This window comes from Microchirus variegatus (assembly GCF_963457635.1).
Source record: "Microchirus variegatus genome assembly, chromosome: 1".
NCBI lineage: Eukaryota > Metazoa > Chordata > Actinopteri > Pleuronectiformes > Soleidae > Microchirus > Microchirus variegatus.
The window spans coordinates 15,673,925-15,798,026 of NC_139802.1; the positions used below are offsets into that span (position 1 = coordinate 15,673,925).

The 124,102-nt window shown below is 40.3% G+C and overlaps 8 protein-coding genes across 15 annotated transcripts; 5 read left to right on the forward strand and 3 right to left on the reverse strand.

The window, feature by feature from the left end:
- Positions 1–492: 492 nt before the first annotated feature.
- On the reverse strand, positions 493–21,108 carry spire1b (spire-type actin nucleation factor 1b; the record flags this gene model as incomplete). The annotated part of the gene is made up of 17 exons (XM_083899076.1): positions 493–748; positions 886–1,181; positions 1,292–1,319; positions 1,407–1,477; positions 1,558–1,695; positions 1,875–2,017; positions 2,146–2,239; positions 2,330–2,493; positions 3,954–4,004; positions 6,473–6,602; positions 7,065–7,151; positions 7,760–7,924; positions 8,054–8,128; positions 10,129–10,254; positions 11,385–11,621; positions 15,673–15,701; positions 20,721–21,108. 17 exons carry the CDS (start codon positions 21,106–21,108, stop codon positions 493–495), a joined length of 2,478 nt encoding a protein of 825 aa, XP_083755202.1.
- A 1,406-nt stretch (positions 21,109–22,514) lies between these two features.
- LOC310936888 (V-type proton ATPase subunit C 1-A-like) lies at positions 22,515–30,833 on the reverse strand. 2 transcript variants are annotated; one of them, XM_083901046.1, is made up of 13 exons: positions 30,696–30,833; positions 29,252–29,413; positions 28,649–28,716; positions 27,291–27,376; positions 26,660–26,754; positions 26,342–26,433; positions 25,777–25,875; positions 25,592–25,660; positions 25,335–25,427; positions 24,827–24,920; positions 24,316–24,413; positions 24,096–24,222; positions 22,515–23,105 (listed from the first exon to the last, which is right to left on the reverse strand). In XM_083901046.1, the coding sequence occupies exons 2-13, from the start codon at positions 29,381–29,383 to the stop codon at positions 23,007–23,009; spliced, it is 1,152 nt and encodes a 383-aa protein (XP_083757172.1). In that variant the 5' UTR covers positions 29,384–29,413; positions 30,696–30,833; the 3' UTR covers positions 22,515–23,006. The 2 variants fall into 2 exon arrangements, with proteins under 2 accessions (XP_083757172.1, XP_083757173.1); XM_083901047.1 differs by having other exon boundaries at positions 29,252–29,385; positions 30,696–30,792.
- A 5,149-nt stretch (positions 30,834–35,982) lies between these two features.
- On the forward strand, positions 35,983–43,139 carry LOC310936973 (antizyme inhibitor 1-like). The gene is made up of 12 exons (XM_083901148.1): positions 35,983–36,176; positions 37,559–37,681; positions 38,066–38,276; positions 38,627–38,800; positions 39,089–39,261; positions 39,427–39,561; positions 39,754–39,835; positions 39,964–40,038; positions 40,350–40,515; positions 40,681–40,796; positions 41,665–41,882; positions 42,007–43,139. Exons 3-12 carry the CDS (start codon positions 38,175–38,177, stop codon positions 42,119–42,121), a joined length of 1,356 nt encoding a protein of 451 aa, XP_083757274.1. The 5' UTR covers positions 35,983–36,176; positions 37,559–37,681; positions 38,066–38,174; the 3' UTR covers positions 42,122–43,139.
- Positions 43,140–43,440: 301 nt separating this feature from the next.
- On the reverse strand, positions 43,441–46,588 carry LOC310934870 (Krueppel-like factor 10). 2 transcript variants are annotated; one of them, XM_083898670.1, is made up of 4 exons: positions 46,487–46,588; positions 45,815–46,033; positions 44,844–45,729; positions 43,441–44,036 (listed from the first exon to the last, which is right to left on the reverse strand). In XM_083898670.1, the coding sequence occupies exons 1-4, from the start codon at positions 46,493–46,495 to the stop codon at positions 43,783–43,785; spliced, it is 1,368 nt and encodes a 455-aa protein (XP_083754796.1). In that variant the 5' UTR covers positions 46,496–46,588; the 3' UTR covers positions 43,441–43,782. The 2 variants fall into 2 exon arrangements, with proteins under 2 accessions (XP_083754796.1, XP_083754795.1); XM_083898669.1 differs by having other exon boundaries at positions 46,125–46,574.
- Positions 46,589–53,705: 7,117 nt separating this feature from the next.
- ubr5 (ubiquitin protein ligase E3 component n-recognin 5) lies at positions 53,706–83,247 on the forward strand. Of its 3 annotated transcripts, none has more exons than XM_083887666.1 (58): positions 53,706–53,898; positions 58,096–58,140; positions 58,240–58,321; positions 58,429–58,505; positions 59,938–60,057; positions 60,501–60,780; positions 60,931–61,090; positions 61,235–61,384; positions 62,212–62,405; positions 62,555–62,671; positions 62,778–62,888; positions 63,029–63,183; positions 63,369–63,486; positions 63,649–63,833; positions 64,402–64,511; positions 64,926–65,038; positions 65,173–65,319; positions 65,437–65,548; positions 65,660–65,814; positions 65,899–66,096; positions 66,352–66,562; positions 67,422–67,548; positions 67,661–67,812; positions 67,924–68,019; positions 68,123–68,246; positions 68,363–68,460; positions 68,780–68,937; positions 69,288–69,379; positions 69,463–69,609; positions 69,731–69,849; positions 69,980–70,106; positions 70,447–70,576; positions 70,683–70,843; positions 70,943–71,182; positions 71,422–71,545; positions 71,744–71,855; positions 71,968–72,099; positions 73,035–73,292; positions 73,396–73,664; positions 73,991–74,202; positions 74,344–74,577; positions 74,854–74,927; positions 76,082–76,254; positions 76,803–76,952; positions 77,280–77,497; positions 77,659–77,779; positions 78,324–78,696; positions 78,852–78,939; positions 79,030–79,174; positions 79,295–79,425; positions 79,631–79,691; positions 80,007–80,191; positions 80,282–80,366; positions 80,457–80,612; positions 80,841–80,954; positions 81,052–81,196; positions 81,289–81,374; positions 82,521–83,247. In XM_083887666.1, the coding sequence occupies exons 1-58, from the start codon at positions 53,837–53,839 to the stop codon at positions 82,731–82,733; spliced, it is 8,532 nt and encodes a 2,843-aa protein (XP_083743792.1). In that variant the 5' UTR covers positions 53,706–53,836; the 3' UTR covers positions 82,734–83,247. The 3 variants fall into 3 exon arrangements, with proteins under 3 accessions (XP_083743792.1, XP_083743794.1, XP_083743793.1); XM_083887668.1 differs by having other exon boundaries at positions 78,324–78,669; XM_083887667.1 differs by having other exon boundaries at positions 67,425–67,548.
- A 983-nt stretch (positions 83,248–84,230) lies between these two features.
- On the forward strand, positions 84,231–91,376 carry LOC310932720 (protein LYRIC-like). 3 transcript variants are annotated; one of them, XM_083896061.1, is made up of 13 exons: positions 84,231–84,819; positions 85,048–85,167; positions 86,680–86,761; positions 87,030–87,203; positions 87,497–87,592; positions 87,710–87,850; positions 88,012–88,092; positions 88,208–88,276; positions 88,879–89,000; positions 89,442–89,546; positions 89,691–89,789; positions 89,863–89,989; positions 90,457–91,376. In XM_083896061.1, the coding sequence occupies exons 1-13, from the start codon at positions 84,490–84,492 to the stop codon at positions 90,519–90,521; spliced, it is 1,611 nt and encodes a 536-aa protein (XP_083752187.1). In that variant the 5' UTR covers positions 84,231–84,489; the 3' UTR covers positions 90,522–91,376. The 3 variants fall into 3 exon arrangements, with proteins under 3 accessions (XP_083752187.1, XP_083752188.1, XP_083752189.1); XM_083896062.1 differs by having other exon boundaries at positions 86,680–86,743; XM_083896063.1 differs by lacking the exon at positions 88,208–88,276.
- A 959-nt stretch (positions 91,377–92,335) lies between these two features.
- On the forward strand, positions 92,336–101,583 carry LOC310932593 (lysosomal-associated transmembrane protein 4B-like; the record flags this gene model as incomplete). Its single annotated transcript, XM_083895919.1, has 7 exons — positions 92,336–92,434; positions 93,980–94,091; positions 96,001–96,074; positions 96,610–96,732; positions 97,591–97,689; positions 98,991–99,086; positions 101,503–101,583. 7 exons carry the CDS (start codon positions 92,336–92,338, stop codon positions 101,581–101,583), a joined length of 684 nt encoding a protein of 227 aa, XP_083752045.1.
- Positions 101,584–103,684: 2,101 nt separating this feature from the next.
- Positions 103,685–115,173, forward strand: LOC310934612 (matrilin-2-like). 2 transcript variants are annotated; one of them, XM_083898375.1, is made up of 18 exons: positions 103,685–103,833; positions 105,555–105,699; positions 106,369–106,941; positions 107,039–107,161; positions 108,318–108,440; positions 108,763–108,885; positions 109,205–109,327; positions 109,857–109,979; positions 110,182–110,304; positions 110,622–110,744; positions 111,084–111,206; positions 111,460–111,582; positions 112,469–112,591; positions 113,337–113,459; positions 113,561–113,971; positions 114,051–114,203; positions 114,537–114,626; positions 114,928–115,173. In XM_083898375.1, the coding sequence occupies exons 2-18, from the start codon at positions 105,573–105,575 to the stop codon at positions 114,981–114,983; spliced, it is 2,763 nt and encodes a 920-aa protein (XP_083754501.1). In that variant the 5' UTR covers positions 103,685–103,833; positions 105,555–105,572; the 3' UTR covers positions 114,984–115,173. The 2 variants fall into 2 exon arrangements, with proteins under 2 accessions (XP_083754501.1, XP_083754502.1); XM_083898376.1 differs by lacking the exon at positions 108,763–108,885.
- The last annotated feature ends 8,929 nt before the right edge of the window (positions 115,174–124,102 follow it).

Consider the following 124,102-nt stretch of genomic DNA (forward strand, 5'->3'; position numbering starts at 1 on the left):
AGCGTCATCGACAAAATACAGCTTTAACTGTACACAAAAATAATGTATGTGGAAATAAAGAACTTAATTAAAACCCAGCAACACAATAACGTCAGTGCAGGTCTTTGTGTCTCCTGCGGCTCCAGTGCCTGAGGGAATAAAACACACACTCACACACACACACCCACGCACACACACACCAGTCCTTCTCTGCTCTTGTGCTTATTGACTTGAATGTAAGTTGGGGGAGTGGACCATGCTTTGCAGCGAGCAGACAGCTTTCGTTCGCGGCTCTTTTATGTCTTTTTAAGTCTGCGGCCACAAATTAAAGGGTTGTTACAGAAAAATAATCTACAGTAGCCTGTACGCGACGATCAGGACACAGCAAAGACACCACACCGTCTACGACCAAGGTTCACGTCAGCCACCTCAGGTTACATGTACAGTTGTCGTCGTCGTCATCGGGCGATTCTCTTGGTGATTGTGCGATTGGAGCCGAACGCAGCCAGAGTCTCAGATCTCATTGATGGTCCGTTCAGACGGCCGATACTCCTCCCTGCCTTTAGGGCTGGACATGTAGAACGACTGGGTCTTGCGTTTCAAACGAGCCCTCTTGGTGGCCAGTGACAGGCTGTGCTTACTGGAGGCGACTATGTCAGAGATGAACTTCTTGCAGTCCACGCACACCTCCATGGTGGCCCAGTCCTCCGTCAGCTCAGAGGGAAGCTCCAGTTCATCATGAGACTTTAAAGAGCCATGTTTGGAAAACCTAACAAGGATCAGAAAAAACACTTTTTTATTGCCAATCTACAAATTCTCTTTGCCAGCCATCGTAACAACAACAGCGACTTCTTTGTCCAGAGCAGAAGAGAACATACTCTCTTATGATTCATGACTCTGCCTTACTTGGACATGGTCTTCTGGATGCTGTGACGCCGTGGAGTACCAGAGAATTTCTCAGATTTCTCAGCAGCTGCCGCTCCAGAAGCCTTTGGGACTTCTTCAGAAGGTGCTGCCGTTGCCCTTTTAGCGGCAGGCGAAGTCACCACAGCTTCTCTCTCCTCTGATGTCCCTGGTCCTGCGGCCACAGAGAGTCCTTGTCCTACGACAGTCATGGCACTTATCCTTTCTCTGGGGAGAGTGTTGGTCGAGCCGATGGAGTAGATGGGCAGACTGGAATAAGGTTTGGACGGCAGCCGCATCTGTTGGAGGAGGAACACGTGAACGAAGCTGCTGAGAAACAACCCTGAGGCAAATTATACTCAATCGTGTAACCATTTATTCTCATGTTACACCACTTAGAGAGACTTACCTTTTTGCAACACTGTGAACACACAGGTCTGAAAAGAGAAGAGAGAGCATCAATAGGAGAACTTGCTTTAACAAATTAAATGTCTAAATTGAGAAAATGACTTCAGATGTCTTACTTTTTGCAAAACTGGCAGATGTACGACCAGGTGAAGAAGGAAAACCGTTTGGTTCGACAACAGAAACAAAGCTACAGGAAGGAGGAGAAAGAAGATTAGTAAATAGAAATGTCTTTCTTTACGTCTTCCTAACTACTTCATCCACTGTTACCTTTCCTTTCTTCATAGCATTGTAGACTTCTTTGTACTGCTGGAACTTCTCCAGCTCCGCCTTCACCAGCACCTGCCTGATGTGCATCACCTCCTCCACTGTCAGAGACAGACACTCCACAGGGAAACAGAACTCCTCCTGCAATGTCAACAACATCACACACACACAGAGAGCGATTACCACTCAGTCCACAAGACTGCACTGCTACTGCAGAAAACATTCTCTGGAGATGTTGTGCTCTGGCGCACTTTGTGAACAGAAATAATGATTTGATTGTTTGTGAGAGTGTGAGGAAAAAATAAAAAGTCTGATTTTACCAGAGACTTGGAACTCTTTTTGGACGGAGGCAGAAACAGTCGAACATTGGTCGGGGTTTCCTTCTCGATGGAGTGTCTCCTCTGTGGGGTCTTACGCCTCTCAGGCTGAGGTGTAGAGGAGATGGGCAGGAACATGGGCGGAGCTGGAGACCAGAGAGAGAAGAGATGTAGAAGGCAGCTGACACAGTATATTTTAACCAAGTCAATCAGTGTCTCAGGTGTATGGTTTGGAGCCGTAATCAAAACGATGTGAAAATAATTCCTGACTCACTTTTCTTCCCCACTGCAGATTCGGGCGACGTGTCATCCATCAGAGACGTGGCCACACTGGAGCTGCTGACTGATATCCGCCCAAAAACCTCATCCTGGAGATGCAGAGGACACACGCAGCACACATTCACAATTTGCTGTCAACTTCCAGTCATTTTCCAACACAAAACACTCTTAATACTGACGTCAGAGTCAGAGCTGTCCAGCTCGGCGAGGCTGGGAGCCTTCAGGAGCCGTTTCCTCTGCGGCACAGACTGAGATCCGCAGGGTTCTAGCCTGGGAGACGATGTTCCGTTGGTCAGAGACAGAGTGCTGGACGTTCTTCTGCCCATGTACGGACTAAACTCATCTGTACAGAGCCACACGAGACAGCGTTATTCAGACATAAGGGGGGGAGACAAAACACTTGAGATGAATCTCAATTCTTCATACGGCTCATTGCACTTTTAGTGTGTAATATTTTACAGTATATTTTGAATGCTGTGCCTCACAACACTGGGAAAACAGGTTGTTTTTAGACAATGGTACTGAATGATGAAAAGATGCAATGAATCCTGTAACATAGGACTGAAGTTTGAGATCCATCCCAAGGGGAAAGAGGGCAGAAAAGGATGAGTTAATTTTGGTCTGAGCGGGAGGCAAATGAGGTGGTGTTACACACAGAGCATGGAGGCACTTTTTAATGAAATACTTGGACTCTGAACTCCCTGAAATAGGATTCTTTCCCATGACGACCTACATGTTTAATTTCATTTATGGAGGAGAGACTAAATCCTTAAAACCAAAATCCCCCAGTTTCACTGACAGGGTCATTGTGTGGTAATTCCATTCACAATAACAAACCACCTACCAGGCTCCCTGAATCTGGACTGTGAGCTACGGGAGCCCATTGATGAAATAAATAATCAACCTGAAAGGGGGAGCAGTGGGAGAGGGGAGACAAGCAAGTGCTGCAAAGAACTGACAAAGAGCCAACGCTGATACAGATCTGTGGGATCCTTTTAGTCTCTCCTGTTGTTTGTGGGACAAGCTACCATGAGCTCACCGTCTAACACTCTGACCTCTAAACTAGAATGGTGCCTCTGCTGTGTCGCATTTGAAAAAAGCTTCAAATTTAAAGGAGACATATTATGCAAAATCAACTTTTTAATCATTTTAATACTTGTATTTGGGACTCTGGAGGCCCTGTGAGTAGCTAAAGTGTGAAAAAAGATTCACTCATGTTTTTATTGGTCCTCCTCAGTCTAAGTACAGGAGATAAAACATGCCACGTTGACTTCCGCGCTCACTGGGACTTCAAAATGACACATTCCTGGAATTGTTGTCTCGCGGCGCTCCGCTTTGTCCCTAAAAAACACGAGAGTGCAGGCGATGGCAATAGTATATGGAAGAGCGGAAGTTTGCAAAGTGTTCTATTCTAGGCTCCACAGTGCAGCAAGGAGTTCTACACAAACTCCCAGCCTCAGAGGATTTACAGTTTAGGTTAGAATTTTTTCAAATGCTCACTGCCGGAGCCTCCTTGACACTGAGTTTTGGCAGGGTGATTGAACTGCTGTGGTGCTTCATCCTTAATTTATTTTGACCAAAGCATGTCACAGACATTTTGATTAGGACACCAGGGAACTAGGTTAACTTGTAGAAGTAGGGTATAATATGTTTCCTTTAAAAGAAAGCGAACAAAGAGATGAACACCGTAGAATTAAAATATTCAAACAGAGGGAATATTAGTTTACAGCCAGGGGGCCAGACAGACGTTGGGGTTAAAGGTGAACAAGGCTGTCTTCAAACACAGCAGTGTTCATACTTTACCTGTTCCTGTACGGAACAAATCCTGTGGCATACTGCGAGTTTTGCCAAAACCTAGACGGGAGTGGAGGGGTGAGTTTGGTACACCTCCTTCATTAAGTTTACAGCAAAAACATTACACGATCCCCCCGTACTAATCTGAGTAGAACATTATGTGCAAAGCTGGAGTCAGGAGCTCAGAGGTACACACGGTACTTTTATGCCTGCTAATACCTCCATATTCTAAGTTATGATAATGACCTGCTGGCTCTTATAATCACTGCACAGACATAGGATTCATTTGCATCTTATAATTGACAGTATTGACAAGATGAGCTTTTAGTCATGTTCATTGATGAATATATACAGAGGTAAATGTACATACACACACACACACACACACACACACACACACACACACACACACACAACTTAACAGTATGAATGAGTGAGTGTGAGGCAACACAGCAGGCGGTGTGATGAGAGACACAGGGCTGCTGTACCAGGTTGAGCGGATTATTCTGCGTATTATTATGATTCCTTTTCCTCACCATCTCAGTCAGAACAGTCCTGTGAAGTTACTCAAATTCATTTAAAGGTGCATTATGTAATAAATCTAAAGCAACTGGCCATAAAATCCTCCTAATATGTCACAGAGACTCAGGAATAATATTCATATTGAACTATATATACTGAACTCACCAACAACAACAGTACAGCCAAAATATTTGCATGTTTTGGCATGTGGCGCCACCTACCGCCGTCTACCAATCATTGCAGTCAGTAGAGACTCAGCTGCCGAGCAACCACGGGTTGCCAGTTACGTCTGAGCTACAATGGTGGTGAAAACGAAACCTAAAATAACTTGGTATTTTGAATTAGAGTGTAGTAACCGTTTTTGGCCACATTCTTACATATGGCACCTTTAATACAAATCACTAGAGCTGCAACAATTAATAAATGTACCTATTATTAGTCATCTACTAAATAAATAACAGTTTAAAATGATAAAAATATGTGATTTAGGTTACTTTAGCTTACTTAAAAGTGAAATTTAGGTCGAATGTTTTTTAATTTGCCAGACAATTTTTACATGTTTACAATCACCTGAGCAAATTTTCTGACAATTTATGGACCAAAAACTAACTGATTGATTCAATAATTAAGACATTTATCGAAATAATGTACAAAACAAAACACACACCCTACTGCTGTGAGATGACACAGTGCTGTGCTGTGCTTGATGAGGCTGCACCCTGATTCAATTCTGCACCGTCGCCATTGACACATTAAAGACACAGCGACTCTTTCCTCCGCTTTTTCCTTTTCATTCTTTGACTATAGACGTCTGGATTCTCAGTTCTACTCGGTAGACACGGCATAAGTGACACTTTTTCCCCCGAGAGTTTGTAGAGAACATTTGCCGAACAGTTCCACAAACCTCCCTCTCTTGTCTGTTTGTTAGACAGGGGCAGAAGGTGAAAGTGACAGCATGACTCATGACTCAGCATCACCTCTACTGCTCTGTCATGTTGGGAACAATCAAAATGATCTCGAAATAAGAAACATTGAACGTGTGCTCAGGTAAAGAGAACTCACAGGTAGTTCAAAATGTAAGAACAGTCAAAAAAGATTACTTATTCAAAATCATCACTGGCTATTGATAGGTTCTAAGTTTGAATCTTTTCTATGTGAAGTTTACATTTCAAACACATTTGATACGAGTGTTTTCTGTAGATTTTCGTGCACTTCTTCCAGCTGGGAAAAAGAAAGCAGACCTCTAATCTTAAAAAAGATAAAACAATGAGTTTAAAGTTGCTAAAAATAGAACAGACATTAAAAAATGTTTCATTAACGCTGTCAATTTGTGTTTTATATCGCAGAGGATATCACCTCTTCAGGGCATCGTCAGTGTAAATGTGTTTATCCAGCCTGTCTGTCAATGTGTCACTCATCAGCACTGACTGTGTTTGACCTCCACAGACAACAGCCGACCATCACCCAGCACTGAAGCATGACATGAGAGGTGTGTGCAGTGTGTGTGTGAGTGTGTGTGTGTGAGCTGGGAGAGCAGATGAGCAGCCACAACAAGAACAATAGCAGAAATAATGAATGTACAATAAAATAATGATTGAACAGCCAGGTAAGCAGCGAGGGGGAACTTTACCTGCCGCGTCAAAACTGAAAGACATGCTAAGTGGCCGAATTACTGCAAAGAGAAAGAGTCATGGCATTGCACGGTTATTGCTCCGATTGGGAGCTGCTGCTGATAGTGAGAGATAATTCAGAAAGAGTCACATGTTGTTGTTTTAGTGTGGTCAGTGTTAGTGGAATTGCAGACACTTAGCAACATTATAGTGAACAAAACAGTGAAAGGAAGGCCGCATCAGCTACGACAGCAAAGAGGAGAGGTGCAAATTAAAGTGTAAATGAAGTAGAAGCATGTATTCGATGAAGCATTGGCTTCATTCTCCAGCTTATAAAAGTGTGTGTGAATGTGTAAGGTAGAGAGCACAGCAAAACGAGGCGGTGATTTTCCTTACCCAGCCTTCCTCTGCGAACCACATCGGGCGACACTGGCCGCAGTTTCCTCTCTGCTTTGATTTCCTCTAGGATTCGCTCATGCAGAGTCGGAGGAAGCTGAGTCTGGGGCTTCAGCTTGCGAGCCGACGCCTGGCGAGGAGGAGTGGTGGAAGGAAGGAAAAGGACAGAAACAAACAAAAATCACAACAAACACCTCCTCATCTGCTGACTGTCATTACGCAGAGCTGAACGTTGTGCTGAAACAGCACCTGCCACGTTTAATTGTGAGAGTCACGTCAACAGAGAAGTGACGAACGCAGCGTTTCTGTGGACTCAAACCACAGTGAAACTTGATTTAGAAAGCAGCCGAATGCGTTTACTACAACGCTGCACAGGTTTTAACACAGCTTAATACACAGTTTTAATAACCTCGGTTAAAAGAAAACATAGGTCAACTCTCTCAGAAGTAAAGAACCTTAAATCCATGCACGCCTGGGAATATTTCTTTGCGCTCCAGTGTGTAACAATATGTATAGCGTTTTACTCCTCTTATCTTTTTGTTTTTATTGGCCTGAAATAAAGAATCCAATCTAGGCTTTTATCTGTACTCACAGGATTGAGAGGCGGTCTGGATCTGATGAACTCCAGGATGACTTCATGAGCGCTTTTCTTTAATCTGGGTGGGATGTCTCCATTCACCTGAAGATCGAGCCGAACCAGTCAACAGCAGGACGGCCATTTCCACAGCACGAAAACACACACACACACGACTACACTACAACACAACTTTGTCCATGATGGTATGATGATACAGTGATAATCGATTAATCCGTTTTACTGTTTTTTAAAGAATTAAAACCAGTTTCTCAGATTTTTCAGCTTCTTAAATGTGACTATTGTGGAAAAAATACAAGGCATTTGAGAACATCATAATTTTGAGGTTTGGTAAACAATGATCAACATTGCTCAACAAGTACTCGATTAAAAGAGAAAATAATCAACACATTAATCGATTGAAATAAAAATAATCGTTACTTGCAGCTCTGATATGTCGTATATGTCATGATGTACTGACGAACAGACCTGGAACAGTATCTATCCAAGAACAACACCTTGCAAAGTGTAAAGTCTGCACTCATGGCCATAAATTGGCAAAAGAACAAACCGGAAAGCAGAACATTTCTGGAAAATGTCAGTATCTCTGCTCAAATGTGACTACAGTTTTTACGTTGTTCATCTGCCTAAAAGTGACTCTGTGTCAAACTAAATGTTAAACTGACACCACATCATCCAAACTGCTCACTCACCATGACTTTACGCAGGCTGTAGCGCTTGGACCTGATGTCGTCCATGAGCATCTCATACGGAGTGAGCTGGTACTCGATGGGCAGAGGGTTGTACTGACGCTCCTGCACTTTCTTCAGCATTACTCCGTCACGCAGATCTCTCATCACCTGAACCCAGAATCGAGCCTAAAGAAAGAAGCAAATAAAAGCACTGACTTTTTACACACAGTTATGAGCTATCCTTGATATGCAATTAAGGTTATACATCTGGTTGAAGCTGAAGGACAGAGGTTAGGACTCCTGTTGCCTACCCACCCAGTCAGAATTCTGCAGCTCATTCAGGTCATGGCCAGTTCCGTCCGATGAATCTTCTTCCATTTTACGGAGGTTCTGGTGGAACGAGAGCGAGAGGCTTAAGTTTGGATATGAAATAAGAAATCATCTGAAAGACAGACAGTGTGATATATTGATGACATAAAAACACAGGAAATAAATGCTGGGTTTCCCAGTGGAGAACAGTCTAGGTCTCCAGTGTCTACAGGAATATTCGCCTACTTCTCATTTGATTTATAATGTCAGTAAACATGTTCCTGATGGGTTTCTGAACTCAATCACTAGCATCAGGTCTTGTTCAATAGAACATGATGTCACTTTTTGTAAATTATTGTTCCCATTTAGAGGAAAATAGGCCCTAAAGCAGAGCACATATGAGTGAATGACAGTGTGATTGACAGCTGGTGTCATAAAAAAGGAGCTTCTTCACCTCTTTAAGTCCTGAAAACTATGAAAAGACTTGTGTTTCCTCCTTTGAAAATCACTTGAACTCCACATCATCCTGCCCTCAAACAACTGCCTCAGCTCCACTGTATCCACTCTCGTGCTTATATAACATTTTCACAATACGATGCATCATGCACTCCGCCTGCCAGTCCATTTTCACACACAAGAGTGCTTAATGGCCTGTAACAGCCAGTCAGATTAAACACTGCCACTGAAGAGAGATTAGTTCATCATCTGACTGACATGAGCAGCATCAAAGCCACAGATTTCCATTTCAAAAAGGCCGACTGATGGGAGCTCTCTACATGTAATGGATCTGCAGCATTTTAATTAAACCAGCAGTCACTACTGCAACAGGTCCTTGTGATTAATTAGGACAATTAACTGCTTCCCATTAACAGCCTCATTTTTTTCTGCCATGTGTGTTGTTCTTTTTCCAACACTTATCCACCAGTAAACAGGAGCCACATTAATAGAAGGAAGCACATTATTGACTAACACACAGGTAAAATCAAAACACACACTCAAACCTGGCTAAATTAAATTCCCAAAGTCTTGGAGTGAGTTTGTGTCCCTACTAATCAAAGATCTACCAGGTAAATATTTCACCTGACCATGTGAGCTGGGTGTGAAGGTTTGTCCACTTTCCCCTCAACATGATAAAATCAATGAGTGATGCATTGGAAACAACGACACTGCGGTTTGAGCGAAAGCTCTGAGTCACAGAGTCACTGTACGCTGTGATGTAATACTAGACGTGCGCGGTGTCCATTCATTATCCGTTATCCGCAGTCATGCTTTTCTGAGTGAGCTCTGTCACACAGGAAACACGGCTGCTCTCTGACCACCGTCACGACCGCGGCTATTTCATGCTGCAATCCAGTGACGGCAGCCTCATCACTGCTGACACGGGACACACGGCTCGTTCCGACACGACTGTTTCACTCCGCTGGTTTTCTCGCTTAAACTTTTAAAACACAAACCAGAGCGAAATCTGAATCGATGAAGAGCTAAGAATGACTATATTGACTTACACTGCTTTTCAAATGTTTGGGGTCACTTAGAAATGTCCTTATTTTAGAAGGAATTTTCAATGAATATAACATTAAATGAATCAGAAATACACTCCATACATTGTTAATGTGGTAAACGACTATTCCAGCTGCAAACGTCTGGTTTTTAATGTACATAGGTGTACAGAGGCAATGGGCCTCCAGTGATCTAATGGTAAATTGTGTTTGCTAATCGCGTTAGAAGGCTATTGGGTGATTAGAAAACCCTTTAAAACCCCTTGTGCAATTATGTTAGCACAGCTGAAAACAGTTTTGCTGGTTCTTTGACGAAAGTTTGAAGGGCAAAATTATTATTTTGAATAAAAAAAATATTATTTCTAATCTTGTCAATGTCTTGACTATATTTTCTATTCATTTTGCTCTCTTGATGAATGAAAGTGTGACTTTTAATGGAAAACACAACAAAAATTGCATCGGTGACCCCAAACTTTTGAACGGTAGTGTAGATGTTTCCTTCACCTGCCCTATAATGTGTTACTAAACACAAATCACATATGGTTTCCACAGCTGTGATGATGATGATGATTAAACACCCACCTCTTTGGCACTCCTGATCTTCTCCAGGAAAGTGTTCAACTCTCTGGTTTCTGTGTACAGAGCCCGACACACTGCCTGGTAGTGACTGTGGGCGTCTGACAGACTGGGCAGGTGAGTGGTGCACAGCTACAGGGCAGATTATGCAGAGAAAACACAGAGAGAAAGACGTTTTCAGCACAAAGCTCACAGCTGTATTATGTACACACAGTATTTAAACCATTGGTTATATTCATAATGTTTTGATCGGACACATGCAGACAACACTTGACAACCCCATACTGCCATACTAGGACTCATCAACTTACCAACCAAAAATTATCCTTTGGGAAAGTCCAAACACTAAATGATGACTAAAACTATAATATACAGTGCTTAAGAAATGTATGAGACCACCTACATAAAAACAGTTTAAAACTAAAAATGTTATTGTTATTTATAAGCATATATCATTCAACCACTAAAACAATTTTTTCTACTCAGGCACCCAATTAAATAATGATAATTTGACATCTTAATCAAGAAATAATAGTGTTTTGCTATTTTTTCTGTGTCTTTTGTAAAATAATTTAAATAATAGTTAGTTAATAGTTTAATATTTTAAAATGTGAACAATAATAATTGTATTTTAGCATTAATCAGGGTTGAAAACATTATTGTTTACTGCAGGTTTCTAATATTACCAATTTTAACCACTTTAACTTTCCTTTTTAATAATTTTAATAATTTTAATAATTTTAATAATTTTAAAATAATTATTTTAAATGGCATTAATTTCTGCTTGATTTTAAATTGTTTATTGTTTTAAATTGTTTACATTTCTATAATTGTTTTTTTAATTGATTGTTCAAAATTGAAATTCAAATGTGTATTTCCTTGCCTGTAAAGCACTATGAAATACCTTGTGTAAGAATGGCGCTATACAAATAAACGCATTGCCTTAAAAATATCAGTTCGGTTAAAGAGCTTCTAAATACTGGTGCATTAACCATTACAGAAACATACTTGGTGACAATAGATGTTGAAGAAGAAGGAAAAAAAAGCCGGTTCATCATGTCCTTATATGATATGTATTATTTAATTGGGGTATTTCCTCTGAGTTCAGCTTTTGTCTCTATGAGTCCTCCACTGTGATAGTGTAGTGCAGTGAACTTTTTTCACTGACAACAGCTGCAGGGAAAACATGTTAATGAAAGCAGTGAGAGTAAACCAAAAAATAATAACAGCCGCAGAGAAGACAACCCCGGTCCTGCACCTACCTTCAGGATATCTCTGTAACCGTGGACATCGTAGAGGTTTTCAGGGTCGTCCTCCACCTCATCCTCTTCCTCTGTGGCCTCATAGCCTTCGTCGGGACAAGCGTCCCTCGTGGCCTCGGTCATGTTAGTCATGAGGTCAATGAGTTGCTCCAAAGGAGGACTGAGCTCCCTCTCCTCATTCTCCTTCAGCCCAAAGTCCAGAGCCTTGTAGATCATGATGCCCAAAGATTCAATCACCTGAAACAGGCAAACAGAGAATCTGTACTGGAGGTTGTATGGACAAGCAGTTTTGTTTAGTTTGTAAGTATGTCACATAATTTAAGCAGGTTTTGTTTAGTATTAAAAGTTGATCTGTGTACACTGAACTACATTCATCTCCACCTTTTCTCCAAACTCTTACTCCCCCATTTTCTCCCTTCACCACAACCAGCTGACGCGGACGGCTGCACATCTATGAGTCTGGTTCTAATCATCCAATAGCCTTCTAACACGATTAGCAAATACAATGTACCATTAGAAAACTGGAGAGATGGTTGCTGGAAATGGGCTTCTATACACTCTTAGGTGGTAACACTAATGGTTCCAGTAAGAACTATTTTGATCCAGAGAACCCTTTAAAATCCCTTTCCTGAATAAAGGGTTTTAAAAGGGTTCTTGGTGGAACCTTTATAAAAAAGGTTCTCCCTGGAGCCAAAAAGGGTTTTCCTATGAGGACCGCCAAAGAACCTTATATGGTTCTACTTTGCACTTTTATTTATTTATTTAGTGAACATTCTTAACTACATTTCAATCGAGACTAAATTAAACACAGATGCAAATGTGAGGATAAACAGTTGGTTGCAATTGTCCAATGTCCAGCCTGTTGTCTAATGAACACTTTAAGAAATAAAAGTGCTAAGTAGAACCATAAGGTTCTTCGGCTTTTCCTCACAGGAGAACCCTTTTTGGCTCCAGGTAGAACCTTTTTATAAAGGTTCCACTTGGAACCGTTTTGGAGAATTCCACCAAGAACCCTTTTAAAGGGTTCTCTGGATCAAAATGGTTCCTACTGGAAACCATTAGTGTTACCAAGAACCCTTGAAAAACCCTTTATTCTGGAAAGGGTTTGTCAGAAGCAAATTAAGACACAGCCCTGTGTTGTGAATTGATTCACTGTGTCAAAGGAAAAAGTGTGGGTTATTTCCTCTCAGGCACAAAGAACCCGCTGAGGAAATTCCTCTGTGTGATTCTTAAGCCTAACTCCACTGCTGTGACCTCTGACTGTCATATGACTGAGCACGGCTGCTTTTGCTTTTGCAGACTGGTAAAACCCCCACATGACTTCACATACAGAAAAGAGAGAACAAAAATCACGTCGACTTCTCAACCTCTGCTTAAACTCTGCGATAATCGTAAGAGTTAATGAGCATCCAATCAGCTGGAACTCCTCCCACCAAGCATTCCTGAGAGAATTGTCTGTTTACATTAAACACCAGGGCGTTAAAACTCTTAATCCCTTATCAAACTTCAAAGTAATTCAGAGAGCGTGTCCAGTTAAACTTTGACAGAGGGGGGAATGTGGGGGGGAATGTGATGAAGCGTAACCATAACACATTTCAGAGGTTACGCCACGCCAACTGTTGTATCCGAGCTGCAAAAACAAACATCAGTGAACTCCGGTGAATACAGCAGCATAGTGATTTGTGCACACAGAGCTTGGAGCTGGAGCTGTAGCTGTGCCTGGAGGAACTCGGTTGGCTGGCTTTGATGAAAACAAGCATCATCTGACATTCACACAGCCGCATCGCTTCATGCTCTCTGCAACCCAGTGCAGTTAATGTGTCGGCGATGACCGCACACATGTGCTCCGGATGTTCGGCACAACAGCCTCTGCTGCGGGATTTAAAGTTTCCTCAGCAAGTCTTTTAACATTCAGTTTTTGTGAGAACTCACTTCTAATGCAAAGCTGCTTAGGAGAGATTTGTCCACACAGTTGTAGTAGCATTCGCTGCCTCGACAGCCGTCACAGTATTATCATTTTTTTCCCATCCCGGAAAATGACTGCACACGGAGTCTAATACACTGGGAACATATCCTCAGCCAGTATGTAATATCACACTTTAACATACAGAAAACAAACCTCTGTCAGAGTGACGCAGGAGAGTTACCTGCACCCTCTACAGAGTTCCACCTGTGTTACCTGTTTTCATGAGCTAAACAGCAGCTGATGGTCACTCAGAGAAGTCAGTTTGTTGTTCTGAGGCTGGTAATAGGGTGAGGGTGAAGATGAGATGCTGTGACTGATGTAAGGGAAGTGTCTCAGATAATCTGCGGACAACCCTAAAGAGGAAAATGGTGGTAATTATTTGAAAATAATATAATGAAATCAGAGGTAAGGGAGTGTATTTACACTTATGGGGTATTTATGTTGAGTTGGGCAATGGGGACTGTGGTATCAGTATGTGGTACATGTTTTATGTGGTGTGTTCCTTGGTGAACAGTGGAACAAATAACCTCTTCACCCTTTACAGGGCACTCATTTGCCATGAAGGTGCATTATGTAATAAATCTAAAGCAACTGGCCATAAAATCCTCCTAATATGTCACAGAGACTCAGGAATAATGTTCATAGAGCATACTGAACTCACCAACAACAACAGTACAGCCAAAATATTCGCATTAAAAAAATGTTTTTATGTTTTGACATGTGGCGCCACCTACCGCTGTCTACCAATCATTGTAGCCAGTAGAGTCTTAGCTGCCGAGCAACCACGGGTTGTCAGTTACACTACAATGGCGGCGAAAACGAAACCTAAAAGACCTCTGTATTTTGAATGTGAGTGTAGTAACCGTTTTTGGCCACATTCTTACATATGGCACCTTTAAATACTAGAGGAAAAAGCTTTGTTAAATCCTCCAATATATCAAGACTGTGTTCCTTTTCTTACACTTTCATAATTGATCATAAAGGTGCCATATGTGGTTCCTTGCCCACCTGTCCAAAAGAGTATATATAAGAATATACAAGAAAACACAAATCAAATTATTATAGAACATATTAGAACGGTGTTTCCCAATCCTGGTCCTCGTGGACCCTGTCCAGCATATTTTAGATGATCGATTTCATCAACTTTCAATCTTTAGTCTTTGATGCAGAGGACCGAGCCGTATGACTGTACTCTTTTGTAGAGCGTTGCAGGCCTCCTCTGGAAGTTTGTGTAGGACTCTGTGCTGCACTGTGGAGCCAAGAATAGAACTTTTCGCGGACTTCGCTGACTTCTGGTTTTCTGATACGGAGCTCCGCAGGACAACAATTCTAGGAATTTAGCGCATTGTGACGTCCCAATGAGCACAGAAGTCAACATCGCATGTTTTATCTCCTGTACTCCTGTACTGACTGAGGAGGACCACAAAAACATGAGTGAGTCTTCTTTTTTTTACACTTTGCCGACTGATAGGGCCTCCCGTGTCCCAAATATAAGGATTTAATTATTAAAAAGTTGATTTTGCATAATGTGGGACCTTTAAAACCATGCTGCTTTAGCTCAAAGAGAGTGTATGAAGTGTAGTCAGTGTGCTAAAACGAAAACAAATCCTGAGATCTTATACATGACACTGTGATGCTATAAAGCACTACATTTGTTTTGACAACTACTGTTTGAAATTTACTTTGGTGTTTTCTGGAAGTGAGACCAATTTTCTAGAAAACTGATTTACACATGTAGGAATCAGGTGAAGCAGTAGGCAGATCTGCAGAAGCCACTTTTCAGGATTAACACATCATAAACCTGTCGTGGCTTCTGACCGTTCCACCAACAGCACTATCTGTTACTGGCTGCACTTGTATTAATCTAGCAGAACCGCCGCGCTAATCTAGATGTTATCTCTGTCATTATTGCTGGCTAATGTACCCGTCTGGTTAATATGAAAAAAAAGAAGAAATAATGCCATTACGGTGGTTAAGTGTCCTATTACCTCTTTGTACAAACATGTATTTCTATCTCTAATTGACTGACTGGCTCCATTCCAGAAACTCTGCCTTTTTCCTGAGGTTCCTGAGGCAAGTCAACAAAAACATTGCAAAATGTGCTAATGTTGCATAACCGATTACACCCATGTTTACTATTACTATAAATACCTGACAATTAGATTGCACATTAGTACCATTGTGCACAAGTTGACAGTTCATTCAAAAAGATTGATTTATTGCTTTGATTTCTTACCAAACTCATTGCCAGTGCTGTGATAATTATGGTGACATAATAGGCGCAGAATCAGTGACCACAGGTGGTGATGAACATTTACTCACCTCTGTTGTTGTGCAAGGGCTGCATTTGTCTGCAGGGAAACAAGAAAAATACATGTTATTATGTTTCATGGGGGAAATATTTCACAATGGATCGGGCAAGATGGAAGCAGATTGTGGTGACTCCTAAAGGGAGAAACCGAAAGATGAAGAAGAAGTTTCATGGGGGGGAAGGAAATATATGGTTATTCTAGTTAGCCAGTGTGCTATGTTTTGTTTTAAATTGAATTGTGTGTATTTGTCACAAATGGATCAAGATTACTCAGCCATTTGCTGCGCATTCTGCCGGCAAATCTCTCCATGGACAACAATTCCAATAATTTCACGCTGCTTCATGACGTCATCAAACTAGGTCTTCTGTTATTTGTTTGATAAAAAAGAACTGTTCTAAATCTCTAAGTTTATGAAATGTGTGACCGATGATCGCAAACCTCCTTCCGAGAAGCCACGATGCGTAAATGTACTCCCTTCAAAATGAAGACCTACTTTAATGCTGCCCGAGGCGACATCCGTCCAGCTTTTTACATCATGAACAGTCGGCTGACATATGAGCCTCTCAACAAAAGGCCGTTTTGTTTTGTAAAAACGCAGTACACCACAGCAGCATAACCACAGCAGCATCACAACAGCTCTGACATCACCTCATGACCGGGCGAGAATGCAATGTCGCAGAGCAGACGTGTGGTGCGTGTGTGTCCATGTGACCTTCAAAAACAGATAAAACGATCAAGTGATTATCGAGTCTTAATGACTCCAATGTTCCAGAGAATGTTTACAACTTTCCTAACATCTATTCAGATGTGATGACAGGTCGTTCTAAAAGAAAATGGGGTCTAAATCGTAACCAGTCTGAATTTAACTTAGTAAAACAGATGACAGTTAACTGCCATAGAAAGGATGGTTTAATAAAAATTAAAGTTGTCTAGTGGTGAGAAAGATATTCTGATATTATAGACTGAAGCAAACGTATGTTTTATTTGGAGGTGAACTCAAAATATGACTTTCTATTTGAGAATCTGTCAGTATATTTTACATATTTTGCATAGTTGATAGGGCTAAGACCTTAGTCCGACTAATTGGACAACTTGCTGAGTCATCTCTTTCTACTTCTAGGCCAAAGACCAGATAGGAAATGTTGGTGCATGTGCAGAAAGCCAAGTCCGACTAAGTGTACACATGCAGGAATAATCGGACTATGAATTGCAATTTCCAGGTATGTTAGTCTGAGTAAGACAAGCTTGATTTTAATCAGACTAACATGTTTATATGACATTAAGAAGACTGAATTATTGTCTTAGTCTGACTAAAATCTGACTTGTTAAGTGTTGACAATGACTCAGCACCACATATAACCACACTTTGAAAACTCCAAAACATTTTACTGTTTATTTTAACCAGAATCTAGTCTCAAATGTGAGGCAGGAATTCTTTGTTGAACATCCTGAGGATAAACATATTATTCTAAGAAGTTTCATCCTGAACAATTTGGCGACACATTCCTCATTCATCATTGAGATGACATCAGTACATCAGGCATCAAGATGAGAGAAACATGAGCACGACATGATGAGCCAAATTACAGCAGCCAATTTCCAAGTAAAAACTAAAACCATTTGTATGATTACACTTGTAAACACTGCAGACCAATAAATTAGGGACCTGTGACAAATTCTTATGATTATGCATAATCCACATACCAGCTGTCTCTAAATGCCTCTACCTTGTAAATCTGCCCATGACTGATTCAACATGGAATATCTGTAGAAAACCACTGTATAATTTGGATTAAAATATCAAAAATATAACACACATAACACATATTTACAAAATGTGCATCTGTGCATCTGTTTCCATTTTGCATGATGCGACCATTGCGATTACACAATGAACAACAGGGGAACAGAAGCTCTGACTCCCCTTCTCCAATGGTTGCTTCCATGCTAAAAATAGCCCATTCATTCCTAAAGTGTAGGCCCACCATCCAAACCAGCACCGTCATCACAGCTCTGTCTTTTACAAGACTGCTCATAAAATTTGATGAGACAAAGAAAACGTAGTGCATTGATTGGCTCAAAAGCCATAATATTGACAGTTATTTGTTGACAGCAGAGGTCTCAAACTCGCATCCCTCCAATTGTTTTCATGTGGCCCGTCACTTCATATCATGAAAACATGGCCCACATGACCTTCTCTTCCATGTAAACCAGGGGTCTCAAACTGGTGGCCGGGGGGCCACATGCGGCCCACCAATCGATTACATGCGACCCCCCAATTAATATCATGTCATAATGAAAACATGGCCCTCGACCTCACCATCTTTTAAACACAGTGTGTAGCTGTGGCACAGCTGCCAGTGAGCACCTTCAGGTTCCCTACCATTCATGAACAAGAAAGAATGGAAAAGAAAACATTGAAGAAACCATTGAAAATATGGTTGAATATTAGAGTAAAGTTAAAAATCTCAATATCGAGAGCTACCACAATTACAGTAAATTCAGAATTCCAACTATCAAGTAAAGATGTGCTTTTAAGATATTGAGAGACAAGGGACTTGCTCCATCTACTTTGAAATCTACTACAGGAAATATTGAACTAAAACTTGACTTAAAAAAAGTTATATTACATATCCTAAATCACAATTTATGTCGGAAAATTCAAATGAAAACATTTCACACTGATCGTTCAGCCCTACTCAGCAGAGTTCTGCACGGCGCGCTGCAGTTTAGCCGTGTTAACAGCCCGTCCCTCAGGTCCTCAGGTAGCTCATCACACTCACAGACAAATAGATAGAGGCATTTAGTCTGTCTGCTCTGAACTCCACGGCCAAATGTGATTACAGGAGACAACGAGCAGTCTGGGCTTTGGTCTGAAGAGACAACATAATGTGTTTGTTGTAAGTGCGTGTTATCATTCATTCACAAGCATGGATGCTTTGTTTTGGTTTAAAAATACCACAGGCACTCTGTAATGTTCCCATATAAGAGACAGATACATGCAATAAAGTCGCCGTGAGTGTGCTGCGCAGCCAGACGGAGACACTGAGAAGCCCTAAGGGACATTTTCAGAATGTTGTGGAGATATCTGAGATATTTTCAGCCTCGCAACACAGACGTGGCCCCACCTCTTCCTCTTCCTCACCTCTCCTTGTTGTCATAGCACCTCATTAATTATCAGTGTACTCAACAGGGGTTCCTGTGTCACATGTGGTTTATGGGATGGTTCTGGTTTTATTTCCATCAGTGTATTATATACAGTAGACAGGAGAGAAAGATGGAAAGACCAGAACACCATTTAAATACATGTGTCTTGATGCGAATAAGGACCCACAGCTAAGAAAATGTGTTGTAGAACCATAGTAGTAACCTGGGGTGCAAGAGACCACATGTGGGGCCCAGAGCTTTGTCTGCTCTGAGTGTGTGAGGTTATTATTAATAATAATAACATTAATAATAATAATATTTGTGATTATTACATTTAGAAAATCCCAATCAGACACTCTATTGGATAATTAGAAATAATCCATCCATCCATCTGCTATATCCTCCACCAGAGGGTTGGGGACTCGCAGGGGGTGATAGGCTGGGTACACCCTGGACAGTTTTCCAGTTAATTAGAAGTCAGTATCACCCAGATAAAAACCTATTTTTTTTGGTCCACCTTTAAATGTATTAAGCTATTTATCACCCACACCTCTGTGACCTCTGAACTTCTATGACTGTTACTTCAGAGGCAATAAATGTGTATAGGCCAGGACAATATTGAATCTAAAATGGTAATCTTTTCACACAAAACAATTCATATGTTGTGTTCTAGTTCTCCCATCTTCACTAAGAACTGTATACTATATGTAAGACAATGAGTATTTCATCCACCTCTACTGTAAAAAAATTAAAATAAAAGAACTAACCCTTTAAGATAGACCATGAAAACTTATTAAGCTGAATATTTGTCTGTCTGTCTTTGCTCAAAAACACAGGCCCAACAATCTGCTGCCACTTTGACTCAATCCCAGTCCATGTTTCCTCTTGTAATCACATGCTCTAATCATAATGCAACAGAATACATTCACACACTAATCTGATGTGAGGAAGGCTTTTAGTCTAAGAGGTGAAACCACATGATGGTCGATGCACACGTGGCTTCAGTGTTCAGTGTTCTGTGGAGGCGGAAAGTTTTGGCCAGTTAGAGATTATAAATTATGTGTAACGGGACTTTAACTGCTGCCTACAGATTACAGAATAATTCTAACATGTAAAAAAAAGTAGTCGTACTCAAGTCCCTGAACGTGAAATATATGAACAGAAGCGTCCATAAGTGTGAGCCTATGTATATTATATACTATTATAGGCTGATGTAGTAACATTTGTGTAAGACTACAATTTCTTTAAAATATGTCCATTGATTCATCTCACCATTAGACAGACTTGTGTATAAAGCTGGTAATTAATTGCTCACTCTCTCCACATCAAAGTTAGTGGAGAAAAAACGTCTTCAATCAGGAAAAAAACTCACTTTTGCTGTCTTAAACTAACAATAATGTGGACATATTATTGTGCATCATTTCAATTTTAAGAAATACTGCTTTTTCTTTGAGCCTAATATATGATGATATTTATTTAATGGACATATACTCCCCAAACCAGGCCATTTTATATCTCAAACCAACATTTAGTTTAAAAGTTAACTGTCAATTCTAGCAACATAATCTATCTGAATCAGTTTAATTTCTATCAATTGAAGCCCACTGGCCACCAATTGCTGACCACAGCTTTAAGACATATAATTCACTACTATTATTGTTATCATTAATATTATTATTGTTATTGCACTCTATGTTGTAATAGTCCTGTTTTAATCATATTGAGACGTGTGAACGAGTGTCTTCTTTGTGTTGGTTTTCATAATATATGTATTAAATACTTGAGATTAACTATTGTACACAAAGACAATAACAAGTGATGGCCTGTGTGTGTGTGTGTGTGTGTGTGTGTGTGTGTGTGTGTGTGTGTGTGTGTGTGTGTGTAGCTTTAGGAGACAACATGATATTTTACCTTCACATGTCTGGTGTTCCACCCTCACAGATCCATCCCTCTGTATCCGAACATCCCCGGGTCCAGATATCCTCCTCACAGCCGCTGCTGCTGATGATGCTCCGGCAGTGGAGGTGGATGAGGAGGCGGAGGAGCTTCTCCTGCTCCGGTCTCCCCTCGCCAGCGTCCTACAGCATTGATAACACACCGCCCATGCCTGCTCCTCGTTGATGGGCTGGTTGTAAAGCCTCAGTATCTCCTCCAAAGACAGGCCCTCGGCTGCCGCCGCCTCCTCCGCCGAGCTCATCGCACGCTGATGCGGCTTTTGCTGCTTCTCATCCCGGCGGTTCGCTGCCGCAGCAGCAGCGTCCGTCAGCACTGCGTGGTCCCCGCATCGCCGCTCGGCCATCCTTTCATTATCTCAGCGCAGGAGGCCCGATGACGAAAACACGAGACACAGGCCGGTGTGTGAGAGGAGACGTGGAGGCATCGATGCCCTCCTCTCTCCTCCTGCTCTCCCCGGGCAGCAGGAGCAGCTGAAGCGGCACAAAGACACACCCACACCCGCCTGTGACGCCTCCCTCGTCCAGGTGTCGCTGTGTGTGTTTGAGTGACTGTAGCCTGTGCAGTGTGTGTGTGTGAGTGGGTGTGTGTCACATACGTTATCAACACAGCAAGTGAAGCTCAGTCTGCTGTCACATGATCTCTCTCTCTCTCTCTCTCTCTCTTTGTTTGCACAACATGTGGCCCGCGACCCAAAATTGGCACGCCGGAATCAGTATGGCAGATGGTTTAACAAAAATGACCTCAAATCATTTGCTTATCTTCGCAAAAAAAGTATGGAGTTCAGAGCTTTTATTCTGCAAAAAAACATATATAAATATATAAAAGATATTGATTTTCATCAAAATTATCATTTTTAAATGGCAATTTAACCAAAAGTCACAAAGGAGTGAACAAATAGAGTCAATCTGGAGTCAGATAACATAACATATGAACGCATGAATCTGTCCGTCATGGCTGAGTTGCGAACATTATTAAACTGAAGCTGCGGCTGTACAAAATCTGACTGAGGGCCGTGATCAGGCCCGCGGGCCAGACTTTGGACATACCTGCTCTATGGTTGGTGCTCACAAAGATACACATACAAGAACACATACAGTTTGCACAGCTATTGCTGTGAAGATTTCATTTACACAGCCTAACCAAAGCTGTATCACTCATCTTAACCATAACCAAGTAAACCCTAACCACATCTAACCTCAGAAACATCTAAGGTTTTGTCTTTTTTGTCTATATTGATGATTATTGTATGAACAGTCAGAGAAAATGACGAAAGGACCTGAATATCCCTGAAGGTGCAGGACTGATGCCCTCTGCTGTTGGAATACAAACATGCAGCTGATGTCCTCTGTGTTGGAGCTCGAGTTCTTTGTATTGCAGCCCTGTCCTTTCCAAATGATTTCTGCATGAAAAGAGAAGTGAAACCGGAAACGCCTGGGGTTCTACCAATGATCATGGGTCATCACGAGGATTCACAGACTCTTTTTTAACCACACAGACAAACAGACTCCATATGTTATTGCTCTCACATGAACTAAAATCCACACTTCTCAGATAAGGAAAAATCCTAAATACACAGGTTTACACACACAATATATAATCATTAAGAAAGGTGACACCGACCATGAAAATCCTAGGAATGTGAGCGCCAAGTCGTACGAATGTTTCCCTTTCTTTATCAGTTCACAAATGAGCACATTAGATATTTGATATATTCATCTATCATTTTTATTCAATCAATGTCTCGCACAATTCTCAGATATAGATCTCTTTCTGACAGCAAATATACACAACATGACAACACGCACAGGTAAAACATCTTTGTGTCACAATATCAGAAACACACAGACTTCTTCTTTGCCACAGGTACAGTGATAAAACAAACACCAGAAGATACAGAAGACGTCGCCAACAACACACACACACACACACACAGAACACGTGGAATGACACAGTAAATATACAACTCTCCTGTATGATTTCCTTTTTTTTAAAGCGATATTCACATAAATACACACATAATTGTGTGGCTTGTAAAGAAAAACATGTTGTAAACAAATACAATATTTTTTTAAAAGTAGTCGTCTTCTTTTTTTTTGTCCCTTGATTCTGGTAGAAGCTCGTCACCATGAGGAATGAACATGCAGCAATTGTCGTTCAAGCAACAAGAGACAGTGAGGAGGAGGCAAACAGCAGAGGGCAGTGTGAGGAGAGGGAGAGAGAGAGGGGAAAGGGGGGAGAGTTTTAAACTTTGAAGTCCAGCAGGTTGCAGTCGATCTTGTAGTACACATAAGGATAATACTCCTGCTGGCTCAGGTTCAAGCCTGGGATGTCCATCGCAGACTGAAAAGGCAACCACAGGAAAAGAGTAAAGTTAATATCACATAAAATCAGTTGGTGAGGGATAGGATTTCAAGCCTCCTTAGTTTCAGTTACTAGTTCAGAGTTCCTACCCATTTTCCATTTCAAAATTCCATACTTTTCCAGACTCAAATTCACAGACTTCTTGGGGGACATTTCAGTCAATATTAAACACCTGAATACCAGTTGTTAGATGCTTATTATGTAAATAAATGGTTTTTAAATCCACAAATTTTTCATGAAGCCAGCCCTTGGAAAACGTGCACTGACCCATGACACTGTCGCTGCCGACAATCGGTGGCTGGCTCGACGACACGTATGGAAAATAATAAATGAGAATCGCAGTCAGTTACAGTAACCACGCGACACCATTCTACAGCCAGCTTGATTAGTTTCATATCATCTACAGGTAGGCTATGTTGCGTTAGTAACTTGTTTTGATTTATTTATATTAATATATTTAATTTCAGAAAGTGAGATTATAGTCTGGAAACAAAATTTTTCCATACTTTTTTCCATACTTATCCAGACCTGGAAATTACTCTAATTAAATTCCATAATTTTCCATGCTGCGTAAAACCCTGCATGTTTGACCAAACACATCAGAGCAGACGTGGCAAAACATCATGACCAAAGTGCATTGGCTAGTGGCTTTTCTTATTTATTCATTCACACTGTGAGTCCAGGAGGGCTGAGGCAAGTTCAGGATTTGGTGCCCACTTCTCACATTTCCAGTTAGACTTTAAGTGTATGACACAAATGGAAAATAGAAGACTTTGACACCAGAAGCCACAAACATTGTCCGTTGAAGTGAAACTACCAAACGTCAAATTTTCCAAGACCGTCCAACACTGGACACTCAGGGCCATTAAAAATAGACATAAAATTATTTTGTGGGCTGGATATAATTGTATCTCGGGCCAGATGTGGTTTTGCCATGTCTGCAGTGTGGTAAAGAGCAGAGTCACTCACATCAATGATGGCTGCTGCACTGCTGTCCAGATGCTTGTACAGATCGTTGAGCACCTCTCTCAGCTTCTTCATGGTTTTCTTGCTTGGCTGCAGCAGCATTGCCTGAAAGTTCACCGGCAGCCCGTATCTGCACAAACACCACAGTTTCATCAACTTAACAACTCATATTTGTGCAGTTACAAACATGGCTGCTACAGAGTGTGTCGTCTGCTTGCTGTACCTTAAAACCGACTCCACGAAGACTCTCAGGGCCTTAATGTGGATCCAGGCGATGAAGGCTTCACTGAAGTTCACTTTCAGCCATCGAACAAGTGGCCCCTGCATAGAGGAAGTGTAACCGAGTCTTGAAAGTCCATTCTTTTACAGTGAGTATCTGTCAGCGATCTGGCAGTTGCTGCGCAACCTTGAATTAATTTGCAACCAGTGAGTGCCTCGAATGTTTGCTGCTTAAAAACACTTGCAGGCAGAAGACAGGGCCATATTTATGCAGCACATGGTGAGTGGGACACATATTTACTGCAGTGGATATGTGTGACTAGAACATATTTACAATGCACTAAAAAGGAAACAAACTAAAGTATACCCCAGGAAATTGGAAGCCAGATTGTACAGTGGATACCGGGATAAACTTGCTTGTAGGGCTCTTAGTATGAGCTCCTGGTTAATAACAAAGTCTTAACAATGGTAACACAAATCACACAACAACAAACAACAGTGTGCATATCACTTACAAACTGCTTCTTCTTATCTGTGCAGAGCCGTGTTATCTCCTCTTTGTCTGCCTTCAACTCCTCTTCATTGTACTGGAAATCTCTCACTGTAAACCTATAAATAAGATGATTTCATTTAAAGTTTTATTGACATTGCTGTGCAACAACCCCAACAACATTATATACATTCATTCACACACCCTACCTACATTTATAGGATATAGGATACAGAAATGACAGAATATTAAATGAATAATTAATTAATTAATTAATTAATTAATTATATATAATTAATTATTAAATGAATAAATGAACATCAATATACAGTATTCTACATGAAATTGCATATAATCTTCCAGTGTCATTGCATCAAGTCTAATCAAGTCTGACCACAGTGAGGAGAGGAAGGAAATCAGTTTATCATCGACACTTCTGTTTTCATATGTAGCTTATTTTCTTTTTTTAAATCTTAACATGCATTTCTTCCGTTTCGCTTGTGTCATTGTAAAGTCTGTGTGACAGTTCTTACTTGTTCTCTCTGGCTTTGTGTTTGAAGTCATCGATCGCTTTCCTAAACAGAGTGACGCTAAACAGGCCGCTGTCATTGTCTTCAAATAGCAGACTGGGTGAAAACAGAGGCACTTATTACAAAGCTGTAAACGATGCTGTTATTATGACTCATGACACAAGAACTTTACAAAATCACGTGGGACAAATGGTGAGTAAAATTAATAAATGCTATGACCGTCTCTGATCAAATATTTTAGATAAGATGACACTGCTCACTGTGAGGATCGAGGCACCACCATCTCAGCGAGTGATTCGTATGTTTTCTGCCAGTCAGTGTAGCCCGTCCTGAGAAAACAGGGTGAATAGTTTTTCACCCAAAAATAAGACAGTGGCATGTTTTCAATACTCTTACCTTAACTAAAACCTAAGATACTCTGGTTGACTGGTGAAGAACTACTCACTTTGGAACAACTGCCAGCAGAGTGATGAGGTACTCAGAGTCGAGCACAAAGTCTTCCTTTTTAACTATGTCGGCCAGGCTCCTGGTCAGAAGACTCCCCCTAGTGGCACAAAGCAGTGGTACAAAAATATGGACATTACGTGTTTTTTGTTTTCAGTTTATGGATGTGATGTTGTCACATGAGCACTTTTCCTTAGAAGAGAGAAAAATATATGACATGCTACACCTCATCTCATGTGTTGCTGTGTCTAATGAAGACAATTAAGCATTACAAAGTTAAAAAAAAAAAAAATCCTTAAATAATTGATTGTTTCCTTAAATAATTGATTGTTTTTATTTCATTTTGGTGGCTTTGCTTCTACCTCTGAGCACTGTAACAATATTTTTTTAATTTGTCAGAGTAATGCTTTATACCAGAGCTTTGGAGGCAACTATGTGTGCTGCCTGCAAAAGCTGCTGAAGGGGACCGGGGTCAATGCATTGCGGTCTTTTCCAATTAGTCAGTCGCTCATAATTATTTTGCGATGGCCACATTAAAATTGTTTGGCATAAATGCATTTACTTACGCATTCTTCCTCTCCAAGTTCTGCAGGTTTCCCTTCAGGTTGTTATAAGCAGATGCTCTTGTCTTCAGGTCGTTGTCAATCTGGCTTACTTGCTGTAAAAGATTAAAAATAAAGGCTGAGATGATTTACAACTGAACTAGAAAGAAACATCAACTGTGACATGGATGAATGAGAATCTACATGGATACAGTTACTGCCATTGAGCTACATACAAGTAAAATAGCAGATAGGTCAATAAAAGGAGGTAACTTTACATGAGTATCTTATGAATTATTCTATTTATTGATAAAAGGTTTGTGATCAACTGTCCAGACTAACCTTTGAGATGATTTCAGAGATATTCTTAAGTGACTGTTTGATGGGATATTTCGCCATGTCCCACTGAAATCTTGTGATGTAGGTGACGAGATCGACTGAATTAGACAGCACAAAAATTTCCTCGTTATTTTCTGCCTTTTATGACAATATAGCAAGATTTTTAAAACGTAGCTTTGCTTTCAAATAAAAATAAAGATGGTTTAATTTATATTATGAAATATATTATATCTTAATCAACTCAAATGGTGACTAGTAATGCAAGGTAATATTTTATTTGTGAGGATTGTCATTCACATAAATATATGCCACTAATACAGTACAACAGACAAAGAAGGTTGGTTTGTGCTTTTGAAAGCATCAATTCAAATTAAAAATATACAACTTCAACAAATCAAATCATTGTGTGACCCTGTGCGGAAATCTCTGAGAAAGATGAGGAAAGATATTGGGAAAGAAATGGACAAACAAACTGGAATTGTTGACAGAATTCAGATCAATGTCAGTGTTCCTACAGTTGTCTTCTCCTCAGAGTATACCATGTTAGATACTGCATTGCATCTTAATATCATGACTTTAGACTTTGCATTCAAATCAAGTTTTTGGCAGTTAGGTACTGTAACCACAACTGTACCTCCATTGGCCAACAGGTTCTCCTGTACTTTGTCTCGACTGTCCTCCAGCACGTCGGCCATGTACTGAGCAACCTTCCTCACCACACTGTGAACAGCCAGGAGACATCAAAACACACCGTGCCAACACAAACTGTGCGCGTACAAAGCCAGAGTAAACCACACATTCACCTCACACATGCTGACATGAGCGTCATCCTCCGTATTTTGCGCAAACATACACACGCACATCAGAAAGTTTCACATAGTCCTGTTAAGGGGATTTCCTGACAAGGCAATTTATAACATGGTCAACTTTCAGAGCTTAACATTTTTGGCCACACTGTACAGGGAAAACATCAAAGAGGAGCTGTGTCTACGGGCAAAATACATCAGTGGCTTCCAAACGCCAGGTCATGACCCTTGGAGGATCACAAGACACTGTGATGGAGTTAAAATAATTTTCACAAATCAAATACAATTTTAAAACAATTACAAAATCTCTTTAGCCATCACTTCCACAAAACCACTGGAAATACTGCAACATGTTCGTTGTTTTTTTTTTGTTTTTTTTTTTTTTAACAGGGACAACTTTCTCAATAGTTATGGAACTCGTGAAACTGCTAAAATGTATTGGACCAAAAAGGTTGAAACATACAGTACATCTGCCATTCTAGTTGGTAAAGATAAAAAAAAAAAAAAACTTAACATAACAAAACCAACCTTAACTATGATATTAATTTTACTCCTAAGAAAAATACTTGTAATAAAGCATACATGTTTTATTTATCTAAATACAAATATGCAGCACCACTGAGCCCAAAATGAATTTCCATTAGGTGACAATAAAATATTTTGTATTGTTCATATAATTACAAATGAAAATAACCAATGATTTGGAGTTTTAATGGTATATCCCTTTCCATATTTGTTGCTGAAATGTACTCTGACTCTTGCCCAACAAATGAAACTGCGCTGCAAAGCTTTCCCACAGTCTGGGAAATATCAACAAAGGAGACAGAGCAGTGATGGCTGTGTGTGAGTTTTGGAAGTCAGGTTTTCAAAAGACTATAAACGACAGCGAAACATAAGTCACATAAGTCACATAAGTCATCGGGTATAAATATGACTAAAGAAAGAGCTGCTGGTGTGTCACCCAACTGTAACTTGCCAAATTTAGACCGCAAGGCTTGCAAGCCTCGTGTCCCTGTGAAATTCCTCATTGTTGCAAAGTAAGAGCTTATGGAGTGGTAAACCAGCTACATCAGTGAGTCTGTACAGGTTAGGAGAAACATTTTCCTTAATTTACACGAGTAGAAAAACTCCATAAAGTAACAATGTAAGCACTGAAGTTGAAATTAGAATGCTGCAGGAAGCATACCTTTCAACAAAGGAGTCTAATTTGGCCAGTTCATCTGAGAGTCCAACCAAGACATCCAGTGTTCCAACCTGTGTGGACACAGGAAGCAGCAATTAAAACATCAATGTGTTTTATGACTTTTGAGTCTCATGTCCTCAGATCTGGGTCAGTGGGGTTGTGTTTAAACAGCGACATCTGGGGTTCAGTCTGCCTGCAGCGACATCCCGGGGGCCCTATGGGCTTCGGATGGCGCCTCTTTGTGCAGACTCATTCATGCATTGCTAACAGTTAGAGGAGAAAACTCTAGTCCCATGTGGCCACAGGTTTTCCTCACCTTCAGCAGAGAGAGGAACCAGACAAGCTGAACTGTTCTGTGGATGAAACCTTCACCTAACCAACGTGGCAACATGCAGGCAACAGATATGTGTGCAGGCTGTTCCCGTACACACAATCAGCTTATTCTCGACAGTGGATATACAAGGTGAGTGACATTGGTATTAGACAACATCTGAAACTGTTGTATAACTTTTTTAGGTAGGAAATGTAAAAACATTGCAAAGTTATAGCTGTGTACCCGTGAAGAAGTATAAGAAACAATAAAGTAGAAAAAAGCCCAGTGCTTACTTTGAGGTCTGGTATGTTGAACTTGTGGTTGGTGGAGAGATTGTTGGTGCGTGTGGTGGCTGCCATCATTTTGTCCCATGTTTGCTGGCAGGTCTTCTCTCCAGGGGCAGAAATCAACCAAAACTCAGACATGGCTACAAAATGGACGCAGTCAGAAAAAATCTGAGGAAAAAAGACACACAAAATAATGTCATTATAAAAGAACTAAGCAACAATTTGTGTGCCAATATGGAGCTGATGTACAGATGTAAAAAGGAATAGCCTAAAGCCCAAAGATGCTCTTGCCTTTATACAATCCATGAGATATCCCAGTAAATCAGCAATATGAAAGAGAAAGAAATAAAAAAAAATAACTGTAGTTAGTTGTAGGCGACTGGACTAGCTTGAGTTGAAGGTGTTTCTCCTCTCGTCCAAGAGGCTTCTTCAGGTCTGACTAAAACTGGTGGAAAAACAGGTATTTATCCTCTCAAACCTGTCTATACATTGCTATACGGCTCTGTTTGTGCCTCGGGATTTTGTCCTTAGGATGAGTACGTTTGTTGAAGATCCTCCCGAGTTTCTCACATGCAGCAATAATGGAATATCAATGTTATAACAGTCTGTCTATTGGATGTTTTCTTTCTTGTCAGTTGTCTAATTTTTGACTTTTTGATGAAGGCCCAGTTTTAAGTGCTCCCCTGATGTGTCTCTGACCCTTTGTGTTTCCCTTCATTGCTGTGCTGTGGGACTCGGGTAAAGCCAACAACCTGAAACTGGGTCAGAGATGTGACCGATCTGCATTGCTCAACTTGATGCCTGACATGTTTTAGTCTGAGAGGATAAATACCTGTTTTTTCCACCAGTTAGTCAGAACAGAAAATGCCTCTTGGGTGAGAGGTGAATAAGAGGAGTCTTCAGCTTAACCCAAGCAAATCCAGTCACAACTAACTACAGAAGCGGACTATGACCTGGATTAATGAAAACCGTCACATACTCCGTTTTTTAAAGGTGAAATCATTGATTATTTCACATTTAAAGCTTTTTAATGCATCAGTTATATGGTTTGACTCCGAAAAGGTCAGTATTTTATTTTATTTCATCAGAGAAACCAAAACACAAAAGTACTGTGAATATATTCACTGTTTTTAGCTAAAAATGGTATGTTCGAGAACTACGTGTAATAGAAAACACACTAAACAAGCTAATTAAAGCAATGCTACAACAACAACAGAAGCTTAGTCTGGGTTTTGAATGACAAACCCTGCCTTTTTTTTAATAACAGCCATATTTGAGTCCTTAGCTTCGAAATGCATTAAAGAAGATTGAATGACGCGGTGTGCCACAAAACTAAGATGCTTAAGGTCAAGCAACATCCAGTAGGGGGTTAGCCACCGCTAGCCACTTAGCTTTGCTCACAACAACAGCATCAGCAACATTAACGCGACTGTGTGACGATTTCACTCACATGTGTATTAAAATGTAGCCGTCACCGGTTAAAATTCTGCGTTCCGTGGTGTTTTAAGCCTTGGTAAATGTCATAGTTGCCATTCAATACAAGTTCGTGAGGTCTCCTGACAGCAGCGTCACAGTCAGCTGACCTGCCAGAGGAACCGGAAGACTTCTCTTTCTCTCTCTTTACCCTCTGCTCATAGTCGGCAGCGAACACAGCTGGTTAACAGGGTGTACTGCAGCCACGTCAAATCATATTATTTTCTTCATGCGTCGTCAGTGCATAAAGAGAGGAAATATTAAGTGGATCTTTCATGAAAGACAAAAATGAAGTTTTCCACCCTTTCTGTAAAAAATGAAAAAAATACTACATTTATAAGAATAAATAAAAAACTTTTAAGCAACAAAGTAATAGTAATAAGAATAACATACCCATCAGCCACTTTATTAGGTACATAACACATTAAACTGGCAGTAGTGACACCAGGTGTGGTCTTCGGCTGCTTTCTACACACCTTGGATGTGGAGGCGTTATTTTCATTTCAAACCTCTCTGGTCATTCTCCTTTGGCATTAACAATGCGTTTTGCCCAGTGAACTAGGCTCTCTCACTGTCTACTTTATCCTCCACAAACAAAGACAAACAACCATTCACCCTCACATTCACACCTACAGTCAATTTGGAGTGTCCAATTAACCTTTGGACTGTGGGAGGAAACTAGAGTACACTCCGGGATTGAAACCTGTGACCTTCTTCCTGCTTTGAGGCAACAGTAAAAGCCATTATCCCGCCGTGTATTCTGTGCAGTGTTTAAAGTTACTTAAATAATCTATCTTCCCCATTCTGTTGCTCAATTTGAAACTCAGCAAGTCATCTTGACCGTGTCACTGTGCCTAGATGTTCTGAGATCTTGCATATGTGATTGGCTGATCAGATATTTTTGTTAACAAAGAGTTGAATGTAATGTAATGTATACACCTGCAAAAATAAGATATCAAATTTATATTGAGATCAAAAAATACCCATCAAATAACAGCCAAATGTGTTAGTGTTAGTGTTTACCGTGAAATTAATTATACATAAACAAAAACACTTATGATTGGTGGATGTTCAAGTATGGATCTCCGGTAGTTGACATCATACAACCATGGTGGCAGAAGCACAGTGAAGTCCCTGGGTTCTCAGCTCTTGACAGATTCAGTTTATAGGTCCTGATTCGTTTGAGGAATGGTTTTGATAAAATGATACCAAAGGGAAATCATTCTCTGAGCAAAGAGAGTTGTTTACAGTTGTTATCTTGAACATCAGGGTTATTTTTGACACAGTCATGAAATTTGGTTTAAAAAAAACAAAAAACATTTAGGTGAATGTTTTTTCAATTATTATCTTGACATGGAACTTGAACAGATTTCCTGAATTGCTTGACCTCCACCTTCACAGACTTGAGCCTCAGTCAACATTCCAAAAGCATTATGACATTTTTTAGAGAAGGAGCCATGACAATCCTGGATGCCCTGTCAGCAGCCTTTGAGACTTTGGAGTTACTAAATTTGGAAAAGCCAGGTCAGATTTCCTGACTTTGGGTGTCTCCTGTGTGGAATATGAGGAAAACACCCCCAAAGGAACATGTTTATAGTCCAGTGGGCCTGGGGTTCATTGTTTGGTACACAATGCTTGGTCTGCCTGGAGCCAACCCTCGACATCAAACAGCAGGTTGAGTTTGCCCATGGCTGGCCAGAGGCCAGTCTGCAGGGATCTTATCAGAACACACACACACTCTACAATTAATCAGTCTGCAGAGAGCACAAGCTACTGCTGCTGAAAGTCTGCTTTATAATCGCTTCGGGTTCAGTATCAAACAAAAATGTTGCTCTAACAAGAAATGGGAATGAATGGAGAAAAGAAATTATAGGTTCAATGATGTTCAGTCTCACTCATACGGCACTGGGTCCTTGCATGCGTTCCTGAAGCACTCAACAAACATTAACTGTTGTAATGCACACTCCACCACTACGTCACCTATGTAATCTCTAAACCAGGGCTGTCGAACCAGTTAAATAAAAGCATAATTGTTTTACATATAATGAAGTCTCTTTATACAAAACGTGAAATTTCTTAAGAAAAATAAATGCAATTTCAATAATATTATTCCTAAATTTACCATTTACACATGTGCATTACAATGTACATATCAGAGTGGCTATGGAGTATCTGGAACCAAAAAATACAGTATTTTACATTATGGTTTGATTATAATCATAATGACATTTTAATCCTGCGGGCTGGATTGGACCCTCTGATGGGCCAGGTCTGGCCCACGGGCCCTATGTTTGACACCCTAGCCTAAATACTATCTGGTGTGTGTGTGTGTGGAGTGTTGAAATACAGGATTTGTGCCTGATTGACACATCAAACATGATTAAAGTCTTAAGAAACAACTTTAATAGTGTCAAAATAACAATCAGCCATGTAATCACGTGTAGAGACCTCAACTGCTCACACAGAGTAATGAAAATAACTTCATGAATTATTCTGCTGGAAGGAAATGAGGGTGAAATGTGCATCATTTTTTAGGCTGTGTTATTGTTGAACCATCAAGGTATATCTTGCTGTGTCTCTCCACCAATTTGATACCATTGTTGAAAATGACATGTTGTGGGAAAGCCCAGAGATAAAGACAGTTCCTCTCAGCTGGCATTACCGTATGTTCTTTGGCACAAATAAAAGTTCTGAATGGTTTGAGAAAAAAAAGAAAAGAAAATTGAAATTGTGCCAACAAGTCAATTGTAAGTCTTGCTTCAAAACAAAAAGTGAGTCATTTCTGTAAATGTAAAATCTCAATCTGTGACAAAGTGACCCATTTGTGTAAAAGCTGCAGTAGGCAGAATCACTAGATCAATCGCTGTTTGTTGAGTCTCATCTCTTGATGATCGTGGACAGACACATTTTCTCAAATCAGATCGGTCATCACCCAAAAATATCTGAACTCCCACTTTGAAGCCTCCAGCATCAAGTTTTAGTTGGAGCCATGATGACCCTTGGAAATTTGGAGAGTGGGCTGTGGGTCTGGTATTGATGTTCCACAAAAGGAATGTCGCGTTGAATGTTGTATGACAGATGTGGTTTGTCACTGGGATTCCTCTTTTGGTATGTTTGTTATATTCCTACAGGCAGCTGCTTTGTACTGTCCTGCTTAACATTCAGATCAGCGTGAGGAAACGTTGGTTTGGAGTTTCTTCCTTTCACTCGGCAACATTCTTTGGCAGAAAGAGCTGTGACTTAACAACACTTACAGTGCTCGAGTCTTGTAGCAATTCACGGTTGGATATCAGATACTAATTCAAATGTAGAGGGTTAGTCATTTTATTTTTATTTTAGGGTTACAATGTTGTTTTTTCCTCTTCATTTCAGACTTGTGGTCTGTTAGGATACGTGGACGTAAGGTTTCTGTGCTGATGTAATCTCTTTGCAATGTTTGCAAATAAGAATTCCTGCTGCACAATGCAGCCACTGGAGTATTTGCCCTGACAGTGGGTGGTACACATGTTTCACTGTCGCATACCCAGTGGCTGCGATGGCCATTATGATCCAAACAATGGAAATTAAACACTGTGCCTCACTGGAAGTCACTTTAGATGCTATGTGTGATTAGACTTATATATAAATATAGGCTCATTTAATGTCGGAGACAAAAGGCACAAAACACGGAACAGCTTTTGTGTTGTGGTCCGAGGCAAAGACGCAGCTTCTCGAGCCTGTACAATGAACTCTGAGCAATAGTTTCATTGGTGAAATAAATGTTGCAATTGTTTATTTTTCCCCCAATGAGCATCCAATGCTTATCTAATACTAGGTTAATATTTGGTTAATGGTGCATTATGTAATAAATCTAAAGCAACTGGCCATAAAATCCTCCTAATATGTCACAGAGACTCAGGAATAATGTTCATATAACAAACTGAACTCACCAACAACAACAGTACAGCCAAAATATTTGCATTACAAAATCATTTGCAGGCTGCAAATCATGTTTATGTTTTGAAATCATGTTTTGGCATGTGGCGCCACCTACCGCCGTCTACCCATCATTGCAGTCAGTAGAGTCTCAGCTGCAGAGCAACCACGGGTTGCCAGTTACGTCAGAAAACGAAACCTAAAAGACCTCAGAATTTTGAATTGTAGTATTGAAATTAAATGAAATGTAGTAATTGAAATGTAGTAACTGTTTTTGGCCACATTCTTACATATGGCACCTTTAATGTATAATCACCATGGTCACAGGGAAAACTTTTCCTTTCTGTTGGGCTGTCACAAGCTTTCCTTGACACCCTCCTCTCCTCCTCCTCTGTTGAGGAGGGAGACATGCAAATGTATCTCCCTGGAAAAAAACACAAAAACACACACACTCTGCCCCAGACGTTGCACTTTCAGAGGAAGGCACAACTCGTCAAAGTCACAACAGCAAATGCAAATGCAAGGACAGGAAAAACAACAACAATCTGAGCTTGAACTTCTAGACAAACTGCATTCATCCGTCTGTCGACATTCATGGGACACATGTTTTGCATCTGCTGATTTTTGACTTCAAGAGAATTCTGTCACCTTAATTGGACAGGATTTCATCCTCATTACTAAGTCTTAGGAAACAAATTGATGACCTAACACAGGTAATTTTGAGAAATTTGACTTGGGCCTATTTAATGTTTTTAAGGATATACTGTATGGACTATGATATAATGTATTTGATTTTAGTCAACCATTGTGTGGTTTTATTGGATAAGATGCAGTTTATGTACAAAATATAGTAACATAATAGTATTTTTTTTTTTTGTCTTTTTAAAATGGATATGTGATAGAAAATAAAACTTTCAGTCAAAAACAACATCAACAATACTACTAATAAGATGAATAAATAATCTGAAAATTATATATTTTACGACCATTGTTACAATACAATTTCGATGTTTAGTATATTTACTATTGTCGCTTTTATTTTATTTGCTAAAAACGAGATATATATTTTTAAACATTATTTCTCTGGTCATCCGAGGTTTCACAGCTTTAAACTCCAACCACGTCCGATCAAAGCTTCCAAATTAAAGCACAACTAAAAGTAGGAAAACGATATTTTATTCACATTTTTCCTTATCAATGCGTGTTTTAATACTTAGAATGCGTTGCCGTATGTACGTAATTGTGGCTTTTATTTTGAAAGTCTAATCGGATGTTAACTGTTTAACGCCAGTGTGCTTCACACTCCGTGTTCCTAGACGTAGGTCTCTTGCTGATTACGTGCCCGCTCCGTGTAATGCTCCACTGTTAGCACTCGTTCGTACAATCAAAATATTGAACAACGAACGGCTACCTTTTCCCCCACCGTCACCTCTTCCACGTCTATGGCAGTCACATTTTTCTCCCTTTGTAAACCCATCACTCTTTAAAAATTCCGCCTAAAAAGAAAAAGCGTTCTATCCCCTCTTTTGGGTTTTCAGCAGACGTAAGTATTGTTAGCTAACCGCGCTGTTAGCTCGCTAATTAGCATGTTGTTGTATTGACCGGGTAACGTAGTCAGAGTCGTATGGTGATTGTGATTAAATGGAAGGTGGCGTTAAAGTTCAGTGGTAATGTTGTTGAAATATAAGGTATACAATGACGTGTGCTGGTTAAGAGGCTTTCTAACGCTAATGTGTATCAATGAAAGGAAACGATCTGACCACAGTGGTTCGCTGGGTAACTTGAGTCGGACATGTTGAATGTGGTTGTGATTGTGTCGCATTTAGAGCTGCAACTCACGATTATTTTTAATTATCCATTATTTGTGTCTATTATTGGACCGTTTGTTTGGTCTGTAAAATGTCAGAAACTGTTGGAAAATGTCGGTTGGTGTTTCTTAAACATGGAAATGATGATGTTCTCGGATGCCTTGTTTTGTCCTCAGACAGTTTTCTGTTTGAATGATTTCGTTGTCGTTGGAGACATTAATCCAGTAAATATTCACATTAGGTGAAAATATATGTAAGCTTGTTTTAATTACTTATTAATCATTATTATCAAAAACGATATGATATAATATTGTAGGATTTTGCGATTAATATAAAAATATACATGATTAGGAATGTGGCGTGTTGGTGTCTTTCTGCTTTGCGTTCCCTGATAACATAGTCCCTATAGACTGTGTCGCCTATGCAGACACCAAAAAACCTGAAATGCATTATTTACACTCCAGTAACAAACTCCCCAGTAACAAACTCCCCTAACATCCTTTAATTCCTGGAGAGTTTGAATGAATTCAAACCACTGTAAACGAGTACAGATTTGTATGCACTTGTATAACCGGTTGTTCCCTGCACCTTGCCATATGTAGAAAATGATCTAAAAAAAAATACTATTCAGTAGTTGGGCAATATGATCTTAACATTATATCACAATAATCTGTCATGATATTGCAGTTACAGATATTTCTGGAAGGATGTATACTGTAATTTACATTAATTGTATGTTCATGATGCAAAAATTAAACATATTACTAAAAAGAACCCGCAGAAATAACTCATTTGATATTAAGTGATGAGCCAAATGAAATCGATTGGAGGGCTACATGTGGCCTGCAGGTCACGAGTTTGAGACCTCTGATCTACAGTGTTACAGTGTTATACCAATATCAAGCATCTTGTTGATATTGCACATGCTGATAATGGACTGACTGTATGTTTTAAATACATTGTGCAGCCCTGACAGATTTGATAGTACAGTGTACTGTATAAATGGCAGATAGGAGCCTGTGTCAGTGACAAGCAGTTGCTGCCTCTCTTTGCTACAGTTGTCTCTTTTGTCAGCTACTGATTCCAGTATGCCCTGTCCCCATTTGTCCCATTGCAGGTGTACAATAACTATCCAGAGGATTTAGGGGCAGCTCTATACCGAGAGCCATTTGACTTCAACGCCGAGCCACCTTGGGATCCTAGCTGATAGTGGACAAGTTCATCCCGGGACTTAATCCATGTGAGTAAATCAGATGTGAACTGAATAATTAATCTGTCTTTCTTTGTGTACGGTGTGCATTTTCAAAGCAGAGACAGGAAATCTTTAAAGAAATTATAGAAAGAAAGAAAAATCATTTGTTTTGTGTGTATAAGTAAGTCACTTTTTCTAGATGAACTATAAAGGATAATTTTAGATCCAACATCTCAGATCTATTTCCAGCACCTCTTTTGAAATAAAAGGACACTGTCTTTGTTCTGTGTTGACATTCTGCATTAGTTTTTCCATTTCAATTTCCCTTTACTGGATTGAAATGGTTTGAAAGCATTAAAAATCCAAATATGACCAAATTGTTTTGTATATTGAAATCCATGACTTATGCTCTCTTTTTTTCTTATTGTACAGTTTTTTGCAAGAGTCTAGGACCCCAGGGGCTCGGGAGCTCGCGAGCAAGACTACTTCAGATTAGACACATTCTTTATGCCTGTCGGATTAGAGGAAAACGGTTGAGAGGATGAAAGGCATCGCCGATGAACCGCAGTATTCTGTTGGCCTGCTGGAGGGAGGCATGGCCCTCTGTGACATCATTGACAACCACATTTATGAACAAACCCTGGTACGGAATCTCACTGGACACTGACTCCTAGATTTTTACTTTAAGAACTATAGTACTAGGATCTAAATATTTACTGCTGGTTATTGTAAAAGTTTTTCCTCTGAGGTGTAAGATCTTGGGAAAATTATGTAAATGATGACTGCGGTGGAAACACCCATCAGTTCTGCAATAGTCCCTAGTTCTTAATACTATTACCTGCGATGTAGATGCGCCTAATGCATTATGATTTTTGTTTTTCAAACATAGCATTGTTGTCTATATGAGATAATGTTATTTCTGATTTGTTTTGCAAAAACTTTCAGTGTACGTGTTTTCCTGTTCGTCAACATGTACTCTTCCTTCTTCCTCAGTCTGAGAAGAACGCGTTCTTTGTGGCAGACCTGGGAGTCGTAATGAGGCAGCATGTTCGCTGGCGAACACTCATGGCCCAAATTCGACCCTACTATACTGTCAGAAGCAACAGCAGTCCAGCTGTTATTGAAGTTCTTGCTGCTCTTGGCACTGGATTCATATGCACCAACAAGGTACTATACTTACATCATGTCACGGGCTGCTACATTTTGATAATGACTAATACGCTTACTGTATGTGGAATATTACACAACTCTTGGTCCTCAAGCTGTAAAGACATCATAGAGGCACCACCAAGTGGTCAGTGTATGTCAGTGCTGACTTTTTAAATACTGCAAGTCATGTGATTTGTTTAAGGTCAGCCATAGAGGATTGATGTGGTATGATGAAATATCTGTTGACTAGGCCACATGCTATGTGTTAATGGAACATAACCGTGTCTTTGTCTCTTTGTGTGTTAGTCTGAAGTTGAGCTGGTGCAGAGTCATGGTATTCCCTCTGAAGATATCATCTACAGTGGTGTCTGCAAACAGGTCTCCCACATTAAATATGCTGCTAAGAATGGTATTGACCTCCTGGTGTGTGATAATGAAGCGGAGCTGTCCAAGATTTCTCGCTGTCACCCCAATGCCAAGTAGGTGCCTATTTGTATTTTTTAACATTCTTTCCTAATTTACTGTGTTACTAGTTATTTCTTACTGTTCATGATTAAACATGTCACTTTTCATTATGGGCAACAACAAGGCTTTTGTCATCTAAAGATGTAAAAGTGTTCTTCATTTCATGTGTGTTGTTTCAGGCTGCTGCTGCAGGTGTCCACAGAGGCATGTAGCCCAGACAACGAGATAAGCATGTCATTTGGCTGTTCCCTGAAGGACTGCAGGCATCTACTAGAAAGAGCTAAGGAACTGGGTGTGCAGGTTGTGGGAGTCAGGTGAGAGTCACCCACCTACTACGTAAATACTTTTTAATACTTTGTTTTCTCTGTTTATGTTAATGTGTACGTTTTCTATACTTATAATATGTGTGGTGGCTGAAAGAAACACACTATTACTGCTACTACTTTATAACCGTAAGAAATGTTTTAAGGTGTTCAATTATGCTCAAAACCTGTACTCCACCACAGGTCTCACATTTCCAACTTCTGTGAGGATGACCAGGTGTATCTCCATGCCATCTCAGATGCCCGGTGTGTCTTTGATATGGGAGTAAGTAATGTATATAAAACATTACTTACCATCACACATCAACAAGGCTTTGACGGCTGTGATCACTTCAGAAACACTGAAAATCACTTGTGCTTGGTAATACATTTACACACTTCTGTCTACCACAGGAGGAAATTGGCTTCAACATGAAAATACTGGACATTGGAGGAGGATTCAGTGGCTCTGAGACTCAGCTGGAGTTGGTCAGTGTCTTTAAACCTGCACTTAACATGATCGAATAAAGACATACTATGCACTGGTGGTGTAACCTTTAAAAACAACTAATAGAAAACAGTTCCATGATGTTTGAGAGAGGATTTACTGTATATAATTCACACAGTTTTTGTACACTTTATCATTTAATACATTTTTATTTTTATTTTCAAAATGTACTCTGTCTTATATGATATTATTTTGCCACTGCAAAAAACAATGTTATTAATCATAATGTATTGATTTTTAAGGCTCTACCTACTTAGGTTCTTACTTTTTACCCCTGTCATCCTTTTTGCAGATCAATAGTGCCGTCATGTCGATGGTAGACCTATACTTTCCTCTTTCTACTGGGGTTTCCATCATTGCAGAGCCTGGCAGTTTCTTCGTCTCATCTGCTTTCACCCTGGCTGTTAACATTATCTCCAAGGAGGTGGTTGCTCGAGATCACCACGGCCAGGAGAATGGTAAGGGGCTTAATGCTCACATCCATTTATTCAAAAATTACAAGGAGTATAACCAATTCATCCCTACTGCTCTGCCAAAAAGACCTAATTAAATATGTGAATCACACAAACAAAATAAATAAAGCTATGTCACTCATAGATTTTGTGCTCAATCTGTCTGAACAGATGATCCGTCTCCCGACAATGAGCCCGAGTTTCAGTACTCCATGAATGAGGGAGTGTATGGATCATTTGCCAGCAAACTCTCTGACACATCGATTGCTGCTCCATCTCTTCACATGGTGAGTCTTACTCATTTTCTGGGTTACTACATGCGTGTAGCCTTTATTCATACAGGGTAATCACATGACACGTGACTAATAATGACAGTGAAAGCATACTTACTCAAAAATAAGAAACTTCCATCAATCCAACCTCAGTCCTAATACATTTTTTTAAAGTCACCCAGTGTCTCAGTTACACTGGTGAAAATTTCTAAAGTCACAGCCTCTGTGATTTTTACTCAGTGTAGGTGTGGCAGTGGCTCGTACATCACTTCTGATTGGAAATTAGAATTTTTTTTCCTAGATTTACTTACAGACTCCTATGACCTTTTCCTGGGGTTCAAAAAACCAATTAACACCCACTAAAACTGGCTTATGTCTGCAATGGGAGTGGTTAAAATAAGCATTCAGTCCCAGGTTGACTGTGCAATAGATGTGGGTTTTTAAATGCTCTGGCTCCGATCAGCAGTAATGTGAACATGACACCAGGGTGAATGTGCTAAATTCATCCTCTACTTCCATGTTTTTGCAGTCCAGTCGCAGAGGCCGCACCTTTTCCAGCAGAGATACAAAAATCATTAAGTTTGAAAGAGGGCCTTAAGTATAAGATATAAAAATGTTATTGCTATGATGTTGACAGTGCTCTCTTCTGTTGTGTGTCGTGCTTCTGCTCTGGACCATTGGTTGTTTACAGATGGTTTGTGTTATCAAATATAACTCACCAGAAAGGAGTCGGTGGCCTTTCTTTAGTCTTTCTTTAATATCTATAATCTCATTCTTATCTTGTTTTTTTCCTGTATAAAGTTTGCCGGTTGTAGATCCTAAACCCCATCTCACCTTTGTTTAGTTTTACTGAACAAAGATGATCTCTGTTCTGTGTTGTCAGAACGCATCCCTTGATGCGCCAGTGTTCAGCAGCAGCCTGTGGGGTCCCTCTGGAGATGACCTGGACCAAGTAGTGGAGCACTGTTTGTTACCCGAGCTCAACATTGGAGACTGGCTCATGTTCACCCATGCTGGGGCCTACAGTCTGGGTCAGCCACTATGCACTGCCACTGACGCACCCCCACCCCCTGTATATCATGTCATCTCTTCGAGAGACTGGTAAGAACAGGTGATAGTCAAATGTTTTTTAAACTGGACTGTATTGCAGATTTTTAAAGAATCTTTTGAGTGTTTTGTGGTCATGTCATGTGCCTTTAACTCAACTTTATTTCCGTTCCAAAAGGTTTGAAATGCAGGACACTGGTGTCATCCATGAGGCAACACTGAAGAACTTCTCCTTGGTCCCTTATTTCCTCAATTCCTGCCTAACAGGGGCTGCTCTCTCTGTCCCAGCTTAGCGCTCAAAAGGCCAGGAAGTCTTCGACACCTCCTTCACTGGTTGCTGCTGCTTGCTTAGTCTTGTCTATATTCCACTGGGATGAACTGAAATCACAGTGCAGATAGTTTCATGTGGCTAATTTACTGTGTATCACGATTAGACCTGGAAATCCCAACAAGGTGCTGATTATTGTACAACAAAATGGATGACTCCAAAAAGACAAATGCATTCTTCCCTTTGCTTTGGCTTTAGGCATCCCATGCAGCTACAGTTTACACTCGTACATCAGACATATAAAGAGTATAAATAATTCTATGTGACAAATGTGTTACCTGTGTCTCCTTTTGCTGCTGCCAATCTTGTTAAGTAAGACACAGTATGTATCCCTGAGTGGAGCCGCGTATTTAAGTAGGAACATTCATGAGCCCCTGTGGGCTTTTTGAAGAAGTGTTTTTATGACTTAAATTGGTTGTATAGTATTTTGTGTGATAAAATCTTGACTTCCTTATGACAATTTAAAATATGTTATCCTTCTCAGTGTTTTAAACTGAAGGCTTGCAGCACTACGTTGCTGCACATGTGAACATTTAGCAGTTTGATTAGCTTGGCAGGGTCACCGTGAAAACTGCCAATGTAGAAATGATGGATTCTGTCTCCTCCGGTGTTTGGAAAACTAATGGCTCAGTGTTGACCAGTAAACTGGTGACTTTAGTGTTTGTTTTCAGCAGGTTATAGGAGGTCTTATTCAACAGCATGTGCTACAGATGGAAAAAGGCAAGTGATCAAGGATAACTAATCAGCTGATGTGGAAAGGGTTTTGTTCAAAGAATATCACAATTTGTTAAAAAAAAAAAAAAAAAAGAAATATCAGTTGTATTTGTTAAAAAAAACAAACATTTTTTTTGACTCTTCAAGTGAATGTTACTTAAGTGTGAACCATATCTGTGAATTTGTCTTCCAAACTGTATAAAGCATGATAAATTATCAGGCAGTTGCCTGTTAACATGTAACTGTGCTTGTCGACGTGAACAGTAATAAACACCTCACTGACTGGACTGTGAATCAGTCTATGTGTTCTTGGTGTCTTAAAGGAATAATACATGTCATGTACGTAGTGATTTGTTTTGATGAGCTATAGTTAACGCTTTCAAACCTATTTGGAGGTCTTAAGTTACAGGTCCAACACACTGACAATTTCCTTGTTCAGATAATGATGCAGATATTAAATCACTTGAATTTGAATTGTATGAGCAGCACAAAGAAATGTGGATTGAATGATGACTGACAAAAAACACCTGTGTTTAAGTTTAATAAAAAGAAGTCTAATTTACCCTCCCTAATAAAAGATGTGTGCAAAAAGTTTAACAATTACATTCCCATTAGGCACAAAAAAAAACATGCAACATTCTTTGGTCAAATATCACTGAAAGGTAAACATACAGTAGTACACTTGGTGTGATTAGCAAAAGTGAAAAAACAATCAGCAGCATATTAAATATATGTGACAGTAAAGGTGTCATTTCTCAGCTACAATACAAAAGCTCTCTGTCAAATGTAAATAGCCCATTAACCTGAGCAGCAAAAACTTAATGATTTTTAGGTTTTGAGCAGTGATGTGCAAGTGTTCAGGTGAATCAAAACAAAGTTTTTAACACATTCAGTTCTACAGTTTCACTGTCTTTACTTGGTTGTAGTGTTTAGAAGAGTGAGGTCGGCAGCCTGGGTGACCCCTAATGTCCAGCAGGGCGTCTTCCTCGTTGTTAGGTGTCTTCGGGCGTGCTTAGCCAGGTGGTCACTGCGCATGAAGCTGGTTAGGCACAAGGGGCAGACAAATTTCTTCTCTCCCGTATGGGTACGTCGGTGGCGAGACAGCTCATCAGAGCGAGAGAATCGTCTCTCGCAGCCCTCCCACTTGCATTTGAAGGGCTTCTCACCTGAAGCAAAAATGTTTTGAGATTTGTTAATACATGACCTGTATACAAGATCCAAATGATGAACGGTGATTTGGTTAAATGGTTACAACATCTATACTTTCATGGCACAACCGAGCAGTTCAGTGCAGTTCAGCTTGCCACAATATGGTTTGGACATCATTACAGCATGACACTGCAGCCCAACGATAAATTCAGCAAAGACACGGAACACGACGTAGTAAACACTGCTGCGTGATGACATTATTTGTTGGAAAAGAAACTCAAAAGGCCTTAAATTCCATGCTGTGATTCACAATATGTCAAAAAAAATTGCATTTTTTTGTTTCCCCCCTTCCATTCCAGTTGTTGTCTGAAAGAGAAAATTCACAATAACTTTTTGTCTTTCAGTCGTTGTTTTAGTATGTGTGTCTAAATTCTATAATTTGTCTGCTAAATACTCCTGGCAACTTCTGCAGACACCTACTGTAGAACATCCCTGCATGTTTGGCTGAGCCTTTTACACCTGACTCATTCTTTCCATGCCCACATATTTGTAGAGGTCCGCAATGACACAAAGTTCATCATCTGCACTTTTCCATGGTGGTCTAAGCACGTACACAAGCTTCAGTTTAAGTCTGTGTGGGCCATATGCACTGGTTATGCAAGGAGGTCTACCTCAAGGAGACCCTCAATTTAGTGTGAATGAAACCGCAGGCATGGATGGCCACAGCTTTTTCAGTCAAAATGTAAATAATTGAGAAATGTGCCAAACCAAACTGTTCTGCTTGGTGAAAATAGGACATTCAAATACAGCATCCAGACTCTTACCTGTGTGTGTCCTCATGTGAGCCTTGAGGTGGGAGCTCTTGAAGTAGGTCTTGATACAGTCCTCGTGGAGACAAACGTGATTGCGTATACGGGACAACTCAGGCTGCAGCTGGCTTTGTCTTTGCTCCAGCACGGTGCGACCAGGTGCAGGCGCGATGACTGGTAACTTGTTGGTGCTCTGCGTTACCAGCGAAGGCTGAACATATATCGTAGGAACAGCTGACTGAGGGACGAGGAGCATTAGGGGACTTTGTGCGACCTGGTGCCCAAAGAGAAAGACCTGGGTAGAAGAAGTTGCTTGGGGTTGTGGATTCAGTAGTGTTTGTTTTTGGGTAATTGGTGAGTGTTGCTTTGGACTCTCAGTGGCTGTGACGTGCTTTTGTACAACACTGGTGGAAAGAGAAGAGACAGGAAGGATCTGGCAGTAGACAGGCACATGAGAGACTCCATTAATACAAGGAGTGACAATGGAGACACATGGAGGGGTGTTTGATTTATCACTTGGACCTGAAAGGCTCCTCTGTGTCTTACTGTCCTTCACCAAATTTGCAGTCAAAGGCTTTTGTGGTGTGATGGCTCTAGAGTCAGAATCTCTGTGGTTCAGTCCATCTTCTAAGTCTAAATCCTCTCTAGAGTCATTTATGTGAACTTGACAGAGTCTGTCTTCAGTTGACACAGGCTGGACACTGGAGCAGCACTGCTGACCATCCGCAGTGTGGCGGATCACACTAGTGCACTGGTACCTCTGCTCGGACGCTGCAGCGTGTGTTCGCAGATCGGCGTCTTGTGTTTGACTTCCAGTGTCTGCAGGTAGATGAACGCTTGTCGCTGCTGCAGGCGGATGTGTGGCCTCGCAGTGAGGTGGGCTGTACGGTGGTGTCATACACTGGAGGACAGAAAGCTTATCGTTTGAACTCAAAATTAAGTAAAATGCTAGGACATCATCGTCATAAATCATATGGGTCATTTACCAATGTGGAGTCCTGTAGCGTGACAGATCCTGGTGAGGCACAGTCATCTCCTGAGCAGTCCGACGATGGAGTCAGGGGTCTCACTTGCCTCAGCCCGAAGCTCCTTGTTTTCCAGTGTTTTGTCATGGACATCAGGGCCTCCACAGCGTCCATGTCCTCTCCAACCATAGAGGCAGGCTGGAGGTTCCTCTGGAGCTCCTCAGTGTCCATGTTGTCACTCTGGTACAAGAGCAGAAATCAGAACAACACCTATATAATTGTTGTCTCTGTGCTGGATTTGAGCTTTTAGACATTGTGATGTGTGGCATACATGTTTTAAATGGACCGTTGCCATGTCCCAGCAGTATATGTATGCAGAGGAGCATGTGGAATGAGCATGATCAGCTCTGCTCTGCACTGGAGCCCTTTCACCTACTTCCACTGGGGGATAAAATCACCAGCTGTGCTGCTTACACAAACAGTCACACAACCCCTCCCTGCCCTGACCTAATCACCACCACACAGTATAGCTATCATCATACTCACAATATATCCCTGGAGGAGGCTTCAGTAATCATAAAAAGGCTTGACAGTCATTAAAAATGAACATTAATTAACATCAAAGTTATGTTCTGCTGCCTCCAGGAAGGAGAAGAGACGTTTATTTTGTTGAAAGGAAAAAATGTTACTCACATATGTCATGGGACCAGGACCGTCCGGGGTTTAACTCGTCAGCCCTCAGGTTTGTTTGTGAGCACTTGAAACCGAAGCCGTGTTTGCAGCTTCTTCTTCTTCTTCCTGCCCACATCCTAATGTTCCCCCATTCATCGTTTCAAAATGCGGTGGGGGAAAAGAGGGGCGGGGCTTAGCGCGCCGCCCAATGCCGCGCAAAGGTGTGTTCGAGAGCTGACCAATGAGAGAGCGAGTCGCTGCGTGATCGAGGGCTGACAGGAACGTGGAAGCGGCGTGGTACACAAGCATGGATGTATTACATGGATGTATTATAAGATCTGGATAGAGCACCGCCCCCCTGCGACTTCAAGACAATTTTGTCGTGGTGGCCACTCTGGGTACTGCAACAAAAAATACTCATGGGGCCCAAAAAGCAATTTTTCTATTGCCTACAATAGTAAAAGAGACGTATGTAAAAGTGTCCACAGGACACATCGAAACATGGACACAGGCTTTTATAGATCTTTATATTCTATATTTTTAATTCATGGAGTTTCATATTTGAAAAAATATTCAGAAAGGCCATAAAAGGCCCAGAAACATATTACTTCCCAGAGTGACGTCACAGCTGTGTACGAGTGTGCATGTGGCTCCACAATAACATTAAAATTATGACCACTGAGCTACCATGGCTCAATCCTAGCTCCTCACCTTTTTAATACTTAAGGATTTGTATCAATACTTGTATCATCTACTTTAAGACTTTTACTTAAGTAGTATTATTTTTAAAAAGTGACTTCAACTTTTACCAAAATCAATTTCTGGTAAGATAATTGTACTTTTACTCAAGTATCCCTTTTAGGTACGAACCCTCATGTGGAGTTTATAGCAGTAGAAGATGGATGGATGTTTCAGCCAGAATGTGCAAACCAGCTCAATTTTTATGATATAAATGAAGAAGAGCGACATCCTTTGGTATGCAAAGGCAGGAAATTGGCAAAGGAATGGTTCAGCAGATGAGTCCTTGTTAATTAAATCACTTGACGACAGGAATGATGTGATTTTAGTGTTTTTATAATTTCTTGTGAACATGAAAATACATGAACTGGCTCCAGGTGTCTGGTCCGCTTCAATTTGAATTCAACTAATTTCTCAAGCCTCTTGTACTTGGTGAGAGATAGAGGTCAGTCAGCAATGGACAGCCTGGGGCTGCCCTGAGGATTAACCAAGTGTCAGCCGTCTAGACCTTCCTGCACAGCACAGAGAGCAAGAACAAAAGCCTGGCTGCAGACACACAATGGAAAAACAAACACACCGAGATGCACAAAACGCTTTGGCTGTGTGTCTGGCACTGCTGGATGTTCCTCAAAAGCATATCCAGGAATGAGACGAGCACAAGAGACAAAATAAATAGCCACAAATGTTTCATTCATTCCTTCAAAATCTTTATGAATGTTTCTATCTTAACAGTTGTGACCACTAGAGACAATAATAACTATAGAGACATTTACTACATGCAACATATTTGTGTATACAAGATACTTATTAACATGAATGTTGGTGTATACAGCACATGTACATCACCAAACAGACATTTGTTTCTATAGTATCCATCATATATGGACTTTAACCCCCTTAAGGATAGAATAGAAACTGTTTTGTCCCCATATGGAAATAGTTCTCCAGTGATTTACATGTTCTTTATTGGCCTGACCACACAAGCAAGATAAACAAAAACCACAACAGTTTTAGTGGTACACGTGGTGTATACTGTATACTGAACACTAAAACTACTTCAGTGTTTCCATCACAACACAATACTGCTAGTACACAATGCCCACAAATGGTGGAAATAGATAAATAGAATAACTAAATGTTCAGAAAAAAAACATATAATTCATGGAAGGGAATGGAGGCTGAGGGTGTTTAAGTGTTTATTTAAAGAGCTGATTACTTATGGAATGTTTGATTGTTTTTGTCCTGTTTCTTGAAATGACTGGGTATGGCGATATGCCTGCTATCTGAGGGTTGCATTTCAAAGGTAGTGAAAAGTGGATACTTTGGATCTGTTAAAATCCTCTTAGTTCAGACATTTGATCTGAAAATATGTTCAAGGCTGTTCAGCTTGATGTCGAACAGCTTGCTGGCAGTTTATTGTGCGTTGTTATTTGAGAGCATTTGAACGTCTTAAGCAGGGGTCTCAAACTGGCGGCCCGGGGGCCACATACGGCCCCCCACTTAATATCATGTAATAATGAAAACATGGCCCATGACCTCGCCGTCTTTTAAACACAGTGTGTAACTGAGGCACAGCTGCCAGCAAGGTGATAGAATAAAATATATGTTTGCTAGCAATGTTTTTATAACAGTAATAATAAGACATTTGGTCGTAATTAGGAATGGCATTGGCCGAAACGGCTCCGGGCACAAATTTTAATTACAGTTGTCCACACTATTTTTAATGTAATTTTAAATAAATGTCTGTTTTTGATATTAATACATTAATTTCGCATCATAAATAGAATTAATAATTATATACGGTGGTGTGCAATATTGAACTATTGTGAACAGTTGTTTTATTTCCCACCTTTTGTTCTCTAGGCCGGCCCCCTCTTGACCACAATAGATGTGCATTGGCCCCAGGTCATTTGAGACCCCTGATCTTAAGTGTTGTGCATTTGTTGCGTCTTAAGTGACAGCGTTTAACACATTTATATAGCACATCTATATGCAGCACCTTTCCTATCACACATCTGTCAGACTGAGATCACACCCACACCAAAACCGCCTCATTCCCTGTGTGCAATACTGCAAATTAAAACACTGTCATCCCTAAGTGCACTCTTTTACTTATATGTACTGTTTATAGCCAAGCTATTGTCGTTTATCTTGGTTTCATATTGTTTCTGTTTCGTGCACATAATTTCATAGTCTTTATTTCCTTACCTTATTTGTACTTTGTACCTGAGAAACCCTGTAATAAGTGTACCCTCTAAGCTGAGCCTAAGTCCATTTTAAACAGATTCTTTCCATGACAATTTTTGCCACTGCCATTCTTCGTCCATTCTTGTGTCACTCGTACATTCTTTCATCACCCTCTTATCTAATCAGTGTGAGGCTCGTTTCACAGATATGGAATCACAACGTGCTTCACAGGGCCATACATACAAGTAATATACATAACATACTGACAGTAAAAAAGACTGACAGGGTAAAAACATAGGTTTGTTTAAACATAAAACAGGAACAAAGACAAAGACCCAGACTCCACCTATCGTTTATAAACTACAAAGGTGTTGCCTTTATTTTCTCTCCATCACTTGGGGCACGCTTCTTGGCATTTTTCAAAAGCAGACATTGGGCAGATTTAGCCTCAGAAGAGGAGATGTGGGAACAAAACATAACTTGTGGCCATACATTAATAACGTATGTTGTTGTGACACAAGTGGTTGATTTAGACAATCAGCAACAACCATCTAAACTGGCCGCCCCTGAGATCACGTACAAAGCAAATGTTTCATTTCTTCACCATAATATACAATGTAGTGTCTCTAAAATGGCAGCACATTTTAATTGTGTTTTGTAGATTACACTACAACTTTTCAACTTTTCTGAATAGATGTTGTATGTTGTAAGTCTATAGTCTTTATATAGGCACTACACTGGGGACAATATTAACTAATATTCTGTGAAAAAAGTATGAAAAAGTTTGTTTTGTGGATTGCAACTGCCTCTGGTTCATACTGTACAAAGAACTTTAAAAAGCTGTCTACCACCATGTCACTGGTCTATGGTCAGGTTTCCCAGTAGCCATAGCCTTTGTGTGCAATGGACACATTATTAATTTGCAGCATTGCTCCAGGAGCTACAGTTTACATTACAATGCCAGACAAATTACACACATTTACTTTTCACTTTTTCCATACCAGAGACGTCTGTCTCTTACCAAAAATTAATAGCCAGATCCAGTTCACTGCTTCCTATAATTCCTCTTGTGCCTGCAGACCAACATAACATCTGTGACTGCGTGTGTGGACTTGGTTTGTGTCCAAGGTCTGACCTTGTCGGAGTTTCCCCCTCATGGTTAGATTTGCTCCTAACTGTACAAATGCAGTATGTTCCAGCCAGCACCAAGGATTGATTTTAAATCTTGCTCTCCAGTTAGTGATGGTGTTACTTATACTAAGATCAACAGTTGTTGCTGCTGTTGGTGTTGGTCTGCTTAAATATATATGTAAATATATATATACATATATATATATATGTATATATATATATATTGTAAATTAATGTGAATGTTGATCAGTGATGGTTAAGCTTTTTGTCTTTCTGGGTCCTCATGGCAGAGAGTAAATTCAACTAAAAACAAACAAACAAACAAACACAGGTAACATCAAATCCACTCATGCGGTCTGTGTTTTTTTTTCTGCTTTGAAGACCAAGTGTAATTAAATGACAAATGTGCACATTTCCTACTAACCTTGCTCTGAGGATAGTGCTGTTTCCTGGCTCAGACTCTTTGGACCCATATTTTACATCACCAGAGGTCACTTGATAACCCATTGCCCCATTACCTAAAAATAGCTCAAGAGATTTCTGTGGTTTTGTTTGACTTTTTTTGTCTCTTTATAGGGCAATGGAACTGGCTTCTTTTAAAGTCTATATGCAAATCAATAAATAGGGGAAAATAAATGATAAACATATCACTGCTGTGGCATTTGTAGCATAAAGTAAAACCAGTGGATCTAGTAGAATTGTACACTTTATTTTTTTTCTGTTATTTTACTTACTTTACTTTTTTACTTTAACCAACAATGTTATTATTATAATTTCACTTAGACTGGGTAATAGCCACTCAAACAGAAGTGCTTATATAACTGCCACTGCCTAAAATGGCATAGGGAGTGAGTAAACAATATGTTCAATAAAAATAGCATTATAATAAATAATGGGTGTTACATATTTTACTTTATTTTATAGTATATCTGTATTAAATGTAAGGTCTTATCAGTGTGAGCTACTGTTAAGGCTAAATAAAGGCGTTGTGTTCCAATAAAAATTAATCACTTGGTTTGAATGCTCTCTGTTTATATAAGAGATAAATAGTGGTCCTGACCAGGGCAATGAGAATTGTTTTATTCTGTGTCATGCCTTCTATTCTAGTTATTGAGATTGTTTTTTTTTTGTTTTTTTTGTTTTTAAATAAAAAAATGTATTTTCAGCCTATTATAGTTTTCCAATTGATCGATTTCCCTGTTAGTGTGTGTATCCATACGCATTTATCAGTTGTGTGTTACTCAGTGTTGTAATGAGTTACTGTACTTATGTACAAAATTCACAAATCTATTCTTTACTTTACGTTATTTGTTTTTATAGTAACTTTTACTTCATACTCGGCTACATTTCCTAAATAATTTCCTAATTATAATTAGTCTTGATGAGCTGCTTTACACTACAGCTTTGCCATTCACACACTTCCACATGGGGTGAAGTGTCTCGCTTAAGAACAGTAAATGTGATATGCTTTAAGACTTTAACTTACAAAAATTGACTTCAACTTCTACCAAAATAATTTTCTGGTAAGATACTTGTACTTTTACTCAACTATCCCTTTAAGGTACTAAATACAAGACTGGTGCTACTGCATGGTAAGAGGCTTTCTGGGACTAACAATGGTCTCATAATGATTAAAGGTAAACTCTGCCATCTGCTGGTGTGAAAAGAAAATGTATTTATAGGATTCTTGAATTAGTCTGTGAGAGAACCAGACAACTAGTTCCTCATCCTTTATGATTCTAATTTACATCCACATTTTTTTAACTCCCTAAAAACTATATTTCTCCACTGATTTTTATTTTCTGTTTGGTGTAGGAATTAAATCAGCATAAAGGTGAACCTATTGTTTGTCCATTGTGCTGAATGACATGAATATATGTCAGCGCTCTCAGATATGTGCCTTGATGTGTGGTGTCCGCTCCTCCCTCCATCTTCCCTACTCACACCCAGCAGGCCAAGAATCGAGCACTGCATTGCTCCAAGACCTTTCTTTTATCCGCTGTGCACAGGTTTGACCTTGGGTCCACATTGCTCTGTCTCCCCCTGATTCTACTGATGTTTCAGTTAACTGCAGCATTTTCCCAAACCTAACACGGTTGACTATTTGATTATCTCAAGGTGGGACGCTCAAGTCAAACAGACTGCAAAGTCTCCTCCCTCACAGTGTTCTGTTTTAAGTTCCAGGTCCTGTTTTAAATGGAGCTCCTTTGTAAGAATAGCATCATGTACCACATGAATGTTGCCATTCTCTGACGTCTGAAGGGGGTAGGTATAACCGCATTAGTTAGTCACATAATATTAAATCGTATGGTCACACAATGGTCTCAAATTTTGCAATAAACAATCACTATGCATCCAAAATTGATAATGTAATTGCCTATCCTGAAACTATACAGTTTGTTAATATATATACAGCACATATATATGAATGTATAGTGTATGTGTTTAATGCTTTATCCTCCACATGAGGGTCACAGGGAGCTGCCATAGAAAGTCACAGTCATACAGAGACAAACAACCATCCATATACAGCATATTATGTTGTACTTAATGATTGAATTGTTGTTATATGGTATCTATTGTAGATGGTATTAGTATATCTAATCTTTATTACAGAGTTGTAACAATAATGGCAATTATTGTCATATATGCTTTTTGGTTTTCATAAACAAACACACATAATATATGTTTCCTATAAAACAAAAAAATAAAAAACAAAGGTAGCTAAAGGTCTGACTGGTCAAAAGCCGGTCAAATATTGTTCACTGTAACTGCACAAATAGCACACGAGTTGAATGATCAATCGAGATTCTATTATGGATATTGTCGTTGGCCCTTGCACTCTATTGTCTTGGGTAGAAGAAGAAAAACGGGGGGTTTATTGAGCACAGTAGTGAACCTGCAGATTAGGTGAAAATGCTAATGGACATCGAAGGAAATGGTTGAAAATGTGGTGAATACAAAGCCTTTAGGTTGTCAGTGGTGTATTATTGTGGAGCACACTGGTGTTGCCTTTCTTCTCGAGGCCAATCGCATCCAATTTAACACATTTCCTGTTTGTGCTCGAGCTCCAACCAGCGGAGCGACTGCATGTGTGCTAATCAACACACACACACACACACACACACACACATACACACGGAGGGAAGAAGCTTGGTAGAGTTAAGATGGCGGCATGTGGGTGAGGAGGCTGGGATCTGAACTCGAGGTTTTTCGCCGTTAAACGATTCTTATGAATCCACATTCACACCGCAAACGAAAGAACAACATTTTCCACGTCGTCCACACGCGTGTGTGTGGTTTTGGATTGACCCCATGACATCTATACACTTCGTTGTTCACCCGTTGCCCGGGACCGAGGATCAGCTCAATGACAGGTATTTCGCTGCGGCCCGTGGAAAAGAACAAGTAAAATAATGATTAACGTGTTGGGTGTGATACACCGGGGGTCGTGTTGTGTTTATAAACGGCGTTGACGCTGTCGTGTGTGTGTGGTTTCAGTTTTGTAATAATTTAAATGACCCCCGGGATTGAAACAAGGCCCGGCATCTTGAGCGATCCGCGTTAGCTCACTGCTACCTAAACATCCAGCTCGGCGCTAGCCGCTAGCCCGTTAACTGGATTTTGCACGGGTTGCTAACAGTAGCAGGCTGTTTCCTTGGTTCTCCAGAAGGATTGGCTCACAGTCAAAGTTGAGATAGACAATGCGGATTGGGGGATGGGGAAAAGAGAGGGAAATAAGGGTCGTAAAACGCAACGTCGCTCGAAAAACACGAGTGTGCGTGTGGAAATTAGATGTACGCTAATTTTGGCATGTGTCACTGTTTGTTTTGTGGGCGCTCCGTTGATTATCACGACCAATGAAGAAGCTAACGTCAGCTAACTGATAACTGCTGCTAATGCTAGTAGCCCCAATTCGCTGCCACGCTCTTTGACAAAGCTAAATATTGGTGTTACAGGGTGTTGGGTGACAGAGTGAACAGTTTAATGGCACAGTTTGCCGGCTAATACGGTCTCACAGTATTTGCTCAATTGTCATTTTTTCCATTTTGCACTGATATAAAGTTTGGATTATCAAGAGCTGCACAGCTAGCAACATTGCTTTTTATAACAATCTTGTTATCGACTTTATAAGAGTCGGGGCTTAGCAAAGTAAACAAGATGGGGTTCGCTTGATTTCTTTCCCTTGTTACTCAAAAGCCACATCCCTCACATACAGTAGATTTGATTGCACATAATATTGTTCATGCTGAGGTTCCAGCATTTATTTATTTAAATGTTTTTCTGTTGGAAATGTGTAAATGAAAGAGATTAGGAATCATGGAGGAATGTCCAGGAAATAGTATGCGACCTGTATGTGTTTTATGATAAATCTATTTATATCATCCATTGAGATTGAGCTGATTAATGAGCTGTTCTACTTACAGACGGTGAGGCTTAGAAGTTGCTGTGTTTTTAGACCGACCTTGAGTTTAAAAACTGGCTACAGGCTCAGAATACTTAGAGCTTTTTTTTTACAGGTCAGTGTGCTATCAAATTTGGTCTGAGAGAAAGAAAAGATTGGTTTACACTGCTGGTTACATATCTTATGGAAAGCAGCACTCAGACATGTTGGTGATGTGGTCCATTGGTTCTTTGAAGAGGTCATGGCTGTTTCATCGTCAGGCATGCATGCTATATTGCATGCTACAGTCACCATGTGCTGCTGGGAGGCCCCCTCCTCTCTCATCTGCACAAGGAACTTGCAGTTGTCAGAGCAGATAAATGCTTCCATCAGAAATAAAAAAGGGCTGGTCCAGCTTGGATCACCAGAAGTGCCTGTTTGGCATGCACACCTGATCAGATTTCCTCAACCAAATGCCAGGGGTTTATTTTACCTAACTTGTGAAATGCCATTACCCCGTTACATACATATTTATCTCACATTGATCTGGATCAAGGTTGCAGGAGCTCTGGTTATACTTTAAGAACATGACTCTGTTTTTTGTGCTTTCATTTGCAAGAATTACTGTATGTTGTGTGTATGAAGTTGGTACTGAAGATTCAGTTGGATAAAAATCCCAAAATGTAATTTGGCATTTGTTTATCTGTGTTGGAATCAGATAATTCATCAGAACAGATGCATCACTACTGTTTTTGTGTTTCATTATTGCATACAAGGGTAATATTTATCAAAATCGATTAAACTTTAAGCCACCGTAGTGTTCAGCAATGGTAAAAAGTACATATATAGATATATTTACATGACTTCACAACAAATTAATTATTGTTTGTCCAACAGAAATTGTACGAATACAAAATTAACAAAGTTGAACAAACGCACCCAGATAATGTGATTGGAGTCAAATTACTACTGGATGTATACCGTCATTCGGACTCGAGCAGACCAATGCACACATGCCACAGTTCATAAACCTGTCTTCAAACCCAGAAATAATAGAAGAAGCCAGTACATATACTAGAAAACAACGACACAAACATGGCAAAATTCAGGTGGATACATGTTTTGGAATGATGAGGATTTTATGCCTTAGACTTCTACAACTATAAACCTAAACCTACTGTATGAGTATTTGCAAGAGTGTGTATGTCCCCCCCCCCCCCCACACTATAATAAAGATGAGTTAGGGTACAATCTGTGTTTCCCATATTGTTGTATTCAGCAGCTGGGCTGTTATGCTGGTGTCAAGCATGTGAATGCCACAACAGTGTGGCTCATCTTTGTTCACAAGTCAAAAATGGTTATGAATTAAATGGCTCAATAATCATTGTATATTATACATTTATTTATTTTATATCTTAATTTGTGCCTTTGTGTAAAATTGTATTGGTGGTGGTGGTGCATCCCTGCTGAATTAATGAATGTTGAACTACTGAATGTTGAACTACTGAACTTGATTTCAGTAGTAGAACTGATTTCTTTGAGAAATAAGCCGCCTTATTGTTATACATTGATAATATTGGATTTGAAGTTGAGACTTAAAGCATTGACATGGGAGGATATATTTTGTTCGCTGTGTTTGGCTGTTGGGTTAAGGTTGAGTTGGTCATGCTTTCTGGTAGATGGAGTAATGAATCTCTGGTGAGTGACTAATCTCTACACAATTCAGACCTTAATAAGGAGCTATTAGTGCTCTGAAAACAAAACAATTTGTAATGTTTAGCAATATTAAATACAAAGCTGAATTTCTTTCAAAATATCTGTATACTTAGTATAGATATACTAAATATAAGTATTATTCAGAACGGTTTACTTGACATTCATGTATTGTCTTATGCTGCAATACTTCACTTCAGGCAGGATAATCCATGTCAGGCAGCAGCTGTAGGATCCTGTTTTATCCTGTTTAAATCCTGTATAGTCAGTAAAGGCGTTTGACAAACTTTTCGTATCAAGCAATAGAGGAAATCTTCCTGACTGTTCACAAAGAACGAGGGCATCGTCCAATGGCCCAACCAGTGAAGCATTACTGCTGCTAAACAACTACTTTCAAAACAGTACTGTTGCTTAAACTGTTCTTGAACTGGCACCTTTCTGTTTTTAAGAGCACCACAAATGTCAATAATAATAAGGCACTTTATTTTAATTTGTAATGCAATTGTGAACTTCAAGTTAGACAATCGTATACAATACAAACACTATTATTAATTATACAACTACATTTTCCCAGCAAACCAAAAAAATTAATAAAACCTTATTGAGTTACAGCGATTAAACTGTAAATAACAGTTTTGATATGCATTTGTGTTTGAACAATCTTCAAACCACAGCAGTCCTTTTGAATATTATGTTCGTATCACATCCTTGTTTGAGTTGGATCTGTTTCTTCAAGTGGAAACAGACATTACATCAAATGCAACTCGTGAAAGTTAGTTATTCTATAACTTGTTGTTGATCTTGATCTTTTTAGCAACAGGGATCAGGCTCAGGGATGTTGTTATTTTTAGAGGTTTTATTTTCCAGTCAGGCAGAGATAAACTTTACTTTGAAAATTCAAATTAAGCAAAAACAACTTGTGCGGTAACAAATTACTTTTGCAGTTGGTTTCCCTATTGAGTTTGTCAGAAGTGTCTCTTTTGGCATTATCGGATGAAATTCACTCACTCAGGACTGAGATCTGCATTCTCTTCTTGGTCATTGGTTAATTATTCAGTGTAAGTCATAGTCATCATCTCTGATGCTGTGGGTGTGTGTGTTCTGTAGTGAAATTAACACAATATTTTGCTGACTTCCTTGAGATAATTAATAGCTGTTGAGGGTGCCACCATTGAAGTCAAGGAGGTAGCAGCCTATTTAGCCCACTGTTGGTCATTAGTCATATTGACAGATTCTGGTTTGTCGATTTTCGATAATACATTTTAAAGCCAATATCTGCTGATACCGATATACTGCATCACTACTAAAATATTATTCCTCATCATACTGATCTGAAAAGATGTTGACAGCGATTTCTTTATAATTGTTTGTATATATGTGATTTTTTTTTATACCCTTTATGGGGGTAAGCCAAACTGCATTGATTGGGTCTGAAGGGATCTTACTGGAATTCATGTGGTCTTCTTCTTCTTATCAGGCTTCGTGAAGTCTCAGAAAAACTCAACAAATACAGCTACAACAGGTGAGTCAATGTCAATATTGTTATTGTAGGCTGTTTTGTATATTGTGGTCAGGATTCTGTTAATTGTCTGTTTGCTTCTTTCTTTCTATTCCAATGCAGTCATCCACACCTTAGTTTGCTGGAGCAGGCCTCGCTGAAACAGTGTGTTGTTGGTCCAAACCATGCTGGATTTCTTCTTGAGGTATTTCTGTAAAATATGTTATTATATCTAACATTTCAGGACCAAGAGTTTGTTTTCATTTGTCAGTTGTATGCCAATACTAAAAACAATTAATCATTTTCTTTCAGGATGGACGTGTGTGTAGAATCAGTTTTGCTGTCCAGCCGGATCGCCTTGAGCTCAGCAAACCGGATGGCAATGAAGGGTGAGGGACTCGCCTATGATGAGATATGTCCTGGAAACTGTTTTAGCTTTGGCATTGAGATGAGACATGGATGGCTTGTAGAGATGTCTAGATCATGATGCATTGAGCATGCGCAGGCTTCCTGTTGACAATTTGTGGGATTTGAATTCCATTTGGCCGTGTATGAATCATTCTGACATGGTTTTGCTTCTAGAGTGACACTCTGACTCTTTTCTGTTCCAAGAGTGAACCTCATATCTGAATTTATCACAGATCTATTTCCAGAAAGTCCTTTGGTGGGGATACATTGTTGTTTTGCTTGATTTAATGTGGATGTCTTGCAGTGATTCCCACATCAAAGCTGCTTTTCTGATTTTATTCCCTCCCATTGTACTGCAGGGGAATGTATTTGTATTTCCAATATAAAAACACTAATTTTGACATTGAACAACCAGCACCAAGAGAATCCCATAATTGTTTGCATAACTCCTTGGGAGCTTGTTGCTTTTATGGCTCTGAAAATACCTTTACTAGCTGCTTTATTTTGTGTTTGCTGTGAGTGTGTATTTTTGGTGAATGACTCACTGATAGTTGTGGATGTCCTGCCAGTAGAACAACATCCAACAATGATTTCGAGGCCCCTCTTGGTGTTAAATATTCATGTGAATCGGGCTGTAAAAGGCTGAGGAGCTGCCTTTTACTTTTCTGCAGGGCTCATGTTTTGTTCCTCACTTGAGAAACAAGATTAAATGTTTCAAATAGCCTTTCTGGCAGCACCAATGTGGGTTGCTGGGAAGCCAGTTGGAAAGAGTATGGCATATTGTCTGTAACATGTCTGTCAATTTATTCAACAAGGCCTCCATACTATGAACCTTAACAAGTTGCTACATTTTGGCTTCTGAATCTGCCTTTTCTGTTTAATGTAAATTGTTTCTGTATTGAACTGTCTTATGTCACAGTATGAACTGAACTGTGTTGGAAATTGTTCACATTTAGCATCATTGTTGTCTTTGCTATATATGAAACATTGTCATAATTTCCCTGCCACAAGAAAACAGCATATATAAACACAGACTGTCATGAAAATATAATTTGTGAATACTGTGGTATAATAAGTGTATTTTGCCAAACTCTATTACATTATAACAAATCTTGAAATAGGAGCAAGCACTTGCAGCCCCAAAACCCCAAGCACTTTTAAAAATGGAAAGTCTTGAAAGAGGAATGAGTTGCAGACAATTCTGATTCCCGAGGGTGTTGCCATGCTAGTCTCCAAAATACCCCATCCTGTTTTGCAGAATAATTTAAAACAAACAAATCCTAAACCAAGGGGTATAATTTCAAATGCCTGGGGTAAATTTTGTTTTTTGTTAACCCCAGGTAATATAACGTTATTTTGGTCCTTCTGGGACAACTTTAGGTTTGTGACTGATCTCCCATCTTTTGTTTCCAGTTCAAAGTTGAGCAGTGGTTCAGGGACAGGAAGGAGCTCCAGGCCAGGCAGGACTAGTGATCCTCCCTGGTTCCTGTCTGGTTCTGACACACTGGGCAGACTGGCAGGCAACACCCTTGGGTAAGTTCTGGCAGGGTTGACAGAGACAAATAGTCCTGTGAAGGCTCAAGAGTTGGAGCATAGCACTGACATTGCAGGAGAGAAAAAATAACCTAACCCTTCGAAAATTATATTTGCTGTGAGCCCTTATTGAAGTTGTACAAAACTGAGAGCTGCACATGTACCTGTGAATCTAATGTTGAATTAAACCAAAATATAACATTTTACATTATATATTTATAATAATATAATGCGTTTATGTACTTTTATGTCACGCCAACACTTTTCTCCTACACTACCTGGTTAAATTGGAAACCCTTGTCAGTCTGGACGTTCCTGTCTCTGCTGTCACAAAGGCTGAATCCTTTTGTATCCACATGTGTGTGTGTTTTGAGTCTGTTCTGTCAAGCAGATGGTGTTTTTGGCAGTCATGTCTGACCATGGCCTTGCACTGTGTGTAACAGGAGTCGCTGGAGCTCTGGAGTAAATGGAGGCAGTGGAGGAGGTGGAAGTGGAGGTGGAGCAGGGGGAGGTGGAGCAGGAGGTGGTAGCAGCGGTGGAGGGGGGAGTGGCGGAGCAAGTGGAGGCGGAGGCACTTCAGGCAGGTCTTCAACGGCAGCTCGCGATTCCCGCCGACAGACCAGAGTGATCCGTACTGGAAGGGACCGTGGTTCTGGCCTTCTGGGTAGCCAGCCACAGCCGGTCATACCAGCTTCTGTCATCCCTGAAGAACTCATTACTCAGGTACAATAATCTCAGTCTTAGCAACATTAATTAATGTCAGCGTTTTCTGAAAACCTTTTCCCTGCTAAAATGATTTAGCTTCTGTATTTACTCAACGTTTGTAACAACAAACAATTATGTCTTTTTGTTTTACTTTGTCTGTGACATCAGGCCCAAGTAGTCCTTCAGGGGAAGTCAAGGAGTGTGATCATTAGGGAGCTCCAGAGGACCAACCTGGATGTCAACCTCGCCGTCAACAACCTGCTGAGCCGGGATGATGAAGATGGAGATGATGGGGATGATACGGCCAGCGAGTCCTACCTCCCCGGAGGTTTGTCAAAAAACAAAAATGGGGATTATGTATATTTTGTTATAATCATTGAAGTTGACTCGATAGTATTTGCCAAAATTGTAAAAGTAAAACAAAAAAGTATTTCTGAAACGTTGCATCCTGTTGTGCCTTTGTTCCATGTAGAGGACCTGATGTCCCTGTTGGACGCAGACATTCACTCTGCTCATCCCAGCGTGATTATTGATGCTGATGCCATGTTCTCAGAGGACATCAGCTACTTTGGCTACCCCTCTTTTAGACGTTCCTCACTGTCTCGCCTGGGATCCTCCAGAGGTAACAACAACTCGCCTCTGTCTAGTGAAGAGAAGGCAAAGTGTTAGAGAGACTTTGGTGCCACCACTGGCGATGGCTTTTGTTTGTTTGTGGGGGTGCAGCTTCAGGGGCTTCAAATGATTGCACAACTGAGAAATAGAGAAATCTTTTTTTTCTGATGATGATTGTTTGGGGGGAAAATGCTTTGTTTTAATTAAGGTTATCTTACAAACAACACATTGTTTTGATATTGAATGATTGTATTTTTAGAGTTTAAAATATTTACTTCTTTGCTTCACTGAGATCTTATGCAAAGTTATGTTCTATGAAATTGTTTTAGCTTGTTGGCTGGGAAAATGCACTCTTCAGTTAGTTGGTTTTATTAAGTGGTGTTCAAGGCTATACATGTTTGGTGTTTTATTAAGTGGTGTTCAAGGCTATACATGTTTGGTGTTGTATGGTGCATGGATGTAGTACATACTGTGAGCTCTCTGAGAAAGGCCCGCTCGGCCCACCTGTCTTCATGGGGACCCTTTTTTAAAGGCAGTCTATTCTAAAAACCTCCTTAGCCCATTTTTAGCCCTCATGCATGCGTTCTTCCTGTCTATTACTTCCTCTTCTACCTCGCATTTTAACTTATGAGCGTGCAAACTGATTCACTCACTAGTGTAATTGAGACTCCCACTGAATCTTCCACATTGCAACTTTGATTTGCATTACAGTAATTGTTAAGACTCTACCTTTCTCTATATTCTTAAAACTATGTTGACGGGTCTTTCCCAGAGAGTGGCTTACTTCTATCCCACTGGTGTGACCTTATTGCATACCAGTTCTCCTTCTTCCCCTAGAGCGTGACTCAGAGCTGTTGCGTGAGCGAGAATCTGTCTTGAGGTTACGTGAGCGCCGGTGGCTGGATGGGGCATCGTTCGACACAGAGCGAGGCTCCACCAGCCGCGAGGGTGAGCCTAGCTTGGACAAGAAGAGCATCCCAGTCCAGAGTCCCGTCTCCCTGGGAGAGGAGCTCCAGTGGTGGCCTGACAAGGTAAGAGGTTCAAAGCCGGCAGTTGTTTTTAATATTGAAACACAAAAAAGGCAAACTGTTTTCCATGGCACTGTACAAAGAGCTTGATGGCAAATTGAACTTGCTTGGTAAATTTTGACATTTATTGAGATCTTGAATTTTATGTCCAGGATGGTGTGAAGTTTGTGAGCATTGGAGCCATGTTTTCAGAGCTGGTGGCTGTCAGTTCAAAAGGAGAGCTTTATCAGTGGAAGTGGAGTGAACCTGAACCCTACAGGAATGCACAGGTGATTTGAAACCAAAAACAAAAAAATCTATTTTTACTGAAATGTAATCTTGCTTGTCTGATTATAATATGCTTGAAATATTACTTACCGTTTCCTCTGCCCTCAGAATCCTTCCATTCATCATCCACGTGTGTCATTCCTGGGTGTGGCCAATGAGAAAATCACCTTATTGTCTGCCAATAGCATCAGAGCCACCATAGCTACAGAAACCAACAAGGTAATTATAATGTCAGAAAATGCCATTGCTGATTCTTGATAACAGTTCACAGGATATTTTTTTTTAGCCTTGAGTAAATAAACATCATACACAATTATTTAACGAATTACTCATTAATTCATGCTTGTCTGTGGGTGTAGGTTGCAACCTGGGTGGATGACACACTGAGCACTGTGGCCTCTAAGCTGGAGCACAGCGCTCAGGCTTTCCCTGAATTGCAGGGCGAACGCATGGTGTCACTGCACTGCTGTGCCCTCTACACGTGTGCACAGCTGGAGAATAGCCTCTATTGGTGGTAAGAAAAATGTTATAAGCATATTGTGCTGAACCCAAATTACAATGTTTTCTGAAATGTAAATCTGGAAATGTTTACTTCTTGCATAAGTGGTGTCTTAGTAGATTTCGGAGTGAGTGGTGATTTCATGGATGTTATGAATGTCAGTGATGTTTTGACACTTCACTGCTTGTATTTGCCTGTAGGGGTGTTGTGCCTTTTAGTCAACGTAAGAAGATGCTTGAAAAGGCTAGAGCCAAGAACAAAAAGCCAAAGTCCAGTGCTGGCATCTCTTCAATACCCAACATCACTGTGGGAACACAGGTATAAATATGAAATTTCCCTTTCACATTTCACCCCTTTGAGAGTCCTGCACATTAATGTTAACTGTGGCATTGTTTTAAGTTTTATGACTCATGTAAGTAATTGAAGTTAGTTTTAAACAAATGTCTTGCTACTAGTCATTTGTAACTTTTCTTTCTTTAGGTGTGCTTGAGAAATAACCCCCTCTACCATGCCGGTGCAGTGGCCTTTTCTGTAAGTGCTGGGATTCCCAAAGTGGGGGTCCTTCTGGAGTCAGTCTGGAACATGAATGACAGCTGCAGGTTCCAGCTGCGCTCTCCAGAGAGCCTCAAGAACATGGAGAAGACCACTAAGACCCAGGAAATCAAGTCAGTTTTGTTTTATTTGAAAATAATATCTCATAGCTAAATAGTATTTTGTGCCTGTAAACGTTTCACCTCAACTAGAAACCAACTAGAAGCTTGAGGCTTCCTGAGTTTTTTATGTTTGGAATTTCTATATGGGGACCCACTTTATAAAGATGGCAAGCTCATCATGACCCCTTACAATTGTGAATAGAGCTAATTTGTATATAATGTAGCAACCAGTAGAGCCGTATCTGGAACAGCATATATCATTTTGAATTGGTAAGCAAATAATTTTCAAGATATGCTTAGAAAATTAAATAAAACATTATTTTATGCATATTATTTAAAACCTAGACACACATTTTAATTAAGGGTCTGGAAGATTCTGCAAATTTGTCTGGGAACCCAGAAAATCTCTTGTGACCAATTTGTGTATTCTGAACCATTGCTCTAGCAGAGTTAAAAGTTCTTGTAGAATTTAGCAGGTAAGGTGTTCTGTAGGACACCATTTTTTAAAAATGTTCCTTTTCCCTTTTGTAGAAGCGTTGAAAAGTCAAATTAATCTCACTATTTTGGTCTTACCCCATAGGACCGAGAGCAAGCCAGAGCTGGTGAAGACTGAGATGGGTCCGCCTCCCTCCCCAGCGTCGACCTGCAGTGATACCTCCTCTATTGCTAGCAGTGCCTCACTTCCCTACAGTATGTCATCTCTCCTCTTGCTATATCTCCCTCTAATCTCTAGTTCTTGTTCTCGTTCTTTCTCTCGTTCTTTCTCTCTCTCTGTGTTTGTATCTCTCGGGTGCACAAGCAATTCCTTCCTCACTGTGCTCTCATTAGTTCTTTGACTTTGAAACAGATGGTGCACAGACTTTATCTGGCACCTTCTCCATTTTGCTTTTAAGGACGTGTGGCCAGCTCGCAGTCTATTGCTTTATACATGCCACATAAGCTATACAGTTTGCATCCTGTGCTGATTTGTTTTTGAAGTCCATACTGAGATTATTACCTGATTATCATTATAACTCTACAACCTGACCCTGACTGTAATGTACCAAATGCAGCTCCTAATGTTAATAGCAAGAGTCTAATTTGATTATTATGTATTTCTTGCAGAGCGAAGGCGTTCTACCCCTGCCCCGAAGGAGGAAGAGAAGGTGAACGAAGAGCAGTGGCCTCTCAGAGAGGTGGTGTTTGTGGAGGATGTTAAAAATGTGCCAGTGGGGAAGGTGGGTGCTCTAAAATATGGTTTAATGCAAACTGCAAAGTTTGAATAATAAACGCTAGATAATTTATCCCTACTGTGTGTTTCTGTGACAAGACATGTTGATTCACTGCCCACTTCCTTCATATTCTGTTTCAGGTACTTAAAGTGGATGGTGCATATGTTGCTGTGAGGTTTCCAGGGACATCAAGTAGCATGAGTAACCAGACAGCTGCCACTCCCACTGACTCAGACCCATCATCGCTGTTGCAGGACTGTAGACTCCTCAGAATAGATGAGCTGCAGGTAGCGATATTGATCCACTATTGCTCATCTTTGTCAAAGCATTTGGAATTAATAACTGCAGGGTGTACGTCTTTTTTGTTTTTTAATTAATTGTTTTTCATATTGTGCTCCTACCAGGTGGTTAAAACCGGTGGGACTCCTAAGGTTCCTGATTGTTTCCAGCGCACACCTAAAAAGCTCTGCATCCCAGAGAAGGCTGAGATTCTGGCTGTGAATGTTGACTCCAAAGGTGCGTCTTTGCTATATGCTTAATGTCTACTATATGGTCAATATTTGTTCACTGTCCAAAACTGTCTTGACATTGACATTTCTAACCATGAAACATTTCTCCACCCTCCAGGAGTCCACGCAGTGTTGAAAACTGGTAACTGGGTAAGGTACTGTATCTTTGACCTGGCTACAGGCAAAGCTGAGCAGGAGAATAACTTCCCTACCAGTAACCTGGCCTTCTTGGGACAGAGCGAGCGCAATGTGGCTATCTATACAGCAGGACAGGTACGGATTTGATGACTTTTGTTACAATTGAGCACCATACTTCATCTTGAAGTGTCCCTTCATGTATTTAATTGTCCCCCCCAGGAGTCTCCAATTATCCTCCGAGATGGAAATGGCACAATATATCCTATGGCCAAAGACTGCATGGGTGGAATTCGAGATCCTGATTGGCTGGACCTGCCACCAATAAACAGCCTTGGAATGGGGGTGCACTCTTTGGCCAACCTCCCCTCAAACTCTACTATTAAAAAGAAAGCTGCTATTATCATTATGGCTGTGGAGGTAAAAATGTCTTCATGAATACCACGTAGCATAAAGAAATGACCAGAAACCAACAAAAAGCTAATTGAATTGTTTGACCGCATCACCATGACCTTGCAAAGCCCCCTCAGCAGTTTAACTGTTGGTCTTCATCACATATTTTATATATATATATATATTATTTTTTTTCTCCCAAATTTGTTTCTATTAGTAAATGTGGTGTTATACTGTGAGTTATTATAGTCAATACTAACTCATGCTGTTTGTCTCCTTTAGAAACAGACACTAATGCAGCATGTGCTGCGCTGTGACTATGAGGCATGTCGACAGTACCTGGTGAACCTTGAGCAGGCGTTCCTGTTGGATCAGGGCAACCAGGTCCTTGGAGCACTTCTGGGCCACCGTTGTGATGGAAACCGCAACATTCTCCACGCTGCTGTCTCTGTTTGCTTCCCTGTTAGTAATAAGGAGACTAAAGAGGAGGAAGGTAAGCTGGTGTATTCATTAGTCACTAGTTAAACCTGACTGCTAGGTTCATTAGTTAACCCATTAAGACGGAATCAGGTAGCTAGGTTTGAAAACTTCCCTATTTTGAGCTGACATTTTTTGTTTTTAATACATGCAAATGATGAAAGGCATATTTTTTCCATGTTGGCAAGTCTGTTTGCATAAATGTTCAAAGTCATTGGATGGCAACCTAAATGATGGGGAAGCAGAGCATGGCAGATCAAAAAAACTTTGTCCCAGAGGACTCGTACATAGATTTTGATGTGTCTGCTCAGCTTTTCGCCAAGGCTCAGGGTGAAAGGCATGTTTGAGGTAACCAGAGTTTCGAGAGACTGATCAGACATTAAACTGTCAGTGGATGACTCGAATATTATATGCAGCAGAATATGAAAAAAAACAAAAAACATTGGATATCTTAAATCTGTGGTTTTTATTGTAAATCACCACATTTGTCTTAAAATATGTGCCCTTGTTTTTGAACAAAAGTAATTATTTTCAATAATTTTAAATTAAGAACTTCTGTGTTCATGTATTTCTATCTGTGTCAGAGGCTCTAAAATCAGTGTTAATGGAAAATCCTCAGTAAGAGATCACCTTAAGTCTTAATTTTAAATGACATCCAAAATAGTTATTTACTAATTTTACTGTTTCATTATCATTTTGTTCAAAAATGTATCAGAGTTTTAAACTTGGCTCTCTATACGACCGGATGGAATGAAAATTACTTTTTCTTTCAACACACAGCTCTAGCTTGGAGTCTGCTCGCCAGTATCAGATTATTTGCTTGCTTTCCTCTGACTCCACTTTGTGTGCTGAGTGTCAATGCTGTTTTATTTCAGAAGCTGAAAGGTCAGAGAGAAACACATTTGCAGAGCGCCTGTCTGCTGTGGAGGCCATTGCCAATGCCATCTCTGTTGTTTCAAGCAACAGCTCTGGAAATAGGACAGGCTCTTCCAGCAGCAGAGGGTAAATCAGCAAATACATTGATTTTGTGCAATTTCACTAAATTGTCTATGAAAAGAAAAAATATTTTCTGTTATATGCTCAGGCCATGTTTAACATTGTGTGTCACCTCTAGGCTTCGTCTTAGGGAGATGATGCGGAGGTCTCTAAGAGCTGCAGGTCTTGGTCGCCATGAGTCTGGCCCGTCCTCCAGTGACCACCAGGACCCTGTGTCACCACCTATTGCCCCACCGAGTTGGGTCCCTGACCCCCCACCCATGGACCCTGGTCAGTGCCTCTTAACAAAACTGTAAAATAAGTGAATTACATCTGTGTATAAATAAATCTCTAATTTTGGAACTATTTCTAAGCTTTCTTTTATCTGTGTTTTGTCAACAGATGGTGACATTGACTTCATTCTCGCACCAGCTGTGGGTTCCCTCACTACTGCCTCTACTGGGACTAGCCAGGGACCCAGCACCTCCACCATACCAGGTAACAACATCTTTACCGCAGATGAGTGAGGATCTGAACTTGTTAGAGTTTGTTTTATATGCCTTGTGTCTCCTGTCCAATTGATTGTGTTATCCATGAACAGGGCCTTCCACTGAGCCATCTGTGGTTGAATCTAAAGACAGAAAAGCCAATGCACATCTTATCCTCAAGCTGATGTGTGATAGTGTTGTTCTGAGGCCACATCTACGGGAGCTGCTTTCTGCAAAGTATGATTCTTAATTTCTCCATACAAATATGAATTACTCCTCCTAAACTTAATTGTCTTGATTTATTTGCACGGTTGTCCCTTAAACATGCTCATGTTCTTGCCACTGTTTGACAGGGATGCCCGTGGAATGACTCCGTTCATGCTGGCTGTCAGTGGAAGAGCCTACCCAGCAGCCATCACTGTTCTGGAGGCTGCTCAGAAAATGGCCAAGGGTGAGTTGTATAGGCAGCATTGCTCTAAACACAAAACCTGAGTCCTGAGATGAAAAGATGTTAAGTTTGCATGACCAACCAGTTCACTGTGAAAAAAATAAAATAAATATATATATATATATATACAGAAAAAGCAGCATATTTGTTTTGTGAGTCTAGTGTAAATAACTGGTTAGATGACAGCTGCAATAGCAGAGGTTATTCATGAGTGAATCCTGACCTGTTTCTGCTTCCCTGCTTACAGTAGCTGACTGTCAGCCTTTAAATCGCCTCACTTTTTCACTATTTCCATGTTTTTTCTCATTTGTCATATGTGCAGTGGGTGACCCAGGCATTACAGAAAAGGAGGATGCGGACTCTGTGTTCATGGAAATGATTTGTCCCTCTGGGACCAATCCAGACGACTCGCCTCTGTATGTTCTTTGCTGCAATGACACCTGCAGTTTCACTTGGACCGGAGCTGAGCACATTAACCAGGTCAGCCATAGCGGATTACGCTGTCATCAGTCATCAATGTAGTCTTCACTCAGACCATCCAATACTGATGTCAGATAAGGATAGGATTTTCATTTGATATATAAATACACTGTGAGGCTGTTGTATAACTGACAACCAGGTAGACCTAAAAATGTAAGGCAGAAAGATGTGACTCATTGGTTCTTTATTGTAGCTACATTTTTTGCCAACAAGCACCAAAGCAAAGAGCACAACGTTGCTCAACTGTTTCCTCATCAATTTTGAAGATGGTGTTTGTTAATCTCCAGTATTTAGTGTTCACTCGAGAGTCGGCTCACTGCCTTTTTTCATCACACTGACTTTTTATCTAGGATATCTTTGAGTGTCGGACCTGTGGTTTGCTGGACTCCCTCTGCTGCTGTACTGAGTGTGCAAGGGTGTGTCACAAAGGACATGACTGCAAGTAAGTCTTTGTTTTGTGCTTTGTTTTCGGTCTCTCTTACCTGTCACAGTTACACTGATTAATCTGTATGCGTTATTTCACAGGCTGAAGAGGACATCTCCCACAGCATACTGTGACTGTTGGGAGAAATGCAAGTGTAAAACACTGATCGCTGGCCAGAAGGCCGCTCGCCTTGATCTGCTGTACAGGTTACTCACAGCAACTAACCTAGTCACAACACCAAACAGCAGGTATGTTCATTATTTTATGCTTATCAAACAATAGCAGTAACTGCATCATCTTTATGTATGTACAGTATATTTATTGTATTTATTATTTATGCTTTTTTGTTTGTTTTGTGTGCATCTGCAGGGGAGAGCATATATTACTGTTCCTGGTACAGACTGTTGCTAGACAAAGTGTTGAGCACTGTCAATACAGACCACCACGAATCAGAGAGGACAGGAACCGCAAGGCTGCTAATGCAGAAGGTCATACACCATCAGTCGTCTTATTGACATTATCATCTCATGTTATGTCGTCTTTCTATTCTGTCTATGGCTGTAGATTTCTAAAACAGCTGTTGTATTGAACCCATGCTTCTTATTTCCTCTCCTTAAGACTCTGACATGCCAGACCATGATCTAGAACCACCCCGCTTTGCTCAGCTGGCTCTGGAGAGGGTTCTGCAGGACTGGAATGCCCTCAAGTCTATGATTATGTTTGGTTCTCAAGAGAATAAAGACCCGTGAGTATCACAGTATATAACTCTCCCATCATTTAAGATCTGGTTGGTAAAATGAGCCTGAAAGGCAGGCTCAGTATGTGGTGTATTAAGAAATGAAAAATGATACACAAGGGACTCAGCAGTAATGCATCTTTCCAGAAACACTATTCCACTCATGTAATTTTATCCAGAGACTTCCTTGTGGGTAGCTTTTTTTGCTGCTTTATTTGTCATACACTGGTGCAATATACTCCAATTGTGTTGTTACTGACCTAACACATGTGACTGTATTTTCAAATCCTTTCTTTGCTGTATTATATAACCTCATATATTGAGTGTTTTTATTGTTGGTCTTTCTTAGACTTAGTGCCAGCAGCAGAATTGCCCACCTTTTGCCTGAAGAGCAGGTCTACTTGAATCAGCAGAGTGGCACCATTCGCCTCGACTGTTTCACCCATTGCCTCATTGTCAAGTGTGCCCCTGACATTACTGTAAGTACAGTTGGCATTTCCTTATGTACTCTTGCTTTTTATTACATTTTTTCCTACAGCATTCACTCATTCTATTTTGTGCGGTGTTTGTTTTCTCCTGTTTTAGTTCATAGACACTTTATTGGGCACTCTGGTGAAGGAGCTGCAGAATAAGTACACTCCTGGCCGCAGAGAGGAGGCAGTAATTGTCACCAGAAGGTTTCTTCGCTCTGTAGCCAGAGTGTTTGTCATCCTCAGTGTGGAGATGGCTTCTTCCAAAAAGAAAAAGTAAGATTAAGTCATTGACCCTCTCAAAGTCTAACATACAAGGAGTATACAGTTATGGCACTGGTTTTGATTCCGGTTCTGTTTGTTTCCTCCATGTAGCAACTTCATCCCACAGCCCATTGGAAAATGTCGGCGAGTTTTTCAGGCACTCTTACCATACGCTGTGGAGGAGCTGTGCAATGTAGCAGAGTCACTGATCGTTCCTGTGCGAATGGGTATCGCAAGACCTACGGCTCCTTTCACTTTAGCTAGCACCAGCATTGATGCTGTTCAGGGCAGCGAGGAGCTCTTCTCTGTTGAACCTCTACCTCCCAGACCCTCACCTGATCAGTCAAGCAGGTTTGTCAATTTAAATTTTCCCCTTCATGTCAAGATTTGTGATAATTATTCTGGTGTTCTGAATACAAAGAACCAATATGTATGTTGACCTTGTACTGAAGAAAAAATGGATTTTCAAATCGTTCATTCAGTCATTCAGTAGAACTTTACTAGAGAAGAAACTTAAGAGTAAGAAGACTACCGACTATCCTTATTACCAACTCACAAAGTCTTCTGGGTTTGTGTTTAATTTTTTCCAGTTCCAGTCAGACAGCTGCGTCTTATATCATCAGGAACCCTCAGCCTCGACGCAGCAGCCAGTCCCAGCCCGTCAGAGGCAGAGACGAGGAACAGGATGACATCGTATCAGCAGATGTGGAAGAGGTTGGAAGCCTCATTATAAAGGCATTAGGGCCATAATGAACTTAGTATGCAAGATATTCTGTGCATATTGGTCACAGGGTTTCCAAGCTGAGCTATCCAGTGCTCCACTGTTTCAATGAGTTTACTCTCACGATTCTATCTCTGATCTGGTGTATTTTGCCTTGAGTCAACATTTCTATCTTGTGGTCTGATTGTTAGGTTGAAGTTGTAGAGGGCGTAGCAGGGGAGGAAGACCACCATGACGACCAAGAGGAACAAGGAGAGGAAAATGCTGAAGCAGAAGGGCAGCATGATGAACACGATGAGGATGGTGAGGCACATTATTCTTTGGATGTGAAGGGAATTGTTGACACTGAAGCTCACTTGGTTTGTCCCAACCAAGGTTAACTAAAGAATCTGCTTGTCTTCGTTTCTGTTTTTAGGAAGTGACATGGAGCTTGATCTGCTCGCTGCAGCTGAAACGGAGAGTGACAGTGAAAGTAACCACAGTAATCAGGATAATGCTAGTGGCCGCAGAAGTGTTGTCACAGCAGCAACTGCTGGCTCTGAAGCAGGTTGGTCAACGGTCCTTGCAATCTTGTGGTTCGGATATAATTTAAGATTCTCCCCAGTTGTATTGTTCTTTTAAGGTTTTGTGGAAATGTGGCCACCTATCTTATTGATCTCTTTAACTGGGATCATTTCAAAGTTTTGTAAGTCTCCAACTGCATACTAATAAGAAAATGGCTTTCTGTCGCGCTGCACTGTGGTGTATTTTCTTCCTTGACTTACAACCTCAGTCAGTCAGTTTTTACTGAATCAGCACCACTTTCTCAGACATTTTGGATTGTGGGTATTTATGTTTGAAGAGCTAATGATACAGACAAAATGGTCCCTGGCTGAATACCCCATGTATCTCATTTACAGGCAGTAGGGTGTCCTTGGCATTTCCTATTTTTGGTAGGAGCTCCTCTTTACTTCAATGCATATACAGATGTCAGGGCAAAGACTTTGCAAAGTGTATACAGTTTACTGCTGCGAGTTCCTTCAGTCCGTCCCCTTCTCACATTTCACTGTTACTGTGTTTTTTTTACTGTGTGTACGTCATTTTTTTTTAACAAATGTCCCTTGTCACGAGATTGGTCATGCTCTTTCATCCAAATAACAAACTAATCAACTGGTAGGCTTTTCAAATGGTGTGGTGTTTCTCCTCCTTAGTCATCTGAAATGTGTGGGTCATTAAATATTTTAAAAAGGAAATTTAAACTATACATTCAAGCACAAGTTGATCACCAGAGGGCAGCAGCTGTTTTGACCTGAATTCTTAGCATCTTAACTGACATTAGTGTTGTTTGGACTTATAGTGGTGTGATTTCACTAACCCGCACTCCTGCCTTGAAAAGCTGTATGTAAAAGGATGAGAGAGAGATCACAAAATTTACTCAATTCCTTAAACTTGTCTCTCTCATTTTTTCCCCTCACCACTTATCCTCCCCCACTTTCTCTGAAGGTGCCAGCAGTGTCCCTGCCTTCTTTTCAGAGGATGACTCCCAGTCCAATGACTCCAGCGACTCTGACAGCAGCAGCAGTCAGAGCGATGATGTCGACCAGGAAACTTTTCTTTTGGATGAACCACTGGAAAGAACAACTAGCGCTTCACATGCCAACAGTGCAGCCCAGGCTCCCCGTTCCATGCAGTGGGCTGTGAGAAACACACCCAGCCAGAGGGCCACAGGAAGTGCCCCCCCAAGCTCCTCAACACCAGCGGGTCAGTAAAGTTTTGACTCATCCTTCAGTTTTCCTCCAGTGTTTTTTAATCCCCCAAATAAATGTTTTGAGAAATATTTTTTTTGTTTGTTTTTTTTACACAGCAAGTTCCACAGGCCTGATCTACATTGACCCTACAAACTTGCGTCGCTCCAGTGCGATCAGCACCAGTGCTGCAGCAGCAGCGGCTGCACTGGAGGCCAGCAACTCAAGCAGTTATCTGACATCTGCAAGCAGCCTTGCTCGGGCCTACAGCATTGTCATCCGGCAGATCTCAGATCTTATGAGTCTAATTCCCAAGTACAACCACCTCGTCTACTCGCAGTATCCTGCTGCTGTAAAACTCACCTACCAGGATGCAGTCAGCTTACAGGTAAGATACAGCACTACCATGTGATGATCAACACGAACCCCACTCTTCATTTCAGGCACAAATCCACAGCAATACGAAATATTATTTTTCTGTTAAAAGATGATCATGATTACAAACCTTATAATGAAAGCCTTACAGATTTTTGTTGGGAGTTTCTGAGAATAACCTGCAGTCTAATATGTGTAATACAATTCAACTGCCTTCAATAAAAAAAATAATAAATAATTACTTCATAGAATTGGCACAGACACATTTACATCAGAGGGTATTAGTATATAAAAATAGGCTCTGCCCATTGAATGTAATAGAGTACATTTTTGAAACAGAACTATGTGGAAGAAAAACTGATTCCCACATGGAACTGGATGGTATCCATCATGGATTCCACTGAAGCTCAGCTGCGATATGGATCAGCCCTGTCATCTGCTGGAGACCCTGGTCACCCCAGTCACCCACTTCACGCCTCTCAGAACTCGGCACGTAGGGAACGCATGACTGCTAGAGAAGAGCCCAGCCTCCGCACCCTGGAAGGACGCAGGTAAGGGAAAATAAACTGTGGGTAAAGCCACTGTCATGGAGATTGCTGTTTATCATCTCTATTGTAACACTTGATCCCATTAGTGGCCAGAAGTACATCAAAAGGGCGGCCCTCTTTATTTGTTTTTTTTGTATTTTTTAGGAGAGCAGCCACTCTGCTGACTGCTCGCCAAGGCATGATGACGGCACGAGGCGATTTCCTAAACTACGCCCTCTCACTGATGCGCTCACACAATGATGAGCATTCTGACGTGCTTCCTGTGCTGGACGTGTGCTCACTCAAGCATGTGGCCTACGTCTTCCAGGCTCTCATCTACTGGATTAAGGCCATGAACCAGCAGACCACACTTGACACCCCCCAGATAGATAGAAAAAGGTAACTGAAAAAGACATATTGTAATTACAACTGCCATTTCTTGAGTCAGTGGTAATAAATGAAAGCACATGAGCACATAATGATATTATCTAACCTGCCATTACAAAATGATATATGGTTACCACATTTTCAGTTTGTTTTCATTGCCTTTCATCTCCTCAGCTAGCTGTTGTTTTGTCTTGCTCAGCAAAGAAAATGACAGGATTTAAAAATCTTTTTTGGGGGGCATTTGTTTAATAGTTGACAAAAGTTGTAAAATGTTATTTATATTTTTAGAAACCGAGAAATCTTGGAACTGGGTTTGGACAATGAAGATTCTGAACATGAGAATGATGAGGACACCAATCAAAGTAAGTGTGACGTTTACTTGACAATATGCATTGTAAAAAAGTTGTTCTGAATATGACTTTACTATCAAATACAATCCAGATTTGTTAAGCAGAGACAAAGGCAGTACAGCTTAACATTTAAAATACATATGTTTATTAGGGCTGTAGCAATACTCAAACTCATGATTCGATTCGTATCACGATTTTTGACCCACGATTCGATACATTCCACAATTTTTTTTAAATTTAAAAAACATTTTATTTAAACATTTACTTATATAGCAACTTAATGTAACATTTAATAACAATATTTTGGAACACTGTGAACAGATTTGAACATAAATAAATAAATAACCAAAGATTTCTCTCTTTTCTGTAACAAAATAATACTTTTGAAAAATGCAAAGTAATGATCAATCAGACTGGGATTTGTCCCCAAAGCATGCTGGGAAGTGTAGTTCTTCATTAGAAGCAGTTTTGTTCCAGTGGAAATGACTTGTTTTGATAAACAGCAAAGGTAATACAACATTTCCGCTTGTATTTCTTCAAAGTCAGTTGTTGCTCTTATTTTGGGCCTGGATCTGTGAATCTTGTTCGTATAGTGATAAAAATCTATCGCGCTGACGCTCCGGTGCCACTTTTCAATGTGTGCGCTGGAGCGGGTTTCTTCCACTCCTGCGGGTTTGATCCATCTGTCTTTTAACTGTGTTTGGTGAACATAAGAATGGTTTATATGAGCTTTTAGCTGAGTTTCTGACCTTTCTGCATGTCTGTGTTTGATAAAGTTAGACATGGTTTTATGACGCTTTTGTCGCTGCGTCTGACGCTGCCCCCGGTAGCGGGGACATCAGTGAAGAAGAGGTTAACGCAGAAAAAAACCACAACGCGTTAATGATGACTGTAATTAATGAATCACAATTAAAGTGATAATTTGACACCCCTAATAAAAATAGTTTGGTAGCACTAACGGCTCATATCATGTGGCTAACTGGAAAAATAACTGGGAGAAAGGGCGTGTCGCGATTCTGCCTTCTCACATCGCGACACAGGTTCGTGGCTCTGAGTATCGCAATTTCGATTTCTATACATATATCGTTACAGCCCTAATGTTTTTTAATATTGATTTCCTCTTTTAATACCATCAAAATATCCTTGTGTTTTTTGCTTTGTCTCAGGTTCAACTCTACAGGACAAGGATGAGGACCCAGTACCAGCTGAAACGGGTCAGAACCACCCCTTCTTCCGTCGCTCTGACTCTATGACTTTCCTGGGCTGTATCCCACCCAACCCCTTTGATGTTCCCTTGGCTGAGGCAATTCCACTGGCGGACCAGCCTCACCTCCTACAGGTCTGTGTGTTGCTAAGTCTTTCTGAAATCACCATGATTCTTCCTTAAAAAAAAACCATATTCTGAAAGTTTACTAAAGGGGACCACTTCTTAATGGATGCTTTAATGTTGCTGGCAGTGAAGATGGCTGATACAGTGTTGAGGTCTTCAAGGTTTTGCCACCGGATTCCTGTAATCATGCACTTAAGCATAGCTGCTGCTGTGATTTGTGGCCATGAGGATTTATTCACATGCCAGTGGATCAAGCATGTTCACAATGCATGCAAATCAGAGTGCCAAAGCACCTCTGAGTTCTAGGCCATTTATGTTTAAAACTTTTCCAGGGTGATCTCAACCACACAGCAGTGCATACACGTTTGCTTTGGTGAGGGTATGTCGATCACTTTGCTCACTTTTGTTGTAAACAGCAGCATCATCTTAAATGAGACCAGAAACGCTATCACGGTATCACGCTTGACAGTTACATGACAGGTTAATGTAAATGTTAGCCAAACGGCTCCTAAAGCATCAATCTTACTTAACTCTCAGCTTTACTACCTCTCTTACAGCCTAATGCCAGGAAGGAGGATCTGTTTGGTCGTCCCTCCCAGGGCTTGTACTCTTCCTCCTACATGGCAACCAAAGGTCTGGCTGAGGCGAGCATGGACAGGAACTGCCTGGAGGTAAACATGGGCTCCTCTCTACCCTCCCCCTCTCAGGTATACCACCCCTCTTCATTGACGAACTTTGTGGCAGCTGTGCTCTAATATCCACACCTAACTAAAACTATAGTAATGTTGCAGTATCTAAAATGCACCATTTCCTATTCATTATTTCCACTGCTTTTGGGATGCATTGGAGATAATCGATAGAAAATAACAATGGAAATGTTGTAGTGTTTTGGCTTGTAGTCTTTTAGGTGTGGGTACTGGAACATAGCCTGCGTTTTTGCATTCTCAATATTCCATTCTTTCGTCATTACACTCATCAACTCGACGCACGTATCTGTTCATAATACTGAGACAATACTCACCACACCACAACAGATCCTGCCCACAAAGATGTCTTACTCGGCCAACCTTAAGAATGTGATGAGTATGGAAACTGGCCAGCGGAGCACAGAGAACCAGTCACTTTCAGAGCAGGAGATGGAGGCCTCAAAACCAGGCCCATCACCACATGACCTTGCTGCCCAGCTAAAGAGCAGCCTGCTCGCCGAGATTGGCCTTACTGAGAGTGATGGACCTCCTCTGCCATCATTCAGGTAACAACAGCACAGTCTGCGCCTGAAATTTTGCCAAAGCTGTTACAAGAATGTTTAACTATAAATCACTGTTCAAAATTGTGTGAAAATCTTATTCTATTCTTAATTAGGCAGGACATGACTATATTGTACTATATTTTATGCGATTTTCTTTTGTACAGACCTCACTGTAGTTTCATGGGAATGATGATCTCACATGACATGCTACTTGGCCGCTGGCGTCTGTCACTGGAGCTCTTTGGTCGTGTCTTTATGGAAGATGTGGGAGCCGAGCCCGGATCGGTACGTTATCATCTCTGCATTTTGATTTTTATGCATGTAAAAATTTAGCTTTTTCCTGTATTATTCCTCCTTCATAAGTTGAATTTCCAAACTGAAAGTGAGTAAAGAATGAATCAGGTTATATTAGGATTTTTCACAAGCAATAAGTGTAGCACATAAACAGTAGGAACTGGATTGGCTTTTTTGTAACTAAATGTTTATTTATTTTCTCATGTTACTTAACATCCGGCATTACTTGTGTATTTTTGTAGTGTTGCTCTGCCAATTAAGGAGATTTTTTTTTCTTTTTTTTATAGTTTATTTTTGGATTATCTTCACCAAGCATTTTTTTCTTTCTATTATGTGTTGGGCAGTTTGTGAGAGCTTGTAAACGGAGTGAGGATATATAGTTTTATATTGCTATCATAAAACCAGATGGACCTGGTGGCACAGATGTGTTTTTGTATTCTGTGTTAGTTTAAAACTTTTCACATTTCAGTTTGTAGCTCTGACAATCACCTATGTTTAAGGGGATGATGAAGACTTTTTATTTTTTTACACCCAGATCCTCACTGAGCTGGGTGGATTCGAAGTGAAGGAATCAAAGTTCCGTCGGGAGATGGAGAAGCTGAGGAACCTGCAGTCACGTGACCTGGCCCTTGAGGTGGACCGCGATCGAGACCAGCTAATACAGCAGACTATGCGTCAGCTAAATACACACTTTGGCAGACGTTGCACAACCACGCCCATGGCAGTACACCGGGTGAAGGTCACCTTCAAAGACGAGCCGGGCGAAGGGAGTGGTGTGGCCCGAAGCTTCTACACGGCGATCGCCCTGGCCCTCCTCTCCAATGATAAGTTGCCCAACCTGGACTGTGTTCAGAGTGTCAGCAAGGGCATGCAGGCCAGCAGTACGTGTCATCACGATTACAATTCAAGTATGACAATACATGGAAACTATAATGCATTATGGAATTTAATGTTGTTGCATTCAACCCTGTTTCTTTACTGAAAGCAGATATCATATCAGTGTAAACAAAGGCGTTTTATAACGTTATAAAAGTTAACTTGCTCCCTTTTTGGATTTGTGTAGATCTAATGCAGCGTTTGAGGAACAGAGATCGAGAAAGAGAGAGGCGAAGTGGAGGACTTCGAGCAGGATCTCGAAGAGACAGAGACAGGTAAACTTCAGTTAAATGCAATAACGTTTTTACAGTAAACAAAGACAAGTGTGTGTTGTGTGAGGTAAATATGCATGTTTTCTTGTACAGAGACTCAAGGCGGCAGCTGTCCATAGACACAAGACCTTTCCGGCCATCGTCAGAGGGGAACCCCAGTGATGAGCCTGACCCTCTGCCTGCACACAGACAAGCCCTTGGCGAAAGGCTCTACCCGCGTGTTCATGCAATGCAGCCGGTAAAACAGCTGCTGCATTTATCAAACCACAACTGAATTGAGTTTTGCTTCCTGTTGAATACTTTCTTGTTTGCATTTATTACCTTATTTCCTTTACTGCATCTCATGTTGTCTCATCAGGCGTTTGCCAGTAAAATCACAGGCATGTTGCTGGAGTTGTCCCCTGCACAGCTGCTGCTGCTGCTGGCCAGTGAGGATTCGCTGAGAGCCAGAGTTGAAGAGGCAATGGAGCTTCTAATTGCACATGGAAGGTGAAATAACCTAATGAACCACACGACTATAAATGTGAAATACAGTTGCCCTCACTAGTTTTTTCCTCTATGTTAAACTTGTTTACTGTAAAATTAAGAAACAATTGACCTTTGTACAGAACCTGCATATGTTGTAAAAAGCATTACTTGGAAAATTACCAGACACTTTAGTAGGTAAAACATTTCCTGTCTTCTGTATTTACAGGGAAAATGGTGCAGACAGTATATTGGACCTGGGTCTCCTTGACGCTCCAGAGAAAACACAAGTAAACTTAACATTTCTGATCCTCTCTTTACTGAAATATCTGTGGTTCTTTCTTCACATTTGGCTTGATGGAATTCAGGCTAACAACGGAGCAACTTACCAGTTATTTATTCTGTTAATTCACAGCTTGAAATATATTTCTATGAACATGAGGCCTTTGTATGTCTCTAAAACTCTGGTTTACCATACTGGTCCTTTTTGTTACTCAAGACATTGTCATAGTTATATTATATATATTATTCCACAACATAACAGTGACCTTGCCATACTTGACACAGCCCTAACAATTCTATCTTTTGTTTTGTCTGGTTTGTAGCAGCAGCAGGAGAACCGTAAGCGTCATGGTTCGACCCGCAGTGTGGTCGACATGGAACTGGATGATCCAGATGACGGAGACGACAATGCACCTCTCTTCTACCAGCCTGGGAAACGAGGCTTCTACTCTCCACGACCGGGAAAGAACACAGAGGCCAGACTCAACTGCTTCCGAAACATTGGAAGGTAATGAATTCTTCTGTACCTTCCTACGTTTTTTTCCTAATTCAAAAAGGGGACTAAATTATGTAAATATATATTTTGTTTTCTTTCTAGAATACTGGGGTTATGTCTTCTGCAGAATGAACTCTGCCCTATCACGTTGAACAGACATGTGATCAAAGTTTTGCTTGGGAGGAAGGTAAGAGCTTTGTTTTCATCATCATTTGCGCCTGTAATTAGACCTCCCTTCATTTTGTTATAATGTACTAACAATCGTCTGTCACTGCAGGTGAACTGGCATGACTTTGCGTTCTTTGACCCTGTCATGTATGAAAGTCTGCGGCAGCTCATTCGTCATTCACAAGCGGGAGAAGCAGATGCAGTATTTGCTGCCATGGACTTGGCCTTTGCCATTGACCTCTGTAAAGAGGAAGGGGCTGGACAGGTAATGGACGACACTGTCATTATGTCACCAATAATTGAGAATAATACTGAAAGTAAACTAATTATTGCTCAGCCTCTGCTATCTCTGGGGAATGCTGGGCAATAATTCAATAATAAACTGTATCTTTACAAGTTGCGAGAGCATAGTCTTGTTCTTTATATAGACAATATGTCACTGAAATGTGTTTTTAATGAACAAAGTTATTGATGTGTTATTCCTGTGGTTCAGGTGGAGCTTTTGTCTGGTGGGGTTAACATGCCAGTAACTCCCCTCAACGTGTACGAATATGTGCGGAAGTATGCAGAGCACAGAATGCTAGTGGTGGCCGAGCAGCCTCTCCATGTAAGTGAAACGCATTCACATGAAATTTGAACACAGATAAATAATTTGTCCACCACCAAACAGTGTTTTTACTCTCATTGTATCTTCTTTGTGTTAGGCAATGAGGAAGGGTTTGCTGGATGTACTTCCCAAGAATGCACTGGAGGACCTGACAGCTGAGGACTTTAGGCTGCTGGTCAACGGCTGTGGAGAGGTCAACGTCCAGATGCTCATCAGCTTCACCTCCTTCAACGATGAGTCTGGTATGGCTTTCCTTCATGCTTTTTTATGCCTGTTTTACTTTGCATCCAAAGAGTTTCATTTGTGATTTAAAAATTTTTTTTTGATCCAACAGGGGAAAACGCAGATAAACTGTTGCAGTTTAAACGCTGGTTTTGGTCCATAGTGGAGAAGATGAGTATGACTGAGAGGCAAGATCTAGTAAGTCTGGTTTTTATTGTAAATATTCTTCCATTTTTATGTTGTTAAACATTGTAAAATATTATTGTGGTAATTTATTTAATGCAGTGTCCAGTGTGTAACGTTTTCTGGCAGAATTTGCATATAAATGTTTGTACATATCTATAATTGCTGAATACAATTTAATTGATAAAACCTTAGAATAAACTTTTTATATGTACTTTTTGCAAGGGCCTCGCTTATAGAAGGTGCCATCTTGCACTGCTATGTTTCTACAGCATTTTTTCTAATTGCAACTTACTAAATTAAGAAGAGTACTTAAATCAAATGCATAAACCAGCAGAGGAGGAGGAGGAGGAAATGACAGGGAGAGTGAAGAGAAATACTTATGCGTTTGTCCTTTCTGGTATGAGAAGGCCACTGTAGTGCTTAGGAAAGGGAGGGGTGAGTGGGTCCTCCAATTATTGCATTCTGTAGTCTCACTATGAGGACTTGGGTCATACTTTCCATATCCATGTTCACACAGAGATCTGCTTGGGTTTAAGCAATGTACATTTCTTCAATCACCATCTTGAGCAGACCATACACAGACTATCGCAAGCCCACCTCTAGTTGTGCCTCACCGACTGTGTGTGCTCCATGTAACACAACACTTGCCATTCCAGTTAGTGGCTCGCGCTTGTTCTGTCAAGAGACAACAAAGGAGATGGTAACCATGGAAACTTGCTTCAGGTTATGGTACCGACACACGTACTACTTTGCTTTAAAAGAATACAAGCTTCGTTTTGTTTCGGGCAAATTCCTGGGGAAAACGTTTGAGCATGCATGTATGGAACACTAGATTGACGAAAAATGTACGTTCATGGGGATATGCAAAGTGGCTCTCTGCAGATAGGGAATGTGGAAAGTATGACCTGGATGTCACTAACTCTTACACACTGGACCTTTTTAAATGTAAGAGCAGCTTTTAGTTTCAAATTTAATTCTCAGAAAACATTTGACTTGTGTGTCCAGCAGCATGAATGAATACCAAAGAACATGAATATATCCATTGAACAACAAAGACTGTTGCAATGTCGAGACTAAAGCCTCCTTCATTGTCAGATATGTCCCCTGGATCCCAAAATATGAGGACTTGAACATAACAAGACTGTTTCTTCTCCTCAGGTGTACTTCTGGACCTCCAGTCCATCTCTTCCAGCCAGCGAGGAAGGCTTCCAGCCGATGCCCTCCATCACTATCCGGCCTCCAGATGACCAGCACCTCCCCACAGCCAATACTTGCATCTCGCGTCTCTACGTGCCACTCTATTCTTCAAAACAAATACTCAAACAGAAACTCCTGCTAGCCATTAAGACCAAGAATTTTGGTTTTGTGTAGAGGTTCATTGGAAGAGTTTAAAAAAGGAAAAAAAGATGTTTACTGTTGTGTAATATTTACCTAGCTCCATTTTTGTAGATTTATTTTTTGTCTATACAGTTTTATGAAATTCGACGTACTGTCGCTATCTCCCCAGGCTGTAATATTTGTTTGTGTTGTGAACACAAACAGCTTGTTATTTTTATTTCAATTTTTATTGCTTTGTTTTCCTTTGTGTTAATGAAGAAGAGGTATACAGTCCAGAACATTCCTGCATTGGCACTGTAAAATGTTAAAGCCCACAGCTCTGCTCTTTTGGCTTAAACCTTTGCTTCCCAGGACTTTGGTTTGACATAAAACTGTCTGCCGAAACCCAGCCAAAGATGACAGCAGTAGAAGTATTTAAAAGAAGAAACAAGACACACTGTGATAAGTTTTTTTTTCCTTCCCTAGAAAAGTACTATCACTGACAGTTCACTGCTGCCTTTGTGGAAAGTCATTTTTTTCTTGTACAGGGGGAGTAGGGAATTTCAAAATAAACTTGGATGCAAATGTGTTGTCCAGTCCATTTTTTGTTCCTCACTACTTTTTTCAATAGTGGTAGAGAATTTAATTGGAAAGGAAGCTGTATTATATCTGTACGACTACATGATCACAAGATCATGGAAAATGTTCAGTCTTGACCTTGGTTTACCCATTGAAACAAAGGTTGTTTAAGCATAAAATCGAGTTGCAATAAATGGTGAAATAAACATTGAACATGGAACAAGGAAAAGAAATATACTGCTGGCATGCATGTTGGTGTCATGAACTTGAGTAACAAACATTAGATCCTGCTTATTGTCCTTAAACAATATGCATTAAAGGCATGGTTTGATGAAGTGTAGTAGAGAAAGTTGTCCCGGCAGCACAAAAGTGGAGGAAAATGCGTACTTGACAAGACCGTAAATGTAACATTGTTTGACGTTTGACAATTTACCCAATCCAATAATATAAGCAATATTTTTTAATTTTTGTATTTACGAGCTGGTGGTTTTGACCAATCAGCGTGGGGGAGAGTGATGCCCCGCCCACCTCACTGGAGATGTCACAGCCCGTTTTTGATGCATTCAAAGCGTATAAGAATAACTGAATCCGTTGTCGCTGAAATGCGTTTTCTTAGTAATCACAAGGACTATAAAATACGTTTAAAAAGATCATATGGTTTGACAAATATTAAGCAGATTTACTCTACACATGTATTTAAGCCGTGCTACATCTTGAGTACAGAACGCCTGAACAACCTACTACTAAAAACGTATTGTAAATGCATTGTCTTAATAATAAAAACAAATAAAAACAATAATAATAATCAGCGAATTAATAGGCACAGTGATTAAATTGTCTCGTATGACGTTTCTTGAACACGCGAGGTCGACCTTTCATTTCACCAATGACAGTGAAGGCATCGTTTCTCCTCCAGTCAAAACGGACCCATATGAGGTGAATCTCATTCAGTCTCTGGGCCACATCATTCATTGTGGTTGTCACCTAACGGTGATATCGGCTAGATTGTAGCCCAGTAAGCTTAATCGGTTTGTCATCGCGGCCGTCACCCCGGCGTTTGTCTGAAGAGCCCGTGACGAGGCTAATGTTGCTGGCGGAGAAGCGGGTACATCTAGCGTTTCCCATCATGTCGAAGCCGTTCCGTTATTTTTAGCTAGCACTGCAGGCTAGCGCAGCTAACGGCGGCGATCGACTCGTGACTAATCTGTGTGTTGTTTGAACGGTGGCGCAAATGGAGCAGTGGCAGGACGCGGCCTCTCGGCAGGTCGAGGTTCTCGCGAAGCGTCTGAATGAAGTGTTGTTTAAAGGTCTGGAGCTGTTGCGCTCCGAACTCGGCGTGGACTTGGGGCTGAAGCACGAGCTCATTCCGCCATGGGCCATAGTGCTAGCGGCGTGTACCGGGCTGGTGCTAATGGTGGTTCTGTGGGCCTCAGTCTGCCGAGGTCTTTTCAAGAGACAACCCGCTCCGAGCCCCGTGGACGACGGCGCTGAAGCGAAGCGTGGTGTCAGTAAACCCGTCAAAGTAGAGGAAACAAAGAAAAAGAAGAAGAAAGGCGATAAGGTACGTGAACGAGGGCCATTGTACAGCACACCCTCTGTGGACGTGTGAAGCTATCAAGACTTGCTGTCATGCTAATGTTTCAGTGACAGCCAGAGTTAGCTTGACCGTAGGCTACTGTTCAGCCTGGCCGTGCTAGTCCTTACTGGGGAAACGTATGTTGATTTATAATGTCGCAGAAAAATGTAAATGTTGCCCTCTACATTTCAATGTTCGCACGTTTTCTTCCAGAAAGCCCAGCCTAACGGGAGAGCTGTTGCTGAAGCGCATGAGGAAGCTATAGTATCTGAAGAATCAGTGCCACATCATCAGTCGCCCCCACCAGAGGTCAAGGCGGAAAAGCTCGCAGAGGTAATTTATTATTATAACATAATAATAATGTAATCTTTATGTTACTTGGAAAGCCTCGTTGAGATTTTAAAGTCTAATTTCAAAAGAACCCTGGTCAAGACCAGTAACCGCACATTTAAAATGATTTTAGACGGACCAGGAACCCGTTCATAAATAAAATCTACAGATATTTAATATTGCTATCTTAAATAAGTTACATCCATCCATCCATTATCTAGAATTTTAAAATATAATGTGGCAGGATTCACCAAACAGGGGATTTTGACTTGGTTAAAATATTTCCAGCTGGTTTTGCTTGATACCACATTCAGAGTCGGTTTTAAAACACCCAGTGAGAGCAGCTCTCCAAGAAAACACTATTTTGTAAATGATTCTAAGCAGATGGGGCAGCTTAGTGAAAAGCCCTTATTTCTGTTTCAGTGCAGACGTTTGGGAACGTCTAACAGGCTATAAGACTTACACATTTCAAGAAGCAAATGGGAGGAGGTAATGAACCCAAAGTTGCTGAACCAAAGGCATTATCTGAACTGCCTCATGTTACCCAGTGATCTGTGGGTAGTAGAAACCTTTTAGCTGTTTTAAAGCAGAGCTGGGTGATCTGGCCAAAAATTGTATCATGATAATAACGTTTCAAATAAGTAGATACTGATGGTAATCATGATGACGGATGGTTAAATATTTAATTAGCTCTGGATTGAAAGTTGAAGAAACCATGTAATTGTGGTCATAAACATCTGTATGGGAAGACGACAACAAGCACTTGTTTTTTTGCATTTTTATGAATTTTTTTTTTAGCATAAAATGCTAAACACATGCTAATCATATTATGATTGTGTCTGGAAGTGCACATGTAATGTATTAATAACATTGATATATGTTGAAATCTTGTTATATGTTGAAGAAAATTATATTACAATTTGAATAACTGCCCCGCCCTATGTTTAAATAATATGATAATTATTGTATTCGGCTCCCACTCTAATAAAACACAGTAAAGAAATCACCACATTCTCCGACTGTCACTCTGCTGTAATGTGATGCCATACCAGCTGTCAGTGCTAGGTTACTGTATTTAACCTGCAGATGCAGCAATATCCTCCATGGCTTCTTGCCTAGAACAGCACAAGGTTGCAGCCATAACGGCCACTGGATAACATAAAATAATTGAAGCTGTGGTCCTAAAGATGCTGGAAACAGAATATATCATTGTGCAGGCATCAATAGATGAGTGGTGCATAAAAAAATGGCACATGTAAAGGATTGAATGAGTCTTGGATGTAGTTTCACTTATAAATAGATGTAGCTGAAGCATGCCAATTTGATTGACTGTCTATGGTTGAAGGGTGGCTTCACTTACCCGTTTGCTGTTCTTGGAGGTGAAGTCATATGTACTGCATAGTATCTTCACTATAACTCTTGTCCCTGTTTAATTAAGCCCCGTTGTGCTACCCTTCAGAAACACACAGTATTTGTTTTATTTATTTTAAGCCTCTTTTTTTAATCCTCCTCCAGGTTAAGAAGTCCAAGAAAAAGGGCAAACAGGCCGCAAAGGAGACAAAGACCGCCACTGCAGATGGTAAAGGACCAGAAGAAGGTGATATCTGAGTGATATCAGTTAATGATCTCTTTTGACTAAATTTTGTTTGTATTTGAGCCACAATCTTTAGTAACCAGAACACGTACACAAGTCAAATTTAAACTAATTTAAATATAGATTTTGTGAAAAAAAAAAATTAGGGCCAGCCATATTTTGTCTCGGCATCTTTTTCCTCATCCCACTGAATCAACAGCATGTTTCTTAACTAATTCCATCACCAAATCTTACCATATTTTACAACTAATACCACAGTGTCACTTTTCAGACACATGGGAGACCAAGGTCAGCAACAAGGAGAAGCGCGAGCAGCGCAAGAAGGACAAAGGTTCAAGCGATGGATCAGCCAGTCCTGGTGGAGCAGACACGCCTGTGAACAATCCTCCAGAGTCACCCAAGGACTCTGCACCCCCTGCACCTGCAAACCAGAAGAAGAAAAAAGGTGGCTTTCATCTTTCATTTGCCTTAATTTGCTTTCTATTTGTATACATAAACATGCATCACAAAATCTGTGTAGTGGACTGTCTTGGACAGGGAGATATGTATGATATATGAGCTGTTGCATTTATATGGTCTCTAGGTGACTATAAAAATACCCATCCAGGGAAGTGAATTGAGTGTCAAGCAAATTTTCCCAGAAGGGTTACAGCTTTGGTACATGCGCGCCGTCTTCATAAACAGCCTCATATGACTGTGTTCTTGGCACATATTGACTTTTAGATCCTTTGTCCTCAGGAGAATCTGCAAAAGTGAAGGCAGAGAAGGCACAGAAGGTGGAGAAGGGGGAGAAGGTGGAAAAGGCACAGAAGGTGGAGGCTCCTGCATCTCTTGGTAATTGTCAGAATATCCCAAAGCTACTGACACAGCTCTGTGTAAATCTGCACAGTACATTCATATGCTTCACCAAAAACAACACCCAAATATCACTTATTTCGCTCTTGTTTTTAGTTAACAGCAAAGAGGTGGCAGCGCCGCCTGTTGGTGTGACTGACTCGGCAGTCAATCTTCCTGCTCATGGTGTTTCTCCAAAAGCAGGCTCCTGGAAAACCAGTAGAGAGCCAGCATCCCTGTGGCGATCTGAGATTGACGGTAAATGTTTTATTTCCCGTACTTGAGTTGAGTTGTTGCTATGCTTGTTAGAGTCAACATTTAAATCCATACTATTTTTTTTATTAAGCATTTATTCCTTATTTTTACTCGGATATCGGTCAGATGTGAGCCCTCTTTAAATATTTTTAACTGTGTTTCAGATTCGTGGACTGTGATTGACAGCGCTATACCCACATCAGAGATCAATCTGTCTTTCGGTGGACTTGGAGTTGGTACTGCCGGTAAGTAGACAGTCGAGGCATCATGCAACAAATGACTCTCAGCACTAGATGGTATAGTTCCCCAGAGCATTACATGTGCCTGGCAGGCCGTGTCACTGTCTCTCATTTCTCGTAGAGCCCCACTCGGTGAGCGAACTGCCGTGGCTCAGTCAGCCCAGGTTGGATGATGAGTGGTCTGGCCTCAGTAAGGATGTAGATGTGCATATGTTTATAATTTTAAAGCTGCAGTGCATAACTTAAAATATAAAAGAATATCTGTTCCATTCTAACCATGGCTAAATGAGCTCTCATGGTGCTGAGTCAAACGGCTCTTCTTGACTCTTGTATTTGCTAGTTCAGCTGAGTTTTTAAATCGCAGCAACATTCCTACCCTGGGAGTATTGGGAGTAATTTATTTTACATCACGACTGACGCAGGCAAGGGCAAAGGCGGCAGCATGGCACTAGTAAAGCAAGATGGCTGCAGCTGGTTGGAGTATGGATGAAAATGTCAAGAGGTGCCCATGAAAAGTTTAAGTGGATTCCACAGCTAAAAGAACTTGGATGCTCTGCACTTTGACGCAGTAAATGTCTATTGCAGCTGGGTAGGGGAGGGGTGGGGGTGATGTGAGGTCTCATCGGCATGCGTCATGTAGAGGCCCCCGGCAGCATTTTGCTGATGATTACTCCTATTGGTTCGGGGCCACATAAGTTACACACTGGAGCTTTAAGTCATATTACATTTGATCTAACTTTATAATGATGACAAACATTTCTAACATTTTGTAATGTCTTTGTGATTTTTCAGATGGCGGGTCACTTGACCCCAGCTCTGATTGGAACGCTCCCTCTGAAGCCTGGGGAAACTTTGAGGAGCCCACTGCTGAGCCTGCTTCTGCTAAGGAGCAGTCACTCCCTGAAACTGTCAAGGTGAATCTGGTGATGACACTAAATAAATAAACACGAGGCTGGAGGCAATGGAGGTGAAATGCATTGTTAGTTTAAGGTTTTAAAACAAATTAGGAGTTGATGTCCCTTCAGGGCTCAGGGCAGCTGATCTGATTCTTCCCTGCCTGACTTAGATAACAGACACTTCAACTCTCATCGCATAGAAATTTGATGCGTTTCATATGATTCATAATCTGAATTAAAAAAAAAACAAAAAACATGCATGTAGGAATAGCAGCAGCAATTTTAGTCCCCTGCTTCTGAATTGTGTTGTACCACCTGAAGGAAAGAATATACACACTATCATTTAAATCCCATTTGCAGAGGAGTTTCCTGTACATCTTGCTATGTTTGCTGCCCTCAAACATTTGAGACTTTTCAGATTTAGCTTTTATTTACGTGTTATAAATGTGTGTTCCCTAGGACAAAGATGAGGATGAAAATGACCAGGGAGAGAATGTTGCTAATGGAGCTAAAGGAAAAAAGAAGAAGAAAAAGAAGAAGAAGGCTGCAGAGGAGACTGGTCAGGTAACTGCTTGTGAAAATTATATTTCCGTTCTCTTGGTTCCGTATGATGAAGTCCATTGTAAACATCTTTCAGGTTGTGATATTTTGTTGTTATTTTGAAGTTGTGAGTCAGCTGGATTTAGACAGAGTTTGTGTTTTTTCAAGGGGGAGGAAGCAGAGAAGGAGGCAGCCCCAGTAAAGAAGCAGCCGCCTCCTCAGGGGAATGCTGCTGCCATCCAGCCTGTTAAAAAAGCTGCTGCTGAGGTCGGTGGATTCACACTACTGTTCACAGAGGTGCAATGATCACTACTAACAGGGTTTTTCTTTGTTCTTTCAGGCCAGAGTGGATCGACAAGTGAAAGAGAACATATCCTCAAAACCCACCGTCACACAAGTGCCACAGAAGCCCACTGATGGAGAGCCCACTGCCAAGCAGAACAGCCTTCCTGCGCCGGCTCATCAGAGTAAGAACATTAGACCACAAGCATCAGGGCTGAACACTCCAATCCATTTAGTGGAGACTTAATATTGGTTTTGAAATTGAAATTTTAATTTACAGATGATCCAGGTCAGTAAATGTATTATCCAGCATCTCTCCGGTAAAATTAAGCTGACATTTAATAACAACGTTACATTATTAATGCTCCCTACTTTGTGCTAGAGCTGTCTTTCTGAGATGCATGTCAGTTTGAAACTCTGGCCTGTGCATTGACAAGTGACAAACTGTTTCTTTCTATCTGGGTGTTTTTGTTTGTAATATTTATACAGAGAATGTAGAAACACATTTCATAAAATGGTCAGGGATATTAACCCAAAATGGCAATTCTATGGAGCAGCTTACTTGAGTAGTTATGAAAAACCTAAACCTGAAAAGAAAGAATCAAATGCTGAGACTTGTCTGGCTAATGCAGTCTCTTTTCTGTTTCCTCAGAAAATCCTGAGGAGAACCAAACTCCCAAACCAGCAAAGAAGAAGAAGGCAAGGAAAGATACATGAGATAAAGTCCACTCTGATCTCTGTGTGCAAAAAGACTTCATCCTGTTTATGCAACACCTTTTTGTGACAAGGACTTTGAACTAAGGTCTTCACGATGAACTTACCTTAAAACCTGTCTGGAAACTGAAAATTGAAAACAATTTTTATACACGTTGGGCGTCAGTCGACAGATCATTGGAAAACTGAACCTCGATGCGGTGCGATGTGATACGGTGTTGATGAATTTGAGTATGAATTTGATACTGATCCTGTCTTCTAATTCTACTGAATCCAATAACTGATTTGAAGGAAATGTATTGTTGTAATTAGACGTGTAGAAAGTACTGACCATGTTTAGAAAATCAATGTTGTGGTGGCTAACGACAGGCGTGTACGCTGTGGAGCATGACAACAGTCGCCACGCGACACTTGGGCCATAATAAAGAACTGGCCTTTGCTTTTCACTCTTTCATTTTGCTCTTGACATTTGTGAGCTGTGGTAGTACAGTAAGGACCGATGGGTGACGAGAACAGGGAGATCAAATTACTTCTTTGACATTAACGGTTTTGACTTCATGGGGGTGTAAATGTTTGTGACCAGGCGCAGAAAAGGGACTCATGTCTCCCGTTTAATTTTGAATTGTGTGTGTCCCCATATTTCTTCTACTCTGTCCATCTGGATTGTTCCCTATCTGACCTTGTGCTGCAGTGTGTCATTAACTGTCGTTTTTACTGTCTGACTGCTCTATGGCTGGATCTGTGTGCAAGCCTGATTGTAGATGTACTGTTGCAATGTCTTCATCCTCTAACCAATTCTCCACCTGTGGTTGATTTGGAAGTCGTCAGAATCTTTTGTAAAACCTGTTTGTAAGAAAAGCTAAAGCCATGTGTACAAAAACTAAATAAAGGCCAGTTTTTCTATATTTGGGCTTGTGTAATTCTTTTCTTTAACCTTGATAAAGATAAAAAGAGACAATCTCAAGTCTCTGAAACAGCCTGCTGACTGGAAAGTTGCCATTTAGAATTAGGAATAATATTAGTAGTTTTTTTTTATTACATTAAAGTTATTAGGTTATTTTGTTCTGGAAATTTCCCATCTGTCGCACATTTGACAATTTATCAGAATTTAACCTGAAGCAGGAAGTACATATCTTCAAAATAATAGCATAATATTAAGCAACCTTTATATGCTTTTGTGCAGAAAATTTAAAACTGTTAAGGTTAATTATGAGCTCCACATATGTGTATATCTATATATATTATATATATTTTTTAAGTAATTCCTTGGTTTATAGGTCTATGAAAGAGGATTAGGGCCACATATAATTTTTTTGGACACAAAATTTCAACAAAAAAGTCCGAATTTTGACTTAAAGATGATCATAATCAGTGTACACACACGGGTGTTATGTAATCATATTAACACACTTTCAGAGTGCAGTACAATTCCTCAAAGTCTGACTAAAAAGTCAGAATTCTGACATTGATCACAAAACTATCATTAAAAAAGTCAAAATTCTATACATTTGGCCCCAATCCTCTTCCGTACAGGTCAAATGTTACGTTTCACACCGAGTATGACGAGTGGTTAGAGTTCGAATATCTGTGTTTTATTTTGAAGGCTTCGCTACTTTGACGGTGGCTGCTGTTCCGCTCTGTTAAATCTGTTAATCCACCTCAGTGACGCGCAGCAGCCGTTCACTCAGTGCGTTGGTTATTTCGTCATTAACTCGCGGTGGACGCCTGTCTCTCTCTCTGTCTCTCTGTCTCTCTGTCTGTCTGTCTGCCTGTCTGTGGACACTGTCCCCGCGTCAGTGTGTGATAACGCGGACACGATGATGATGATCTCTCCGTGGGAGCGCTGGTTCTCCAGCAGCTGCTGCCTGTGCTGCCATGTCCGCACAGGAACCATCATTCTGGGCGTCTGGTACATGGTGAGCACCGCCTGACTCATCCATTCATTCATTCTTTCATTCATTCATTCATTCATTCATTCACCTACCAACACTTCACACCTGACATAAACATCAGCTGCTCTTCATATCATTATTATTATTATTATAATATATTTGTTTTATTTAAAGACCATTATGTGTTGTTTGATGTGTTAAAGTTACTGAGCTAAGTTTTTATAAATAGGTTATTTTTTCTTAAATGTGCATCATTTCAGGCAAGAAATAATTCATAAAGTGACTTTTTTGAATGAAAATGTGAGATAAAATAATGTGTTGCCTCTATATGAATCATCAGCTGTGCTAGGGTATACAGCAGAGTTTTTAGATACTAGATAGTGCATAACATATATAACACATTTAACTTAAATTGTAAATATAAAAAAAGAAAGAAAAGCAAAATGCACATTTTGTGTATTTCTTTTAACTGCAGTTAGCAGTGAGTAACATGAAGTCATCAAAGAAGAATTATAAGACGGCACAGACAGAGCCAGGAGGTGTTGATACATAGTTCTGTAAAAAACTGTGTGACTTCTAAACCTCATCCTTTATTCACTAAATCAATTTCTGTTGCACATGCATTGAACTTATATCTCTGCACCAACGTTTTCCACCTCCCTGTGCTGTAAAATCTGCAGTAGTTTAGTTTTTAAATTGATATCAAGGCTGATGGAAACACACTCGGTGGTAGTGTGTTACATTCGGTAACCCCGTTTGGAGAGGAGTAGTGAAACACTATTTCTGCTTTGTTCTGATGTGAATAGGAACATAATCAATCAATAAATCAATAATATTCTGACTGTACATTATTATATTTGGAATATTTTCAGTGTTTTTCCATTTGCGTTAGGTAACAGAGCTTGAATTATGTTGCCTAAGAAAAGCTCTGTTTGATTGAAGGTTAATCCTTTGAAAATATTCACATTACATAGTGTACTATGTTAGAATCTGTTCATCTTTTATGACACATTTTATCTGCTGTGGCCCCTTCACATCAAACCAATGCATAAATCCTTTTCTGGTTCTTCCCATGTCCATCTCCAAACAGGCAGCGTTTACTGTTTGTGACATAGGAACATCACTCACCTCGTCTTCTTCAAATAAACAACTGAAGTGAACTATCCCTTTAACTTACCATGTGGAAATATCCTCTCTCTTTGCTCCCTATGAATAAATTAGCAGCGGGCCTCTTCAGTTACCAGGCTTTGGTGTCAAGCTGCAAATTGGCTTCTGAGAATTTTCCATTGCACTCACCTGATCAGTGGGGGTGTGTGAGTGAGTCATCTGCATAATGAGCCTCACAAACCAGACCAAAACAAAGGCCTGTTCGTGTGAGCCTGAACTCACCACTTTTACTGTACCTGTGTGGTTTTTCAGTGCCTAAACCAAAGGGATGAGATGTAAGTGAGGATTTTTCGAAAGTACGGATACATGACAAGTATTTAATAGCCTTTTAATGATGACTTTCTGCATGTCTGCGTGACCATATTGCTGCCTTTATCTGACCATAAGTCCTCTGTCCTTAAGCTCATCAATGCTGTGGTGTTGCTCATCCTGCTGACGGCTCTCAGTGATCCTGAGCAGTATCACCTGACCAGTGCTGAGTTGGCTAATGACCTGGACGTCATGGATGATGCAAGTAAGTCAAGCCGATGGCGCAGGAGCAGAGCAACAGAAAATAGAATGAAAGAGGCGCAGTCAACCAGTGTTCTGATTTTAGCCTGTCTATAATTTTGAGTTTAAATGTTTTTAAAATTGACAATGACTAATGGTATGATTTATTTTGTTGTTAGGGAGACCTTACACACACATTTTCTTAAATCACACAGCCAAAGCCACACACATGCGAGACATAATGTCCATGTGTGCAGTGTGTTAGAAAAGCCTTCTTAGTCTGAGCATACCTGGTGTGTGCTGCTCAGTCAAATAAGGATAATAATAATAATAATAATAATAATAATAATAATAATAATAAATAATCAAACATTAGTACAGATATACTCATGACATATTGAAATAATTCACTTGGCACTATATGTGTGTGTATATCGCAATATTTTGCATGGCAATATATTGCGATTATTTTGAGACACCAAGTATTTATTTTTTTTAGCATAAAATGTTTAATTGATGTCACAAACAAACACAACGAAACTCTTTGTGGATTAGCACAAAACAATTCAGTCCACTAGATGGTGCCAAGTGGTCGCTGGAGCTGTTGTGTCGCAATATATGATTTCTCGAATATTGCAATATCAAGATAATATCGTATCGTGACTTAAATATCATGATAATATTGCGATAGTATCGTGTTGTGACTTAAATATCATGATAATATTGTGGTAATATCATGTCATGACATAAATATAATGATAATATTGTGATAATATTGTATCGTGACTTAAATATCATGACAATATTCTGATAATATTGTGACTTAAATATCATGATAATATCGTACCATGACTCAAATGTCGTTATAATAGCATATCACAACTCAAATATCGTGATAATATTGTATCACTAATAAAATATTGTGATAATATCCTATCACCACTCAAATGTAGTGATAATATCGTATCACAACTCAAATATTGAGATATCGTATCACGACTTAAATGTAGTGATAATATCGTATCACAACTCAAATATCGTGATAATATCGTATCACGACTTAAATGTAGTGATAATATCGTATCACGACTAAAATATTGAGATACTATCGTATGTTACGACTCAAATATCTTGATATCGTATCGCGACTCTGACTCCAACTGTGTTTTTTCAGTCTTAACATTAATTCTAAAGCTGTTAAATGTGAAGTTGTGTTGTCATTAAGAGTTTCTCTGTGCAACGATGTAAGTGAAGGTAATGAAAATCCATAATTTCATTCAATCAGCCGCCTCATTTTTACTGCCACACGTGAGAAATGCTTCGTTTCCATGTTTAACTGGTCGACAGATTTTCAATCTGGCTTTTAATGTTATAGCCGATAGTCTTTAAATTTTAAACATTGGTTTTTCCCTTTTATTCGTTGTGTTCATTTCATTTTATTGACTTTTATTTCCTTTCCTTATTAACATTAGCATTAAAGGTGCAATACACGTTAAAGCTTACACCATATGCCTTGGAGATATGCAGTTCAAAAAATGGCAAAGACTGAGAACCACTGATGAAAATCTGTCAACCGTGGAAACAGTTTTATTTCCACCATTAAATGGTTAATTTTCTCTGGTGCTGTCATTATGTAATTAAAGTGTTAGTTGTTTTACGTAGAGATGGAATGAGGTCAGGCTAACATGAAGTGTATGACAATCTCATTATTTCCCTGTCTGGTTGACAGATGCAGTGCATGTGTCATTTATTTATTCTTTCTGACACAGTTTTCTCCAGATCAGCAAGGCTTGATGTCGTAAAAAAACATCTTCTGGAATTCAATTTGGACTCGGATGTGCCTCAACCTTGAAAACAATTACAAACAAACAAACAGAGAGTGAAATAAAGTGACAAAAATGACTCTCTAATGTGACTTTTTCCTGCGGTCACAGATATGTGCATCGCCTCTGCGATCTCTCTGCTGATGATTCTTATATGTGGGATGGCAACATATGGTGCATACAAGGTAAATAAATGTGTTTTTTTCCCCCTGGAGTTGGTTGTCAACATGAAACATTTTGATTAGCTTATTATCTGGAGAGGTATAATTAAGATATTTACTTTTTTGTATAAGAATGGTGCTTTTGTCTTATAATAATGTGGGGATGTGGCCTGGAGCCATGACACTGAAATAAAAATGAAGTTAAAGTAAACAATGGTGAAGATCTTAACTAAGCGTCCTGCACAAATTTATTCAGAACAAGTTGGAACAAAGGGGAAGTATCGCTCTAACCTAAATTGTTTTATTAATGTTGCTAGTCCACTGCCACACACACACACACACACACACCTACACAACTTCTATTTTAGAGTCGTTGTGAACATTAAAATAAAATTCTCCGGTGTCATCATTTTAAGGTCACTATAATCTTCTTGTGTGACCCAGTTTGTGGTGATGATTAATGTCCACGGTGTTGCTTAAACAGTGCAGCTTGAGTCTCTACTTGCAGATAAACATATCCTCCTCTTCCTCCTCCTCCTGACTCCTGTGTCTCTTCCAGCTACGAGCCGCTTGGATCATCCCATTTTTCTGCTACCAAATATTTGACTTTGCTCTCAACACCCTGGTCGCTGTCAGCATTGTGATTTACCCCAACACGGTGCAGGACTACCTGCAGCAACTGGTGAGAGACCTGATGTGTTTTTCTCTTAAAGGGATACTTCACCGATTTGAATGTGGCTTTGTATTGATAGAATAGCAGTAGTATTTTTTAGGAAATGTGCTTCCCTCCCTCAGTTTTTCACTGACTTGTAAAAAAATCTGTTTTCCATTTTTCAAAATGTGCCCTACTGTGATGCAAAACGCATCATTTGACTCACAGTAGGGCACATTTGGATAAGGGAAAACAGATTTGTTTTACAAGTCAGGGAAAAACTGAGGGAGGGAAGCACATTTTCTAAAAAATACTACTGCTATTCTAGCAATACAAAGCCACATTCAAATCGGTGAAGTATCCCTTTAAAGGTGAAACTAAATCCCCTTTTCTGAGGCTAAAGTCTGCCCCACACTGACTTCCAATGTTTTCATTCTGAGGAAGCACAGATTAGACCCAGCACAGTCCTGGTCCTGGGGACCCACTGCACACCTGATTCAAATAAATGGCTGATTATCAGGCTTCTGCAGTGTTTGCTGATCAGCTGATCATTTGAATCAGGTGTGTTGGACCAGGATTGAGAAACACTGGACTAGATGATCCAGTAAAAACACAGGACCACACACTTGGCAAAAATCAACAAATGATATTAACTAGCTATACATATACACTGGTTTACACCTGAAAAGGTCATTTAGGGGTTCATTTACAGTTTAAAATCGAAGTCATTGACTTACCAGCTTCTTTGAGGTTCACAATGATTTTTGCACACACTCGACTTTTCATTTATGGTTTCACATTTATTTATGTATTGCTCCAGCTGCCGACACTGTCAAATGAATGGATGCCTCTGTGATGTTTACTGTTGTTTTTCCTCTTCATGTACAGCCTGATAACTTCCCCTACAAAGAGGAGATTGCAGCCCTCAGTAATGTGTGCTTGGTCTTCGTGGTGCTGCTCTTCATTGGCTGCATCCTTGGATTCAAGGTAAAGTTCTTTTTAACCTCAGTGGTACATACACTGGGCCCCCGTGGGTCCTCGAAATCCTTGAAAGTGTGTGAATTTGAAAAACAACGTTTTTGATAATTGCCCTAAATAGACATGGGTCATTGAAAGTGTTTGAAGTTGATATTTAGGTAAATGTCTCCGACGTTTGTTACGATGCCACCTACTGTTTAATGCCCTGCATTGCTTGATGGACACTGTCCACTGTCTCTCTCCGTTGTTGACATGAGATTCCATGCAGAATAATAAGTAACAGTAATGTTGACTTAATGCATCGGAAATGGAAAATTCCAAGATCTCTGTCTCACCAAAGAAAATGACAAAAGCTGACTTTGACCAAGATCCCAAGGACAATCACTCGTCCAGATACAGAGTGTGCTGAAAATCTGTAAAAGCGCCCTAATATCCTTGAATTTGAGGGAATTGGTTCTGGAAAGTCTTTGAAAAATCCTTTGATGTCAACCAAAGTGTGGGAACCGTGTACATAGTCACCTCCATATGTCGGACAGGATTTATTGGATGATTTGTCTCTCACCACAGATCTAAGGAAACATCACCTAAAACAAAACGTGTTTACAAGTTTGCAGAAATGCAGAAGTTTTTTTGGAATACTATAATAAACAGAAGCGAGAGAGCCTCGTGGATGGATGTAACAGATGTGTTGTGTTTGGCCGGACAGATCCAGTAGCAGTCTGCCCTCCCGCTGCGGCAACATGACTGCTGCATGACAGAGATAAACAGGAACTGTGCTCCTCCAAAGTGATTTAGAGTATAAACCACACACAGAGACACTACAAACACAGCCTGAACAACAACAACCAATTTCAGTTTGAGTTTACAGTCTTTTTGTGAGATAAGAAGACTGTGCTGCTTATAAAGCAACAACAGCTGAAACAAAGTGCCAAAACCCAATAGAATACTGTAGAAAATATAAACTATATGTAAAAAATATATCTTTATAGGTTTTGTAATATCCACAACTTTTAAATGTAATTAAATGACCACATGGAGAGGTCTATTTCTTATTTCTTACTGTATGTTATAGGCTTTTTAGAACATGTGTGCATGTGATAATGAGACAACCTCTAAAATATATAAAAAAGGGCAGAACAAAAAACATTTTTTCAACACTTGCATCATAGCTTCAGAGGATACGATGTGACCTAATTGTATTGCGGTGCAACACCTTGGTACAATTTGACATTATTTTTTAAAACTTAAGCACTGTTACATATCACTGATAGATACAACAGAATGTAATATATACAGTGTTTGTTTTTCAGGCTTACCTCATAGCATGTGTGTGGAACTGCTACAGATACGTTAACAGCCGCGGGGCCTCTGAAATCCTGCTCTATGTGACGACCAATGACACCACGGTAAGTCTCATCTGACTTTATTAATGTTTATATACTGCGTGATATTTTACACATGACACAGGTGGCATTTGTTATTATATGGCTGGTTTTGGGGTGTTCACATGGGATTTGTTGACAGAAAAAAACGAGTGACAATGTTCTGAGTCTGTTCTCAAACAAACGTCTGCTTTGTCTCATTGGACCACCTGTGAGAATATTCATCACATTTTTCAGTTTTCCTGTTAGTGACGTGTTTGTGAAAAGTAAAATAATGATGGGAAAGCTCTCACCACTGCCCTAAAAACATTCACACTCACTCATCTCATGTTTAAGCGCGAGTTACAGTTGGGCAAAAGCAGGGAAACTGTAAAACAATGTCTGATCTTGACTTACTCAGTGGTTATTTCACTTGTAAAAGCAGAAGTCCAGTGGAGAAATTACTTCTTTAATTCCATCCAGAAATTGTGTTACATGTTTATCGTCTGCTTAGGTTTGTGGCAGCTGTAAAGTCATGATGTGGAAGAGAGACGAAAGGAAATGTAACAGTAGTAGCAGGTCGTTTTATAAAGACTGCAGCAGAATAGATGAATGATGATACACAGAGGGAGTGATGAGACTCCTTCCTGGCAAAGCCATTATGACGGTGAATAAAGCACAATGGTGGTACAGTGTCCTGTCGGTGTCCTGTTGTCCATGTCTGGCCGTCACACTGCCACTACCCTGCTGCCCACACATCATTAAAACTACTTTGACAGAAAGGAGATGAAAAAGAGGCTGGAAAAACATTTTTTTTTTTTAACCATCTTGAAATACACAGCAGTGTAAGGATCGTTGACCGTGCCGCGCGTTGTGTTTCACAGGTAGTTTGAGAACTCTGCGCTCCTCAGTCAGCAGCTCAACATTCCTCCGAGTGTAACATTCCACACAGTTTGAAACAAGCCACGACACTTGCATACGCTGCAAGACTTTATTATGTGATGTTTTTGGGTTCTACGAAACAGAAATGAGCTCTCTCTCTCTCTCTCACACACACACACACACACACGTGCTGCTAATGTATAAAACACCTGAGCTGTACAGACAGAGAGAACCAGAAGGCCACTCTCTGACTTTTTGACATCATTAGAGTAAAGTAGCAGAGGAACAGGACTCTTACCTTACATATGCTTCACCTCTGTGGGTGTGTTTTTCAGCCAGAGCCAGACATATTCAATTAGAGCTCACCACAGATCACATCTCATACATTTGTGGCTTTTGGACAGGCGGTATATAAGTTACACACTGTTTTGGGTCAAAGGTTGGTTCATTAATTCCACATGAGCCAATTTACCGGATGTATTGAACAGACAAGTCACATAGAGTCACAACTCCTGATGCTTTTTGTTTTACTTTTTTATTAATCTGTCTGGGTTTTAGTTCCTCGTTTCCTGTTTTCCTGTGTGTACATTGTCTAGTTTTGCTTCCTGTCTTGTCTTCCCTGTTGATTATCTGCCCCGCCCTGATGTGTTTCACCTGTGCTTCCCAGTGTATTTATTCTCTGTACTCCCCAATTTGCCGCCTTTGAGTTTTAATTTCAGTCCTTTCACACAGACAGGCCTATGAACCAGTTCCCGAACCTAATTTTGAACCGGCTGCCATGTTCAAACTGAAAAAAAAATGGTTCAGGACCTGAAAAGTTGGTTCTCAGCTGGAACCAAAACATTTTTTTTTTAAACAAACTTTATTTGAAATGAGAAAAATACAGCCAAAATTCATATAAAACAATGTGCATATCAGATATATATGACAGAAAAATAGATCACATATATGCTGTATAAAATATATGAAAATAAATTATGTAATTTAAAGAAACAAACTAACAAAAAAATAAATAAATAAATACATCAATAAATCAAAAATAGGTACAATGTCTTAACTAGGGGCTACGGAAAATAGTTCATCAAAATAAAGCAACGTGCGTTCGCTTTTTTTGTTTGACATATGGGTTAAAGTATCTATGTACAAGTTGAATTCAATTATAAAACCGTTAATGTTAGGGAAGGATTTAGAGAATCGTGCATTATGAATGTTAAATTTACCAAATGCAAGAATAAGATTCGTCATGTAACGCTGGAACCGAAAAATAGTGGTTCTTTCTCACGAACTGTGACATCATCAGTGGACGTGTCATATTCTGTGTCGTGAAGACGACCGGGAAATAGAGGAAGTATGGAGGTTTTGTCACTGTTGTCTTTACTTCCGCCTGAGTAACGCAGAGTAATGTCCTCCCACTTTGGTTCCTCTTGAACTGGTTTGAACGTGGGCTGGTTCACCAGAAAGCATCAAGGTTCTGAGGCTCCAGAATGGAACCAGAACTGTGTTTGTCTGGAAAGCATGATGTGTGAGTCCAAGGCTATTGAATCAACAACAACAAAAAAAGTCTCTTCTTCCTCTCCAGGTGCTGCTTCCTCCCTGCGACGACAGTGTCAGTGTCCATGCCAAGCAGGCTCCTCCACCTTACATCACTGCTGCAGCATGAGAACATTTTCACCACTGCACCTTGTTGTTTATCAAACTCTAGCTAAGTTAAAAGCACCACACTGCCTCTCCATGGTACAGTGGAGCTGCTCACACATTAATTAAAACATGTATAAAACGATGTCACATGCATTATGCTTGTGCAAAATCATCACTATCACCACCATGACCTCTCATCCATCCTGTTATTTATTGGTGAAATCATCATCTCTGTTGGTATTACTACAGAAATAATGTACCTTCTTGTGTGTTTGGGTAAACAGATAAAAAGCACTAGACAGTTTGATTGATGACAGATTTAGTGTGTTTATTCTCTGTGTGTTTCTGTGATAGTGTTTTGTGAGTGTTTACATTTGATATTCATATGGTATTTACTGTAACGTAAACACAAATGCAAACAAGCTGATAGTAATGAGTGAAGAGTTGTGATTTGTTTCCTGTTTGCTTTGCCCCTGCTTGTGATCGGGGTTGAATTGCCTTCATTCATGACTTTCTTTGCAATGATGTGCGTTTTACAGTGTATATAAAGTAACCCTTTCAGCAAACTAGTATTTATTCAACTTAAAATCTTATTTTACTGTTATACTCAGCTGCAGACATAATTGTCTTCTGGTATACACATCACAGGGTTGGGATATGCTGGTCAACCCTCCTGAATTTTAAATGTAAAAGTGTGTTTCTACGGAAATGTCAAGAGCTGCTATTTATCTATTTTGACAGCACAGAAGTAGCACTGATCTGGAATCAGTTTGCTCTTTGAAGTGACTGAATGAGTTGCTCAGGAGAACCTGTTGCTAAGACTCTGGATCAGGCCTCTTTACATTAAGAGGCTCAGTAAATGTGGACCCTGGTTGTGTTTTTCAAATTAAAGCCAGTTGGAGAGTCAGTTTTCTGTCTAAACACGAGTCCGTTCCATCAGATGCAGATATACTAGCACGAGGCTCCCAGACACAAAATGTCCTGTGAGGACACACAAGTCAAACTTGAAGACTGCTGAGAAATATAAATGTTGCATTTATTTGTCTATTAAAATCTAATTATACTGACATGATGTTTGTGTTTTATTTTTGCGAAAGTGTATTAGGGCCACATGTAAAAAAAAAAAAAAAACGTTCTGAGAAAAAATAGTCATGGTGACACGTGTATGAACTCAAATTTGGACTAAGCTAACAGCTAACTTTTCCAGTCAAAGGTTTGGACACAAAATAATACTATAATTCATCATTATTGTTGAGTTGCTATCTCTAAAGCAAACGGTAGGCCTATAGCTAGCCAGTTCAGTGTTTTGCTTTTTATCATAATATTCCACTATTTTACACCATAGTTTGTGTTAGTAGCTAAAGCTAACAGGTAGCTTAAGCGAACTGAAGTTATAAATACAGCCAGCTAACATTAACGTTACATCAACAATAAATACTACCTGGCTATATTAAGCTAACGTCAATATCTTTGTAGTTACAGTGGTTTTGTTTTATTGTTTTTGTGACCTGAGGCAAAGGTTGTCGTCTACAAAAAAATTATGATTCACATCTCTAACCCATTTGGGCAAAACCAACCAAATCTATTGAACTCCTGGCTTCTTCTTTTTTTGGCGTATTTGTTTATTTTATGCATCACGTTCATTTGTGTTTTGTTCAACCAAGCTTAAAAATGTTATTACACGTCAACCAACTCAGACTACACAAATGAGCTTAGTGTTTTAAATACTTTTAACCACTAAGCACCTCAGATATGCCAGGTTTTCATCAGTTGTATGAATTACATTTATCATTGCAGCTCAAGTTCAAATTCTGAGCTTTTAAAAAGTTATAAACACAACACATTTTACTATTGTAATTATTAATCATTTAAAAACAAACTTAAAATAATGCCATTTATTAATATATGTACGAAGTGTGGAGTCTGAGGAAAGTTTAAGACTCACGCTGACTTCTTTTGTGTTCATATGAACAGGTTTATATAAAATTCAGCAGTTCTAATTCAACTACCTGCTGGCAACATGTCTGTAGAAAGTGCCTTTTTTTCCCCACTCTCTGAATAAGAGGCGAGCCCTGTGGTTGAGTCAGAGTGGGAGTGAAGAGAGAAGCAGAGTGGATGGAGTTAAGAGCAGAGCTATCACACACATTTCTGCATGTTTAAAGTTGGGAGCTACTGGACAGATTTCCTCTGCTGGGGAATCTTCTTTTGACTCATTGTTGGTATTTTTGGGAGCTTTTGAAACAGGAGTTGGAGATTTTTTTTATTTTTAAAAGTAGGTACTAAGTTTTATTTCTAAAAGCATGAGACTGTTTAGTTTGGTGGAGAAGTACAGCGATTTGCAACTTCTTGGCAGAGAAGTGAATTATTTAGGATTTCAAGAAAACATGTTCAAAAAGAGGAAACAACAACTACTATCTGTTCTGTGTTTACTTGAGATCTAAGTTAGGAAACAACTTAGTTCACATGACATGCATCATGAATAGTCATTAGAGATAATGTCCAAAACAGACATGGGGTCCCATAAAACTCATGCTGTTTTTGTGTTTGACAGTAAACATGCCGCCTTGGCTTTCAATTATGAGGAATTGGGAACATGTTTGAGTCTCCACCACACAACTGACAGAGGTGTCCTTTATTTACTATGATTATTCTTCATCATAGACCACTGTGATATTTCAGTACTGACTGACTTCTGTCAATGAAGAAAACACAAACGGACATCAGACAGATGTGAGGTCACAGGTCAAACACTGTGTGCGGTGCAACATGGATATGTGTCCCCTGAGTCTCACGTCTGCAGCTCCCATATTTACAAATGTGTTCATCTGCCCGGGGTGCCAAAACACAGAACTGTGAACCAATGTCCTCACCCTGATCAGAGCTGAAAGAGAGATGTCCACAGCGTCAAAATAGGGGATTCTCATCGTCTGACGTGTTTCCGACAGCAGCTGGTCCTGCAGCCTGAACATGAGTGGCTCACCAGGGGACTGTGGCGTTTGTAAATCACGTTACATCACCTGTGCAGCACAACATCCTGAAAAACACATGCTGATGGACTCAGACGAGAGGGAGACGTCTCCTCCTGTTTTTAAATCAAGTCCTTTCTGTTCATCAAGTCATGTGCCATGTTAGTGTGAAACGTGAAGCTGGACAAGGTCAAACATGCAAGAGGTCACTATTTATATCTTTTATGGCCATTGACTTATATGTAGCACCTCTTGACACATATACTTCATACTTTGTCACCTAAATACAAGAGAACATTTTAGAACATTTTAGAGTAATTATTTAAAAATTCTGTCATTTGGAGGCTAAAAAACCTCCACCTCTTCATTCATGAAACTATAATACACTGAAAATAACCGGGATCTTTTATTTCATTGATAATCCGACATATCTCCCTTTGAGTGAAGGAGTTTAACATATTGTACATGAACAGACAAAGTCCCTGCCAACACTGAGACAGTTGCTGTTATTTTACAGCACAGATTTCAGTATTTATGAGTCAGTCTGTGCTCTTTGGTTTCCAGTGTGCGTGGGAAAAAGTGACGAGTGAAGCTGGAGTTAACGTTTGAGTCGTACAGTGATGGTGGGTCGTGTCCTCATGTTCCTCTTTTTCCATCACATCAAACAAACAGGTTCACATCGCAACGGCTGTCCCGATGACTCCTGGATTTATGACTTAACTTTACATAGAGTAAGAATTTAGGTTATTTAAACTTTGATTGTTCTATGTCCTCAGCCCTTTTCATCAGATTCTCCTAATTTGGTGATTTACAGCAGGTGATAATACTCCTTGCACACCTGTGCAAAGGTTGTGGCACCTTGTGAAGCCTTGTGTCCTTTAGGCCTCTCATCACTTGTGCATGAACATGGACTTTCTGACATTTGGAATTAATGCCATAAATCAATGGTTATGACTCTTGATTTCATTTAAAAACACATTTTGTTGTAGGACTTGTCCTTCCTGCTATGCTTTTGTTTTTCTTGCAGTTGTCAACTCTTGTCAGAATGAGGTTCTTGGCCTTCAGCCTCGTCTGCCTGATGTGCTGTGATGCCGTTCGGTTTTACAGACGTCGTCCCAGACCCATGATAGCGAGACGGCAAAACGTCACCGCTGTCCAATCCAAACTAGTGGGTAAGTTTCTTTTTTTCAGCTGTAGATTTGTCTTTTCTGTTGAAGTCAAATATGTCTTCGTAAGCTGGTTTAGATCAGGGGTCTCACACTGGCGGCCCCCCAATCGATTACATGCGGCCCCCCACTTAATATCAGGTTAAAATGAAAACATGGTCCACGACCTCACCATCTTACAGTCAACATAGTGTGTAGCTGAGGCACAGCTGCCAGCGAGGTGATAGAATATAATATATGTTTGCTCGCAATGTTTTAATAATAAGACATTTGGTCATAATTATCCCATTATTAAATGTATCACATACAACATTCATTTACATATATAAATATGCTTGTTAACAGCCAAGCCACGAATGTTAGTGGCCCCAAAACGGCTCCTGGTAGGAATTATAATTACAGTTGTCCACACTATTATTTATGTAATTTAAAAATAAATGCCTGTTTTTGATATTAACACATTAATTTTGCATCATAAATAGTATTATTAAGTATTCGTGTGATATCATGATGCAATATTGTGAACAGTTGTTTTTTACCCCACTTTTTGTTCTCTAGGCCAGCCCCCCTCTTGACCACAATAGATGCGCATTGGCCCCCAGGTCGTTTGAGTTTGAGACCCCTGGTTTAGATGATGGAGTAAATGTCAAACCTATGTTATGTCTTCTGTCACAGAGAGCCCTTGCAAAGCCGTCCCGCTGGATTTTTTCTTCGTCATCGACAGCTCCAGAAGCATTCGTCCCCATGACTATGAGAAGGTCAAGACCTTCATTGTCAACCTGGTTCAGTTCCTCAAAATTGGCCCTGATTCCACCAGGGTGGGTCTGCTCCAGTATGGCAGCGTGGTCCAGCCCGAGTTCTCCCTCAAGACCTACACCACTAAGGCTGAAGTGGAGCAGGCGGTGAGGAACATGCAGCACCTCGCCACAGGGACCATGACCGGTCTGGCCATCCAGTACACAATGGAAACTGCCTTCACAGAGGAGGAAGGAGCCCGACCAGCGGACCTGCGCATCCCACGAATCGCTATGATTGTGACCGACGGGAGGCCTCAGGACACGGTGGAGGAGATTGCGGCTCAGGCGAGGCAAGCTGGTATCCAGATTTTTGCCATCGGCGTGGGCCGTGTGGACATGAACATCCTGAGAGCCATCGGGAGTGAACCTCACTCTGAACATGTGCACCTGGTGGCCAACTTCAGCCAGATAGAAACCCTCACCTCTGTGTTCCAGTCCAAACTGTGTGGAGGTGATGAGTTTGCACACAGTTACACGTCCTCTCTTGTTTGCATGTTCTCGTACATGAGTCTGAGTCTGTATGTCGTGTGTTTCCCTGCATGCTTTAGGTTCAGAGATGTGTGAGGTTGTGGACCATCAGTGCCAACATATCTGCGTGAGTAGCCCTGCGTCGTACAGGTGCCAGTGCAGGAAAGGTTTCATCCTCAACCCTGATGGGAAGACATGTAAAGGTGAAGAAGCTGTTAGTTAAAAAAAGAAAGTTTGTCTCACATGTTTGACTGATATTTTTCATTTTCATTTAGAGTCACAGTTAAAAGGCAGCTTCTTATTTTTTTTTTTTTTAGAAAACATGACTTGAGTAAAAGTACAAGTATCTAATATATGGTAGTCTGAACCATAGTAGTCTATGGTTATTATCATCGCCAAGCTATAACAGCAAAATTACTTTGGAAATAACATGATAATATTGTAACATTATTACCTTTTTATACCAATATTTCCTATAATATGGATATGGATATGTTACCATGTTGTTGCTGAACTGTAACGATTAGAATATTTGTCAGATTTATCTTATTTTCAGTATATAATGAAGCAAAGTTTTATTTTAAAATACAGTTTAATGTTTAATTAATATTTGAGTCCATGTCAGAGTCATAATTCCTTAATTCCAACAGTGTTCCACTTATGGATTTAAGTAGTTCAAACACCGCCTATAAATTACACTTTCAGGCGCCTCAAATTAAAAAACAGAGGTAGCATTCCTCCTGCCAGTGACGTCTCTCCACCCACAGCTGAAAAATAAGCCCCTTTGCTCTGGTGGTGGATGTGAACAGAAACAAAGTGGGGGAGTTTTCCTGAAGGAAGCGTGTGCTTTAGCAATCATCGGAGCAGCTTTTGGAACGTGGTGACACACGTGTGTCCAAAGTCAAGCGTCCTCCTATCAGCAAATCAAACAACAACAACAGTAATGACTGAGGATTTGTTCTGTCTGGAGAGTGAATGTTGATGTAGATGATAAGAATTATCCATGAAGGTGTCTTTTTTTGTTATAAATAGATATAGAAATATCTAGAAATAGATATACTGTATATATATATAGAGTGTGCTCATGTAAAAGTCATTATTCATGCAAGAAAGAGAGGGAAAGCTTCCTCATATTCTAGAAATAGACCAGTGTGATCCGGGGAATTGTGGCTGTGTGTTAGTCGTTGTCACTGCAAGTGTATGAAGAGCTGTTTTTACAGTCTGGACGACAACACCTGCAGCTTTGTACAAGAATCAGGTGAAAGTGCAATGGAATCTCATGTATACTTGGACTAAGAACTCGTGAAAACAGAGGGATTCTAACACCTGTGTTTTTCTGTGTTGTATTCTGTCACACAGAGATAGATCACTGTGCTGATGACACACATGGCTGTGAGCAGGAGTTTATGAACACTGAAGACTCCTGTGTGTGTAAATGCACAGAGGGTTTCACACTCAGACCTGATGGGAAAACATGCAAAAGTAAGTGTCATCAAACATGAAACTGTGTCAGCCATTGTGTAACTGTCCACATTAGCTCATCTATTTATGATGGCCTTCATTTTTGCATGAATTATTTGTACAATTGGTCTGTGAAGTAGAGCGAAAGTGAAAAATTAATGTTACTCGAATATTAAACAAGAGTTCACGGGGAAAATCTGATTAATTGATGAGTTGGTAAACACTGATTTAATGATTTCAAAACAGGATCACAGGATGCTTTACAGTAAAGACAAACAATAAAAGTGGTGTTTAAATATTTTGAGAAGTATAAAATGTGTGTTTTTCACTCATTGTCACAAAGAAATAGATCACTGTGCTGATGGCACACATGGCTGTGAGCAGGAGTTCATGAACACTGAAGACTCCTGTGTGTGTAAATGCACAGAGGGTTTCACACTCGGACCTGATGGGAAAACATGCAAAAGTAAGTGTCTTTGCTGTTTGTTTACACACACAGAAGCAAACAACACCTTAAAGAATTATGTGTGTCACTGTCCAAGTTCATGTTTATCATAGATCCAACAAGATTAATTGTTTATTGGAAAATCTAAATAAGTGATGTGTCTCTGGGAAGAATTTCCCCTAAAAGTCCAAACAATCCTTATGTCAAGATCAGTGCATATACTTTTCAAAACAAGGACAATAAAACCACACAAACACAACAAAACTGGGGTTACATTTATGCTGATTCATAATGTGAAAATAAATAAATAAATGACTGTTTTTCACTCATTGTCACACAGAGATTGACCACTGTGCTGATGGCACACATGGCTGTGAGCAGGAGTTCATGAACACTGAAGACTCCTGTGTGTGTAAATGCACAGAGGGTTTCACACTCAGACCTGATGGGAAAACATGCAAAAGTAAGTGTCAACAGAGGACGCTCACATGCCACTGGTGCTACACCACAGTTTGAAAACCATGGACATAGAGGATTTCTACTATTTCTCCTTACACTCATGTACTACTTACACCCTTAGAAATAAGGGTTCCAAAAGGGTCCTTCTACAAGGGCTGAGGTTCTACCTGGAACCATTTGCTTCTGAAAAACCCTTTCTCGAAGAAAGGGTTTTTCAAGTGTACTTGGTAACACTAATGGCTCCAGTAAGAACCATTTTGATCCAGAGAACCCTTTAAAACCCCTTTCCTGGTTTTAAAAGGGTTCTTGGTGGAACCTTTCAAAAGGGTTCAAGGTGGAACCTTTATAAAAAGGTTGTACCTGGAGCCAAAAAGGGTTCTCCTATGAGGACAAGCCGAGTACTTAGTGCTTTTATTTCTAAGAGTGTAGAGCAATGGGGTAACTTGGAGTGTTTGTACTATTTATGTGTCTTTTATTCAGATGTAAGCAAATCAACAATGTCTGCTTTTCCCTTTTCATTCACTGTCACACAGAGATTGACCACTGTGCTGATGGCACACATGGCTGTGAGCAGGAGTTCATGAACACTGAGGACTCCTGTGTGTGTAAATGCACAGAGGGTTTCACACTCAGACCTGATGGGAAAACATGCAAGAGTAAGTTTTTAAAAGAATAACGTTGCGCTATCGGTCTATAACGCCTCTAACACGACACATTCGTATTTACTGTACATGTCCTACTACCTCTCTCTGAAGTGGAGAAATTGCATAAAGGATATCTGACAATTAACAAGTCTTTTGTTCAGATGTTAACAGAACAGGCGTCACTCTGCTCTGTCCTGTTTTTCATTCACTGCAGAGATAGATCACTGTGCTGATGACATACATGGCTGTGAGCAGGAGTTCATGAACACTGAAGACTCCTGTGTGTGTAAATGCACAGAGGGTTTCACACTCAGACCTGATGGGAAAACATGCAAAAGTAAGAATCTAAATTCACCTTTTCACCTTTTCTTATTATTAAGATTTGCCAACAGCATTTCCATCCCCGGGTCTGCATATTTTTGGACTGTGCGAGGAACCCAAAAGATTCTCGATAATAGGTCATTTCCACAGCCGACATGTTGACATGTTTGAGTAGGAAAAGTGCAGGTGTTCCTGATATCATGAACGATCTCTGACACATGGAACTCAGTCAAATCATTAAACTGATTATATTCACCTGTGGTTTTCTGTGATCTGTCTAAAGAGTCTGCCAATGAAAAGGCCTTCATCCATAATCTGACTCTTCCCCCACAGAGATTGACCACTGTGCTGATGGCACACACGGCTGTGAGCAGGAGTTCATGAACACTGAAGACTCCTGTGTGTGTAAATGCACAGAGGGTTTCACACTCAGACCTGATGGGAAAACATGCAAGAGTAAGTTTCAAATACTTTCATCTAACTTCTTTGCTGCTTGTTGACTTTATACTTTCAACAACTTAAAGAATAATGTAAAAGAAAGATGATTTCTACAGTTTATCAAGCAACATTTATGCAACAAGATGAATTATTCATGGGAAAATCTGAATAAGTGATGTGTGTATTGGAAGAATGTTCAGTACCAGTCCTTCTGATGGGCACCAAAATCCAATTGTTGTTGTATGAAATGTCACAATGAGTGCATATAGTTTTAAAACCACACACATACAAAACAAACTGGATTCTTAATGTAAAAATAAATAATATTTTCTCCTGAATTCATTCATTGTCACACAGAGATTGATCACTGTGCTGATGGCACACATGGCTGTGAGCAGGAGTTCATGAACACTGAAGACTCCTGTGTGTGTAAATGCACAGAGGGTTTCACACTCAGACCTGATGGGAAAACATGCAAAAGTAAGAATCTAAATTCACCTATTTTATTATTAACAATTATCCCTGAAGGATATGTGTATTATGTGTACGCTGTAATTATTTATGCAAGAAAGAGCAAGAGGTTCCCCCTATTCTGATTAATCATTGAATCTATTGGAAAAATATCCTCCAGAGTAGAAGGTTGCACATGGAATCTGGTCATGTTTATGATTTAATGAGGATACTTCCAAAACATGGAAGTATAAAAGTATGTTTTTCACTCATTGTCACACAGAAATAGATCACTGTGCTGATGACACACATGGCTGTGAACAGGAGTTCATGAACACTGAAGACTCTTGTGTGTGTAAATGCACAGAGGGTTTCACACTCAGACCTGATGGGAAAACATGCAAGAGTAAGTTTCTTTGCTGTTTGTTGACTTCATACTCTCAACGTAAAGAATAATGTTTATTATTTAACTTGTCACTGTCCAAGTTCATGTTTTTAATATTGCATCAATGATTTCTACAATATGTCTAGCAACATTAATGCAGTTAGATGAATTGTCCATGGGAAAATTGGGAAAAATAAGTGATGGGTCTTTGAAAATGTTTCCAACAGCAGTCTCTTTGATGGAAACCAAAACAATCATCATTATCGTGTAAAATCTAAGGATCAGTGCATCTATCTACAAAGCAAGTTGCGTCTGTGTGTGTCTGTCTGTCTGTGACAGGCATATCTCGCTGACCGTCAGATTGCCCTGATGCACTTTGACAGTGAGCTGACTTTCTTCAAAAAAACTAAAAGTATCTCGGAATTACCTGAAATTTACCATCATAATAGTCGGCATCGCCCTCAACAAGGTTCCATTAAAAATATTTGCAAAATTTTAATGAATTTTTGAAATTCAGGAAATGATCCATTTGCCCTGAAGCACTTTGACAGTAAGCTGACTTTCTTCAAAAAACATTTGGCACATTTGTGTTGTGCCTAATGAGGTTGCACAGTGTTTGTTTTATTTTAGCCTTTACGTTAGGCTAAAATGAAAGGCTTTACCATAACTGAAAAATCTTCTTCAGCTCCCACTTTAGGAATAATTACTTCCTACGGGCACTGCACTAGTATAGCAAAAACAAGAACAACAAATCAACATCATAGCCGAGGAGCCCTGTTGGATGTCTGACTTGTCATGTTTCACTCTGTTGACAAGAAGCAATGATGATTTACGAAAGGAATCGACACACAAATGTTTTTCATGGTTAGTTTTTACAGTACAAATGTTCTTCTTTTCAAACTCCCAGGTTTGGACCTGTGTCACACAGTCGATCACGGCTGTGAACATCAGTGCATCAACACCAACATCTCTTACATCTGCAGATGTTTTGAGGGTTTCATTTTGGCTGAGGATGGGAAGAGCTGCAAAAGTATGACCATGGCCTTCTATTATAGAGACCATCACCTTCAAAGTGTCTTTTCTTTAAATATATGCATATGTAACCTGTTGTTTTAATGTGTGACTGACAGAACCAGTGCCACAGAGTGTGTGCAATGGAGTAATGGATTTGCAAACCTCTTAAGGAATAATTTTAATGAATTTTTGAAATTCAGGAAATGATCCATTTGCCCTGATGCACTTTGACAGTGAGCTGACTTTCTTTTCAAAAACAAAAAGTATCTCGGAATGACTTGAAATTTACCACTATAATAGTCGGCATCACCCTGAATAAGGATCCGTTGAAAATATTTGCAAACCTCTTAAGGAATAATTTCAATGATTTTTTTTTAGAAATTCAGGAAATGATCAATTTGCCTTGATGCACTTTGACAGTGAGCTTGTTTTCTTCAAAAAAACATTTGGCACATTTGCGTTGTGCCTAATGAGGTTGCACAGTGTTTGTATTATTTTAGCCTTTACGTTAGGCTAAAACATAAAGGCTTTACCATAACTGAAAAATCTTCTTCAGCTCCCACTATGGGAATACATACTGTACTTCCTACGGGCATTGCACTAGTATAGCAAAAACTGTTGGATGTCTGACTTGTCATGTTTCACTCTGTTGACGAGCAGCACTGATGATTTACAAAAGGAATCGACACACAAGAAATGTTTTTCATGCTTAGTTTTTTCATGTTTTTACAGTATAAATGTTCTTCTTTTCAAACTCCCAGGTTTGGACCTGTGTCACACAGTCGAGCACGGCTGTGAGCATCAGTGCATCAACACCAACATCTCTTACATCTGCAGATGTTTTGAGGGTTTCATGTTGGCTGAGGACGGGAAGAGCTGCAAAAGTATGCCATGGCCTTCTATTATAGAGACCATCACATTTAAAGTGTCTTTTCTTTAAATATATGCATATGTAACCTGTTGTTTTAATGTGTGTGACTGACAGAACCAGAGTGTGGCGATGGAGTAATGGATTTGGTGTTTGTGATTGACGGCTCCAAGAGTCTGGGCCCAGCCAACTTTGAGCTGGTCAAGCAGTTTGTTAACGGCATCGTGGACTCACTGGACATCTCCACCGCAGGCACGCATGTCGGCCTCCTTCAGTACTCCACCAAAGTCCGCACAGAGTTCACCCTGGGCCAGTACATCACGGCACAGCATGTTAAACAGGCCGTGGCCCGGGTGCGGTACATGGGCAGAGGTTCTATGACGGGCTCTGCCTTGCGTCACATGTTCGAATCGAGCTTTTCGTTCAAAGAAGGCGCCAGAGCCAGTGTCTCACGTGTCTGCATCGTGTTCACTGATGGAAGAGCACAGGATGATGTCACAGAGTGGGCTACGAAAGCAAAGAACTCTGGTAAATTCACCATCCATAGTGTGACTAAACCATTTGGTAACATAACAAACTTTAATTAAAGGAGCTTTTTGTCTTACAGGAATCACCATTTATGCCTTGGGTGTTGGCAAAGCCATAGAGCAGGAGCTGAGACAAATTGCCTCAGAGCCTGATGAAAAGCATCTTTATTATGCTGAGGACTTTGAGAAAATGGGTGAAATTACAAAGAGGCTCAAGATGAGGATATGTAAAGGTAACATTTTACACATGGTTGGACAACTGTTTACTGCACTATTACACTGCAAACACCAAACTGGATGGAAATTACATTAAGAATTAAATAAAAATATTGTTACAAAATGATTACAATACTATTATATACACATTTTACACACGTTTTATAACACACGTTATGTAACGTAATATAACATTTGAAAATATCACATTGCCAATAACTCAGTGTTATTACAATGAACAAAATGGTGCATCACTGCCACCTGCTGTCATTGTGATTTCTAGAGTGAGGATAACGGCAAAAGAATTAGATCCAAGAACATTTTCTCAATCATTTACTGTTTTCCCACAGAAAAACCTGAAGGAAACATGTGCCTGTGTGAGAACTTGATGCTGTTTCAAAAGCAGGTCACTGACAAATTGAAGAACCTGATGCTGAATAATATCCTTTTCACCACTTTACATTCAATATGTTTATATGCTTGCTTATTTTCCTTGTATGAATGAAAGTAGAATTTTAATTCTAGACATTTTTGCTGCTTTTCCACAGTGGATGACACATTAACTCTGAGTCATAAACATGTAATAATAGAGTTCCAACATAGTTTCGTTTTGGTTTACCAAAACTTGCAAACATAAAAAATAAAATTATGTATTAGCATATATTTGCTGATGTGCAGTACATAAATATGCAGGAAATAACCTAACCTGTGTTTTCATTTGATTCCTTAACCTGTCTTTACTTGAAGCCATGACCGAGAAGATGGAGCTACTCGAGAATGAACTTGTCCATTCATAGACTTCTGAGATGTGCCCATTTATCTCTCCTCTGACCAGCAATTAAGCATTCTCAGATCCTGCAATGTTGTCTATATGGATGCTATTTATACTCTTTTGTATACAACGCAATGTATTTTGTCTGAAACGGTCTTTGTTATGTTCTATTAAGTCGCATGAGTAACTCTTTAAACTGGGAAATGGCAACTGGATTAAGTTTGGGACTTATTCTCTTTTGTTACTTATTGTCATAATAATAAAAAAAAAATCTGAACAACACTGACCTCAGCAAATGATAAAACGGAAGATGTGCTACTCTAAACTTTGCCACAAGGTGGTGAATCTCCAGAGGAGATTTTCACAGAAAGGGGAGGAAGCATTATCCATGCATGTGCACCTCCTCCTCCTCCTGTATGAACTGAGAGCCTGAGCAGGAGTCAGTCAGTCACAGAACAACCAGCTGCACTGCCTGCTCTGCTCTAATGCTCACAGCAGATTGTTTGTCTAGGGCCAGAGGTCAGCAGGCCATGCATAGACACACAAACCAGAGAGATTCCAGATTCTCCTAGGAACTAAAGAGAGAGGCATTAGCTGTTCATGAGTCCAATGCCAAGCAGCCTCTGCCATTGCTAAAAAGAGAGGTTGGAGCTTGTGATTCCTCCTCAAAAGGTTCCACGTTTTTTTTTACATTTTATTATTTTTGTAAATCTAAGTTCTTTTGTCAAACATGGGGTGCTCCTCATCCAGTGCACAGACTGTTGAGCAGGAGAAAAGACCAGGTACAAAGCCAGAGGAGAGCAATGGAGAGACAGCAGGTAAGTGCTGAGAACTACTCTAAACTATACTCTGTAAACTTTGTTCTAAGTAGACAACACCCTCGTATGTGTATAATCACAGTAACTGTACACCACTTTTGCACATGTATGAACAGTTTGTGGTTTCTCTTCCTTTCCCACTGAGGGGGGTGTGACTGCTGCCGGCACGTCTGGCACATTATGTACTTTTTCACTCACACTACTGCACAAAAAACTTCTGGCATGTTGAGCTCTTTTTCTGTGAAGGAACTAAATTGTTTGAACCCATTCTACTTTATTTCATATACTGTATGTTTTTACCTCATTCTATAAAGTGCACTGAGGTTTAACATTGTCTGGTAGATGTTTAGCTATAGGATTGCATACATGCAGTTCCCATAGAGGGGGCTGTGTGAAACCACCTGGGAATACTTAGCAGTGGAGTAGCATTGCAGCCTGAGGCTCTCCTGCCTTTCAAAACTAACCTGTTTACCATCACATTGTCTGACTTGTTAGATAGTGTTTGAAATATTTGCACATGCAGTCTGAGCTCATTGCCTGTGTGGGTGCCCACCAACAAGCCTGACACAGTACATGATTGTCCATTCATAGGTCCAACAATGTACAGGCAATGTCATGTCATGTCATGCCCAGCTGCATGTACAGTATGTTCTCACTGCACCCACCCATCCCCCGAGTGCATACAACATGACAGTGTCTCAGTTACTGCCCTGATTAGAACATGTTCTTGCTTCTGAGCCAGTCGAGCTAATGTTGGGGACATTGTCTCTTCAGGCAGCAGGGATCACCTGGACAACTTTGTCAGGCTGATGTCAGTATGACAAGAAAAAACAGTCATTGTCCAGGCAGCCGCCTCTAAAAGTGGCTGAATGCGCGAAGGTTTACATTCACACAGTGTACGGTCTGTTTGACACACCAACAGTGTGCCATCCAAGTCACCACTGGTCCCATCCCCTGTTGTGCTTGTGGCCGGAGTCATCTTTGGCTGCTAAATCATGTTGACACACGTCTGCCTCCATGCCTCTGTCTCGACCCAAACATCTACTCAGTTCTTTTCAGCAGAGTTCTGATCTGTATCTGGCTCAGACAACAGCTTTTCGTTTGGCAATATCAGGTCTGTGATTCTGAAGAACATGCTGGAATTGTTTAAAAGACAGACAAAAAACAATATTAATAACAATTCTAGTTAAAAGTGTGATATTGTAAAACATGTCACTCGTGCACTTCCACCGGCTCATTTTCATTCGAGTTGCCAGACCGTCACATTCCTTTCCAGCCATCACTCTCAACTCTTCTCATCTCGTCTGACAGACAAAATCAGGAAACTGCAGTGTAAAAAAATCTTCCTGTTCGGCCAAATGAACATCTCATTTGTCAACAATGTGGTCTAACTTCTCCCTAGAATAATAATTTACTACATCAAACTTTTCGGTTATTACAGCTTTTTGTAAAAAAAAAAAAGAAAAAAGAAACTGACATCCATTTCCTGGCATTTGATCAAAACTGTCCACTGTTATACACTATTGTTATTCTTCTGCTATAGTTTTTCAAAGGGCTTGTGCACATGCAGTTAAAACAGCAAAGTTCAGGAAATAAGAATTACTGCATAACTCTTCTCAGAAAGCAACAAAGCAATTGTCACAGGTATTTTCTTTTCATTGAGAATGATTTGAGCGCCTCAGGGCTTCAGACTAACACGGGCGTTAATAAATCGCAGTTCAGCTACGGAAATGAAAGGATGTTCAGCACGCATTCTGTGCCTCTCTTATTTCCTGCTGTCCGCTTTGAGTTAAGCTGCAGTCCTGCTTCACTTTCATGTATTTAGTGAGATAAAACAATCTACTGAAGATAAATGATCGCTCATGTGCATATCAAATTTGTTTTTTGTTTTTTTTTTAAAATGACAGTAGAATATACATACTGTAGACAAGAATGTGCTGTTAACAAATTAGCAATATTGTGTGGATTATTTAATGTCTTGCTCTGGTGCATGGTCAGACATATTATTGAAAAATTATGTGCTGATTAACTGACAAAACCATTCGGTTTCTGAGTTATGTTGTCAGTGTTACAGATTAACAGGACATAAACAGCCGATAGGGCCGACAGAGATTGATTAGTGTTATGATGTAAATCCTCATCACGCTTTTGTTATCCTGTCTTGACAGTACTCAGAAATGGCCACATTGCAGAAGATGCACAAACCATCGAGGACCAAATGCAGCTGCCTTTGCAGACTGCCTTATTAAATGATCTTCAGCCAGGAATCGATGAGGAGGAGGGGGCAGTGTTAATGGCCCTGGAGGCCCAGGAGGATCTCGGCTCAGGAGAGGATCTTCTGACTACTGCGGAACCACAGCCAGAACCTGATGCCCCTGAAGATCTAGCTCCAGCCCCATCTGTGCTTACAGAAGCTCCAACAGAGGTTCTAGTAGAGGCTCTAGTGGCTCCAGCTGCAGCAGCATCTGTGGGTACAGAGTCTCCATTAGAGGTTCCAACAGAGACTGCCGCAGCAGTTCCAACAGAGGCTCCAGCTGCAGCGGTAGCAGAGGTTCCAACAGAGACTCCAGCAGAGGCTCTATTAGATGTTCCAACAGAGGCTGCAGCTGTCGCAGAAGTTCCGACAGAGGTTTCAACAGAGACTCCAGCAGAGGCTCCATTAGAGGTTCCAACAGAGGCCGCAGCTGCAGCAGAAGTTCCAACAGAGACTCCAGCAGAGGCTCCATTAGAGGTTCAAACAGAGACCCCAGCTGTCGCAAAAGTTCCAACAGAGAGTCCAGCAGAGGCCCCATTAGAGGTTCCAACAGAGGCTCCAGCAGAGGCTCCATTAGAGGTTCCAACAGAGGCTCCAGCAGAGGCTCCATTAGAGGTTCCAACAGAGAGTCCAGCTGTAGCAGAAGTTCCAACAGAGAGTTCAGCTGCAGCTCCAGCAGAGGCTCCATTAGAGGTTCCAACAGAGGCTCCATTAGAGGTTCCAACAGAGAGTTCAGCTGTAGCAGAAGTTCCAACAGAGAGTCCACCAGAGGCCCCATTAGAGGTTCCAACAGAGGCTCCATTAGAGGTTCCAACAGAGAGTCCAGCTGTAGCAGAAGTTCCAACAGAGAGTTCAGCTGCAGCTCCAGCAGAGGCTCTTACTGCATCTAATATCACCGTTGCAGCAGTTGAGGTTGTTCCTACTGTGGATACAGCAGCCCATGTAGAACCTGTTGTGACTGAAGCCGTGTCTGGGGACAAAGCCCTTGTCGAGGCTGCAGAGGAGGCCCCCATCGTTGAATCTGTTGTAGCAGCGCAGGTACAGGTTGTTGCTGAGGAAGTTCCTGTTGTGGCACTAGAGGCCTCTCCCGAAGCAGCCACGCTTGCTGTTGAACCTGTTGTATCAGAGCCAGTTTTGGTAGTGGAAGAGGCAGTGACTGTGACTGCAGAGGCCTCAACAGAAGTGGCTGTTCCTGTGGAGACACTGTCTCCACCTGACAGTGTGGCACCAGAGACTGCCTCAGTGACACCAACGGGATCCTCAGAGCCAGGTGAAATTCCAGCATCTCCATCAAGTGAGGCTGCACCACCAGCAGAAGCTGTAGTACCAAATGAAAATTCAGCACCAAGTACGTCCTTTGCACCTGTGGAAGCTGCTGTGCCTGTAATAGATACTGAGGTTGCTCAAGCAACTATTCCAGCAATGCCTGCAATATCTCCACTCACAGCTCAGCCTGATGATGCTGAAAAAGCCACAGAACCTCCTGCACCTGCTGCTGCCGAACCAACCCCAACACCAGACACTTCATCATCCTCACAAACAACTTTAGAAGCATCTCCAGCAGTTGTGCCATCTGAAACCATGGTGGGCAGTGCAGACCCAGTACAGGAACCTGTGGTTGAGCCCAAAACAACAGATTCTGGGGTGCCTTCAGCACCAGCCCCTGAACTGTCACCCAAAGGTATGCCTCAAGACTACCCTCTTTTCTATCCTATGACTAATTTACATTCTCTTTGGCTAGTTCAAATACTTTCTATTTTTTTAAATAATCCTCCTTCAGCAAACCCTGAAGGGTGAAAAGAGTGTGTCATTAGAAAGTTAAAGTAGACTTTGTTCATTGTCAGTGCATGATAGTTGAAATGTGACATAACTGCAGTTCAACATAATAGTCTGACTAGTAATATAATTAGAATGCAAACCTCTGATAGGTCACCACCAAAATGAAATAATTTCTACCTTAGTTCATAACCTACATCCCCAGAATATTTAATCCAATTAAATTCTTTACTTTTTGAGTTATGCTGCTCAGTAAAACAGACAAAAGGTCCAAAACCATAACCTCTAGGTAATCAGGAGTGACAACAACATAATTGTAAAGGTATTGTACTGTATGTCCTGAGGGAGTTTGTTCAGCTCATTGATTTACTTGATGAGACAGAGAATTGCTTCTCACAACAAACCTGTCATGCTAATCCTGGCTTTAAAGGTGTTTCACAGCTTGGTGTAAAGGTGCTTGATTAGGCATTAATGACAAATACTGACATTCTCTAACAATGCAGTGTTGCCTGAGGCTGAAATATTAGAGAAAACTTTGCCAACATGTTAGGCACTGACCAAGTGCAAACAAGCAGGAAGAGTCCAACTCTGTGATAACAGGTAAACAATTAACAACCACATGTTTAAACAGCCATTTTCTTTTACACATAATGGCCAAAGTTTGACAGTTTTACAACATCACTCCCTCAAAGGTGATGTCATCAGTAACTAAGCAGGTATCCAACACATTCATGATCAAGACGAATCAGAAATGTTTTTCGGCCTGCAAGGGTGAACTGATAAAGTAGTGTGAAGCACAAAAAGCAGCCATACACTCTCTGGATAGCTCGTCTTTACTTTGTTGATTATCGCAGAAACATTATTGTCAGCACAACCAACAGCTTGAGTTACACAGCTCTCATTCATTGTGCTCTATTGTAAGTTGCTGACACTATGTCCGTGTCCTAAAGCTTCTTATTACGCAAAACAATGTCAGTACCATCCATACAGGCAGGATGCTGCATTTCAGCCATTATGCAAAGTGTGGAACTATGGGGGGAAAAATGCTTATTTGAAGAGAAATTCAGTTGATTTGTGCATCATGACACATGATTTCTGCCCTATTTTGTTATCTAAATGTATTTTATGTAATTTGCAACTGGTTGGAAACTGGTGTCTATGGGAATTTTAAATTTTCTTTACACTGAATTTTCTCTGGATAAAAACAACGAAACAAATTAACAAATTGAGGTATTTCCACACTAAATGTGCCACCGGTGGTCAGTTGTCCTGTGTGAGGAGCAGCACATCTCATTTCTCAGTTAAGCACAAACCCCACTCACGACTGTCAGGGAACATTTTGTACTTTAAGTCGGGAAACGCCCCTTTTAGGCAGCATGTGTGGAATTCTGGTGCAGAGGCCCTTTCATAATATTCATGAAACCTTTTTCTCTGGAGGCGATACAGTGTGCATGCCAGACCAATTACCATACATTGTGTGTGTGTGTGCATCCTAGTATTTGTTAAGAATTGAGGACCTTTTCTGGCACAAACACTGACCTTATCAGGACTAGTAGTCCTCATTGAGACCAAAGCTGGATCCTAATGAGGCAGAGCCTAATTTCCGAGGAACTGGTTGGTTAAGGTTATAATATAGTATATGGTTCGGCTGTCGAAATGAATGAGAGTCCTTAAAAGTGTAGCTGTGCAAACCTGTGTGTTTGTGCTTATAGTAAACCTAGCCAGTTCAGAAAATGCAGATGTGGTTAAAGGGCAATTGGTTTGTTATTTAGTTTCTGCAGCTATTGTGACACCAGTAAATTGACACTGGTAAAGTCAAGCTTTGTGTTCTCGTCATGAAAGACTACATAGAAAGTGGTTATGCAATAAACTTGCATAATAAAATATTGATTCTCTCTCTCTCTGTGCGTGTGTGTGCAGTGGAGACTGTAACAGAAGCCTCCAAGGATACAGCGAACAAGAAAACTAAAGCGGACTGAGTTTGTAAGTGCACAACCACAAACCACACTAAGTCCAATGCAAATACTGCAGAATCACCCTCACTCACTTACAGTTAGAGTGAATCCCTCTCATCCATGTGGAATTTTCTTGTTAAAACTGGTCCAATTGAATAGAAAATGTAATTACTTATTTTTAGTATTTTGTTTGACAAATCTGCTTCAATTGAGACACTAATTTCATTGATATTTCTGAATATTGGACCGATATGTTTCACAAAATGTCTGTTCACTCTCTTTCAGGTGGAAACATAACAACAAATCTACCAAAAATGATGGAAACTCCTCAGAACTACATCGCAAATGCCAGGTGTACTGTAAGAACAACATGAACAACACTACATTTACAGTATTGTCTCATCAGTAATGACCAAACCAGCAGATACTTTCATGTACAATATGCCTTAATAACTTTAAAATCAGGATTCATTTTCCTACTGAGACCTGAAGTGCCTAAAGCCACAGGCCTTTTGAAAGTATAAGTACACGCCATTAACAGTTGGCACAAGTAAAATGAGATGAGACAGGTGCAATACTGTGTGAAGTCTGTTATGTTGGTGTGCTGAAGTCTGGAGAATGACGCTTACACAAATAAGTGTGAATAAAATAATACAGAGATTGAGGTAACATCAAAGTCTAAAAAACATTTTCATGTATAACTATGAATCTATTTTGATTTGTGTTCTCTTGGTTGTTGTTACTAATAATGTTTGTTTGACAGCCTATGCCTTCTTAAATAAGTCTTTTTGATATCCCATGTCGCTGAGAAATTATGGATAAAATTATGTCCGGTGAAAGAAAAATCAAAATACATACAACAGATTAGTAAGACTGGATTAATAAAGAGTCAAAGCCAGGATGAGGATCCATGTGTACTGATGATGCACTCGCTGTTTCATGATGCCATTTTCTGCTGCTGCACCTGAAATATGAAGTCATTCCCACCGTCATGTACAGTAAAGGCATCACTAAGCCTGGTGTTGCTTAAAATGCGTGTCTAGCACAGTGAGATGTGTCACAAAGAGTCGAGGTCTATGGAAAAATGATTTTGATTACATAATGTGTGAACAAAATCAATTAAAACAAAAATCAGTTGTGATATTTGATATGTTTGTGTTTCTTCCTTGTTCTCTAAGCTTTGTTTGTGACTCTGCTAACCTGCTAGTGTACAGAATAAACTTTTACGTCACTGATACACTGCTTTTTTTTAACTGAATTTGATATGATGTAACACTGAAACACATGTACATCAAATGTTTTTGAGTAGTTAGTTTTCTATTGCAATTCAAAACATTGCCGGAGTGTGGTTACCAAACTTTCCCAAATATACGGAAACATCTCTTAAACCCCTGATGTCAGAGGCGATTCTAGAGTCTGTTGGGGCCCTAAGCAAAAATTCCCAGGGGGCCCCTTCCGACCAGTGTGGAAACCCTTGTAATTTTGAAAATAAATGAAGTATGTGAAAATACATATGTAAAGAATAGAATACTGTAAATAACCTAAAAAAAAACCTAGTAAAGAAATATAATTACACTATAAAGTACCCACATAAAATACTGCAAATTACTTTTTTTTAAATGTATATGAACTGAGTAAAAAATATATAGATATTACACTGTAAATAACTTGCAGAACCATAACTTTGCATGGTTAACGTGAGGTGGGATCATGGGATTGACGTGGGGCCCCTTTAGGGAGGTTTCCTACTGAGATGTCATTGCAAATCAACCATTGTTGTTTAAGGGAGACGGGGATGCGGCTGGTCACTGCGCATTTTTGATACATTTCGGGCCCCCAAGCAGTTGCCTGCCTTGCCTGTTCACAAGTCTTTCTTTATATTATTAAACCTATATTTGCTTAATTTCAATGTGTCAGCAACGGCAGAGAGTGAGCAGCAGCAACAGCAGTGGAGAATTATCACATAATGAGAGGCAACGACACAAGGACAATAAAACTTTATATGTGTTAAATATTAACCGATAAATTGTAATGAGTGAGTGAGAGGGAGGGAGGGAGAGCGTTAACCAGATGTCGTAGATGTTGTCCCCTGTTTTGCTTCCCTGTCAGGGAGAAACGTACCCACACCTGCATGTCTGTCGTCAAAAATAACATCTAATTGATGTTCTACCCTGGCTGAGACGTTTTTAGACAGGGAAGATGAGGCTTTTTAGGGTTGGTAACGTTAAGCATTTAAGACGTTTAGCAGATAAACACCAAATCAAAACATAACCGAGTTTTCCCCTCGTGACATGAACATTTATTATGTGAATAAAGTGGCTGCACCATTGCTATTAGGGCT

Bases quoted from the DNA above. Each gene is read 5' to 3' on its own strand.
- LOC310936888 (XM_083901046.1), bottom strand. From the start codon at position 29,383: ATGTCTGAGTTTTGGTTGATTTCTGCCCCTGGAGAGAAGACCTGCCAG. The intron at 26,755-27,290 runs GTACAGTTGTGG...TGTCTAATTCAG, and splicing joins GAACCTGTTGGCCAATGGAG to TCGATCTCGTCACCTACATC. The intron at 23,106-24,095 runs GTGAGTGACTCT...TTGCCTTTTCAG, and splicing joins GTGCAGCAGCCATCATTGAT to TCTGCGATGGACATCCCAGG.
- LOC310936973 (XM_083901148.1), top strand. From the start codon at position 38,175: ATGAAAGGCATCGCCGATGAACCGCAGTATTCTGTTGGCCTGCTGGAG. The intron at 38,277-38,626 runs GTACGGAATCTC...CTTCTTCCTCAG, and splicing joins ACATTTATGAACAAACCCTG to TCTGAGAAGAACGCGTTCTT. The intron at 38,801-39,088 runs GTACTATACTTA...TTTGTGTGTTAG, and splicing joins GATTCATATGCACCAACAAG to TCTGAAGTTGAGCTGGTGCA.
- LOC310934870 (XM_083898669.1), bottom strand. From the start codon at position 46,148: ATGGCAACGGTCCATTTAAAACAT. The intron at 46,034-46,124 runs GTATGCCACACA...CTCTTGTACCAG, and splicing joins CAACGGTCCATTTAAAACAT to AGTGACAACATGGACACTGA. The intron at 45,730-45,814 runs GTAAATGACCCA...TCTGTCCTCCAG, and splicing joins CGCTACAGGACTCCACATTG to TGTATGACACCACCGTACAG.
- ubr5 (XM_083887666.1), top strand. From the start codon at position 53,837: ATGACATCTATACACTTCGTTGTTCACCCGTTGCCCGGGACCGAGGAT. The intron at 58,506-59,937 runs GTGAGGGACTCG...TTTTGTTTCCAG, and splicing joins AAACCGGATGGCAATGAAGG to TTCAAAGTTGAGCAGTGGTT. The intron at 63,184-63,368 runs GTAAGAAAAATG...ATTTGCCTGTAG, and splicing joins GAGAATAGCCTCTATTGGTG to GGGTGTTGTGCCTTTTAGTC.
- LOC310932720 (XM_083896061.1), top strand. From the start codon at position 84,490: ATGGAGCAGTGGCAGGACGCGGCCTCTCGGCAGGTCGAGGTTCTCGCG. The intron at 84,820-85,047 runs GTACGTGAACGA...GTTTTCTTCCAG, and splicing joins AGAAGAAGAAAGGCGATAAG to AAAGCCCAGCCTAACGGGAG. The intron at 86,762-87,029 runs GTGATATCTGAG...GTCACTTTTCAG, and splicing joins TGGTAAAGGACCAGAAGAAG to ACACATGGGAGACCAAGGTC.
- LOC310934612 (XM_083898375.1), top strand. From the start codon at position 105,573: ATGAGGTTCTTGGCCTTCAGCCTCGTCTGCCTGATGTGCTGTGATGCC. The intron at 106,942-107,038 runs GTGATGAGTTTG...TGCATGCTTTAG, and splicing joins CCAGTCCAAACTGTGTGGAG to GTTCAGAGATGTGTGAGGTT. The intron at 108,886-109,204 runs GTAAGTGTCTTT...ATTGTCACACAG, and splicing joins TGATGGGAAAACATGCAAAA to AGATTGACCACTGTGCTGAT.